This window comes from Moschus berezovskii, chromosome 4, assembly GCF_049115385.1.
Source record: "Moschus berezovskii isolate FMDL1 chromosome 4, NW_MosBer_1.0, whole genome shotgun sequence".
NCBI lineage: Eukaryota > Metazoa > Chordata > Mammalia > Artiodactyla > Moschidae > Moschus > Moschus berezovskii.
This window is the reverse complement of record NC_142463.1, coordinates 3,451,957-3,573,917: the sequence shown is the minus strand read 5'-3', so window position 1 is coordinate 3,573,917 and position 121,961 is coordinate 3,451,957. Positions and strand designations below refer to the sequence as shown.

The 121,961-nt window shown below is 52.5% G+C and overlaps 1 protein-coding gene and 1 long non-coding RNA gene across 6 annotated transcripts; one reads left to right on the top strand and one right to left on the bottom strand.

The window, feature by feature from the left end:
• Window positions 1-38,089: 38,089 nt before the first annotated feature.
• Window positions 38,090-54,655, bottom strand: LOC129541356 (uncharacterized). Its single transcript, XR_008682810.2, has 3 exons — window positions 54,401-54,655; window positions 48,601-48,851; window positions 38,090-43,777 (listed from the first exon to the last, which is right to left on the bottom strand). It is a non-coding gene; the product is annotated as an uncharacterized LOC129541356 (long non-coding RNA).
• An 11,301-nt stretch (window positions 54,656-65,956) lies between these two features.
• On the top strand, window positions 65,957-120,210 carry MLPH (melanophilin). Of its 5 annotated transcripts, XM_055401845.2 has the most exons (15): window positions 65,965-66,129; window positions 72,759-73,016; window positions 89,439-89,660; window positions 89,814-89,926; window positions 92,946-93,049; window positions 94,838-94,957; window positions 95,890-96,094; window positions 98,152-98,291; window positions 105,903-106,091; window positions 106,318-106,473; window positions 108,086-108,178; window positions 108,896-108,973; window positions 110,730-110,787; window positions 111,463-111,563; window positions 113,336-120,210. In XM_055401845.2, the coding sequence occupies exons 2-15, from the start codon at window positions 72,907-72,909 to the stop codon at window positions 113,360-113,362; spliced, it is 1,716 nt and encodes a 571-aa protein (XP_055257820.2). In that variant the 5' UTR covers window positions 65,965-66,129; window positions 72,759-72,906; the 3' UTR covers window positions 113,363-120,210. The 5 variants fall into 5 exon arrangements, 4 of the variants coding, with proteins under 4 accessions (XP_055257821.2, XP_055257819.2, XP_055257820.2 ...); XR_008682690.2 differs by lacking the exon at window positions 110,730-110,787 and having other exon boundaries at window positions 65,964-66,129; XM_055401848.2 differs by lacking the exon at window positions 106,318-106,473.
• The last annotated feature ends 1,751 nt before the right edge of the window (window positions 120,211-121,961 follow it).

Genomic DNA, 121,961 nt, shown 5'->3' with positions numbered 1-121,961 from the left:
CCCCTCTAAGTCATCACAGGGCACCAGGCTGAGTTCCCTGTGTTACACAGCAACTTCCCATTAACTGTCTGTTGACATATGGCAATGTACCCTGGCTTTCTTAACTGCTCTCCTAGTACCAGCCAGTGATTATCCCTTGGGTTTAAGAAGGCAGGGATATCAAGAACATATATATTCATAAAGAAAAGAAGATCATCAGAGAAACAATAAATGTATAAGCAAAAACAAAGCAATTTTTCTCATTCTTAATTGATATAATAGTTAACTGCTCAAAGTAATAATAAAAGCAACATATTTGGTGATTATAGCTTATGGATATAGTCAAATAACAGCAATGTTATAAGGGATGGAGGAGAGAAATTGGGAATACTCTGTTGAAAGATATCTTCACTGTCTGTGAAACAATAGAGTATTGCTTGAAAGTGGACTCCGATTATTTGTAAATGTGTATAGTGAACTCTAGAAAAGTCAGTAAGTACTTTTTTAAATGTATAATGACATCCCAAGGGAGGAGAGTAAATTAAATCATATAAAATTCTCAGTGAAAACCAGAGAAGGGGCGGGGGGAGAAGAGAAATAAACACCAAGTGCAATAAGTAGGAAGCAGTTACAGACATGGGAGATATTAACCCAGTAATTAACCCATATTGACTAGTAGCCACTTAAAATGGTAATAGTCTTAATGTGCCCGGTAAAGACAGAGATTGTCAGAGGGCATCTTTTAAAAAGATCCAACTGCATATTTTCTATAAGAACCCCATTTAAATTTAAAGACTGAGATAAATTGACTGTAATAGGAGAAAGACACACCGTGCTAACATTTATCAAAAGAAAGTTGGAGTAGCTATATTAATTTCAGGCAAAGCAGACTTTAGAGCAAGTAAGATGATCAGGGATAAAGAGGGGCATTATATAATGATAAGGGAGTCATTTATCCAGGAAGAGTTCCGTTCCGTCGCTCAGTCGTGTGCGACTCTTTGCGACCCCGTGGACTGTAGCCTACCAGGCTTCTCCGTCCATGGGATTCTCCAGGCAAGAATACTGGAGTGGGTTACCGTTTCCTTCTCCAGGGGATCTTCCCGACCCAGGGATCGAACCCGGGTCTCCCGCATTGGAGCCAGACGCGTTAACCTCTGAGCCACCAGGGAAGCCCCCAGGAAGAGTTAACAGTCCTTAACATGTATGCGCCTGACAACAGAGCATCAAACAGATTAGGCAAAACCTGATAGACCTGCAGGGGAATAAACAAATCTCCTACTAGGAGACTTCAGTTGCCCTCTCTCAGTAATTAATAAATCAAATAGGTAAAGACATAGGGAACCTGAATGTCACTATCAATAATTGTGATCTAATTAACATTTATAATATACTCTACCAAAAAACAACAGAATAGACATTTTTCTCAATGTCTGTATTCACCTGGAATATTCACAAAGATAGACCACACTTTAATAGAGTAAGTCAAAACAAAAACCTGTTTCTTTAAAAGGATAAATTAAATTAATTTTTTTAATTTAAAAGGATTAAATAAATTAATACTGCTCCCCAAACCAATCTAGTGCAATCCTTATCAGAATTTTCAGAATTTGAGCTGACTTCTTTGTAGAAACTGACAAGCCGCTTCTAAAATTCATATAAACTTTCAAGGGATCCAGAGTAGCCAAAACCAGTTTGAAAGGGGAGGATAAAGCTCAAGGATTCACTCTTTCCAATTTTAAAGCTTACTATTGATACAAAGCAACAGTAATCAAGAAGGCATGAGACTTGCATAAGAATAGACATACAGATAAGTGGAATAGAATGGGGTCCAAAAATAAACCCTCACATTCATGTTCAATTGATTTTCAACAAAGGTGCCAAAATAACTCCAAAAAGAAAGAATCATCTTTTCACTCATTGGCATTAGGACAACGGAATATCCACTTTCAAAAGAATTAAATTTGACCCCTATCTTACATCATATACATTATATATAAAAATTAACTCAAAATGAATCTAAAAGCTATAATGATTAAAAAAAAAAAAACACTAGGGCTAAATCTTCATGACTTTGAATTAGGTAGTGGTTCCTTAGATATAACCAAAAGAACAAGGATTCAAAGGAAAAAAGTAGATAAGCTGAATTCATCAAATTTTTTAACTATTGTGCTTCAAAAGCTATCTTCAAGAAAGTCAAAAGACAGAATGGGAGAAAATATTTGTGAATCATTTGTCTGGTAAGGAATTTGTACCTAGAATATATAATGAGCTCTTACAATTCAATAACAAAAAGACAATCCAGTATTATCAAGTGGGTAAGAAGAGGTGGCAAGAATACACAGAAGAACTGTACAAAAAAGATCTTCACGACAAAGATAATCATGATGGCGTGATCACTCACCTGGAATCATACATCTTGGAATGTGAAGTCAAGTGGGCCTTAGAGAGCATCACGACGAACAAAGCTAGTGGAGGTGATGGAATTCCAATTGAGCTATTTCAAATCCTGAAAGATGATGCTGTGAAAGTGCTGCATTCAATATGCCAGCAAATTTGGAAAACTCAGCAATGGCCACAGGACTGGAAAAGGTCAGTCTTCATTCCAATCCCAAAGAAAGGGAATGCCAAAGAATGTTCAAACTACCGCACAATTGCACTCATCTCACACGCTAGTAAAGTCATGCTCAAAATTCTACAAGCCAGGCTTCAACAATATGTGAATCGTGAACTTCCAGATGTTCAAGCAGGTTTTAGAAAAGGCAGAGGAACCAGAGATCAAATTGCCAACATCCGCAGGATCATGGAGAAAGCAAGAGAGTTCCAGAAAAACATCTATTTCTGCTTCACTGACTATGCCAAAGCCTTTGACTGTGTGGATCACAATAAACTGTGGAACATTCTGAAAGAGAGGGGAATACCAGACCACCTGACCTGCCTCTTGAGAAACCTGTATGCAGGTCAGGAAACAACAGTTAGAACTGGACATGGAACAACAGACTGGTTCCAAATAGGAAAAGGAGTACGTCAAGGTTGTATATTGTCACCCTGCTTATTTAACTTCTATGCAGAGTACATTATGAGGAACGCTGGGCTGGAAGAAGCAGAAGCTGGAATCAAGATTGCCGGGAGAAATATCAATAACCTCAGATATGCAGATGACACCACCCTTATGGCAGAAAGTGAAGAGGAACTAAAAAGCCTCTTGATGAAAGTGAAAGAGGAGAGTGAAAAGGTTGGCTTGAAGCTCAACATTCAGAAAACAAAGATCATAGCATCTTGTCCCATCACTTCATGGGAAATAGATGGGGAAACAGTGGAAACGGTGTCAGACTTTATTTTTTTGGGCTCCAAAATCACTGCGGATGCTGATTGCAGCCATGAAATTAAAAGACGCTTACTCCTTGGAAGGAAAGTTATGACCAGCCTAGATAGCATATTAAAAAGCGGAGACATTACTTTGCCAACCAAGGTCCATCTAGTTAAGGCTATGGTTTTTCCCATGGTCATGTATGGATGTGAGAGTTGGACTGTGAAGAAAGCTCATCGCCGAAGAATTGATGCTTTTGAAGTGTGGTGTTGGAGAAGACTCTTGAGAGTCCCTTGGACTGCAAGGAGATCCAACCAGTCCATTCTAAAGGAGATCAATCCTGGGTGTTCATTGGAAGGACTGATGCTGAGGCTGAAACTGCAATACTTTGGCCACCTCATGTGACGAGTTGACTCACTGGAAAAAAGTCTGATGCTAGGAGGGATTGGGGGTAGGAGGAGACGGGGACGACAGAGAATGAGATGGCTGGATGGCATCACCAACTCGATGGACATGAGTTTGAGTGAACTCCGGGAGTTGGTGATGGACAGGGAGGCCTGGCGTGCTGTGGTTCATGGGGTCGCAGAGAGTTGGACACGACTGAGCGACTGAACTGAACTGAACTGAACTGAAAGTATCTTCACAGGCATTTCTCCAAAGAAGATATACAAAGGGCCAATAAGTATATAAAAAGACACCCAACATCACAGCCTTCAGGGAAATGCAAATCAAAACCACAACGAGATACCACGTCACATCTGTCGGGGCAGCTTAGATGATAAATACTGGTGAGAATATGAGGAAAGTGGAACCCTCATACACTACTGGGGGGAGTGTGAAAGTCCACCAATTTGGTGAACACCTGGGCAAACAGCCTGCAGTTCCTCAAAAGGGTAAACCCAGAGCTACCATGCTGCTGCTGCTGCTGCTAAGTCACTTCAGTCGTGTCCGACTCTGTGTGACCCCATAGTAGCCAGCAAGTCCACTCCTAAGTATATAGAGAAGGAAAACATACATACATACACCCACAGCTTGCACAAAATGTTACAGGTAGCGTTATTCAGAATGTCCAAAGAGTGGAAAGAACACAGCTGTCCGCCTACTGATGAGTGGATGGATAAAATGTGTCATATTGATACACTGGAATATTGTTCAGCATTAAGAAAGAATGGAGTGCCGCAACATGGCACAGTCTGCATTAACCCTGAAAGTACTGCACTAAGGGAAGAAGCCAATCACAGTAGACCACATACTGTACAATTCCATTGACACGTGTTGTCCAAACAGGAAAATCAACAGAAACAAGAATATTAGTGGTTGCTTAGAGCTGGGGCTGGGGGGAGGCGGGAGAGGATAGAACAGAACAGGCTAACACATCCTGCCCATGGGCAAGCAGGGGCAGAGGCCAGGGTGGTGGCACGTCTGGCTTGACCAGGGGGCTCTGCACTGACTGGCTGTGGGACCTTGAACCGGTTCCTGCAGCCGAGCTCCAATTTTCTCTCTGGTAAAATGAGAAGAATTCTCCCATCTTTCTGGTCCGACAGGGTTGTTGTGGAGCGTGGTTGAGAGGAGTTAAGTGAAAGCGTTTCAAAGGCCGCGGGATGTTCTAGCAGACCTAAGAAGTAAGAAGCTTTGCCATTTCAGACCCGGGGCTGCCCGGGGGTCACTTCTGTGCCCTGGACCCAGGCGGTCCACCCTCCACACCCAGAACCTTGCTGCCAGCGCTGAGAGAGGGGAACGCCAGGCAGCCTTTGAGAGGCGGGCGGGTGGAGATGGGAGGGCCGCAGGGAGGAGGGCGGTCCCCGCCCCGCCAGGGCCGGAGGCACCGGCAGGTGGGTGCGGACAGCGGAAGGCGAGCGGGCGGTGAGTAAGGCTGCGGCCCCCGCGGCGCGGCCACCGAGCGGGCGGCACCCCGGGCGGGGCAGACAGACTGCCCGCAGCCGGCCGAAGGAAGGGAGGCAGGGGCACGCCCTCCTCGGTGCCCCTCGGCCCTCCCTGCAGAGGCGGGACGAGCGGGATCCCCACCGAGGAGGCGGCGCGCAGGGGCGGCCCCTGACTCGCGGTTTGCAGGCCGCGGCGCGGTCCTTTTCCACTGGCGGCCGCAGCCGGGCCGCCGGGCGGCAACCACGGCCGAGCCCGCGCCTCGCCTCGCCCTGCAGCCCTGAGCCCGGGGGAGCCGAGCTCCCTGAGGAAGCACAGGGGCGCTCGGCCAGACGCGGACACGCGGGAGCTGCCGGCCGAGTGCTGAGCGCGGCGGCGGCGGCGGCGGGGCGGTGGGCCTGCCGGAGACGGCCTGTCCCCCGCAGCCCCTGGCTGGCGCTTGATGGCAGTGAGGCTGGAGGCGCTGCTGCCGCACCCGCGCAGCCGCTCACGCGCTCACTCACTGATTCGCTCGGCATTCGGTCACTCAGTCATTCCTCAGCATTCACTCATTCATTAATTCACTTATCACTCACCCACTCATTCATTTTAATCATCCATTCACTCACTCATTTATTCATTTATCATTCATTCACTCACTCATTCATTAATTCACTTATCACTCACTCATTCACTCACTCATCATGTCGTTCATTCACTCATTCATCCACTATCATTCACTCATTCACTCATTCATTAATTCACTCATCATTCACTCACTCACTCGTTCTTTCTAGTCTTTCACTCATTTATTCATTTATCACTCACTCATCATTCGCTCACTCGCCCTGTCACTCACTCACTCACTCACACACGCAGGCTGCCCCCAAGGGCCTGCTCATACCAGGACCCGCCAAGGGCACCAGACACAAAACACAGACCACGTGGTCCTCAGCACAGAGGAAGGGCTTAAACAACCTCAGGGCACCCCTTTGTCCCCTGCTTATTCCCTCCAGGGAAGGATGCCCCCCAGCAGCAGTAAAGAGACGCCCGGAGATCAGACCTGTTGATGGCTGCCACGCTCAAGATGCCTGAGCCCAGGGAAGACCCCAGAAGCACGCTGCTCTCAAGAACTGCACTGACTGACCAGGCTTGGACCTGGTGGGGCAGGTGACACTTCTGCACCCTGTTTAGGGCTCCTGTCCAGCGCCTGGGACCCCTTGTCTTGTTGGGGGAGCCAAGCCCCAAACACCTGCAGGTGTGGCTGAGAAAGGTTCTCGTTCCCCTGCAGCCTTCTCTGCAGGATTGTCCTTGATTAATGGGAGCCGCCTCTCCAGAAATGCCAGGAAGTTGTGCCCCCACCATCCCCCTGAGCGAGGCGGGATGCAAATGGTGCAGGACAGGTTCCACGTGTGCCCCAGAGCTGCAGTGAGAGCCCACGTGGCTGCACATTGCTGACCCGCCACGGCTTCCCTTTCTCCCCATCCCCCGCTTCCATCCTCCAGACCCACTCATGTCCCCGGGGGCGCCCCTCGGTCAGTCACTTGCGGGAGAATCCATCTCAGCCTCTGCTTCCAGAAGTCAGACCTGAGCCAGCTGTGTTCCAGAATGTCTGCACCAAACCCCAGCTGGGCTGTGTCACCTAGAGCCAGGCCCTGCTCTTCTCAAGCCTCAGGTCCTCCTCTGTAAGGTCGGGGTGGGGGTGCTTGCCCACAGGGGTGTGGTGCAGACTGTGTGCACAGCGACGTGCCCAAGGGCGGGCACTCCCTGCCTGGAGAAAACCCTCGCAGTGTCCACTGTTCACTGCGCCACGCAGCAGCCCCCTCTGAGGCAGGCGCCAATGCCCATCCCTTCACCTCCCCAAGAACATCACAGTCCCACCAGCCAGGTACCGATTTTTCACGCCTGGCATTTTCATTTGGCGGTGTCTTATCCAGCATCTGAGGTTGAAAGTTCACTTCCAGGAAGAAAGTTTGAAGAACTGATGAAGCTTCCCCCCAAAAAATAAGTATATAAATAGCATGGCCTTTGCGAGCAACTGGGCTTCCCAGGTGGCTTGGACGGTAAAGAACATGCCTGCAATGCGCAAGATCCAGGTTCAACCCCTGAGTCTGGAAGATCCCCTGGAGAAGGGCATGGCAACGCACTCCAGTATTCTTGCCTGGAAAATTCCATAGACAGAGGAACCTGGTGGGTTGTAGTCCATGGGATCGCAGAGTCGCAAACAACAGAGCGAGTTTCACTTTCAACACTCAGAGCAGAGCAGGGATTGGAAGCCTGGCTGCGTCTCAGAGTCACCTGGGAACTTAGTTACAAAGCCTGGCTCCCTGCTGATGCCGCTCACCACCCCCGCTGCAGTCATCTCTGGGACCCGCATCCTGGAGCACCCCGGTGGCAGGGCCATGGAAGCTCTCCTGGAGAGGGCGCCCAGACCTCCTCTGGGAGGATACATAGTTTTCCGAGTGTGGAGGCAGCAGGGAGAAGGCATCCCAGGGAAACGGGACAGTGACATCCTGGAGCACCCCGGTGGCAGGGCCATGGAAGCTTTGCTGGAGAGGGTGCCCAGACCTCGTCTGGAAGGATGCATAGGAGTTTTCCGAGTGTGGAGCAGCGGGGAGAAGGCATCCCAGGGAAAAGGGACAGTGACAGCTGAGGGGGAGCCCTGGAGCTGCGTGGCGGGTGCCCAGTACTACGAGCGTTCCTGCGAGGCAGGAGCGTGAGGGAGGGGCAGGTCTTGGGATGAGCTGGGCCCGGGGTGGGGACAGCCGTGCTGCTGCCCCGGCTGTGAAGGGGCGAAGTTAACATTTGACACAGCTTCCTGCTCCTTCTTCCTCCGTAACTCAGCTTGCTCCTTGCAAAGTCTGGGTCACGTCGCTCTCAGAAAGCGGGGACTCACAACACTAGGAACTGAGGCTTGTCTCACTCCCCCTTGTCCTGCTCCTCACAATCGCCCAGCCCCTGCAAACCCGCTTAATCATGCCTGTCCGTGTAGAACAACTCTGTAACCCCTTTGTTCAGGGCTCAGAGCTTGGAGTGGTAACTCGTCTGGGCCTGCCGGTGTAATAAATCTGATTTCTCCAACTCTCCGAGTGTGGTGCTTGCTTTCTCGAGTACCGGTCTCTGCAACAGCTGCACTTGAAGACTCTCATGGCCCCTGTGGATGTTCCCAGCCCCCTGTCTGTCTGTTCTCACGCCTTCTGTCCCCACACACCCAGAAAGTAATGAATGAAGCCCTGCAGGGGGACCAAGCTTGAACAGTCGTCTCCATCAGGCCACTAGAACCTAACAGTGACCCCAAAGACCTCGGTTCTTGTTGGTGTTCAGTCTGACCCTTTGTGACCCCATGGACTGCAGCATGCCAGGCCACCCTGTCCTTCACTGTCTCCTGGAGTTTGCTCAAACTCATGTCTATTATGTCAGCGATGCCATCCAACCCTCTCATCCTCTGCTGCCCTCTTCCCCTCTTGCCCTCAGTCTTTCCCAGCATCAGGGTCTTTTCCAGTGACCTCAGAGTGTCTTCTAGAAGCCTCCCTCACCACCCTCCCTCATCCTGTTAGGACCCTGATAGGCTGCTGGACCAAGGTGGGCACTGTTTCCCTCCCAAAAAGGCTGGATTCGCATCCAAAGGTGGGTGTGTCCTGCCTTCCCCAGACCCTCAGAAGGAGTGAGGAGAGCTGGAACCTCCTCCAGACAACAGAGCCACTGAGATCATCCACAGAAGGAATCCCAGAAAGCAGGAATTTCAGGCGGGTGCATCTGAACGCTGTATTGTTAATCCTTAAGGATTTACCAGGCATTTCCTATCTGACAGCAGACACTAGGAGCTGATGACACGGCTTCTGCCATAGCAGAACTTAATATATGGTAAAACACAGGAAAAGACCCCCAAAAATGAATCTATAAGTTGGGTTATTTCTGTCACACATTTCTGCTTTAGGTTAGAGATATCTAAAGTGATTATAATTGATCTGCATGATGAAACGCTTTGGGCCTGTAATGGTGATACTTAAATAAAAATACCACAGCAGCCTTAGAAAAGGGAGGGAAGACAGGAGGGAGGAAGAGAGGAGGTGAGAAGCCCTCATCCAGGCACAGCCCCTCTGCACCCCTGCCTGGGGCTGCCCTCACCCTTGGTCAGAGAGGAGCCAGATGTGCCGGCGGAAGAAAGAACTTTCAAACTTCGAGAATCACTTTCGGCGTCCTCTATTCTGCTGACTGAGGACCTCCTCCTCTTACAGTCCCTGAAAGCTCACAGCTCTTCCTTTATGAAATGGTCCATCTTCCTGTCAATTCTACTAAGAAGAGAAAATTTTTTCTATAAGTTGTTTTGCCAAAATGCATCAGAAAGAGGTATGCTGTTGTTGTTCAGCTGCTAAGTCGTGTCTGACTCTCTGCGACCCCAGGGACTGCAGCACACCAGTCTTCCATGTCCTTCACTATTTCCCAGAGTTTGTTCAAACTCATGTCCATTGAGGCGAAGAGTTATGGGATCCAAACCCAACAAGGTCAACGGTGAAACCTTAACATATGTTATTACATTAACTCTGCTCTGAGTTATGGCAAAATGCGATGAAATGTACACAAGTCTTTAAAACTCACTTTCAGTATCCCAACTGATAAAAGGAATTTACAGTGCTGTAATAAGCTATTTCCTCTCTGATTTTGCAAGCTACCTGAGATTAGATGATCTCAGAGGTCCCCTCTGAGGGGTGGGCTTCCTTGGTGACTCAGACGATAAAGAATCCACCTGCAATGCAGGAGACCCATGTTCAACCCCTGGAGAAGGGCATGGCTACCCACACCAGTGTTCTTGCCTGGAGAATCCCACGGACAGAGGAGCCTGGTGGGCCATAGTCCATGGGGTCGCAAAGAGTCAGACAGGACTGAACAACTAACACTTTCAGTTTCACTTTCTCTGAGGGGTGACGGGAATGTGGCTCCCTCTCCAGTCTGAAGCCCACCATCACCTCAAATCCAAGGGGCAGAAGCCACCTTCCTGGACTCCATCACCCTGGCCCCACCGGAAGCTTTCTCTACCATACTCTCAGCATCTTAGGCACCCAGCTACGCAGAGGCGTCAGAGACCCTCTACTACAGACTGACACGTCAAGAATTTTATCTCAGAAGCTATGCAGTCACTTCCTTCTATAACTAATTTTGAAAAGAAATTCACCTCTCCCAATCTTTATCTTATAATCCCTTTCTCCAGCTGATCTGGCCTTTTCTCTTATTTTATATACTTTCTATAAAAAGGTTTGTGTGTGCACAGTAAGAAATCTCAATATCTTTTGGGAAAAATCAGAATATAAGTGACTGATGATTAACACACAATACAATATATATAACCTAATTATACTATACAGCTAAATATATTTAAATACATTATATATTATGTTAGTCAACTTACTGTTTAATTAAACATAGTGCATAGTTTCTCAGAAGCCAGTTCTGTAGAATCTTTACTGGGCTGTTTCCCCTCTGGAGGTTCTGATCAAGGAATCCATGGCTCTCCAGAGCCCTGAAGGATTTCAGGCCAAGGCCCAGCTGCTGGGGACTGGCCCTGTCCTCCCGTCCCCAGAGGTTCCATCTGGCCCACCAGCGGGTTAAGGATATCAGTCTCTGCTCTGCTGCCCCAAAGGAGACCGCACACCAGAGCCCAGGCTCCAAGGCAGGTTCCAGGTATATCAGTTACACCTTGGAGTAGATGGACAGACAGATCAGTGATAGACACACACACACACACACACACACACACACACACATACAGGTGTGTGTGTGTGTGTGCTTGTGTGTCCATATGAATGTCCACCTCCAGGTATATCAGTTATACATGTGGAGTAGATGGACAGATAGACAGATCAGTGACAGATACACACACACACACAAACACACATACAGGTGTGTGTGTGTGTATGCTTGTGTGTCCATATGAATGTCCACCTCCAGGTATATCAGTTACACCTTGGAGTAGATGGACAGACAGATCAGTGACAGACACACACACACACACATGAACACACATACAGGTGTATGTGTGTGTGTGCTTGTGTGTCCATATGAATGTCCACCTCCAGGTATATCAGTTACACCTTGGAGTAGATGGACAGATAGATCAGTGATAGATACACACACGCATGAACACACATACAGGTGTGTGTGTGTGTGTGTGTGTGTGTGTGCTTGTGTGTCCATATGAATGTCCACCTCCAGGTATATCAGTTACACCTTGGAGTAGATGGACAGACAGATCAGTGACAGATACACACACACACACATGAACACACATACAGGTGTGTGTGTGTGTGTGTGCTTGTGTGTCCATATGAATGTCCACCTCCAGGTATATCAGTTACACCTTGGAGTAGATGGACAGACAGATCAGTGACAGATACACACACACACACATGAACACACATACAGGTGTGTGTGTGTGTGTGCTTGTGTGTCCATATGAATGTCCACCTCCAAGCACAAACCTCCCAGAGACCAGTCTGGGTTCCTAGATGCCGCCCCCTCCTCAGCACTGCCCTTCTCCAAGATGCTCTCTCACACCCATTTCTACAGTCCCGAGTGGATTAGGTGAAGTGGGAACCGGGGGCCAAAGGAGCCTCTGCCCTGCAAGCATGCCAGCCCCTAGTAGCCAGGACTTCTGGCTCTTCAGGACAAGCTGGAGATCTCACCCTTTGTCCATCTGAATTTTTAAAGCTTGGGGCAAGTTTTCTTTGAAACAAAACACACACTGCAGGGCTTAGGTCACAATCTCTGTCACAGAAGGGAGACATCTGGGGTCCTGAGACCTGAGTCCGGGTCCGGTGGGGAAGGCAGGGTGGGGCCGGTGGTCTTCCAGTGGCCCCTCATCTCCCAGCTCCATGTCTCGGAGACTTCCACTCCTTCCACCCTCCAAAACTTTTTTCTGACAAACTTTCTGCCACTTCTCAGTGTAATTTATTTGAGCATCAACTGAAGTATAAATGTGTCTATTCAAACAGGGCCTGGCCTGTGAAATTTTAACCAGCTACCAGATTTCCAACCGTTTTCCACTGACCCACATATTAAAATAGTAGAAGCCGTTGGTCTCATGAGGTTTCTGAACAAGCCTGAATCCAGTAGGAATGACGCCCCAGTTGTGGAATTTCACTAAGCAACAGGCCCCAAACAGAAAGTGTCAGCACTTCTGAGGGATAATGCAGGGTTTCTGGTCCACTCTCACCCACTCCTCTTTATCCTGTTTCTGCTCTTTTATTTCTGCCATTCCTTTTAAATGTTCGTGTATGTTTTTGTTACTATAATTTGAGGAGTATTTGCCTCCTTAAAAGGACTCTTTCTGACATACTACCCAGCCTAAAATTATCATGCTAGCCCCTTCTCAGAGAATGAGATGGTCGGACGGCATCACCGACTCAATGGACATGAGTTTGAGTAGACTCCAGGAGTTGGTAATGGACAGAGAAGCCTGGCATGCTGCAGTCCATGGGGTCGCAAAGAGTCGGACACGACTGAGCGACTGAACTGAGCTGAAATTATCGGAGCCCCTTCTCTGGAGGAAGGCTCTGCTCTTGAAATGCCCCCTTTGGAGCCGCAGTGAATCCGTGCTTCCTCACTGGGGTCTGGGTGTTCAAGGAGTGACCCACGGGGATATCAAGACATTGGTTGGTGGCCAAACAACTGGTCAAGCCCAGAGGAAGGCCAGCCCAGGAGGGAGCAAGGCCAATGTTAAGTTCCAGTCTTGACAGGGTCTGCGAGCCTGGAGAAGGAGTCAGGCACCAGTGTCACACAAAGGGAGCAGTAGCTGTATATCCAGGAGAAGCTGGTCTGCCCCTCTACCTGCTCTGCGCCACACAGAATGTAAACACCCACTAAACGAATAGAAATTAGAAGACGTCTCTCCTTCACGCCGTTTAGTGTCACACAGCAGAGAGGCCCCCTGGAGATTCAACGCGTAGCTGTGTCCCTTGTCTTCCTCTGTAAGACTCTGCAGAGTCTTACAGGGATTAAGCCTGGAAAAGGGGATGTGTGGGATGTTTATTTACTGTGTTTTGAACGGTGTGCGTGTGTCTGTTTTCAGTTACTCAGTCATAGCCAACTCTTTGTGACCCCGTGGACTGTAGCCCAACCAGGCTCTTCTGTCCATGGGATTCTCCAGGCCAGAATGCTGGACTGGGTTGCCATTTCCTCCTTCAGGGGATCTCCCTCACCCAGGGAGCAAACCCACATTCTCCTATGTCTCCTGATTGGCAGGAGGATTCCTTACCGCTGAGCCCAGACTGACTGGCAGCTCCCCCAGAAGATCTGTCCTAACCCCCGGGGACCTCAGAATTTGACCTTATTTGGGAAAAGGTCTTTGCAGATGTAATTAAGGGTTTCACGAGGATAACATCCTGGATTTCCTGCTTGGGCCCTAAATGCCATGAGCAGTGCCCTTATAAGGGACTAAAGAGAGACAGGCAGAGGAGAGAATGGTGCAGAGGGTGAGGTGACCACAAAAAAAGCATCACCTGGAATCCCCAGAAGCTGTAAGAAATGAGGACATCTCCCTGCCTAGAGCCTCTGGAAGGAGTGCAGCCCTGCCAACCCCTGGATTTCGGTCTTCTGGCCTCTAGAAAGTGGAAAGTGAAACTGGAAGTCGCTCAGTCGTGTCCAGCTCTTTGCTACCCCATAGACTGTAGCCCGCCAGGCTCCTCTGTCCGTGGAATTCTCCAGGCCAGAATACTGGAGTGGGTTGCCATTCCCTTCTCCAGGGGGTCTTCTCAACCCAGGGACCGATCCCAGGTCTCCTGCGTTGCAGGCGGATTCTGGCCTCTAGAACTGCAAGGAAATCAGTTTCTGTTGTTTGAAGCCACCAAGTTTGTGATGACTTGTCACAGCAGCCTCAGGAAATCAATAGAGGCAGCTGCCCTTGGAAGGGGTCTCTCTGGCCCCCTTGCCCAGTGAGGACGTGAGCTCATTTGGGGAGTGGGAAGGTCAGCTGCAGAGACTGGTGGGGAGGGAGGCCACGCATCCCATTCCACACACAGTCCCATCCAAAGAGACTCCGCAGCAGCGACAGTCGCCACCATATCTCTCTGAGCTGCTCAGCAAAGAAGTCACATCTCCACGAAAATCCCTGCAGCAGTGGCTCAGCCTGACCCCTCCGCAGGGCCACCCTAGGGTCTCCTGGACACCCTGTCCTTGCAGGTTCCCTCTAGACCACCCCCACCTCAGGGTTTGCCTCCAGCCAGGTCACCACACCCCATGGCTCAGCAGCTGGTCATCCACTGACCACGTGTAGACACAAAAGCCAGCATCATCGCACTTGTCCCCAAAAGGTAGCTTGGCTGGGGCACCTCGGGGACACCGGACACAGCAGAACTGTTCTGACTCCTACAGGTCTCTAGCCAGAGGTGTGCAGTGAAGACAAAAGTGACCAGCATCCAGAAGAGAGGGTTGAGACACTGGAGGAGGGAACAGGGTCCAGGAGAGGCCTCAAAACCCACTTTGACGCAGAGCCTGGGAGAACAGACCAAAGGGGTCAGAGACACCCACCCTTGGCACCGTCTTCCATCCTACATGACTCTCCCGGCACAGGGCCCACGGTCAGTCTGGGCAGAGGTCAGATGTACACACGTTAAAAGTTCAACGTATCAGACGTTTTACTCCAGCCTTGAAAGGGCTTCACCCTGACATTTTTCTAAATTCCGAAATTTGCATTTAATTATATGCACAGTTATATAGCACAGAATTCATTCCATCACAGGAAGTGAGACTTCAGTTACCATTTGGGGAGCACCACCAGATCCGTAACGAGTGCATTCAGGAGGGAAGTGTTTCCTAGCACCACTGCCGGCTCGGCTGTGGACCATCAGGTTCACCCTCCCACAGACCCAGCGCATCACACGCCAGCACCTGCTGCCAGGGCTTCCCTTTCTTCTCCGAGAAAAGTCTGTGCTGTTGGTGGGAGAAGCTATGGACCCTGAGGAGGGGAGGGCTTCTTGGCTCCATTACGCAGTATTGGACACAGCAGACCCCCAGGAGGGGGTGCTCCGGTGGGGGCATTGGTGTCATCCCCAGGGAAGCATGGGGTGACCGACAACTGAGGTCAGGGGGCAGGGTGGGCAGATCCCGGGTGGGTCTTCCAGCACCTTCCCTGGCCAGGGCCTCAGCACTGCTGCGGAACAGACCGCCGTGTGGATCAAGTGCCTAGCAGAGGAAACACTCTGCATTTTTTCCACATCCTGAGCAACACCCAGTTCTGATTCTCCAGCTAAGATTTCCACACATGATCCTTCAGGCGGGGTTGTTACAATGTTGCAGAGGCCACTGAAATGGAACAAAGCTATTCAGGGGTTGGGCAGAGCCTGGGGACCCTCTGAGAAAGCGCGATAGGAATCACGGAGGGGCGAGCGTGGCCAGGACACTGTTCTCTGCGGGAAGAGAGAGGGAGGGAGAAAGGAAGGATGGAGGGAAGAGGGAAAGAAATTCTGTCACGGTGGCAGCTTGGCAATAAGATGCAACACGCAAGCGGCCTTGAGCAACCTTGGACGTGGATGGGGTCAGATGTTTCCAGCCAAGGTCGTCTTTATGTTCCTGCCGCAACACACGTTTTCAATACTCATATTTTATTCCAACAGGCTCCACGGGTTAGGTCCTATTAAGAAGCTGAGGCCAAGAAGAGACCGGACGTGCAGGGGGACGGGGGAGGGGCAGTGGGGTGGGGCCAGCCTGCAGGCGGGATGCTGGTCTGACACCCATGAAAGGAGGAGAGGATGCAAGAGTCTCCGAGTCCACCGCAGCTTCAGGAAAGTCTCACCCAGGCCAGCGAGATGTCCTAGAGCCAAAGTCCCCACTGCAGAGCACCCCTCCACTGTAGGAATGGGCCAGGGTCGGGACTCCCTGTGCTCGCTCACAGGGAGTAGCCCACGGTGTGACCTTAGTGAGTGAGGTCACCCCCCGTGGGAGGGAGCCCCCATCCCAAATGCCAGCATGTTAGCCTTGGAGGAGCTACCACTATCAGAAAGTGTCTTCCTGCTGCTGTGGTAAGGAAGAACAAACCTGACTCTGTTACATCTGTTCCTTTTACTTTAACCCTGTGCTCTGTTGCCGGTAGGTAGTCATGCCGGCTCTTTTGTAGAAGAATGTTGCCACAGCCTGAAATACACAGGACAGCCTATTCTCAAGGCTCCGACCTTTAAGAGTGTAAAGCTCTTCCATTCATATGGAGACAGAAAGTTGCAGAATACAGAAGAACATCTGTCTTCTTGGAGGTTTACAGGAGCATCTGCAAGCTGACCTCTGCGGGCAGCTGCAAAAGGAAGGATTTCTGCTCCAAGAAGTGTGCAGCCAACAATCCCCACCGCCCCCCACCACACACACACACACACACACACACACACACCGTCTTCTCTTTTCAGCATAAAGGAAGCCTGAGTGCTGACTGGGGTAAGATGGTTCTTTGACACACTAGACTGCCATCTTCTCCATCTGCTGACTTTCCTAATAAAGTCATTACTCCTTGCCCAACTCATTCCCCAGTTTATTAGCCTGTTGTCTGGACTCAGCAACAATGCAATTAGCTTCTCTGTTCTTTCTCCTCCACCAGAATATCAGCTCTCCCACCCACTGCAGGGACTTCCTCTGTTGTGTATACCTCCAGACACACACACTGTGGCTGTTGTTTAGCTGCTAAGTTTTGTCTGACTCTTTGTGATCCCTTAGACTGTAGCCCGCCAGGCTCCTCTGTCCACAGGATTCTCCAGGCAAGAATACTGGAGTGGGTTGCCATTTCCTCCTCCAGGGGATCTTCCCGACCCAGGGATCCAACCTGTGTCAGCAAGCAAATTCTTCACTTCTGAGCCACCAGGGAAGCCCCAACACACACACTTAGTAGGTATGCAAATATTTGTGGAACAAAAGAGTGTGTGGAGGGAGCTCTGGGCTTGACAAATTATTGTATTCAAATGGGGATTTTGAAGCTGTGGAGGATTAACTCATCAGATTAGCGTACATAAATATTCAGATTTTATTCTTGATTGGGAGTACAAAAAGTCATTTGTTTGTTCAAAAAATAAATGCCCCTCTGCACTCGTGATGCGTGTAGCCTTCATAACCCCTAGCACCAGGGATGTTCCCAACTTTGTTCCTTTCAGCAGAGAGTTTGTGATACACAAAACTGCATGTGGTTTTGTTTTCATGCCTCTGTTAGGCTTTCCAAATAAAAACATTCCTTCATCAGGGAGGAGGAAAAAGAGATTTTATGTCAAGCCAAGCAGGCTAATGTTTCGCTAATGATATAGAATTCATATACGTAAAAGTTTAATATCAGTGTATGTTAATTGCCTCAGTTACCAAGGAGTGATGAACCTACACATAAGCCATTTTACCTTATAATGTTTTATAAACAAAGCGTCTTCACACCAGAGCAAAAGACAAAGATAAATGTTTGGGGCAGAATAACTAGAAAAACCTGAAATCATTATAATCAGAAACAGCCCCTGGAAGTGCTTAATTTTCTGACAGTGTTACATTATGGATTTTGCCAATAAGTTTTATTTTTTCAACTAACAAAAAAAATTCCAAATGTGTGTGTTACTCATTCTATCAAAGTTCTCAGACGTTTTCATGACACTTCACTATATTAATTATTCCAAAGGGGACATAGAGTTCTGGAAATGCAAACAACCTGGGAAAATCCATATCACTGAGCAGATAGTTGATTGTGCTTGGAAGTAAATGACTTTGGTGATTTGTGTTACCAAATGCAAGGTTGTGTAGTTGATGCATGGTGAGTCTAAACAATACCAGAATGTTGGAGTTTCGAGCAGAAAAAGGTTTAGTGCAGGGCCAGGTAAGGAGAATGGTGGCTCATGCCCAAAACCCCGAACTCCCCGAAGGTTTCAGCAGAGCATTTTTAACAGCCAGGTGAGGGAGGGCCATGGTAGATCAGATCACAGTGTTCCTGTAAACGTCCAACAGGACAACTGTTATTCTCTGTCCCACAAACTTTTATTATTTTTATGCAAATGGAAGAGTGTTATACTCTTACATGTCAGAGCCTTGAGATTGGGCTCTCCTGTATATTTCAGGCTATAGGCAACATCCTCGTGTGTGTATGTGTGTGTGTCTGTGTGGTAAAGGAAAATACAGTGTTTATTGTAGTTACAAAACAAAGAAAACAGGCAGCTAGCACTCAAAAGATCAGAACTCCTCAGAACTTAAAATTTTTTTGTTTCAAAAAATTAAACTTTTAATTTTTTAATTTCTAAATTATGAAAGTATGATAACACATTTACAGGAGACTTGGAAAATGCAGAACAAAGTTACATATGGTTCTACTATATATTAAAACTATTTTTTAAGCAGATAAATTAAGATTTTCAGTTAGAGTTTCACACTCTCAAAAATTAAAAGAATGTGTAGACAGAAAAATAGAAGGTTACAGTAGATCTGAAAAGCACTATGAACCAATTCAACATAATTAAGATTAATACAATTTTCACACAACAGCAGGGTACAAATTCTATTCAAGTTCCCATAGACTATAAACCAGGAGACAGTGGAACGTATCCAGGGACATATAACAAGGTGCAAAATTTTCAGTCTGTTCTCTTATCACTGTGGAATTATGTTAGTCAGAATTCAAATCAAAAAATACTTGAAAATAACCCCATATTTTCAGCGCAATGTGACATTCGTCAAGAGAGACCTTTGACTTAGCCATTAAAAGGGGCTCTAGGCAACATTTTTAACTCAAGCCAAAGCAGCAGAACAGAAAGGTGGTGAAAGGACAAATCCAACGTGGAGTCTGACTTGCTCTTCCCAATGACCCTGATGTGGCTGATAATTTGAAAACGGGACCCCTGACAGAGCCACCCGGTTCCCCTGACGACCCGCCTCCTCCAGGCAGCCCTGCACCTCCGCTCCTTTCTCTGGCTTCAGGTGGGCTCTGCCTGCGCCTCCCGGGTGGGTCCTGAGAGACCGTGTCCCAGCTCCATCAGCCCGGCAAACCGCCAGCAGCCCCGGGTGACTGACTGGACAGTGAGACGTGACGGGACCCAGCCCAGCTCCCGCTTCCCTGTGCTCAGTCACTCAGCACATCCGACTCTTTGCAACCCCGTGGACTGTAGCCTGCCAGCCTCCCCCGTCCATGGGGATTCTTCAGGCAAGTGCACTGGAGTGGGTGGCCATGCCCTCCTCCAGGGGATCTTCTTCCCGACCCCGGGATCAAACGCACGTCTCCCACGTGGCAGGCAGATCCTTTACTGTCCGAGTCACCGCCTCCCTGGTGAACAACAAATCTCCGTGTTTACCAAACCTAATGGTTGCTTCCCTGCGGCCCCTCCACCCACGCCATCCAACAAAGTTAGGACTACTGGCTGCTGCTCCCACGTCTCCCAACAGGGAAACTGAGGCCCAAAAAAGGTCAAGCAGGAGGCCTGGGACCAGTGGCCGGTGGGAGGCAGTGCCAGACTGCAGTCCAGGCCTGGAGGTTCCAAGGGATTTTCCTTTAATCCACCTTTTAACCCGCACCTTGCTGTTAGTCTAGACTAGCTTTGAAGGGGAGGTCCTGGGACATTGTTCGCATGTCCATCCCATGAGTCTTGAACTGTTTTCAGCCCTGAGGACACAGAGGAGAACAAAATGCGTTCCCTGCCCCACCCCCACCAGCAGAGTAGCATCCCAGTGGAGAGCCAGGCAGTGATCCTCCCCTGCACCCTGGCTTCTCAGGAGATGACTCTCCCCCAACTAGCAGTCACCAGTTGTCTGGTTTTGCCTGCACGACTGAGTCGCCCTGTCCTGTGGCCATCTGCCTGAGCTGGTGACAAAGCTGAGTGGGGCCACTCCTGCCGCTGGTCGGGGCAGGCCCCTCGGGATGAGCAGGCAGGCTGCTCTCAGGAGGGACAGTCCCAGCTGCTCCTGGCCACACTTCAGGAGACAGGGACCACATGACTGTGACCTTCAGAGTGTCTAGTCCTCAGGGAGGGGCAGGACACGGCACCCAGACCCTCATGGCCCTCCCATCCCCTGCCAAGCCTGGATGTGGGCAGAGGCTCCTCTGGGTTGGAGAGCATGCCATTTCAGTACAGTGTTTTATTTTAGGCCTGCCCTTGGGAGGGGCTGGGCTTCCCATAGGGCTCAGCGGTAAAGAACCCGCCTGCCAACACAAAAGGCACAGGAGACGCAGGTTCGATCCCTGAGCCGGGAAGATCCCCTGGAGGAGGAAACGGCAACCCACACCAGTATTCTTGCCTGGAAAATCCCACAGACAGAGGAGCCTGGCAGGCTACAGTCCATGGGGCCACAAAGAGTCGGACACGACTGAAGCAGCCTAGCACGTTGGGAGGGGCTACTTGAGAAAATTGAGAGGGGTGCAGCGTGCTAGGGCACAGATGATCAGAAACCCCCAGTTTCCCAGGACATTAGAGTCACAGTGGAGCCCCAGACACAGGGCTGTGATGATCATGCCCCATCGGAAGCCAAAGGGCAGGCACAGCGGACAGGCTCAGATTGACGGGGGTGCAGGAGCATCCCTGGGCCCCCACCCCACCCCCAGACCCTGGCTGGGCTCAAGGCAGGGAGGCTGGGCCCCGAGGCAGGGAGGCTGGGCCAGGCCTGGCCCAGTTGAGGCCGCCAGGCCCCACCCCTGAGTCAGGCAGCTTCCTCGGTCATGTGGCCCTTCTTATCCCTCATCTGACAGACATTTACCAGGCTTGGAAAAGAGCACTCAGCAGAGAGGGAGAACAAGTCCCCTCAGAATGCCAAGATGGGGAGAGTTATCTTTGTACTTAAAAAAATTGGAATAACAAATGTCTGAGGCCCATTTTCAAGTGGGAAGCTGTATTTCTTCAACTGATCCTTCTTCCTGTCCTGGCGGGGTGGGGGCCAGTCTGATCGTGGGACCCCCAGAGTCACAGGCTTCGGGCTGGAGAGAAGGATGGGGCCTTGGCCTTGACCTGCCCGGGCAGCGCCTCTGAAGCCTCCGTCTCTTCTCCTCTCCCCGTTCCCCTCCCTCGCGTCCTCTGTCTCTCTGTCTGTCTGTCGCTGCCTCCAGGAGAGCCCTTGCATGCTGGGTGCCTCCCGCAGCTCAGATCTCAGCTAAGGAATGTGTCATACGTGACACACGTGATCCCGGAGAAACACTGTGTGTGCCGCAGCCCCCCGCCCTGTGGAGTCCCCGGGGACCTCTCACCCCGGTTTCCAACACCCACGTCAAGATCCTCCAGTCTAGAGCTTCGGCCAAAGACTTTAAGAAACTTTCTCAGGAAACCCGAGAGTTTCCTGTTTGGCGCGGGCTGTGCTGAGACGTCCCCTGGGAGGGGAGCCCGGCAGGACGGAGGCTCCTGTTCCTGGAAGTCGCCTCGGGAGGAGGCACAGCCCCGGGGAGGCTTCGAGTCGGTCGGCGCGGCCGCCATCCCCTCCGTTCCTTGGCCGCGGCTGCTTTCTCCGGAGGTGACCCCGGCCCCGGCTGGCCTGAAAGATGGCCGGTTACAACCCCAGATGGTTCTCCGAGCTCCCACCAGGGGCCCAGCCACCTGCCTCCATCCAAGGCCGTCGGGTGGGCTCCCCTGTGACAGAAATGGCGTGTCGTGTCCCAAGCTTGGCCCCAGGTTTGCTCACCAGGTCCTCACCCACGCGCTCCCTGAGCCCAGGCCCTCCCCAGCATCAGGAGCTGCTCTGTAACCCCCCTGAGGACGAGGCCAGCCTGGGACCCCCGCCCCTGGGGGGGGTTCCTTCCAGGAGGGAGCCGGACGTGAGAACTGTGAGGGTCCGGGGACTGGCTGAGGTAATGATGTGGAAAGTTCCAGAAGGGTCGGTGGGGCAGGAAGGAGCGCAGCCCTGAGGACCTTGGAGCCCCAGCCGTGACTCTGAGTGAGGGGAGAAGCCTCAAGACTCATGGCAGAGAAAGTAGGGGATCCAGCTCCGCCCTGGGGGATCACCCTGGCTGCCGGGAAGGGAAACAGCCAGGACCAGGCCAGAGTCAGGGGGCAGGACCTTCCTGGACCAAGCACATGAGGAGGGATGGTCACCATCTGAGCCCTGGACTCCAGTCACCATCAGGTTATAACCTTTCCAATCCCAGAGTGAGAGAAACTCAGGCCATTCTCATGCCACGTGAATAGTTGACGCTTCTCTGTTAAAAATGTTCCCTGAAGCTGGCGTCACAGCGCCGGGGAAAGTACAAGGCTGACCACCGAACAGGCGCATGGAGGGGCTTCAGGACGGCCACGGGCCGACCGGCCAGAAAGCCCTGTCCCCAGCTCTGAGCGGGGCTGATGAGACCGACGTCAGAGGCTGGTGTGCTGCGGCACAGCAGGACAGTCTCCCCAGCACGCATCAGACCCCCCACTTCCTAAGCCAGACCCCCGTCCACGTCGACTGCACGGCGATGGCAGCAGCACGACCAGAGCAGGCCACCTGCCGATCGCCTCTGCTCCGACAGGCTTACTCGGCCGCCCTGGCAGGCCAAGGCTGAGCCCCCAGCTCTCCTCGAGGCAGCCCCCTGACCCCACCCAATGTAAAGCCAGGGTCCCCCGGCTTCCAGCTTGCACGGTCCTAGCATCACAGAGCACCTCGCTCAGCTCCCGTCCGAAGGCCCCTCCCTGGGACCACGGGCTCCCGTCTGAGGTCAAGACCCTGGGCCAGGACTCCACCCTCAGACCCATGGGCAGGGAGGTCCCTGTGACTGTGGCTCCTGGGCCGGACAGAATACTGTTCTATGCGCAGAGCCGGGCCCACAGGCCCGTCCCTGGGGCTTTCCCTCTGCTGACTTTCTCCAGGCAGAGCTCTTCCCCAGCCCTGCTGCTGGTCCTGTGTCAGGTCTGACCTCTGCCGGTGCTTTCTCCCTCTCCATCATTGGTCTTTTCATCTGAACAGGGTCTTGCGAAGAGCCGAAGGCTTCAATTCTGATGAGGTCCAAGTTATCAATTTTTTTTTTCTGGATCATACTTTCTGATGCCAAGTCTAACAACTTGCCACCTAGGCTGAGAAGTCCCAGAGAGTGCCTCCCCTGGGTTTTCTAACAGCGTTGTGGTTCTGTTTCTACATATAAGATCATAGCCTATTCTTTCAATTCTTAGTCCTTTATTTTCGGCTGTGCTGAGGCTCCTGTGGCACAGTCTTTTCTCTAGTTGCAGCGAGCAGGGGCCACTCCCAGCTGTGGTGTGCAGGCACTCTTGTGCTGAGTGTGAGCTCTGGGGCACTCGGGTTGCAGCAGTCACGGCTCCCAGGCTGTTGAGCACAGGCTCAGTAGCTGTGGTTTACGGGCTTAGCTGCTCCACAGCTTGTGGAATCTTCCTGGACCGAGGACTGAACTTTTGTCCCAGACACTGACATGCGTGCTAAGCCGCTTCAGTCATGTCTGACTCTTTGTAACCCTATGGGCCGTAGCCCACCAGGATCCTCAGTCCATGGGATTTTCCAGGCAAGGATACTGGAAGGGTTGTCATGCCCTCCTCCAGGGGACCTTCACCAGGGACTGAAACTGCATCTCTCACATCTTCTGCATCGGCAGGCAGGTTCCTTGCCACTAGCGCCAGCTGGGAAGCCCGCCCTGCAGGCTCCGATCAGGCCTCCACTAAGCCACCAGGAAAGCTTGATCACAGCCTATTTTGAGCTGAATCTTGTACGAGGTCTGAGGACACGTCCAGTTAGTTCTCTGTCTGTGACATCCAGCTGCTCCACGGCCACCTGTTGGAGAGAGTCTGTACTCTGCCGGACTGCTCTGGCACTTTGGTCAAGAACTGTTACCAAGTCCAGGCTCACTGTGCTCGCCGCACAATAGGCCAATGAATGCAAGAGATGAGGTGTTGAGGCAAAAGGAAGAGGCTTTTTCAGAAAGCCAGCTGACCGAGAAGGAGGCAGGCTAGCCCTCAAAATAACCATCTTTTGGGGCCTGGATGCCAGGTTCTTTTATAGATCAGAGACGGGGCGAGGTGAGGAAGCAAAGTAAAAAGGCTAGGAATCTTGTAAACATCTCCTAGAACGGCTAGCCTCAGGCAGGGGATGTGTTCATTTCTTCCCTCCTGCCATCTACAGGTGGACTGGATTCTGAACAAAGGCACTTTAGTTTAACAGTCAGACAGAGGGGTAGGAGTCTCTCAGGCAAACCATTCTGTATGATTACAATCGTAAAAGCAACAAAAAGCAAGTTGAAGAAACGGTTCCAACAAGGGGTCAGAATTGGCTTCCTCCCTGTAACAAAACCAGCTGGTATATTTGTCTTCATGCTTGTGCGTTGTGATCGGCTCACAGAGCTGCTGAGAGTGTTACATGTGCAATGTGGAAGCTCAGCTCTGTACTGCCAGTGGGATGGCACACCTTGGTCAGCATGAGGTAGAGGAAAGGCCAGGTCCCCAGAGGCCCGCCGTAGCCCTTAGCAGCCTCCCGCCATCCAGCCCAGTGGCTGCTACAGGGACACACACAAGTCCTCGGTAAGTCCAGAGGGACTCAGCCAAAGCTCTGCTGGGACAAGCGTGCCCAGGGGTCATCATCCCTTCACCACGCAGGCCCCACTGCTAGTCTGATGGCACAGGCACACGGGGGTGGAGGAGGAAGTATCCTTGACGTCCTCATACTGGGCACCAGGCGTGGGCTCCCCCTGTGAGCTCTGAGTCAACCAGCTGGGCTTGTTACCCCTCCCCGGAGCCCACACTATTAGGGCCCTAAAGAGCCCCTCCTAGCACCAGTCTCTGGAGCTGAGCGGCCCCTCTCCTGCTCTATTGACCCGGGTCCCCTCCCGCTGCTGAGCCATTTCCTCCTGGTCCCTTCCCTGCAGCTGAACAACAGCAGGGACCCATCTCTGCGCAAGCTGAGTGCACAGAACCACCCCGACCCCTGCACCATCCGCCAGCCTGCAGGGTGGGGACACGTCCCATCTTCCCCTTACAGCCCCAGGGTCCTCTGGTGTCACCCGGGAAGTTCCATTGCCCTAAGGACCGCTTGCTGCACTGCTGAGCCTTCTCAACTTGCTTCAAATTATGGTCGCAAAGGAAAACCAGCCCCACCTGGAGATAGCGCGGGCACTGCGGAGCTCTGTTCAGCCCCTGCTTAGTGAGCACCTACTGTGTGCCAGGTGTAACTGGAAAGGAAAGGCAGACTCAGTATGTCCAACTCTTTGCCACCCCATGGACTGTTCCCACCAGGCTCCTCTGTCTGTGGGGATTCTCCAGGTAAGAATACTGGAGTGGGTTGCCATGCCCTTCTCAAGGGGATCTTCCCAAGTCAGAGACTGAACCCAGGTCTTCCACATTGCAGGCGGATTCTTTACCATCTGAGCCACTCTTTGCAACCCCATGGCCTCTACAGTCCATGGAACTCTCTAGGCAACAGTACTGGCGTGAGTAGCCTTTCCCTTCTCCAGGGAATCTTCCCAACCCAGGGATCAAACCCAGGTTGCCTACAGTGCGGATTCTTTACCAGCTGAGCCACGAGGGAAGCCCAAGCTGTAAGTTATTGTTGGCATACATAATGACCTGCCTCAGGGAGGTAATCTGAGCCCCTCACCTGTGAAGGACTGTAAGCAAGTGAAACTAACACAGCCCCTCCCTGAGGCTTGCCTTTCTAGGGGACAGTTGGAAGGACTGAACAGCTTTTTCACTTCGTTTCCTCACCTCCTCCCACCCATCTCTGATCCATAAAAGACCTTGGCATCCAGGCCCCAACAAGATGGTTGTTTTGAGGCCCTAGCCTGCCATCTTCTCCATGAGCCGGCTCCCAAATAAAGTCCCTTCCTTGTCTTAGGGACACCATCTCTGATTGTTGGCCTACCAGGCAGCGGTAGAGTGAGCTTGGACTTCGGTAACAGACAGGCTGCTCCGTGCTGCTGGGCAGAGAAGTAGCCAAAGCGCGCTTCCTTCCTCCCCACAAGGTAGCCAGGCTCCGCCTCTGACGGAGAGGTGACGGTGGGCAAGGGGGCATCCAGTGAGGGTTGGAGCAGCCAGAACCGCAGTGCTGTGGGGACGGGGAGAGCAGGGCAGCAGTGTTGCTGAAAGACCAGGAGGGCCTGGGCCCAAGGCGGCCCCAGGGGAGTGTGGTCTCTGAGAGCAGCAAGGAGACACATCTGACTTCAGGAGGGGGAAGGAAAGGGTCAAGGGCCGCTAGTGGGGCAGGCAGGGAGGCGGGTTCACCTGTGGGATTGGAGGAGTCCCGCCTCCACCCCAATAACCCCCTTTAACACCAGCCCTGCTTGTGGCCCTCATCCCCCTGCAGGACAGGGGGAGTGAGGCATCACAGGCCAACCTTCCAGCACTTCCCTGGAGTCACTGAAAGTCGGGGGAGAGGGGAAGGGGGTGGACTAAAGTCCCTGAAAATGCTCTGTTACGGTGATGGGTTCAATGCAGTTCAGTTCAGTCACTCAGTCGTGTCCGACTCTTTGCGACCCCACGGACCACAGCACGCCAGTCTTCCCTGTCCATCACCAACTCCCAGGCCTTGCTCAAACTCACGTCCATTGAGTCGGTGATGCCATCCAGCCATCTCATCCTCTGTCGCCCCTTTCTCCTCCCGCCCTCCATCTTTCCTGGATTATGTAGTAGCAAAGATTATGCTCAGGTTAAGGGTGGCTGATGACAAGGCCGCAGAGAGGTCTCGCCAGCCCAGAGCCCTGGAGAATGGGCTGCTTGACCCTGTCCTCCTGAGCGGGCTACTTGGGGAGAAGTGTGAGAATTCCAGGCTTTACCAGGAAGCTTCAAGCATGCCCCCAGCAGAGACTGCCTGTGAAAGAAGCAGCAGGAAGCCATTCCCCAAGCGCTGAAAAAGAATCCCAGACCAGCGGTCCTGGGGGTGCGGAGCTATGGAGGGGCATGGGGAGTCCAGGGGGGGCTTGCAGAAACTGGGCCCAGGGGCGCTGGGCTGGGAGGGAGGACCCCGCAGACAGCTGCAAAGACTCCCCATTGTACGTAGCGAACCCGCCTAACGGGGGACCCGCCCCATCTTCATGCCTAACAAGGGTCTGGTCCGGCGGTGGCTGCTCAGAGATCCTGCCATGTCCGACTAGCCGGCACACGGTCACTCCCGAATGTCTCTGTCCTGAGTGAGTACGGTTCCCGCTGCCAGTCACAGAAGCCCCTGCCTGTTACCATGAACAGAATGACTCCCCTCACCGTTCAAGAAAGGCAGCGCTTTGGTGACAACTGGATCCCAACTCAAGGTCAGCAGGCCCCTCTCCCGTCTCTCCCTCTTCTATCTGTCTCTCCGTCTCTCTCTGCCACTCAGCCCTGCTTGGTACAGTGGTCGCCAGCAACACCAGGCTACAGCATCCTGCCTTGAGGACCAGGGCTCTCCGTCTCCCAGGTCCACATCTCACTCCCAAGGAAGGCTCGAACTGGCTCTTCTGGGTCACGCACTGCAGCCGAGAGGAGGGGACTTTGCACTGGTCCAGCTCTGCCGGCTGGGGCAAGATAAATCATAATGAGCCTCCTTCAGAGCTTCCCAACTGTGTGTCCTGGACAGCAAGGAGATCCAACCTGCCCATCCTAAAGGAAACCAACCCTGAATATTCACTGGGAGGACTGATGCTGAAGCTGAAGCTCCAATACTTTGGCCACCTGAGGCGAAGAGCTGACTCATTGGAAAAGACCCTGATGCTGGGAAAGATTGAAGGCAGGAGGAGAAGGGGATGACAGAGGATGAGATGGTTGGATGGCATCACCGACTCAATGGACATGAGTTTGAGCAAACTCTGGGAAACGGTGAAGGACAGTGAAGCCTGGCGTGCTGCAGTCCATGGGGTCACACAGAGTCAGACACAACTCAGCAACTGAACAACACAGAAGGCAAAGAGCAGGGCCCGTCCACCACCCTTCCACACCCTCAGCAACAGACACTAATGGTAAAGAACCCGCCTGCCAATACAGGAGACATCATAGATGTGGATTCGGTCCCTGGGTTGAGAAGATTCCACCGGAGAAGGGCATGGCAACCCTCTCCAGTATTCTTGCCTGGAGAATCCCATGGACAGAGGAGCCTGGTGGGCTGCGATCCATGGGGTCACAGAGTCGGACACAACTGAGCTATATCACAGTTATAATAGCCATTCTGATGCATCCAGGCACAGGGGGACAGCATCCTGATCACCTACTCATGCCTGGCACTGGTAGAATAGGTGGACCATGCAGCAAGGGCCTGGTCATTCACTACCCTGCTCCTGCCCTCGGGATGGCAGAGCCTGTAGAATCCTTCAACCAAGGTCAAAATGTCATCAGCTCCCCAAATGGCTAATGTTCCTTCCCTCCACCGCCAGCCTTGCTGAGAGTCACGCGCGTAGAATCATCGGCTGGAAAATGCCGTGTCCCCAGCACGCCTAGCCGTTTGACAAAGGAAATCGAGATGCTGAGGCGGGAGGCCCCCGGTGTGCAGCCTGGCGCACCTGGGCTGGTGGCACAGCTAAAGATAGAGCTGACTCACACTGGGCTGAAAGGGCCGAACCACGGCTCCAGCAAGGTTGCCCGCCTGCAGCGCCACCCTGGACATCCAAGGGGCAGGACCGCGTGTCCTCAGCGGACAGCTCGGCGCGGGCAGACCCTGCAGCCTCACGTCCGCTCAGACCTGGCTCCCGCCAGGAGTCCCGTGGCTCCTCACATTACACCGAGCGCATCTGGCACCATCTGGCCAGGCCCGGAGCCCACTCGGAGTCCCCGCATAAACAGTCATCACCTAGGAAAACAGAGCTACGTTTTCCATAACGATGAAACGAATCTCCAGCGGGTATTTACAAAAACGCCCGCTCTGTCTGCTCAGTGCTGATTCACTAGAACAGGAAGCACAGGGTCTTAGCACAACATGAAGGAAAAAAGTCAGAGAAGGAGCCAGAGTGAGGAAAGGGGAGTCCAGTAGGTCCGTGTTCAAATCAGACGAATGTTAGTTACAGATGGCCCCTGATTCATGCCCAGGGCAAGCTCCAGGGCTGTGTGTGCAGGTCAGTCCTTTGGAGTTTGAGATGTATTTTCCCAAAGACACTGTGTTCCTTGGTCTGAAGTTAACCCATAGCTGTCTCTTCCTCTGATAACCTATGAAAATACATTATCATTTTCACCTTTCCGATTCCCTCAACATCAACTCTAGCATTGTTTCTTAAGTAGATAAATTCTGAGGCCAGAGCAGGTTAAGAGAGGCCCTCTCTCCTGGTCAATCCTGAAGGAAATCCATTCTGGATATTCATTGGAAGGACTGATGCTGAAGCTGAAACTCCAATACTTTGGCCACCTGATGTGAAGAACTGACTCCTTGGAAAAGACCCTGATGCTGGGAAAGATTGAGGGCAGGAGAAGGGGACAAGAGAGGATGAGACGGTTGGATGGCATCTCTGACTTGATGGACATGAGTTTGAGCAAGCTGCAGGAGTTGGTGAAGGACAGGGAAGCCTGGTGTGCTGCAGTCCATGGGGTTGCAAAGAGTCAGACATGACTGAGCGACTGGACCGAACTGTCTCCTGGTGGGGTATGGAGGTGGAGAGGGCTGGGTGACGGGTGACAAGCCCCCAGGAGCCTGGGTGGGAGCAGTGAGACCTGGTGGGTGGCCATCAGCTTCGTGCTTGAATCCCAGGACACCCTGCAAGCTCTGGCAGGGTCCGTTACCCCTTTACCTTGGTCTACTCATCTCCGAACAGTTCGTGCCTTATGTTGTCGTCGTTGGGAGGATTCAGGGGTAGAAAAAGCATATATAGAGTGCAAGATACTGGGCGTGGCTCCAAACAGGACAAATGGTGGCTGTTATTTGACTGTTATCTTTTGTGCGCAGAAGAGACCTTGATTGTCAGTTCTAAGCATCAGTGTTTAGGGGGCTTCACTGAGTGTTTCCAACAAAGCGCGGAAGCGCATCTGTTTTACTCTAATTCCCCTGCATGGCCCAGAGTGAGCTCTAGCGAGGGTCGCATGGCCGGACATCAGTGGGTGGGTGTGGAGGGCTGCGTGGATGAGTAGGTGGATGAGGGGACGAGTGGATGGATAAGCGGATGGATATGGAAGGATGGCTGAATACGGGAGGCTGGATGGATGAGTAGGTGAATGCGTGGGTGGGCGGGTGGAGAGATAAATGATGGATGGGTGGATGGATACGGACGGATGAATGTGGATGGCTGCGTGGATGAGTGGGTGGATGAGGGGACGAGTGGATGGACAAGTGACTTGATGGGTGGATGGACGAGCAGATGAGCCGACAGAGGGATGAACAGGTGAATGAGTAGGTGTATGAAGATCAAATGCGTTCTGCCTTCTTCTCATTCACCATTGCCTCTGGCTTGAGTCTCGGGCCCTCCTCTCAGGGTCCTCTGCCCCTTAGCCCTATCACAGGCTTAGATGTGTTGACTCCACCCAGTCACTGAAACTCTTCTACTGCCGGCTCTGAGGGACTGCACCAGCTCGTCCGCAGCCTTTTTCCTTGACTGTTAGTCCCTCAGGGGCCAAGTCCGTAGAGGTATTTCCTTGGCTCTCCCTCAGCCCCATCCTCCCTTTCTCTCTCCTCTCTCCATGGGCATCATTCTCCCACCGAGCCATCTCTTTTCTCCATTCATTTCCAGCCTTCGTCACTACGTGTTAACTGCTCAGTCATGTCCAACTCTTTCCAACCCCACAGACTGTGGACCACCAGGCTCCTCTGTTCATGGAATTCTCCAGTCTAGAATACTGGAGTGGGTTGCTATTCCTTTCTCCATGGGGCCTTCCCAACCCAGGGATCAAACCCAGGTCTCCTGCACTGTAGGTAGATTCTTTACCATCTGAGCCACCAGGGAATCCCCTTAGCCTCTTACCTGTGCAGTAAATAAAGCTCACAATGCCTGATGGTTATTTTTCTACTGTGATCCCATCAGCACCTTAAATCCCGAACCTGAATGCCTTCTTTTTCTTGTTTCCTTCCCCAAGCAGGTCTCCCCTCCTCCCAGGTCTCCAGCTCCCTCTGAGGACCATCTCACCCTCGCATTCACAGGCTTGGACTCTCAGAACCTCTGCACTTCCCTTATCCGTCTCATCTAGCTAATCGGGTCATGAGGAATGTTTCCGCACAGCCTCCCAGTCTCTGCACCTGGGCCACCAAGCAGGCCCAGCAGTCTCCTGGCTGGTCTGCCATGCTGTCAGCTGTTACACCAGAGAAACATACACCAGCTGCTGCAACAGACACCCCCACCAATAACGGTGCCACTGAGTCTCCTCTCTCACATCGCTGGGTGTCTACTGCCATGCACAAACCATCCCAAGATTCAGTGGCTCAAAACCACCCTTCTCTTTTCACTCATGATTCTGCCAGGTGGACAAGTTCAGCTGAGAGGTTCTTTTGCTCCATGGCATGTTGGCTGGGGAGGCAGTCGTCTTGGGCCCAGACTGGGCAGCAACATCCAGCTTGGCTCACCCAGAGGTTTGGCCTCTTAGGAGAAATGGCCAGAACACCCAACTGAGCTTGAACACTGAGAAAACTGAGCACCTTCTCCCTCTGTGTAGCTTCAGGGCATCTCCCTCCATACTTGGTAAGTTTGGCAGGGCAGCGGGACTTCTTCAGTGGCATCTTAGGGCTCCCCAAATGGGAAAGCATCTGCTGCCATGCCTTCCTAGAACTTGGCTCCATGCTGGTCCAGTACCTCTTCTGGAACCTTCTACTGGCTCACGGGACTCAAAGGACCAGCCCAGATTCAGCTTTCCACAAGGATGCTCCATGCACTGAATGTCATCCCCACAGTGATGATGTCAGGAGATGTGAGATTTGAGAGCTGAGGCGTGGCTGGGTCATGAAGGCAGAGCCCTCAAAAATGAAATTAGTGTCCTTATAACAGAGGCCCAGTGAGCTCCCCTGTGCCCTCCACATGAGAGGGCACTGGGAAAAGACAGCCATCTATGAACAAGGAAGCTCTCATCAGATTCTAAACCTGTCAGCCCCTTGATCCTGGACTTCTCAGCCTCTAGAGCTGGAAGAAGTAAACGTCCATGGTTTATAAGTCACCCAGCCTATGGCATTGTGTTACAGCAGCTCGAAAAGATGGAAGCAGGTGTGAAGACTAGGAAGTGTGGCTCATCGGAGCCGTCTTCTAAGGCTGAGGACCACATTCCCTCAAGCCGCAGCCCTCGGCGGGTGGGCGGCTTGTCTGCATCTTACTGCTAACATCATTTGCAATGTGTGCCCTCCAAGGGCATCACAGCGGAGGAACAGAGGGGGCTGGAGGAAGAACAGGGGCTTTTAACAAACTCTGCTCGAAAGTGGCACAGCGCTTCCCGCTGGCCAGAACTAGCCCTGAGACACCCCCACCTGGACCACAGGAAGGCTTGGAAATGCGCACAAGGGGATGGCCATCCCCACATCATCCATCACTTTAAAGGATGGTGCCCCGCATGGGTGAACAGAGACCCCACCCTCTGCTGCGGGACAGCCTTAGCTAGAGGACAGCATGGCCCCCAGCTGCCTGCTTGCTCCTGGCTGGGTGTGGAGACCACACCATGCACAGAACCCCCGGCTCGGAGCCTCAGTGGGCATTACTCATCCACGGATGACCAGGGCTGAGTAATGTCAGGACACCAACCTCCGGTCTTCTTTCCAGAGCTTTCTGTGCTACTGGCTGGGATGGAGAGGAATTCATTCCTCTCAAGGGTGGAGGCTGCCTGGATGACCCTGCTGGTTCCCACCTAGTTCAGGAGGAGAACACACACCGTCACTGTGGGAGGAAACTTGGCCACGTGGGGCAAGTTGATCTGTGTAGCCTTTTCACAACACTGTGCCCAATTCAGGGTGCCATGTGAGCACAAAGGTGGAGAAACCAGAGAGGGATCCAAGAGCAACAAAACCACTTGACCTATAAAGTGAAGGTGGAAGGGACTGGGATTAACTCACCGAAAGAACAGGAAATGAGTCAGCATCAATGCCTGTGAATAGCAAGTCGTCCAGAGTGTGGCCCTGGTGTCCAGCACACCTGGTTCCGAGCGCGGACTCCATCACTTCCCAGCTGTGGGGCCTTAGTCACACCCTGATGTCTCTGGACGTCACTTTCGTCATCTGTAACATGGCCAGAGTCATGGTAGCGCCCTTGCAGTGCTCGTGTGACCACCGGATTAGATGGTGTGTGTGCTGGCTCGTGCGTGCTAAGCACACACCCAGTAAACGTGGGCAGTATTCTGGCCGTGGATGCTGTGGATGAAAAATGCCACCTGTCACATCAGGAAACAAAGGACGCTGCAGCCGTCAAGCCAGCAGCCACTGCAGCCACCCCAGACTGTGCCCCGGGGGCATTCGGGATGAGAAAGCGGGAGAGAGACCAAGGCAGGGAGGTGCTCTTCAGAGAGGTGACTTCAGTGGGCCCAGACTCCGCATCTTCCCACAGCCAGAAAAGCACTAAATCCACTATGCGTATGGTAGTCACTCAGCATGTCTGACTCTTTGCAACCCCACGAACTGTAGCCTGCCCGGCTTCTCTGTCCACGGAATTCTCCAGGCAAGAATACTGGAGTGAGTTGCCATTCCCTTCTCCAGGGGATCTTCCCAACCCAGGGATGGAACCCAGGTCTCTTGCACTGCAGGCAGACTCTACCACCTGAGCTACCTGGGAAGCCCATTAACCTGAGATACTTAGTTTTTCTCTAAAGAACAGTAATATTTTGATGTCCTGACACTTGGTTTTGGTTGCAGAAAGCCCTGTATATCCTGGCTCCTCCCTCACCTCTTAAGAGTGGTCCCTTAGAATGATCTGAGAGGCTGTATCCCGGGCTTAAGCCCTCAGCAAGTCTGCCAAATAAAACATAATTCTCAGCTTTTAGTTTGTGCATCTTTTTTTCAGCCAACAAGGTTGTTATGCCTGTTTCCAACTCTGGTGGGATTACAGGATGATTTCTGTGAGTTATCAGGTTCGTGGAGAGGGGAAACTGTCCACAGTCAATGACAGGACTGAGCCTCAGGGCTGCAGAGCAAACCCGTCCATCTCTCCACAGTGACCCTACCGCTTGCCACACCCCCATCCCCGAGGAAGAGCTTACGGTTTGCACTGGTTATGGATCTTCCGATGAACTTGAGTGAACTTAAGCAAGTGGGGGATGTACTGAAATCCAAAGAAGCACCGAAGGGTCAGAATCAGGAGAGGCAACAGCCAGGCAGCGCTTGGCAGGGGGAGGACTTCAGAGGCTGTGCTGTGCGCTTTGAGTTTCAGAGTCACGTGGACAGCAGGCCAGGCTCGCAGGAAGACAAATGGGCTGGGACAGCTAAAGCACAACTTAGGAAAGGTGCTTCTGGGGAGAAGGAGAACCAAGTTAATGAGTCTTCTGGGCAGTCTGTCTCAGCACCATCAGACGGGCGCCCCTGGTACGGGTGTGTGAGCCATTTGGGTGGGAGAGATGACCTCTGAGGTTTCAGAGCTCAAGTGTGCTCAAGTGTGCTTTATTTCCCTGGAGGAGGATATGGTAACCCACTGCAGTATTCTTGCCTGGAGAATCCCATGGACAGAGGAGCTTGAGGGGTTACAGTCCATGGCGTCACAGGGAGCTGGACACGACCGAGCGACTGAGCACTCACTCGTGTGTTTTATTTTGTGTTAGAGAACGCTGCTGAGGTACGAAACTCTTGGTTTTACGTGATTACTACTTAGGGAACGTGGGAAATAGGACTTGGCTTTAAAAGAACCCATTTCAAAGAGCAAGCAGATAGAGGCAGATGTGGATGCAAGTCACCAAAGGGCTTCCAGGGCTCGCAGAGCTGAAGGCACATGGCCTTGAGGGATGGCTGTGGCACGCTCGTTACACATACATGTGTCCTGATGAACCCAGGGGCCTACAAACAGCTGTTCTCAGGGATGAGACGGCAACTCTGAGAAAAGTGGGCAAGGTGTGAGACAACACGAAGTGGTGGAGACTGGGGCAAACTGGAGGGAGCCCCATCCCACCGGCTCGACTCCGTTCAAGTGTTGTTGCAGAGAAACACAGGCCCAGGGTGGCCAGACCTTCTGCTTGCAAAGAAGAGTTGGGCATTCTAGAACTTTATGATAATTTTTCAGATTTGTCAATGTGAATAGCTATCTCAAAAGTTGTACAACAATGGGTGACCCACAAACTCAGAGCAGATCACAGACAGAACCCTGCTCACGGGCCACCTCTGACCCACCGAGGTGGGAGAGCGACCAGACTGCAGACAGTTGTGGGGCATAAATCGCCCCTCACTGTTTTCTCTGCATAAAGAAAGGAAGAACCGTGTAACCATGTTCTAGGGAAAGGTGGTCATGCCAGAAACGTACCTGCCTCTCCCCACTGAAAGATGGACATTTTCATTAAAGAGAGCATTTCTTTTATCATATTTTGTTAAGCGCATGTTTGAACCTGCAGCAATGTTGAAAGCCCTCTCAACGAATATCCGTAACTCCTCCACCCTTATTCTACCATCAGTATATCACTGTATTTGCTTTGTCACATGTCAGTCTACACATCCAGCTCTCCATCCACCCATCTACATACACTCATGATACGCCGTGGTTTAGTCGCTTAAGTCGTGTCCGACTCTTGCGGCCCCACGGACTGTAGCCCGCCAGGCTCCTCTGTCCATGGGATTCTCCAGGCAAGAATACTGGAGTGGGTTGCCGTACAGCTTCCAGTAAATTCGCATGGATGAGGCTGTGAAAGGTGACCTGGTCAGCTCCCTGTTTTCCTTCAGATTCATTTCCTCGTGTTTCCTTCCTCTCCTCTGTATCAAAGGGAAATACAGTTCCCAGGCCCTGTTGTCTTCTTTCAATTTCATGGCTGCAGTCACCACCCCCCACAGTGATTTTGGAGCCCGAGAAAAGAAAATCTGTCAATACTTTCACTTTTTCCCCACCTATTTGCCATGAAGTGATGGGACCGGACGCTATAATCTTAGTTTTTTTGAATGTTGAGTTTCACGCCAGCTTTTTCACTCTGCTATGACAAACCTAGACAGTGTATTAAAAAGGCAGAGACATCACTTTGCTGACAAAAGTCCATATAGTCAAACCTATGGTTTTTCCGGTAGTCGTGTACAGATGTGAGAGTTGGACCATAAAGAAAGCTGAGTGCCAAAGAATTGATGCTTTCAAACTGTGATGCTGGAGATTAGTGAGAGTCCCTTGAACTACAAGATCAAATCAGTCAATCCTAAAGGAAATCAACTCTGAATACTGATTGGAAGGACTGATGCTGAAGCTGAAGCTCCAATACTTTTGCCCACTTGATGCAAAAAGCTAATTCATTGGAAAAGACCCTGATGCTGGGAAAGATTTAAGGCAGGAGGAGAAGGGGGTGGCAGAGAATGAGATGGTTGGATGGCATCACCAACTCAATGGACATGAGTGTGAGAAAACTCCAGAAGATAGTGAGGGACAGAGGAGCCGGGCATGGTGCAGTCCATGGGATCGCAGAGAGTCGGACACGACTTAGCTCCTAAACAACAAATTGCCTTCTAGCTTCTAGATGGGTTTAGACAAAGGAAAACACTGGTGGGGGAGACAGGCAGGGGAGAAGTCAGGGTATTTCTACATTTCTCTCTCTCTCCCTCTCCAATTTACGTGGCTGACAACCTGACTACAAAGGACTGCCCATCCGTCCATCCGGGAGCCCAGCTCCTATCTGCCCTGCCTGAAATGACACCAGTGTCCACCAGATGGCCCCAAATCTCCGACTCCAGCAATACCTCCTCTTCCTCCTGTCATCCCTCTGGGCCTAAAGGTGAGAGCGGCTCCCTCCTCCTGGGAAATGTCTTGATTGCCTTATTATTCTGTGTTCTGCTTCTTACCTTATTTCTGCCATTTGTGGAAACACTTTCTGCACTGTGCCTTCTCTCTGAAATAACCAGCAAGGATTCTGTGGTCTTGGTTGGATTCTGGCTGAAATAAGAGGTTGGCAAGTATGTGACTTGCAGTCTTTGGGAGACACTGGCCATGCCAGAGGTGGAGGGCAAGATAAATAAGATACATGTTGTGGACAAGCCTCGGAAGGAAGGAGGGGAGGGAGCAGGCGAGGCGGGAGGTCCTCAGACACCAGCAGGGAGGGAGAAGGGGAACAGTGATGGTTCCTGCGCTGGGTAGAAATACCCAGGCCTTGACACCCTCACTCTACCCAGAGTTTGTTCAGAGCTGCCCACGGGAGCAGCCTCAGCTCACGCACCAGAATGGATGCCAACAAACTCACTCTCCAGCTTTCCAGCAAGTTCTTTCTTGAAGGGAAATCCAAGTGGCTCACCTCCACATTGGCAACAGCAAGCTACTCTTTTGTAAAAAAAAAAAAAAAAAAAATTGTCTCAATTACATCTCGATTTCACCCTGGAGCAACCCCTTTCTAGTAAGAATGGAGGCCTGACCCCAAGAACCTGATGTGTGTAGCCCCAGAGGCAAAACTTTCTTCTCCAAAGAAACTTTTAAATAGATGATTAATCACATGAGCTACAGGGGATGGGCGGGTTAGGGCCCAGCTGGGATGAGTTAAATTATCCTCAGAATGCAGAGGACTCTTTTAAGAGATAAATCTCATCCAGCTGTCAATTGGAACATGGAAAGTGTGTGTGTGTGTGTGTGTGTGCACGCGCGTGCTGTTGTGTCTGACTCTTTGCGACCCCACGCACTGTAGCCCGCCAGGCTCCTCTGTCTATGGGTTTTCCAGGCAAGAATCCTGGAGTGGGTTGCCATTTCCTCCTCCAAAGGATCTTCTTGACCCAGGGATCAAACCCACATCTCCTGTCTCCTGTGTTGGCAGATGGATTCTTTACCACTGAGCCACCTGGGAAGCCCAACTATACTCTAAAACTGACGTCTATAACCAGCTCTGCCGCTGAGCTAAAAATCTCCTGCTCAGACTGAGGGAAGCCTATCCTTTGCAATCATATATAATTTATGCCCAAATGCACTCATTCCAAATGGGTATTTCAATGATTTTTTTCTATTAATGTGTAATTAGAGGGAAGAAGAGTAACATTTCTAATGAATTTACCCAGAAGCAGAAGAAAATCCTCATTTTCAATTATATACTTTATATGAAAGGAGAGCAACAACTGAAGTTCAGTACATATGTACTTATTTATTTATTTTTATTGAAGTTTAGTTGATCTCCAATGTTGGGTTAGTTTCCAAGTATATAGCATAGTAGTTCAGTTTTACACACACACACATATATGTCCACCAACAGATGAATGGATCACGATTCCTGATGAATGTGCACACCTGTGGACGTTAAGTACATTCTTCATGAGTTTTGATAAATGTAACCGTGGAGCCACCGCTTCAGTGAGGTCAGAGAACATTTCCATCACCCACGAGGACCCCTCATGCCCCTTCTTACTCCCCCCCACCCTCAGCTCCAGACAACTTCTTACCTAAGTCAAATTTTGGAGCTTGCTTTGTGTAACTGCTCCATGTCCTCTCGAGTCTGGCTTCTCCCCGCAGCGTGTCTGTGAGAACCACTCAGGCCGCTCTGTTACCATCAGTGGCCACTTTTTATTGAGGGGTCACTAGCATTCCACAGTCCAAAGGACCCTGTTTGCCTTATCCCCTTACCTCTTGACAGATAGCTGCATGCTTTCCAACTGTGGGCAATTATGCTATGAGCTTTGCAAACAAGTTTTCATATCTCTTTTAACTCATTTGCTTCCTTTAACTTTTTCCGTTGAGATCACCGTGGGTTCACACGTAGTTGTAAGAAGCAACACAGAGAGTTTCCATCAGTGGTAGCATTTTGCATAACGATAATACAGTGTCACAACCAAGAAATTGGCCTTGATACGATTCATCAGCCTTATTCAGACTTTACCAGCTTCATGCACTTGTGCGGATACACACGTGTGTGTGTGTGTGTGTGTTTAGTGCCATGCAGTCTTCCCACACATCCTGAATCCTGTAATCTCCATCACAGTGAAGATGCAGACCAGCTCCATCACAATGATGCTTTTCACAGCCATAGCCACATTCCTCTCTCCTCTCTCCTCAAACCTGGCAACCACTAATCTGTCACCCACCATAAACTCGCCGTGTCAAGAAGGCTACTTAAATGCTGTCGCTCAGGGTGTAACCTCTGGACACTGACTCTTTTCGTACAGCAGAAATCCCTTGAGATCAGTCCAAGTGGTGGCACACACCAATAGTCCGTCCCTTTTATGCTGAGAAGTGTTTCACCATACAGCTGTACCACAGTTTAAAGTCATTCAACCTTTGACACAGCCATGGATGCTGAGTTGTTCCCAGTTTAGCACTGATACAGATAAAGCTTCTGTGAACATTTGTGTACAGGTTTTTGTGTGAGCATACTTTTTCAAATTTCTGGAACCAATGCCCAGTCATACAATTGCAAGGCCCTGTGGTAAGTGCATGTTTAGTGTTATAGGAACTGCCACCCTCTTTTCCAAAGGGACATCTTACATTTCTAGCAGTAAGTGTAAATGATCTAGCTTCTCCATTTGGTGTTACCCCTACATTTTGTTTCAGCCACTCATAGTAATGATATGTCACTGTGGATTTCATTTGCGTTTGCCTGAAAACTAATGATATTCCCTCATAGCTCGGTCGGTTAAGAATCTGCCTGCGATGCAGTAGACCCAGGTTTGATTCCAAGGTCAGGAAGATCCCCCGGAGAAGGAAATGGCAACCACTCCGGTACTCTTGCCTGGAGAGTCCTGTGGACAGAGGAGCCTGGCAGGCGACAGTCCGTGGGGTCACGAGAGCCGGACACGACTTGGGGACTCAGCCGCCGCCGCCAGCGAGATTGCGTGTCTCTCCATGCGCTTCCTTGCCATCTGTGTGCTCTCTTTGGCGACGTGTCTGTTCGTTACTTTGCCCGGTTTCTACCTGGATTGTTTGGGGGACTCTTCACTGTTGAGTGTTGAGTTCTTTATATGCCCCAGAGACTAACCCTCTGCTGCCCGTGTGTTTGCAAACTCGTTCCCCCAGCATGCAGCTTTCTTTGCACCCTCTTAACAGAGGTTTCCACAGAGCAAGAGATGGTTTTGGTGCACTCGGGCAGTTACAGACTGTGCTTCTGTTGTGAAGTCAGACAACTAACCCTTCACCCAAACCTTGGTCTAAAATACTCTCTTGTTTTCATTAAAAGGTTATTGGTTTTATACTTTAAAGTTAAGTCTGCAATCCAGGTGTAATTGACTTTTTGTAAAATGTGTCGGACTTGGGTTGAGGCTTATTTCTTTGCCCTTGGATGTCCACTTGCTCCAACACCATTTGTTGAAAAGGCTGTCCTTACTGGACTGGTGTTCTTGCATCAAAGAACATCTAGTCAAACATCAGTTGAAGACATAGAAGCAATCTAACTGTCTATCAAGAGAGGAGTGGATAAAAATGTGGTACATGTATACAATGGAATATTCAATTCAGTTCAGTTCAGTTCAGTCACTCAGTCGTGTCTGACTCTCCACGACCCCATGAATCACAGCACGCCAGGCCTCCCTGTCCATCACCAACTCCCGGAGTTCACTCAAACTCATGTCCACAGAGTCGGTGATGCCATCCAGCCATCTCATTCTCCATCGTCCCCTTCTCCTCCCGCTCCCAACCTTTCCCAGCATCAGTCTTTTCCAGTGAGTCAACTCGTCGCATGAGGTGGCCAAAGTATTGCAGTTTCAGCTTTAGCATCAGTCCTTTCAATGAACACCCAGGATTGATCTCCTTTAGAATGGACTGGCTGGATCTCCTTGCAGTACTTGGCCGTAAAAATGAATGAGATAATACCATTTGCATCAACATGGATGGACCTAGAGATGATCATACTAAATGAAGTAAGTCAGACAGAGAAAGACAAATACCATATGACATCACTCAGATGTGGAATCTAATTTTTAAACAATGATATAAATGAACTGATTTATGAAGCAGAAATTCATAAACTTCAAAAACGGACTTGAAATTTTCTGTTTTCAAAACAGACAGACTTCAGATTTCAAAAACAAGTTTATGGTGACCAAAGCGGAAACATGAGGGGGAGGGGTAAATTAGGAGCTTGGGCTTAACGCACGTAAACTGCCGTATATAAAGTAGGCAAATAACAAGGACCTACAGTATAGCACAGAGAGCTCTAAGCAATATTCTGTAATAACCTATATGGAGAAGGAATATGAAAAAGAATATTTGTGTCTGTATATGTATAACTGAATCATTACACTGTACGCCTGAAACTCACACAACATTGTAAATCAATTACGCCTTAATAATTGTTTTTAAAAAGGGGGAAAATGTATCAATTGAGCATGTTTGTGTGGATTTATTACTGATTCTCCTTTTTTTTTTAGATTTTTTTTTTTAAATGTGGACCACTTTTTAAAGCCTTTATTGAATTTGTTTCAACATTGCTTCTGTTTTATGTTTTGGATTTTTGGTTATGAGGCATGTGGGATCTTCGCTCCTCAACCAAGGATCGGACCTGCACCCCCTACACTGGCAGGGGGTCTTAACGACTGGACCACGAGGGAAGTCTCTCGTCTTCCCTTTGTTGAGCCACTGATCTCCATGTCAATACCGAACAGTCTTAATTACCACTGCGCTGGTGACCCTAACATCTGGGCTTCCCAGGCAGTGCTAGTGGTAAAGAATCCTCCTTCCAGTGTAGGAGACACAAGAGATGTGGTTTAGTCCCTGGGTGGGGAAGATCCCCTGGAGAAGGGAATGGCAACCTGCTCCAGGACTCCTGCCTGGAGAATCCCATGGACAGAGGAGCCTGGTGGACTACAGTCCATGGGATCACAAAGAGTCGGACGCGACTGAGCAAATGATGATCTTAACATCATAGTGCGTTCTTTTTTAAGAAAAATGAAGTCATCTGAACTAAATCCGTATCTAAATTTCCTCACATCCTTTGGAGATCCTGCCAGAGTTAGGGCGCAGTGAGTATAGATGGTCCTTAACCCCGGGCACTATAGTGAAAAGGGATGAGGTCCTTGGGCAGGGGGAGGGGATGAAAACGGCTCAGCAGCGGGGTGAGGTTGGGGTAAGAGTAACCACTGGGCACTGGAGATCTGGGCACAGGGCAGGGAGTTCCAGTGGCGTCCCTGCTGGGGCTGGACCGGCTGCAAGGTCACAGGGCACAGGGAGAAATGACAGCAGAGGGTCTATCTGAACCCGGTGCTGTGACCGGAAGTGATTCACGGTAACCACAAGCTCCATGCCTGAAGCCTCTGTCCTGAGGACGGTCGGGAGTCGGTGGGTGAAGAGCCAGCACCCTCCATCCAGGCTGGGATGACTCTGGGCAGGCACGCCCCTCCTCCAAGTCTCCCAGCAGGCACTGCTCCAATCGCCCATGGTGAAACTGACTTGGTAACATGCTCAATGCCCTCACTCCCCTGCCTCAGTTCCCCTCTCCCTTACAAGTGCTTCCTTGGAACGGCCTCCCAAAATAAATCATTTGCATCAGATACGTTCAGCGCCTGCTCCTGGGGGACACAAGCTGAGAGCAGGGTCCAGAGTTGTTTTGTGCTGGTTGCCCTTAATCTGTATTTGCACCAGCAGCATGGTGGCTTCCTTGGTAGCTCAGACAATAAAGCATCTGCCCCCAGTGCGGGAGACCCGGGTTCAGTCCCTGGGTTGGGAAGATCCCCTGGAGAAGGCAACGGCGACCTGCTTCAGTACTCTTGCCTGGAGAAACCTGTGGATGGAGGAGCCTTGTAGTCTACAGTCCATGGGGTCGCAAAGAGACACGACTGAATGACTTCACTTTCTTTCTTTTCTTTCAATACTTTCACACCAGATACTCGCTAATATTCGACTCTCACATGACAAAGCTTTCTATCTCAGCCAACAGTCAGTGCAACTTGGGAACTTTACCTAGAGGCTTCCAGAAGGGGTGAATTATCTGAGAGCTCTGTGTTATTCCCGTCTTACCACATTGAATAGTGCTGTAGGCTCAACATTCGCATCCCTTCAAAATTCATATGTTGAGCCCTAAGCCCCATGTGGCTGTATTTGGAGACAGGGCCCGTAAGGGGGTGGAGAAAGTTTACTGAAGTCATAAGGGTGGGGTCCTGATCCGAGAGGACTGGTGTCCTTATGCGAACGGGAGGAGCAAGGACAAGCCTCTCTCCCTCTCTGTCCATGAAAACACACCGAGGAAAGGCCACGCGAGGACACAGCTCAGCGAGGAGGCAGCCATCGGCAAGCCAAGAAGAAAGTTCTCAGAAACCAAACCGGTGGGGAGCTTGATCCTGGGCTTTTAGCCTCCAAAAGTGGGAGAAAATTCACTGCTACGGTTTAAAAGCCACCCAGTGTGCGGTGTTTTCTTACAGCAGCCCAAGCAGACTCATGGGCAGTAAACAGAAAGGAAAGCAGGGAAGGAGGAGGAAGGTGTTCACACCAGTGACGCCTCTTTAGCTCAGTCCAGTGGGACAGCGGTGGAGCGCTTTAGAAGGGCCAGCAACACGGAGCCCTTTGCTGCGATCAGCACTCACAAGATCCAAGGAGAAGAACCATAAAGAGAGGCTAAGCTCATCTCATCCAGCCAGCCCGGCTCAGCTCCCAAGCACCTTGTCTGCAAGGGGAGTGGGTGGGGTGTGCCCCCGGGGGCCGGAACTGCCCAGCCACTTATCAGGGTCCGAACGCATCGTGTGCAGGGACACACGGACGTGCCTGGTAGGCTCCAGTCACCAGATTTGGGACGCTCCCTGGGCTGGACGACGTCCCGGTAGGCAGACATCCATTCCGGTCTTCACACAAGGGACGTTCTGGCAGGACCGTTGCAGGCTCTGCCCTCCAGAGATCTGAAGTCATCCTGCCTGTGAAATCAAGCGTAGATGTGCGAGGACTCCAAAGAGCATCGAGTTGAAACCAGACACCTCCAGACATGGCAAGCCATTGAGCAGAATAGAAACATTATAGCTCGCTGCTAGGTCTGCCCTGGAGAAGTCTGTAATTATAGAGGTGCCTCTGTCACTCATGGAGATCATATAGGACAGCCTGACAGCCCCCCAAGTTCCTCTAGGTGGGGGTAGGGGACTGAGTGGGCTCCAGGTCAGGGTAGGTGGACAGAGGTTTCTTGTGGGGCTGAGACCAGGGCCTGGGGATTCTGGGTCCCCGGGGGTTGGCGGGGTTGGCTGTAGTAACCCACTCTGGCCAGGAGAGGGCATCAGAGGGCAGCGGGAACCAGCCTGTGGCCCAGCAGAGTTCCACCCAGGCTGGCCTGAAAGGTTCTTTCCTAGGTTCCAGGATGAACTTACAGAAGGTACACACCTCTGGGTCAGTGGCCACTGCCCTCCACCCTGAGCTCCTGGAGGGCGGACAGCCTGTTGCGCTCCAAGGCCAAGGGAGCCGTGAGAGAGAGGCCAGGGGAAACCTAGCAGGTGGGCAGGGAAGAAGTAAGTGCTAGAAGCTCCCTCTGCAGAGAGGTGGGGCATTCACTAGACGGGATGAGGGTGGCCCAGACGGTAAAGAATCCACCTGCAATGCAGGAGACCCAGGTTCAATCCCTGGGTCGGGAAGATCCCCTGGAGAAGGAAATGGCAACCAATTCCAGTATTCTTGCTTGGAGAATTCCATGGACAGAGGAGCCTGGCGGGCTACAGTCCATGGGGTCACAAAGAGTCGGACACGACTGAGCCGCCAGGGCCCCCCCTCAGGCAGGTGATGTGAGAGGACCCTCCAGGGAGGATAAAGCCTCCCCACCCCTCCGTCTTAGTCTTGGGCCCTGTCTGGGCTTAGTCGTACACAATTAAGCATGGGGTTCCCTCCAGGCTAGGGTTCGGGGGTCAGGTCTGTGGTGAGGGGCCAGAGAAGGGTCTGGAAGGGAAAGGTGATGGAGAGATTGGAGAGACATGCGCTGGTGCCTGACCTCCACCCTATGGCCAGGCCAGCAGACACCAGACTGGGGTCATCAGAGTCTGGCCTCAGCTGTCAATCTCTCCGGGACCAGCACAGGGGTACCGGTGGCCCAGGGGACCTTCCTGGTGGAGCAGCTCAGACCTGAGAGGGAACCAGCCCCACCTCGCTGTCCAGTGACCTTTGGAGAGTCACTCCACTGACACTCACGCTGCCTGAGCCCTGGTCTCCTGATCGGTAAAGTGGAGGTGTTTGCAGCAGTGTTTATCCCACAGGAGCGCCCTGGGGACCGAGTGACGTTGTCTAAGTGACCCAACACAGGCCTACACGTGGCACCGGGGCTCCGTGTCTGGGAGCCACTCTTAGATCGGTGGTCACCACTTGATGGGCAGCGGGAGCATGTGACTGTCAGCTGGGCCCAGGCACAGAAGCCTGGGGCGGTGCCCCATTCACAGGGTCCTGGGGACACCGGCACTGCACCCCAGACCCTGCAAAGCCCGAGGTCACCTCCCCTGGTCTCGAGGGCTAGCGTTTCGTTGCGAATGCGCAGTGGGACTCAGCGCCCACTTACTGGCCCCACAGCTGTGTGCTGAGCGCCGGCTCTGCAGACACCATGGTGGGCGCCCGGCCTACAGCTGGGAACGAAATCAGGTGGGATGTGGGAGCCAGAGGGGCGGGGAGGCTCTGTCCTCCCTGGAGCCTCCTCTCACATCATCTGCCTGGGGAGGGGCCCCAGGGCCAGAGGGCCGGGAGACTTGGGAGGGGTCTGCAGCCTCTCACACCACCAGCTACCGCTCTGAGGGACCAGAAGCCTGGGCAGAAAGGGCTGCCGGGGACTCAGGGACATGTGGGGCCAGCCCACAGTTGGTGCGGGGGCAGCTGTTTGCCCCTCCAGAGGCTCCCCATCCCACTCTGGATCCCAGGCCCTGACCTCTGTGGCCAGCATCAACTGCAGCCCTGCCTGCTTCTGGCTTCCCAGCGGACTCAGCCAGTGAGAGGTGCCACCAGGCCTGAAGAGCACACTCCTTGTCCCCTCCCTGCCTGTAGCGGCCTTGGGTGTGCCGCCCACACAGCGCTGGTGACACGGCCTCTTACAGCTCCACACTCCACAGGCCTAAAAACACACCCTCACCTGCCCTTAAAACCCAATGTGGCAACAGCCTCTGCTGTGGCCTCCTCCGTGGCCTCCGCTGTGACCTCTGCCGTGGCCTCCCCCATGGCCTCTGCTATGACCTCCGTGGCCTCCCCCGTGGCCTCCTCCATGGCCTCTGCTATGACCTCTGCAGTGACCTCCACTGACAGACCAGCTCCAGGGCCAAGTCCTCCTCCTGTGCTAGTTCCCTCAACTCTGCCCACTCCTCTGCCCAAGGTCCCTGGGCAGCAACCCTTCTGGCTCTTTTCTGCCCAGACCCTGGCTGCAGGGAGCAGGCACTCAGGGTCACCTGTGGGGGGCACAGCCTGGCTGGTAGGAGAGTGGTTGTAAGACAGAGCAGTGGGAGCAAACCCCAGGGAGAGGGAGCCGCGGTCCCGGAGCCGCCTGCCTCAGAGGTCATTACAGCAGTGACAACCGGAAGGACCCCACCCTCCAGGGAAGCTCCTTGGGTAGTGGGTGCTGGGTGCGGACCAAGAGAAAGAGGCCTTCCGGCGTCTCTGCAGAGCGCTGACTCAGCGCCCTGGAACCCAGGACACATGTTCCCACAGCCTCAGCAGCCGGCCCGGCGCCAGGAACCACAGAACCCGTGACACGACTGAGCCGCCAACAGTCGCAGACGGGCTCCCACTGTTTCCTGGGAAATGGTCAACCAAAGTCCCACCCGTCCGCCTCCCAAGAGTTAGGATAATCCTGGCCCCTTCTCACCCAGCCTTCAGGCCCACCCACCTGCTGCCCCCCTGCCCTGCAGCGGTGGCCGGAAGCGGCGCCCCCTTGGGTCTTCCCTGTTGGAGTGGGGTAGGGACCGGGGCTCCTTGGGTGGTTCCAGCCAGAAGGGAGTTTCCGGGAGCAGCTTCCTAGCAGGAGCTGCCAGTAGGGGGTGGAGAGCAAGGGCAGCCTGGCTGGAGAGCCCCAGGCGCCGTGGGGGCGGGTCCCTGGAGGCCTCTGCTGGCCCCGAGGTCCAGGGCCCCTGATGGGCACCAGGCCAGGGATCTCAACCCCGGACGTGTGGGTAGAGGGAAATCCCGGCTCTGGCGCCGCCCCACCCTCTCCCAGCCCGGGAGGACTCAGGGCTCCCTCAGCTGGACCAGAAGCACGGGGCAGGGAGGGTGGGGGGCAAAGTGATGCCGGCCGGGGTCCCCGCAGTCGTGAATGACAGCCTTCTGGGAGCGGACTTCCCCAGGAGCCCAGCACCTGGGGGCCTGGGCACCACCAAGCAGAGCAGGTTGCACCAAGAGATGAGATTTCCCTTAAACTCGATACTAAAACCAAAACAATAAAATACATTCAAGTAATGACTGCAGGTAAAAACCTTGGCTGGGGATGGGTGTGGGGTGGAGGGGGCTGTTACTGAATTGTCAGAACTGCTCCCTGGCCTGGGCTGGCTTCATCTCGAATCACACTGTAGGGAGGGGGTAATATGCCCCATGTTCTAGGCTGGAAGGCCCTAGCCATCACTGATGCACCTTAATTGAGAGGTTTTGATGAGGGTCTCCTAGTCAAAGGGCAGGAGGGAGGTGGGGGCTCCGTGTCCCAAGGGGGAGTGAGTACCCTGGAGAGGGGTGCCCCTCAGGGTCGCAGGAGACCCTGGAGAGCTCTGGGCTTCCCTGCTGCCAGCTGGCCCCTGCTGGGCTGGGACCTGGGGTCCCGTGGGGCCCACCCCAGGGCACAGATGGGTGAGGGTGGGCAGGGCGCCTGCATGCCTGTGCAGGGCCCACCCTCCAGCAGAAGCCACGTCCCTGTCTTTAATTACGCATTTGAATTCATCTCTTTGGCCACAAATGGAACGCCTCTGAGGCCCCAGCCAGGCCCAGATGCAGACGTGGGTGGACTCAGGGGGGAGCCTGGCTAGTGAGGGTGAGACGGGACCTCATTCCCACTGCGGGAATCCCGCTGCATGGGCACCCCCTCCAACTGCGTGGGCGCCCCCTCCAGCTGCCAGCACTTTCCCAGACCCGCCTCATGCTGAGTGCGGGAAGGTGTCCCCGTGTTAAAGGTGGGAAAGCAGGACTCACAGGCAAGAGCCCGCGCCAGCCTCAGCGGACCTTCGAGGGTCAATCGCCTCCGGCCTGCGGCCTCCTTTGCAACAGGAGGTTGTGCACCATGTGGAACCCCCAAGGCCGAAGGTTAGGACGCAGGAAGGAGGCAGAAAGAGAGGCCGAGCAGGAGGAAGGTCGAGCGTCTCACACACGCACAGCCAAGACCGGGAAACACTGACCCTAAAGGCCGCTGAGCCACACGAGCGGCTGCGGCACACGCCCTCCGGCCCTCCTGCTGCTCACCGCGCCCCTTTGTCGGGCGCTCACACCCCCTGGGGTGGGAACAGAACTGGCCCGGCCCCCCAGGGTCGCCATGAGGACTGAAGGTGACTGACTGTCTCGCCCTCAGAAGAGCTCCTGGCTCTGAACGAGCTGTCACTAGGCTCCCTTCCGCACCTTCCTCGTTGAGTCAGCAGCACATTCTGCCACGATCTCAGGAAACCCAGCGCAGGCTGGCCTCAATGTGGCTGTTTGTTTTCTCCCCATAACAAGGAGTCAGAGGTGACTGCCTGCCAGGAGCACCAGCCATGCCCTCAGGGCTCCAGGCTCATCTTTCCACCCCAGGAGCCTTAGCAAGGAGGCTTTCTACCCTTACCTCTCTCCTCCTCATTGCCAGATACCTGCTGCAGCTCCAGCCCTCACATCCAAGTTCCAGGTGGAAAGAAAGGGAAAGCACAATACGTACAGGGTCTGCCCCAGTGAGGTTTTCCTGCTTTGTTCTGGAAGGGACTCTCTCTCCAGGAATTCCCACATCTCTGTTATCCAGAAGTGTGCCTTGTGGTCCATCCTAGCTGCAAGGGAGGCTGGAAAGCTGCATATTCTCAGCCAGGAGCATCTCTTCTCTCCCTGAGAACAGTGTAAAAGGGATATGGTTGTTGATCAGGCACCAAAGTGTCGCCAGAATGTTGTTGTATGATTCATTTCACTGCCAGATAAAGTGTACTGCTTCCATCTTGCAGACAGAGAAATCGAAGCTCAGGAAGGTTGAAAATCATCCCCACGATCACACAGCGAGTAGATGGCACCCTGGGCTCTTGATTCTAAGTATTAATGTTTTATAAACCCATGATATTGATTAAGGCCTTTCTGACATTGACTTTAAAGCACTGACATTTATATATGACTGCTGCCGCTGCTCGGAGAAGGCAATGGCAAGCCACTCCAGTACTCTTGCCTAGAAAATCCCATGGATGGAGGAGCCTCGTAGGCTGCAATCCAGGGGGTCACTACAAGTCAGACACGACTGAACGACTTCACTTTCACTTTTCACTTTCACACATTGGAGAAGGAAATGGAAACCCACTCCAGTGTTCTTGCCTGGAGAATCCCAGGGACGGGGGGAACCTGGTGGGCTGCCATCTATGGGGTCACACAGAGTCGGACTCTGTGCAACCCTATGGACAGCAGGCACCAGATTCCTCTGCCGACAGGATTCTCTAGGCAAGAATACTGGAGTGGTTTACCAATTCCTTCTCCAGGGGTGAATATGGGCCCACCCTAAAGAAGGTGGACCCACCCCAATCGAGCTGGACCCACCCCAGTGAAGCTGGACCCACCCCCAATGAAGCTGGGCCCACGCCCTAATGTATGACAGCTGCTTTAAAATCCGTGCCAGGTAAGTCCAACATCTGATTCATCTAAGTATTGGCCTCTGTTCACTGTCTTTTCTCATCCAGTAGTTTCCCTGGCTCTTGGTAGCACCAGTGACTTTGTATTACATCCGAGACATTTCAGACTTTAATTGAAGAAAGTAGGGAAAACCACTAGACCACTCAGATATGACCTAAATCAAATCCCTATGATTATACAGTGGAAGTGAGAAATAGATTTAAGGGACTAGATCTGATAGATAGAGTGCCTGATGAACTCTGGACGGAGGTTCGTGACATTGTACAGGAGACAGGGACCAAGACCATCCCCATGGAAAAGAAATGCAAAAAAGCAAAATGGCTGTCTGAGGAGGCCTTACAAATAGCTGTGAAAAGAAGAGAGGCGAAAAGCAAAGGAGAAAAGGAAAGATATAAGCATCTGAATGCAGAGTTCCAAAGAATAGCAAGGAGAGATAAGAAAGCCTTCCTCAGTGATCAATGCAAAGAAAAAGAGGAAAACAACAGAATAGGAAAAACAAGAGATCTCTTCAAGAAAATTAGGGAAACCAAGGGAATGGCTCAGAGGTTAAAGCGTCTGCCTCCAATGTGGGAGACCCGGGTTCAATCCCTGGGTTGGGAAGATCTCCTGGAGAAAGAGATGGTAACCCACTCCAGTATTCTTGCCTGGAGAATCCCATGGACAGAGAAGCCTGGTAGGCTACAGTCCACGGGGTCGCAAAGAGTCGGACACGACTGAGTGACTGAACGGAACGGAACATTTCATGCAAAGGTGGGCTCGATAAAGGACAGAAATGGTGTGGACCTAACAGAAGCAGAAGATATGAAGAAGAGGTGGCAATAATACACAGAAGAACTGTACGAAAAAGATCTTCATGACCAAGATAATCACGATGGCGTGTTCACTCACCTGGGGCCAGACATTTTGGAATGTGAAGTCAAGGGGCCTTAGAGAGCATCACTAAGAACAAAGCTAGTGGAGGTGATGGAATTCCAGTTGAGCTATTTCAAATCCTGAAAGATGATGCTGTGAAAGTGCTGCACTCAATATGCCAGCCAATTTGGAAAACTCAGCAGTGGCCACAGGACTGGAAAAGATCAGTCTTCATTCCAATCCCAAAGAAAGGCAATGCCAAAGAATGCTCAAACTACCGCACAATTGCACTCATCTCACACGCTAGTAAAGTCATGCTCAAAATTCCCCAAGCCAGGCTTCAGCAATATGTGAACCGTGAACTTCCAGATGTTCAAGCAGGTTTTAGGAAAGGCAGAGGCACCAGAGATCAAATTGCCAACATCCGCTGGATCATGGAGAAAGCAAGAGAGTTCCAGAAGAGCATCTATTTCTGCTTCATTGACTATGCCAAAGCCTTTGACTGTGTGGATCACAATAAACTGTGGAACATTCTGAAAGAGATGGGAATACCAGACCACCTGACCTGCCTCTTGAAAAACCTGTATGCAGGTCAGGAAGCAACAGTTAGAACTGGACATGGAACAACAGACTGGTTCCAAATAGGAAAAGGAGTACGTCAAGGCTGTATATTGTCACCCTGCTTATTTAACTTATATGCAGAGTACATCATGAGGAACACTGGGCTGGAAGAAGCAGAAGCTGGAATCAAGATTGCCGGGAGAAATATCAATAACCTCAGATATGCCGATGACACTACCCTTATGGCAGAAAGTGAAGAGGAACTCAAAAGCCTCTTGATGAAAGTGAAAGAAGAGAGTGAAAAGGTTGGCTTGAAGCTCAACATTCAGAAAACGAAGATCATGGCATCTGGTCCCATCACTTCATGGGAAATAGTTGGGAAAACAGTGTCAGACTTTATTTTTCGGGGCTCCAAAATCACTGCAGATGCTGATTGCAGCCATGAAATTAAAAGACGCTTACTCCTTGGAAGGAAAGTTATGACCAACCTAGATAACGTGTTAAAAAGCAGAGACGTTACTTTGCCAACCAAGGTCCGTCTAGTCAAGGCTATGGTTTTTCCCGTGGTCATGTATGGATGTGAGAGTTGGACTGTGAAGAAAGCTGAGCACCGAAGAATTGATGCTTTTGAACTGTGGTATTGGAGAAGACTCTTGAGAGTCCCTTGGACTGCAAGGAGATCCAACCAGTCCATTCTAAAGGAGATCAGTCCTGGGTGTTCATTGGAAGGACTGATGCTGAGGCTAAAACTCCAATCCTTTGGCCACCTCATGCAACAAGTTGACTCACTGGAAAAGACTCTGATGCTGGGAGGGATTGGGGGTGGGAGGAGAAGGGGACGACAGAGGATGAGATGGCTGGATGGCATCACCGACCCGATGGATATGAGTTTGAGTGAACTCCGGGAGTTGGTGATGGACAGGGAGGTCTGGCGTGCTGTGGTTCATGGGGTCGCGGAGAGTCGGACACGACTGAGCGACTAAACTGAACTGAGCTGATGTTAGGATACTCCCTCCTAATAAAATCTTCGGTTTTTGGAACAGTCATCTGTTCAGGTGAGCTGTAGGTCCTGGCCTCCTTTGGGGGGCTTCAGTCCAAGACCTTTCAGTGTCCTGAGTCCTCCCTGAGTCACGTGGTCTTTATTCTTCCTGCGCTGCTGGGGGTCCCACTCAGTCCACTTAGTCTCTGCTGGCAGTGTCTGTGGGGCCGGGAGGCACTGCTCTGGGCCACTTGTCCCCACTGGGTGAACCTCAGGGTGGTGGGGAAGAAACCACTGGCCTGAGTCTCCTTATGCCACTGGGTGGAGGGCAAGGAGACACAAGGCCTTACAACAGAGCAGGGCCCTATGTTGTCTTCCTGGGACAGACCCCATATCCTCTGCTGTGGCTCCTCTCAGAAGTACCTACATAGGGACTTCCCTGATGGTCCAGTAGCTAAGGCTCCACACTCCCAATGCAGGAGTCCTTGGGTTTGATCCCTAGTCAGGGAACTAGATCCTACATGCCACATCTAAGGCCCAGTGTGGCCAAATAAATAAATAATAATTTTTAAAAGGAAGTACCCTATGGCTCAGTGGGTAAAGAATCTGCCTGCAATACAGGAGACACAGGAGACGCGATTTCACTCCCTGGGTCGGGAAGATCCCCTGCAGAAGGAAATGGCAACCCACTCCAGTATTCTTGTCTAGGAAATCCCATGGACAGAGAAGCCTGGTTGGCTACAATTCATGGGGTTGCAAAGAGTCAGACAAGACTAAGCATACAAGCACAAAAAAGAAGTACCTAGGCAATAGTATCCAAGGCACATCACCTGTTTTACAGATGCTAAAGCCTCCACCAAAAAGAAGAAATTGCCTACCTGCTGATCATGAGCTTGCAGCCCCAGACCTACTGGTGCCAAAGGATGGATGATGTTTACCCCTGTGACATTACCCTGTTATCTCACCATCAACCAATCAAAGAATTGTGCACGAGCTAAGCACACACCCTAGGATAGCCCCTCCCTCGTCTGGTCTTTAAAACTGTTTTTCTGAAATCCATCGGGGATTTCAAGCCTTTTGAGCATGAGCTACCTGGACTCCTTGCTTGGTTCTTGCAATAAACATAGCACTTTCTTCACTACAATCCTGTCAGTAGACTGACTTTACTGAGCACGGGTGAGTGGACCCAAGCTTGAATCAGTAACAGCTTCACAGCTGTGGGCAGATGGACTGCCAGGGGCCCAGCTGTGGAGAAGCTGGGTTGACCTGGATGCTGTCACTGCTGCTCACAGATCAGAATGCCTGCTAGCATCCGGTTGTTGAGCGAGGAGGGCAGCCCCTCATCAAGTTTCTATTGGACTTCCCTTCCCTGGTACTTTAACCAGAGAAGGTATACTTTTCTAGGTGTGGTTTTATTTTAAATATATGCCTGTTGGAGGTTCTGGTTGCAGGTTTCTCTGGCACCCATCCCAGGGCTGTGCAGAAGATCAGAGGAAACTTCAGGGAACTCACCTTCCTCCAGTCATGAGGTCTCTGCCAGTCCACCCTCTTCCACCCATCTTTCAGAGTCCTTGTATCATTTCTTGAATAATTTCTGGGGTATTTATTTGTTTTTAGGATAGATGAGCAGGAAAAGTCTAGTCTACGCAACTTATTCCAGGACCAAAATCCTAAATCCTTTTCAACTGAACATTCTAAATGCCTGGCAACCCCTAGTACACACCAATCCCAATCTCAAGGTAGGGTACCAAATAAAGGGTTTAGCATCAGATGTTTGGCAACAGAAGCAGCTAGATCAGCCCTGGTGAGAGGGAGAATGTACAGCTGGACCCATGCAAACACTAAGGTGGCCAAGCACAGAGGCTGCCTCCTCAGGAAGGGGCTCCCAATATATCTGTCCATTTCATGCCCCTTCTGCTGGAGACAGCCTCTGCTGGGCACTGGCCCGAGATACAAGAGTCACATGTGGTGCTCACTCCCGAGACTCATACGCCCGCCCCTCTGTCTCTAGCCTTCCCATCTTACTTCCTCCAGTTCCCTGACCAACCAGAGAAGCTTGCATTAATGCCTAAACCTGCGGCGGAATTCTCCCATCCTCTAGCCCCACTCAAACCTGACAGGCTTCCGAAAAATTTGCTGAATGGATTGTAGCGGTATTCCCAAGTGAGGCATAAGTCACCTCCAAAATCCAGAGTATCATCCAGCGGGTGGCTCTGTCTCTGTGGTAGGGACCCCAAAGCAAATAAGTTGCCTTTACCTCAGAGGATACCTTCCAGCCTACTCTAGATCATTAGACCCCTAAAGCTTCACCAAGTTGCATCCCCCTGAATCTTTATAGGATTTGCTTCCAACTTCTGGAGCCTGTAAGTCTTACCTGGACAGCCAGAGGGATTGCCACTTCCAGGTCACCAGGTCTAACTAGGAAAATTCATCCGTGTGCTGAACGAGCATGGCCAAGTTTCCTGAGGATGATACTGTGACAGGTATCAGAGACTTAATACAATCTTACATAATAGATCCATCTCGTGTTCTTACTTCCCTAAGCCCTCCAAGCGCTTACTTACTACTCTAGCAAGACAATCGCACTGCCTACATCTCATTTACATCATGCGCAAGACTTGCAGAGCCCCTCCCACCCCCTTGAAAACTTGGGGGCACTGGGGTGGGTCAGTGCGTTTACAAAAAAGACACAAAGCAGTGTGTTAAAATAATTTCCAAGTGCCCTTGCCAGGAAGTCCAATCCTGGCGCGTGGGAGCACTCTTGCAAACCGATAAACTCTATTCGGTATCTTCGAGGTTCACACCCACACATTTCACTGTGTCATTGGGTGATACCTGCTGGCCAGGATTTGTCACTGTGTTGGTGGGGAGTTCATTTGTTCCCAGGGCAGGAACTTTATTTTCCCAGTGAGGCTCTGCTGAGACCTGGCCCCAGTTAGCAATCTAGAGGAAATAAGGCGAGGTGAGGACACATCTTGAGGACAAGTGTCCCATTGTAAGACATCCGCCCCCAATAAAGTCTTCCCATCTCTGGGTGCCAGCATCTAAAAGGGCTGCTTCTCTATGCTCAGAGCATTCTGGGAAATCTAGGTGTTCAAGCCTAGACTCATCCACCCAAATGTCCCCACCCTAAGGCCACAGGATGCCAGCACTTTCCTCTCAAGGTCCTTATGTTACCATGGAAAACATACTCAGGGTGTTCCCTCTGCAGCACTGGTGCATATTTGCCAGATGTCAGATGCCTGGTTCAATTCGAATTTCACATAAACAGCAAATAATACTTTAGTATAAGTGTGTACACTCCATGAAACACTTAGAACAAGCTGATGCCAAGGAAATTGTTCATTGTTTGCCTAAAATTCAAGTTTAGCTGGGCATCCTGTGTTTTATCTGGAAACCGTATAGTGGCAACTCCACGGTTAAATTCTGCCTGATTATCAGCACAGTCTGCCCTTAGGTGGCAGGAAACGTGGGTTTCTGCAAACACTGCCATGATCAACATTCCAGCTTTCATGTCGCACCCCAAGGACAGAGACCTAAGCCTGCTGCTCTGTTTCCCAAAGATGTTGGGGTTTTATTACAGTTTGTAAATGACTTCGAACCTGAACATTCTAATCAAGTGTCCCCAGAAACCCGAAATAACAATTACAAAGCTAATTTCAAAACCAGTGACCTAACTTGGCCCCTAAAGCAGGTAGAATTTGAGCCAGTTTGGAAGGTGAAGGAGAAAAACACTAAAGGCATGAAAGCCCAGTTTGACATCAAGTTTCCACCCCGAATGGAAGGCGTAGCTTATGCTCCAGGAAACAAGCAAGCCCGTGAGGCTTCGTGGAGCAGGAAGCTGGAAACTCTAAGTAGGTGTGGGGTCAGGTGGTGGGGAGGATGTGGGGAACTGGATGGTTGACACAAGGGTGGCAGAGAGCAGGGCCTGGGGAGAGGGTGGGGAGGCTCCGTGGGCTGGGTGGGGTGGGGGCGCACTTCTTAGCTGGCAGCGGGCTTTGGCAGTGGGCTTTGGCTGCAGGGCGAGGCGCTGCTGGACGGCACTCCTGTTCTGGGTCACGTTCCAGCTGGCACTGACCCCCAAGCCCTGTGCTGGCACCAGACAGAGAGGGTGAGGGTGGCGGCGGCTCCAGCGAGAGGTCTTGTGACCGACTTCCCCGCAGGGAAGGTCATTAGCAACGCTGCTAATATTCCGGAACATCCGTCCGAGACTTGAACGTGAAGTGCCACTCGTACGCTGTTGAAGCTGAAATCAGGTCATTCTGGGACTCTCGGACCTGAGTGCCGGGTTCACGGGAAGGAACTGACACTGCCACACCGCGATGTGGGGACCTGGGCCTGGGGGTGATGAGGGCAGGATGCCTTCAGGGGCTCACCCGGCCGCTGCCCTCCGTGGGCCCTGGCAGGTAACCACCAGAGGGGCTCCGGGTTTGTGTTTCCAGGTCTGCTCTTCACAGCTTCTCTGCTCCTGGCTCTGGGGCACTAACTGAGCAGGTCACTTCCTCTGTAGGGAGAGTCTGCCCCCTGGCCAGGTGGAAGTCTAGGCTTTGAGACACTCAGACCTGGGCTTGAATCTGATCTCCTGTCTCTAACTGCATGAACTTGAACTAGTGCCTTAGCTTCCCGACCTGCACAGTCCAACTAAGTCAGGCACCTGTGTGATACAATACAGAGTGTAAAGGTCAGGCACCCAACGCAATAGAGGTTATATAAGTCAGGCACACAGTCACTGGGCACACAGTAGGTCTTCAGGCCAGCTCCCTCCATGCTCCTCCCCTTCACAAACACAACTGCGATTTCCAGAAGGGGGATCTTCTGAGAACAGAGCATAAAACTTAATTGCCTCAATTCTTTTCCTTCAGTTTGAACCTTTTCTGCTCAGTTCCTGAATCCTTTACAGTGAAAGCTCCTAGTTCAGCTATTTTAGGGAAAGGCAAGGGCCCACCAGCCTCGCATGACCTGACGCTTTCAAAACCCCAAAATCCTGCGTGGTCTGACGGCTTCAGAGTCAAGGGTTTCATTCCTCAGGAGATTTCCCCCTCTTCTTGGCTGGCTTGTCTGGCTAATTAGAGCTCCTTCTCGGCACTTACCAAAATCAGTCCCTCATGTGTTCAGATGAGAGGAAAGCAACTTGACAAAACAAGCACTTGTACATGGGGTAGAAACAGCCGAATGAATCCCCTGCAGGTTTGAGTAGACAGGGGCTATTTGCACCCTCCAACACATCCTTCCAGGGAGAAAATGTAAGGAGGATCTCAGACCAAGACACAGGAGAGGCTGAGCTGAGTTGGGGGGCTGGTGTCTCAAAACATGGCAAGGGCCATGGAGGGTGAGAGAAGGAGGGGAATGACAGCCCCAGAAGGTCTCCCTCTTCCATCCCGGCCACCCGCCTTCCCACCATCCCTCTTCCCAACGGACCCTTCTCCCTGGGAAGATGCTGTGAGCTCAGTCCACCAGGGCAGTGGGGATAGGACTCTGTTTGGAAAATGCTCATCAGTCAAGTTAAAATCAAGAGCATCCTCAAGATATGCAATTATGATTATCAAGCAGCATTTATTCAACAAGGAGTTCTCAAAGGCCAACCATGTGCCAAGCACCGTGTACTGGCAGCAAGAATATCCCACAGTCCTGAGACTCCCAGAGCTGTGTGACCTTGGGTGTAACTCATCTATAAGAGACAGGATTGAACCACACAGACTTCTGAAAAAGAAGTAGCTCCATGTGCGGCCTCAGTTACAGAAAGTGAACATCCCAGACCTGGAGCTCCCAGAGCTTAGAGCAGGGGAGCAAAGATGTTACCAGACCATCTCACAAATGTGGTGGGTAAACCAGGAGTCTGGTTCTGCAAGAATGCATTGGGGGGCGGGGGGAACGGGGAGTCTCACAGTGGGGAGGGTTGGACTGTCAGGAAATGCTTTTCTGAGGGAAGGACGGCTGAGCTGAGACCCTATTGGAGTGGGGCTTACACAAGCAAGCAAGTGGGGCAGGGACACCATTTCAAAAAGGACTGGAGCCCAGAGCTAGAGGGAAGGAGGGTGGGGGCGGGGAGCAGCCGGGTGCTTCCCTGGGGTGGTTCTGACCCGAGACACAGACCTCAGGGTCACTGTGTGCACTGCACCCAGGGGAGGGCAGTCACGGGGCCTGTGCGCTGAAGAGCTGGCGGGAAGCGGATCAGGCGACACCTCCTCCAAGGCCCCCAGGTTCCCCGCCCAGGAGAACAAGCACGAGGCCAGGGAAACGCTTTCCAAAGCAGGACTCGCCTCAGTTTTTCAGGCTTATAAAAGAAAGCAAATCATTCAGTATCTGATGTAAATGCATTTTCTTCTCTAAAAGTTTTTACTGGTGTGTAGTTGATTTACAAGCTTGTGTTAGTCTCCAGTGTGCAGCAAGTGAATGAGTTAAACGTGTACACACAGCCAGTCCTTTTTAGATTCTTTTCCCACATAGGTCATTACAGAGTATTGAACAGAGTTCCCTGTGCTGTACAGAAGGTCCTTATTAGTCACCTATATTATATATAGTATCCTATATGTGTTGATCTCAGTCTCCCAATTTATCCCTTCCCCTCCCTGCTTTCTCCCCTGGTAACCATAAGTTTGTTTTCTACATCTGTGACTTTTTCTGTTTTGCAAATAAGTTCACTTGCACCATTTAAAGCTGAGCAGTGAAGAATTGATGCTTTTGAACTGTGGTGTTGGAAAGACTCTTGAGAGTCCCTTGGACAGCAAGGAGATCAAACCAGTCCATCCTAAAGGAAATCAATCCTGAATATTCATTGGAAAGACTTATGCTGAAGCTGAAACTCCAATACTTGGGCCACCTGATGTGAAGAACTGACTCATTGGAAAAGACCTTGATGCTGGGAAAGATTGAAGGCTGGAAGAGAAGGGGACGACAGAGGATGAGATGGTTGGATGGCATTACCAACTCGACGGACCTGAGTTTGAGCAAGCTCCAGGAGTTTGGTGAAGGACAGGGAAGCCTGGCGTGCTGCATTCCATGGGGCCACAAAGAGTCGGACATGACTGAGCAACTAACTGTACCATTAAAATGTATTTTCTTTTAAATTATAGTTTACAGAGTGGCTTCCCTAGTGGCTCAGATGGAAAAACATCTGCCTGCAATGAGGGATACCTGGGTTCTATCCCTGGGTCGGGAAGATCCCCTGGAGAAGGAAATGGCAACCCACTCCAGTACTCTTGCCTGGAAAATCCCAAGGACGGAGGAGCCTAGTAGGCTATTGTCCATGGGGTCGCAAAGAGTTTAACACGACTGAGCAACTTCACTTATAGTTTACAGAACATGACTGGGATTGGGGGTGATATGCCACACGTGTTCAACTTTCTGGGTATTCATCTCAAAAATCCAGATGTCTCAGGGGGCCCAGCAGATTCAGACAGGGGAGAAGGCAGGCTGGATTGAACAGCCTGCTGGTGCAGCTGAAGAGGACCCAGGGAAGGCGGTGGACAGGGACCGCAGGGCTTTCAGCACGAACCCTGCACCTGCCTTCTCAGGGGAAGCTGGCACTTCCAAACACTGTAGGATGCTCCCCCTCTCCCCGGGGTCCCCTCTTCACCACCAGAGATGAGGAGAGTCCCAGCCCAGCCCTCAAAGGGACTTGCTGCCCAGCCTCCCCCGGAGACAGCAATATAAAGGGCCTTCCCCCGGGACCCACCCCCCATGCTGATCTTCCTGATGGCATGGATGAGACAGCCACCCCGCCTTGCTTGTCCTGTCCGCTTCGAATCTCAGAGCAGCCGGTGTCTGCAGACAGCCACTTTGAGACCAGGAGGTGGGGAGGGCCCTCTACTGCCCTCTGGTGTCCACTCACCAGGCCGACTTCTTGAGGGTCTGCGATGGCTTCAGGCGAGCCTCCCTAACTCACTGTATGACCTTGGCTGTATGCCACTCCTCTCCGAGCATCAGTTTTCTCTAAGAGACAGGACCGGACCACATAGTCTAGAAAAAGAAAGCCAGCTCCAAGCAAGTGAGCCAGGAAGGACAGATACAAGGGCAGAGGGAAAAATTAGGGAGCCAGAGAGTACCACCAGCCCCACTGGGGCCCCTGAGAAGCTCGGAAGTGGAGGAGGCGGCCAGGGCCCCAAAGATAAGGGCGCAGCAAGAATACTAGGAGGAGAAGCAGCCCACCCCAAGACCCTAGTCCGCGGCCACCAGGCTTATCTCGCCACTCCTCTGTTCTCTGTCCCCTCCCTTTCCCCTTGAAGAGCTAAATAAGAAATCCAGATATTCGGAACTGAATCCTTCAAAATAAAGGATATCATTGAGACAAATGACAAAAGTGGAACGGGTTCTCACGATTATACAAAGCAACATAATTCACTGAGCTGGAGGGGTGGGTTGGAATTTTGTCGATTGACTTTGTTTGTACAATGCACACTGAAGCATCAGGTCAGCAACTTACGCACTGGAGGGAGGAGTCATTTGTGTGATACTTGTACATTTTTGTTATTTTTAGGTTGTTTCAACTTGAACTTTTTAAATTCTAGTCTAGAATTTTCTCTTACAAATTGCATACGTCCTTTGACTCAGCAATTCACTTTTAGGGCTTTGTTGGATAGATATAATTGTTTTCATTTCTGTGTAGAATGATACATATGTGTGTATAATTATATTTCTATATCACTTATATATCACAAGATTCTTATTAATTTGGCATGGCTAGCTGACAGTTCAAAAGATTTAATAGATATTTATGACAAATAGAGCATCTGTGTTCCTGCTGATGGATTTAGGACACTGGGGTGATTCACTGTCTCAAGCTAACTCAGTCGAAAGCAGGAACTCCTAAGAAGATAACACTTCCTCAGATCTCAGTGATGCTTTATTGCAATTGTGCTGCTAAGTACAGTTATCATTCTGATTTTATACACTTTCATCAGCCTTTTTGGAAAAGTAAATGGCAACCCACTCCAATATTCTTGCCTGGAGAATCCAATGGACAAAGGAGCCTGGTGGGCTACAGTCCACGGGGTCTCAAAGAGTTGGACACGACTGAGTGACTAACACACACACATATATCACTTTAAACATGTATATGCCAATAATATTAAGCACTATCTGTAATATATTTATGGCAGAAATAGTTTGAATAGCAAAAAACCCAAAGTTAACAGTCCATCAATAGGACAGTACTAAAATAATGACCATAAACTCATGGCAGTGGATACCCTGTGACCATTAAAAAGAATGAATCGGGTCTATACTAATTGTCGTTCAGTCGCTAAGTCATGTCTGACTCTTTGCAACCCCATGGACTGTGGCACGCCAGCCTTCCCTGTCCTTCACTATCTCCTCTCCTGGAGTTTTCTCAAATTCATGTCTGTTGAATCGGTGTTGCCATCCAACCATCTCATCCTCTGTTGTCCCGTTCCCCTCCTGCCCTCAATCTTGCCCAGCATCAGGGTCTTTTCCAAATAGTGGTTAATATTCACCAAGCATTCACCTCGTGGCAGGTCTAATCCGAGCACTCTGTATATAGTGATTCAGAACAAGCCTGCTGTGTAGATCCTCTTGCTGTTCCCTGCTGTGAAGAAGGGAGAACTGAGCCTGGGGGAGGTTAGGGAGCGATGATGTACTCAGCTGGGGCCCAGCTCCTGCAGCCGGTCCCAGAGCCCACACGCTCAACCGCACACAGTAACTGGGGTGCGCGCACAGACACCGGTGCTAAGGACTGCTCTGGGGAAAGGGGCTGGGGAGGGACAAGGTTGCGCCTGACTTTGCATTTGATGCTGTTCATATTCTTTACCGTACATCCTTGTCATTCACCACCACATGTCAGCTTTGCGCATCTTAAAAAACCCACTAATTTAAACAAATAAGCACAAAAACATAAAAAGCATTTAAAGACTATGGAGAAGAGTATGGAGGTTACTTTTAAAAGTAAAAACAGAGCTACCACCTGACCCAGCAATCCCACCATTGGGCGTATATCTGGAAAAGATGAAAATTCTAATTCAAAGAGATACGTGTGCCCCAGTGTTCAAAGTAGGAGAGTTCACAAAAGCAAAGACTTGGAATCAACGTGTCTGTCAACAGATCAATGGAGAAGTGGTATTCAAAAGTCTACAAGCAATAAATGGGTTCACAGAAAAGGGACCCTTTTACACTGTTGGTGGGAACGCAAACTAGTACAGCCACTATGGAGAACAGTGTGGAGGTGCCTTAAAAAACTGGAAATAGAGCTTCCATACAACCCAGTGGTCCCACTGCTAGGCAAATACCCCGAGGAAACCAGAATTGAAACAGACATATGTACCCCAATGTTCATCACAGCCCTGTTTACAATAGCCAGGACATGGAAGCAACCTAGATGTCCATTAGCAGATGAATGGATAAGAAAGCTGTGGTACATATACACAATGGAGTATTCCTCAGCTATTAAAAATAATGCATTTGAATCAGTTCTGGTGAGGTGAATGAAGCTGGAGCCTATTGTACAGAGTGAAGTAAGTCAGAAAGAAAACACCAATACAGTATATTAATGCATATATATGGAATTTAGAAAGATGGTAACGATGACCCTATATGTGAGACAGCAAAAGAGACACAGGTGTAAAGAACAGACCTTTGGACTCTGTGGGAGAAGGCGAGGGTGGGATGATTTGGGAGAATGGCATTGAAACATGTATATTACCATATGTGAAACAGATTGCCAGTCCGGGTTCGATGCATGAGACAGGGAGCTCAGGGCTGGTGCACTGGGATGACCCTGAGGGATGGGACGGGGAGGGAGGTGGAAGGGGGGTTCAGGATGGGGAACACATGTACACCCATGGCTGATTCATGTCAGTGTATGGCAAAAAAACACCACAATATTGTAAAGTAATTAGCCTCCAATTAAAAGAAATAAATTTACAAAAACAAGAAGTGGTATTACATGCAACAGAATATTACTCAGCCATAAAACAGAAGGAAATATTGCCATGCGCAGCAACGTGAACGGACCTAGAGATTATCATACCAAATGAAGTAAATCAGACAGAGAGAGACAAACATCATAGGACATCACGTATATGTGGACTCTAAAAGGAGGATATAAATCAACTTATTTTTATAAAACAGAAACAGACTCATAGACATAGAAAACAAACTTATGGTTCCCGAAGAGGAGAGGAAGAGAGGTAAATCAGAAGTTTGGGATTAATATATACACACTCAGTTCAGTTCAGTTCAGTCACTCAGTCGTGTCTGACTGCGACCCCATGAATCGCAGCACACCAGGCCTCCCTGTCCATCACCAACTCCCGGAGTTCACTCAAACTCATGTCCATCGAGTCAGTGATGCCATCCAGCCATCTCATTCTCTGTCGTCCCCTTCTCCTCTCGCCCCCAATCCCTCCCAGCATCAGAGTCTTTTCCAGTGAGTCAACTCGTCGCATGAGGTGGCCAAAGTATTGCAGTTTCAGCTTTAGCATCAGTCCTTCCAATGAACACCCAGGATCGATCTCCTTTAGAATGGACTGGTTGGATCTCCTTGCAGTCCAAGGGACTCTCAAGAGTCTTCTCCAGCACCACAGTTCAAAAGCATCAATTCTTCGGCGATCAGCTTTCTTCACAGTCCAACTCTCACATCCATACATGACCATGGGAAAAACCATAGCCTTGACTAGATGGACCTTGGTTGGCAAAGTAATGTCTCTGCTTTTCAATATGCTGTCTAGGTTGGTCATAACTTTCCTTCCAAGGAGCAAGCATCTTTTAATTTCATGGCTGCAATCAGCATCTGCAGTGATTTTGAAGCCCCAAAAAATAAAGTCTGACACTGTTTCCCCATCTATTTCCCATGAAGTGATGGGACCAGATGCCATGATCTTCGTTTTCTGAATGTTGAGCTTCAAGCCAACCTTTTCACTCTCCTCTTTCACTTTCATCAGGAGGCTTTTGAGCTCCTCCTCACTTTCTGCCATAAGGGTGGTGTCATCTGCATATCTGAGGTTATTGATATTTCTCCCGGCAATCTTGATTCCAGCTTCTGCTTCTTCCAGCCCAGCGTTCCTCATGATGTACTCTGCATACAAGTTAAATAAGCAGGGTGACAATATACAACCTTGACGTACTCCTTTTCCTATTTGGAACCAGTCTGTTGTTCCATGCCCAGTTCTAACTGTTGCTTCCTGACCCGCATACAGGTTTTTCAAGAGGCAGGTCAGGTGGTCTGGTATTCCCATCTCTTTCAGGATTTTCCATTTTATTGTGATCCACACAGTCAAAGGCTTTGGCATAGTCAATGAAGCAGAAACAGATGTTTTTCTGGAACTCTCTTCCTTTCTCCATGATCCAGCAGATACACACTACTATATATGAAATAATAAATAAGGACCTACTGTATAGTGTGTGGAACGTATTCAAAATCTTGCAATAATCTATAATGCAAAGGGAATCTGAAAAGCATTTGTCAATCACTGCTGTGAAACTAACACCTGAAATTAACACAATGTTGTAAATCCACTATACTTCAATTAAAAAAAAAAATAGCTGAAAGATTTAAAAATCTTTTTTAACTTTTTCCTTAAGCAATTTACGGTTCTGATAGCAACTTTTAAGAGATCTGTTAATTTTTTAAGCAACTGTAAAGTTTATGGTAAGGAAATGAAAAACATAAGAATTGTTCATAGGGTTTCTGGAAACTCTGGGTTAAGTGTAAGTGGTCCCTACTTCTGGGTTCGCACACACAGTGGATGGTGTTTGGCCAGAGCTGCTACCACCCCGGGGGCCTGAAATACCCAAATGCACTTACAGTGCTTTGCACAGCAGACAGTCAACACTCTAACCAGAGCAGAATTTTGTGGCTTTTGAAAACGCCTTACAAATTATCCGATGTGAGGTCACAATAATCCTGTAAGGTTTAATTTCCTCTTCTGTAAAATGGAGATATTAGTATCCGTTCACCTAATAACCCTGATCATTTATGCATTTCTTTATGTTCGTATCCCCATTTTACAGATAAGGAAAGTTTCAAAAGTAGTTCCTGGGAGCAAGAATGTACTTCTTATTTGATCTTCGTTAGGTAAGTGAGAGGGAGAAGGCAAGCGTGGCTCTGATGCACCCAAGTCCAGAAGGGAGAGGGAAGATGCCCTTAATGTCCAGGGGATTTGGGAAGGACATGCAGGCGCGGTGGGCTGGAGCTCCTGGCGGTGCTTGGGGCCCTGTGTATTTGAGGTGCTCCTGATACACCTGAGGAGAAGAACCGACTCATTGGGAAAGACCCTGAGGCTGGGAAGGATTGAAGGCGGGAGAAGCAAGGGACGACAGAGGATGAGATGGCAGGATGGCATCACCGACTCTGTGGACATGAGTTTGAGCAAACTCCGGGAGCTGGTGATGGACAGGGAGGCCTGGCGTGCTGCAGTCCACGGGGTCTCAGAGTCGGACACGACTGAGCGACTGAACTGAGCTCCTGGAAAGGGAAGCGGTGGCAGGCGCTCGGAGGAGGTTCCCCGGCGGCGGCCCTCCCCTCGAGCCCCGAGGGCACCCTCCGGTCTGTTCCCGCCCCGTCTGCGCGCGGATGCTGACTCCGCCGGCTTTTCCTGACGGGCGAGGTCTCGGGACCCTCCCCGCGGCGGCGATCCTGGAGCTGGGGCTTCTCGCTCCAAAGGCCCCCTTACCGCCGGCGTTCCCGCGCGTTAGTCGGCGGCTTCGGGGAAGGCGCCTTCCTGCGCCTCCGTGTCCCTTCGGTAAAGCGGAGTGAAAACTGCAGAGCTGGGACGGGAATTAGGTCAGAAAGCGTGCGGCCCGAGGGCGCGAAAGGCCCCCAGGTCCCTCCGCGCCGAGGGCGCCCCGCGGCGGCCGCGCTGCCCGCCCGACTCCCCGGCGCGGCCCGGCCCTGCCCGCCCCGCCCGCCGCCCGCACCCGGAGGTGCCCGGCGCTCCCGGAGCTGGGCGGGGCGGGCGCGGCCCTCGTGATCCCCGGGCGCCCGGCCCGCGCCCTCCCGCCGCGCTGCGCCCTGTCCGGCCCGAGCGGCCCGCCTGGCCTCAGAGCCCCGAGCCCCGACGCCCGGCCCGTCGCCTCGCTCTCCCTGCAGGACCGGAGCCGGCAACCCCGGGGTCCCGGCGGCCAGGGCCGACACCCCTGGGAACGGAGCCGGTGAGTTCAGGGAGAACCGGGGCGGTGGGCGGGTCCGCGGTGCCCGCTGCAGCCCCGCCGGTGTGAAAACGCCCCAGCAGCCCCCCAGGCCTCGGTCCCTCCGACTGATGAGGGGGACGCCCCCAGCCCCCCACCGAACCCCAAAAGCCGGGCTTCACCTGGAGAGCCTAACCGGAGGTCGGGGTCCCTGGGAGCCCATTTTGGGCAAACCGGTGGGGATGGCCCTGCAGGCGGGGCTGAGCCTGACCCTCGGAGGAGGCTAAGCGGGGCGGGTCACTCGGGCAGAGGCTGTTTGGAGCAACTCCTGCCAGAGAGAGAGCCCTGGGGCGTCCTGGCCTGGGAGGAGGTGTCCTGGATTTGGGGCCCCTGAAAGCCCCACTTGTATTGGAATTTTGTTTGCTGACAGGCCCCCAGACCAGCCCACAGCGCCGGGCCGGGTCTGCAGGTGAAGGAAGTCAGGTAGTGGCCACTGGCCCCAGGCCCCTGCCCCAGCGGAAAGTGAGTAGGGCATCGACTGTGGCCCGCCAGGCTCCTCTGCCCATGGGGGACTCTAGGCAGGAATACTGGAGAGGGTTGCTGTGCCCTCCTCCAGGGCACCTTCTCGACCCACCAGGGAGTGAACATTTCTCTCTGGTGGCTCCTCTTTATGCGAGCACCGCCTGGGAAGCCTGAGCCAGACCTGCTTACAAAGGCCCCCCGGTCTCCCAAGCTCAGACACCTGGGTCCCACTCACCTTAACCACCCATTGGGAAGAACCGCACTCCATTTTCAGTTGGGCCGGGACCTTTACATTTTTATGTTTTGATTTTTTTTCGTCTTGGTTACATATTTCTTTCTGAGAGGCTGGAGGGATAAAGGGGGTGGCGAGGCCCCCACTGGCCCACTGGGTGCGAAGGCAGCAATGCCCATCGCCATGAAGCCCAGAGGGACAGTCAGGCTTAAAGACCATGGCGGTGGAGCAGTGACGTTGGCACCTGGGTTCAGCCACTCACATCCATCTTTTACCATCTAGCCCTCTGTCGGCCACTCCACTAGACCTCAACAAGACCCAGCTTTCTTGGGCAAAAGCCCCATACCTGGATCTCCAGGGCCTCATGCCTTACAATCCAAGCACCAATCACAGGTCCCTGCTCTCCCCCTACGTCCGAACTCTGGACACAGTGGTCGGTGCCCACAGGAGTGAGTGAGGACTGGTCCAAGCACACAGACTAGCAGGCAACGGGCCTTCTTGATTAAGGCATTAGTGACTGAAATGTTAAGGCCAGCTCAGGGGGAGGCTTGGGGGTTGGTGAAGAGGAGCCAAAGCCCCGCAGGCTACTCAGAAGGGAGGCTTCGGTGCCCTCGGATGGCAGCATGGTGATGGCTCATGGGGGCCCCCGCCCCTGCCATCAGGTCAGCTTTCGGGAGCTGCCTGTCTCATTCTTTGCAGAAGCAACCTCTGGAGGATGAGGCCCCCTCCCCTGCACCCACCCTATGACCTCTCCCTCTAATTCCGACATCCTGGCATCACCCAAGACTGGGGAGAGCCTGAGAAGTCATGGCTCAGCTGCAAACGCTGAGACACACAGAGGAAGGGGACTGGTCCCCAGTCATGGGGGCTGGCTGGTGCCTGAACTGGGATTGGAGCCCAGCCCCTGACCCTCAGGGCATCCTTGTCCTGCAACATCACCTGGGGTCCCGTCCTTGCTCTCGAGTCTGTAGCCGAAGATTTCCTGCAAGAGTGGAAGGATGTCTGTGTAGAAACAAGGTTTCCAGCAGCCCCCCAGGTAGCTGAGAGAGCGGAGAGATGGAGCAGGAGGGAGGCAAGCGGCAGGGTCCGAGCTGCTGGGGTGATTTCAGAGCACCTGCAGGGGTGGGGTGCCTCAGGGGTGGAAATGTGCTCATGCTGCAGCTGAGGAAGGTTGCGGGGTGGGTTGCGTGAATGGGAAGCCAGCCCTGCCTGCAAAAGGAACCACACAGCCCCGCTCTGAGGGCAGCACTTGGGGAACAGCCACAAAGGATTAATGCACAGCCCCTCTGCCCCCAGCTGGCACCTGGGCCTTCCCCCTGAATGTGACTGTACCTTTATCGGTTCTGAGTCAGAATGCATTCCTGCCATTGTTAGTAGGGCATTGAAGAGGAACTTGGGCTTGCTGGAAAGTTTATCAGCTCAGGCGGTGACGACTCATTCTTGCCTTTGTTCCCAGGTTCAGGGGGCCCCTCCAGCCCAAGTTGTGTGTAGGAAGAACCCCCACCCATATTTCCCCTTAATGGGGTCAAAATATGAACTCAAATCTTTAACAGATACAGATGAGCCACTGCTGAAATGCAGTGATCTGGGTTCAGGCTATCCACTTCGTAAAACCAGTTCCACTGTCTCTTTCCAACTCACTAACTTCCATGTAACGTTGTCTTTTCTCCATTATAACTTATAAATGACTGGGGAGGGCTAACAGTCTCAAAGATTAACAATGTGATTAAATCTGAGCCCTGGACCAGGCACAAATTGAAAGTGTTTTGTTCAGAAAGCTCATGACTAGGCATTATCTACACCCAAGTGGAACCAGGAGCAGATAGAGCCTGGGGCGTCCACCCTCCCCAGCAGCCTGGGAGGTTCCCCCGGGCCAGGGCAGGTCAGAACCCTGTCCGCTCTGTGGGTCAGGAATGACCCATGTTTGTAGGGCATTTAAGCAGACCCAGGGCAGGCTCTGCTCCCATGTTCCCCCCTGACTGTGGTGGTTGGAGGGATACCTGGTGGAGACCAGGATCTTGGTGAGCAAAGTGGGGAGTGGTGGGAGAGATGACCATGGCTGAAAGGCTGTCCCCTCCATGAATCCAGGGTCCTTACATGTGGCCGTACCTGACAGGCAGGACCTTCTACCACATCCCAAGTGCCCACATCAATGTAGCAGCCCGACACAAGCCAGAAGGGTGCTAACAGCTCATGTCCCAATTGCCAGTGTCTTTCGGTTTATGCCCTTTGGTTGCTGAAATCAAGCATATTCTCCATTCAGTTTAAGGTTCTTTTATAAAGATAGTTTTTAAAAAGTTTTAACAACCTAAATGCCCATCAACAGAGAAATGGATAAAGAAAATGTGTACATGTATACGATGGAATATTCAGTTCAGTTCAGTCACTCAGTCGTGTCCGACTCTTTGCGACCCCATGGACTGTGCCACGCCAGGCTTCCCTGTCCATCACCAACTCCTGGAGCTTGCTCAAACTCATGTCCATTGAGTCGGTGATGCCATCCAACCATCTCATCCTCTATTGTCCCCTTCTCCTCCCGCCTTCATTCTTTCCTAGCATCAGGGTCTTTGCCAGTGAGTCGGTTCTTCACATCAGGTGGCCAAAGCACTGGAGTTTCAGCTTTAGCATCCATCCTTCCAGTGAATATTCAGGGATGATTTCATTTAGGATGGACTGGTTGGATCTCCTTGCAGTCCAAGGGGCTCTCAAGAGTCTTCTCCAACACCACAGTTCAAAAGCATCAGTTCTTCAGTGCTCAGCTTTCTTTATGGTCCAATTCTCACATCCATACATGAGTACTGGAAAAACCATAAGTCTGACTAGACAGACCTTTGTTGGTTAAGTAATGGAATATTACTCTGCCATTAAAATGGAAATGCCATTTCCAGCAACATGGATGGACATAGAGATTGTCATACTGAGCGAAGTCTGTCAGAGAAGGAGAAATATGGTCTGACATCCCTTATATGTGGAATCTAAAAAGAAATTATACAAATGAACTTACAAAACAGAAGCAGACTCAAAGAGAACGAACTTACCATTGCCTTGGGAAAGATAGGAGGAAGGGATGGATAGGGAATTTGGGATGGACATGAACACACTGCTGTATTTTAAATGGATCACCAACAAGGACCTACTGTATAGCACAGGGAACTCTGCTCAGTGTTACGTGGCAGCCTGGATGGGAGAGGAGTCTGGGGGAGAAGGGATACATGTATATGTGTGGCTGAGTCTCGGCTGTTCACCTGAGACTATCACACTGTTGGTTAATTGGCTACACCCTAATGAAAAATTAAAAGTTAAAAAAAAAAAAAAACTAGCTAGAACCAACTGGGTCCAAGATGGAAATTAAAAAAAAGCTTTAAACTACCACCTCCGCCCACCCACCATCACCACCACCACCAACAACAACAAAATAAACTAACAAAAATAATTAAAAGCTTTAAGGCTCTGCACTTCATCGGCTCACTGAATGGGAAGGTTGGTCACCGTAATAAAGCCCCGTGTCAGGGACCACAGGCTGCTGACCCCTGGTTGCCCTGGGAACCTGCTTCCCTGGGAAGCATCACCTCCCGGCTTCATGGCATAAGTGTCCGATGAACAGGGCGAGTCTGAAGTTTCCAATCACTCTCCTGCCCTCTTCTCCCAGCACCTGCTGCTCACCCAGAAGTTGGGCCAGAGCTAAAAACAGGCACCAGAGTCAAATTTTTCAGATTGTGTCTATCCCATGAAGTACCGACAGTCCGCTCTTGGGTTAGCCACATGGGATGCTTGTTTTTCAAACTCTGTATCACTTCATTCCTGGCTTCATTAACCAGAGCATCATGAGTGCACATCAGCTTCCCTGGTGGCTTAGACCGGAAAGAATCTGCCTGCAGTGTTTGAGACCTGGGTTTGATCACTGGGTCGGGAAGATCCCCTGGAGAGGGGAATGACTACACATTCCAGCATTCTTGCCTGGAGAATCCCATGGACAGAGGCGGGCTACAGTCCATGGTGGGTGGGGGCGGTCACAAGCTGTCGGACATGACTGGAGACAGACACTTTCACTTAAAAACTCAGGGTCTCCCCCGGAACCCCCGAGTCGGTGCTAAGTCATGATGCCCTGGTTCCCTTGAAGCACTGTGCCCATCTCCCCCTGTTCACGTCTCAGCAGCTTCTGCCTGGCCTCACTCCAGGCAGCGGGCAGCCAGCCTGGGTGTCTTCCCCACCCCATCCCTGGCAGGTACCCGCCTCTCCAGAGGTGACTCCCTGGTCCAGTATCGCCAGTCCCCCGGCTGCAATCAACTTTGCTGTCTGAGCCGGGAAGCCAGGTGCCATCCTTGTTAGAAAGAAGCATCAAACAGAAGAGACAGGCTTGAGAGGGGCGGGGTGTGTGTCCTCTGGGTGTGAAGCCTCCAGGCAGGGGTTCTGACCCCTAGTGGGTCATTCATCCATGGGTCATCTGTCACTGACCCACTCTAAGATAGTTAAGCTTGCATGGCAAGAAAAATATACTGGTTTCTTTTTGTTTTATTTTTCTCCCTCACACCTCGCAAGTTTCTTGAAATGAAGTCTGAAATTGTGACTTTTCCTTTTGGAAAGGAGAGAGAATGCTGACTACTCAGCTGATAGTCACGGCTTTCATCTGCTCTGAAAATAGAATTTCAAATGAATGTTCTTCTTATGATAGAATTTTCTCAACGACAGTTAAAAGCAAAAATGAATAAACCCCAGGCATCCATCAAATGACTTTTTGTTCCATTTTTTTAAAAGAAAAACAGAAACTATGTGCTCTGGGGAAGCATCAAGAATCAGCTTGGGTTTAATGTTTTCACATCCAAAAATCTCAGTTCAAGTGTAAAGAAAATAGTTTGAATGATTCTGACCCATCAGGGCATCTTCTTAATACAACATTCACAGCGCAGTGCTTGGGTTTGGAAATATTGAGAGGGTCAGTGCAAGAAAAAAATTGGAAATTATTTTTCACCTGTTTTAAGGCATAGTTTGACAGCCACGGGATCTCTGTGGCCACTTTCATTTTAAGTGGTATCTGAGTGTTACTCAGAAAATGACACTTTTCATAATTAACCTCTTGTATACAGCAAACTTGCTTTCAAGCACAGAGCAAGTGTTGTTTGCATTTGCCCAGAGATCACTTTCAGGAAGTCAGCGTCAGTGAATGGAGATGCTGCTCAGAATTTAGAAGCAGATTTGAGTCTTTGGTTGGTGTTTAAGGCTTCCCAGTGAGACCAGGCAGACTGGGGCCCTTCTCTGATGTTCCTGAAAAGCGGATTTCGGTCCTTCATGAAGACTCGCTGAAGTCACACAGAGATTCCTGAGCTTTCGGTTCCCACCAGGATCCCATCACCCAAACAGAATCTGCCCCCCAATCCCATCCCATCAGAACAGAGCTGGATTGAATGCAGCAATCGTGGTCTCTGGCCAAGGGTCTGCTGCCACTTGCTGCAGACCAGAGAGGCGGGGGCACCAAAATGTGTTCCCGAGGGCCAGGGGAGGCCGCGGTCAGCACAATGCAGGAAGTGATGCTCCGCTAGCTGTTAGGAGGTGTGAAAACACGCTCGAGGGGTGGGCCTGCTGGGGGCAGGGGGGACAGGTGGAGGACCCCTCGAGGACCTTGTCAGAACGCAGATTCTGAATCAGGAGGGCCCGGGCCTGGGACTCTGCCTTCCTCCCAGGCTCCGGGAGGGGTGGCTGGTCCACGGAGCGCACCCTGAGTGGCGAGCAAGGGCTCCAGCTCTGCCTCTCGGTTTGCGGCAGCTGGGTCTTCCCTCCTGTGTCCTCTTGGCGTGGATGGGGACCTTCCGTGTCCAGGAAGGGCACAGGGTCATCTGAATTCTGACTCAGCTGTGGGGACTGTACACGTGGGTTCCCTTATTTTGACTGTGCGTGTTTCCAGAAACGACCGAACCCAGGTTCCAGCTCCGGGGAAACCGGTGTTTTCCGCGCTGTCTCTTCCTCCGTGAGTCGGCTGCACCCACACGGGCTTCCTGGGCTGACCGCGGGGCCCTGTGCTACTCCAGCTGTGACCTCGACGAGCAGCAGAGATGGGGAAGACACTGGATCTTTCCAAGCTCACGGATGAAGAGGCCAAGCATGTCTGGGAGGTGGTTCAGCGGGACTTGGACCTTCGAAGGAAAGAAGAGGAGAGACTAGAGTAAGTGTGTGTGGCGGGGCTCTTGCAGCCGGCCCTAGTATCTCTGGAGGGCCGGCCCCTCGGGGGTCTCTGGGCGGGCAGACGGCAGTCACTCGGTGGAGGACACCAGATGAAAGTCACGTGCTTTCTGACCTCAGTTCCCCCTTAATTAAAACAAGGAGTTCTGACTTCCCTCCTGATAGTCAGACGTTCCCTGAATAGTTTTATTTCAGCTTGATCCAGCGCCAGGGTGACAGTCTCTCCTAGTGCTAAGACCACAGCCTCGCGTGAATAAACGGGATGAAGGGGACAAGTCTTGATGCTGATCTGCAACACCCAGGAGCCGGGGCCAGGGCTTCCAGGACAGAGGCGGGCTGTTACCTCAGCCCAGCAGAGCTGGGGGCACCCCATCCTCACTGTGGAGGCCCCAGCGCCATCTTGCAGGCCTCTCCCGTGGGCTGAGCTAAAGCCCCCTTGGTGTTATGTGTTCTTCCCCTGCTTTGCTTCTTCCTCCACCAGACCTGCAAGGCTTAGCTGTCTCCTGGGCTCCCTTGTTGCCTCGGGTTATTTTGTGTGTTGGCAGGCCTATTGCAAAGGAGAAGTTAAGTGAAGACTCAAGGCAGGTGGGAAGTGGCCAAGGGAAAGGCCTGAAAGGCGGTGGAGGGCAGAGAGGAGGTCAGAGCTGGGGTGGGGTGCAGGCAATCACGAGCCCGAGGGTCCAGCAGGACGTGGACTGGCTGTTCTCTGCATGGCTGCAGGCCTTTAGGCGAGGGAGTAACAAGACCCAGATTCTGCTCTGTAGCCGGCAGGCTACTGAGAAGCAGTCAGATGAGCTGTCAAGGGGGAGCCAGCAAGTTTGCAAGGGCTGGCTGTGGGGTCACGGATGACTCCAGAGTCATGGCCTGAATAACTGTGGGTGTGGAGGGGTCCTCACCTCACCTGGGGAAGCTGAGGGCGGAGCAGGTGTGGAACCAGGGCACAGATCTGTGGACACTGGGTGGCCCGTTAGACACGAGCCAGGGCGGGCCCCCACACACCAGACAGGAGCCCAGCGAGACAGGACTGTGGGGGTGTCCACCTACAGAGGCTGTGGCTGCTGTAATCATGCCAAACCCCGCAGCCTAAAGCAAGCACACAATTCTCTGCTGGGCCTGGAGCTCAGGAGTCAAGGTGTTGACAAGCTGTCCAGTGAAACAAGTTCAGTGGAGCCCAGCACCCCCTCGTGATGGTGGGGAGGGGTCTGGGGCAGCACCAGGAGGCTTCTTGCTGCCTCTCTGTGCAGCGCCCCTCCCCTCTGCTCTGTCCTGGGCTGCAGATCACCCCCTGGGTTTTAATTATGAAGCAGCTTTCACCCCACTGATCTCTGGAGCCCTGACTCCCATCAGTTGCTGCAACCCCAGGACCAGGGCCCAGAGCCGGCCTTGGGCATCGTCCCGGTGCTGACTGGGGCAGGCGCCCACCTTGCCTCGTGTCTCTTGTCTATGCCTCAACCTGGAGGCTGCGCCCAGGGCCAGGGCCACACGCTCTTAGTGACAGGGCCCGCCTAGTCCTTCCTGTCTGGGGATCACAGCCCCTCCAGGCAGCCCGGCTGTTGTTACTCTTATTTTTAATGGCAGCTCAGACCCTCCCATACCATGCCTTTATAGAAGCACAGATCAATCGGCGGGGAGGGGATCCCAGTTCTCCAGGGAGACCTTTGAGGGTGTCAGCCCCTCCCTCTGTCCAGGCAAAACCCAGGTAGTTTTGCAGAAATTCCTGTTTCTTGCCTACAGGGAGCACCGCACCCTCCTGACCCCCATCACCCTATTATCCATATTTCGTGTAGTCATTTCAGGTTTCTAAGGGGAGACACACCCTGGTAACCTCCAGTACTGCTAGAAAGGAAGTCTCCAAAGGATCTCGCTGGTGACAACCCCTGTCCTGGGGGGGGCCCGTGGATCAGGGCAGGTCCCTGGTCAGTCATTTAAGGTCAGGGTGATGTCCTTGTTCAAAACTCCCCAAAGCCTTCTGCTCAGAATTTATTGTCTTCTCAGCCAGACATGTGATGATTAGGGGTGAGCTTGTTAAATACAACAGCACAGGAGGTGGTCCCTGGGAGTGTCTGCGTGCGGAGAGGTGGTGGCTGGGAGAATCCACGCCAGAGCCAGGGCAAGGATCCCGGCGCTCGGGAAGTGCTCCTGGGTCAGCTCCTCCTGTGCACACCGGCCCGCTGGTGCTGCGCCTGGAAAAGATCAGCCGCGGGGCTGCGTGAAGGGCGTGCGTGGAAACACCCACGTGCTTGTCTCTTGCTCGGTGTTGGTTATCTGTGCAGCAAGAGTTCAGTGAAGCCGCCTCTGCCTGTGACGAGCTTTTTCCCCAGTGTCCCCCTGACCCCCGGGAGCAGGACCCAGGCATGTGGTTGTGCGGCTCCGTGAGGCCAGAGCCCATGGGTTCACGTTCCACTCGGGGGGGCTGAGATTTAGGAAGGGCACAGCTCAGACTAAAGACCGTTTGGCGTGTGGACACTGACACTGGTTCTGCAGAGTGCATTGGCTAAAATACCAGCAGTCTGTTATGAAACTGAAGACATTTTAAAAATCATAAACCTCCCTCTTCCTGGCCTCATCTCAATGTTAATCTCTGCATTTAACCAATTTCAATGTTAACCATCCATTTCCTGCAACCACAATATCCCAGTCTCTGTAGGACACTGGGGGTTCTGCACGGTCCCTTGGGGTCCTCATGGATGCTCCCAGTTCCTGGGTCTCTAATCTCTGAATCAACAACTGCCTGAATGCAGGCACTGGCCCTCAGCTGAGCACTGAGTGGGTGCCTGTAACAAACTGAGCAGTTCAGGGAGTGTTCAGATGAGCAGGGGTTTTTTTAATTGTTATTGAAATGTAGTTGATTTACAAGGCTGTGTTAGTTTCAGGTGTACAGCGATCAGATGAGGTTTTGATGTCTTTGACACACTCCTAAAGAGAGGCCAAATGGATGGGCCAGCTCAAAACCTTACCAAGGTCATTGAGAGAACAAAGTCAATAGAGGGGGAAAAACTGTGAAAACAAGAACCAAACATATTCATTACTTGGAAAGAACTTTCCCATCCTGAATACACATCAGTGTGTGCACTCAAGGTCCGTTCACCAGCAGCAAGGTCGATTTACTGAGAGACGATTCACCACATATAACAATTAGGAAACAATCAAACAAAAAGGTGTTTCATTTCATGTTTACAAAGTGAACAGAAGTGTGTGTTAGATGGGTTGCTGTTCAGTTTTTCTCCCCAAGTGGGAGCATCCCCCTGTAAAGGATACTGGGGCAGGGCCTGGGTGAAGGCTCCAGCACCCTCTCCCACGTGGTAGGACCAGCACTTGGACTTCTCCTGTCAAAGTGAGTGACCAGTGAGCTGGCCCTGGCCCTGACCCTAATGCCCAATGCCCGGTAGACCATCCCCACGACATGAAAGCCTCTGACCCCTCGGCCAGGCCTGACCTCCTGCCATTTGTGGAGGACACTTGTGGCCCCGTGGGGAAGACCGATGCCAGCTGGTGTTGAAGGGCACAGGCTGGAGCATCTTGGTCTGTGTTCGCTGTGAGTCTCCTAACGATATGTCCCACATAGAACACATTTGTTCCAGGGACCACCAGGCCTGCTGGTAGACCTCTTGGACAGCTCCCCTCCAAACTGACCAGGAGGATGTCCCTGGGAGGCTAGCTCCTGAGTGACAGAGGCCTTGTGGACCTTCCAAACAGCTTTCCTTGCAGACTACTTTGTGAATTTAAGGATGCAGGGGGAGGCCGTATAGCCTCAGATTTAGCCCTAGGCAGATATAATCTCTCCCTTAAGTTGGCTTGTGCGACCAGCGACTGGGGAGTAGGGTATTTACTGTACAGAGTATGACATTATTCTTGACTTCCCCTCAGGATACAGGGCTGCACTCCAAAGGATCCCAAATCCCAAAACGCACAGAAATCGTTAGGCAGCTGTCAAACCTTCACTCCCCTCCAAGAGCCTGGGCCTCGGAAAGAGCACGCCTGCTTCCTCACAGAAGGCTGCAGGCTCCCAGGCATCGCCTCCCCCGTCCCTGCACTCACCGTGTTCACAGCCACCCCGTCTTCCCGCTGTGGGTCCTCACTGGCACTCTGGGCCTTTCCTCTGCTCCCAGGCCCTGGGGCTGCCTCAGTCACTCCCTTTCTGTTCTCTGGCTTCTGCCTGGAATGTCAATAGGGTCTAGCACCATATTGAAACAAACAAAGCAAAAGCAAGAACAAACAAAAAATACGGAAAGCCTTTCCTTTGGCCCTAACGCCCTGCTAAATGCTGGCACATCTTGCTTCCGTAATTTCAAATGATCCAAGCACGACACATCCTTCCATCTGCCTCATGTTCCACTGGTCTGTCTTGGCAGCTACCCCTCGGGGCCCAATCGAAGCCCCTGCTCAGCCCCAGTCTTCCCTGACCTTGGACTCCACCCTCCTCACCAATCCCGTGTCTGTACTTGGTGTTCCTTTTCCCATACCTTCCTGGCTTTTCTCTGTGGTTACTTTGAAGGCTTCTCTTCTTCCTTCTGGTGCATTAAAGAAATAAGTTGCCTAAGACATGTCTTCTCAAAGTCCGTGAAAGCATCTGGACCCCTTCAGATCTTTAATCTTTCACATACCCAAAGGACAAAGAATTCCTACGCTATTTAAACGGCTTCAGACCAGGAAGAAAAAAAAAAGTTCATTAGGCTCACTCTGATACCCTATATTAACAACGATAAAGGAGGAAAAATACAGCTCAGTTAAATCACCATTTTAATATGCCTAAAGGTGTAATGGAAGCCACTAGCCACGTGTGTCTGTTTAAATTAATTGAATACAACTTAAAAATCAGTTCTTCTGTCTCATTAGTCATATGTCAAGTTTTCAATAGCCACACACATGGATAGTGGCTGCCACACTGGACCAACAAATATAGAACATTTCCTTCATCACTGAAATTGCATTGGACATCACAGGCTAAGGAGACAAAACTTATGCTTATCTCAGTACTGTGGAAGAATGTTCGGTAGCACACTATTTTTGATGATTTTTTAAGTAAGAAAATTGAAATTAAAGGACACTTTTTTAACATGATGAAAAAATGCTTCAAACAATAGCCATCATGATATATTAATGTTAGAAACAAGAAAAGAATTTTTTCATTACCTCTTATCATGACCAGTTTGGCATGCTCTATTAGTGCTGCTGCTAAGTCGCTTCAGTCGTGTCCGACTCTGTGCGACCCCATAGACGGCAGCCCACCAGGCTCCCCTGTCCCTGGGATCCTCCAGGCAAGAGCACTGGAGTGGGCTGCCATTTCCTAGCCAATGCAATCAGAGAAGGCAACAAGATAAGTAATATGCCAGTGGACAGGGAAATCCAAAGCTATTACCGCAGAAGACAGAACCTAAGCTAGTTACCTGCAAAGTAACAAATGAGAGAATTTAGTAGTCTAGCTATACAAGACACGAGAATATAAAAGAAAGTCGGTGTCCCCTTTGTAGACATCAGAGGTAACCAATTAGAATGTATGCAGAAAAATCCTATTTATGAAAAAAAATATGAAGTACCTAAGGAGGAAGGGGAAGGTGAGGTGAATTGGGAGATTAGGTTTGACATAAATACACTCCCATGTATAAAATAGATAGCTAGTGAGATCCTGCTGAATAGCACAGGTAGCTCAACTCGATGTTCTTGATAACTAGCTGGGGGAATGGGTGGGACGTCCAAGAGGGCGGCGCTATATGTATACATATGGCTGATTCACTTCATTGTACAGCAGAAACCAACAGAACATTGTAAAGAAATCATACTCCAGTAAAAAAAGAAATATGTAATAGCCATATAAAGAATAGTATAAAACATCACTAAACAACTTACCAAGACTGTAAATTGTAACGAGCGGCACCACATCCTCTATATGGGAAGGATTCTGCAATGATGTTGGCTCTTGAGGAATCAGTGTCAAAGTTAAGGCATTTGGGGGAATATGAAAAAATATTATAGAAAAATGAAGACGTAAGACACAGCAATTTAAATAAGACTAATAAGCAGGGCCTTATTCCATGAGATAATAAAAAGTGTTTAATGCTACATTAATTAGCATAGCATGGGCCTTTCACAGTTGTAAGTAATCAGTGAACCAACATGAAAGTTCTAAAACGCACCCAAGCATGTGTAACAGTTTCCAGTACAGTGGCAGCGTTTCATGTCAGTGAGAAAGGGAAGGATTAATTAAAGCTGAGTGTTGGGACCGTTGACCGTAAGTGCAAGACTGGGGGAGGGAGTGTGACCTAAGTTCAGTTTCTAATTGATATGTTAAAAATGTAAAGCATGAAACTGTGACAATTACTGGAAGAAAATCTAGGTAAGCATGTACCTCGTCTTGAGATAGAAAACCTACATGTGGCAAGACAGGTAGAAATCCCAGCATAACATGTCGGTAAGTATTGACCAAATCTGTACATCTGAGTTTAAAAAGACAATGTTTTTTAAAAATTAGAAGAAAGTTTTAACAGCAATGCGTTGAGTTATATCTTTGACTTATAAAGAAAGTCTTAAAATTAGAATGATAAGTTTCCAAATCAGAAAAACACAGAAATCCCCATGTTTAAAAAGGAAAGGGGTTAGGGAGAATGCATGGGTGACCCCTGTCGCTGGGTGAGGACCCGACTTTTCCTACATAGAACCCTGTTTTCAAGGGCACAGCCCGCAAGTCAAATATTAGGCTGTGAACCGTCTCCAGAAAGGCAAACAGGTGGTGATGTGGATTTGTAATCTTTGCAAACAAACCCAAATGCCTGAGATTATCCATGAATAATCTCCTGGTGTGAGACATGGCTTGCAAACCATGACTTGCTTTAAAAATAAATAAATAATAAGGAATTTGAGGTCGCCCTTTGTTGGGCCACTTAGCACCACTGACAGACATCTCCAGGGTTGAAAACACAGAAGCTGAACCAGGAAGTCAGCTGCCAGCAAAGCCTGGAGATTAGCTTTGGTCTGAGATCATTTACGAGATTTCAGTGAGGCTCCCTCTCAGCGGTCTGCCGTTCATAGATCACTGTGTAATTCCTCTTTATCCCTTTTTTCATCATTTGCTCACTCTCTTCAGAAGACTTCAAAGAACTTTGTTGTTGTTATTTAGTCCCTAAGTCGTCTCCGATTCTTTGCAAGCTCATGGACTGCAGCACTCCAGGCTCCTCGTCCACATCTCCTGGAGTTTGCTCAAATTTATGTCCATTGAGTCGGTGATGCTATCTAACATCTCGTCCTCTGCTGCCCCTTCTCCTTTTGCCTTCAATCTTTCTCAGCTTCAAGGTCTTTTCCAATGAGTCAGCTCTTCGCACTGGGTGGCCAAAGTGGTGGAGCTTCAACATCAGTCCTACAGTGAATATTCGGGGTAGATTTCCTTTAGGATTAACTGGTTTAATATCCTTGCTGTCCAAGGGCCTCTCAAGAGTCTTCTCCAGCACTGCAGTTTGAAAGCATCAATTCTTCAGGGCTCAACCTTCTTTATAGTCCAGCTCTCATATCCATACGTGACTTCTGGAAAAAGCAGTGAACTTTAGCAACTTTCCCTCGTTATAACTCCTGACACTTATTCGTATAGTCAGGACCTTAGATCACGTACTTTCTTTTGATCCTTACTACTTGGTGCTTGTCCTCTTCCAGCAGTTCTCCCCGACACTTATGTTTCATTTGGTTGACATAGTTTTAATACTATTGTCCCTCAGTTCTGTGCCCCACTGGTCCTTCACACTCGTTCTTAAGGGTCATACTAGAGATTTGATTTTCGGTCCTCTGGAGCATCTTCAAGTTGTTTTCTCAGGAAGGACAGGGGGTAGGAAGTTCATACTTGAAATCTCTCAGTTGGGAGTAAGATCTCTGCTCACACACTTCCCCCTCTGAATCTTGGCAGAATAACAAACCCCAAAACATGCCCATTTCCTAATCCCCCAGTCCATGAGTATGTTGGGCTATGTGGCAAAGGGACAACGTATAAGTGTCACGTATTGTGAGAAGGACTCAACCCACCACTGCTGACTCTGAAGATGGAAGAAGAGCCACAAGCCAGAGAATGCAGGTGCCTTCTAGAAGCTGGAAAAAACAAGGGACCAGACCTTCCAGAGCCTCCAGGAAGGATCACACTCTTGCCAACATCTTGATTTTAGGTGCAGTCTAGGACTTTCATAGCCAGAGAGAAGTCAATGCCTGGCTTCAAAGTGCCAAAGGTCAGGCTGACCCTCGTTTAGGGGCTAAAGCAGCTGGTGACTTTGAGTTGAAGCCAGTGCTCATTTACCATTGTGAAAATCCCAGGCCCTGAAGAACTGTGCCAAATCCAGTCTGCCTGTGCTCTGTGAAGGGAACAGCAGAGCCTGGATGAACAGAGCATCTGTTTACAATATGTTCACTGGATATTTTAAGCTCACTAATGAGACCCACTGCCCAGAAAAAGATTCCTTTCAAAGTATTACTACTCATTGACAATTGGAAACATCACTCAAGAGCTCTTATGGAAATGAACAGTGATATTAATAGAGTTTTCATACTTTGTAACACACGTCCATCCTGCAGTCCATGATTCAAGGAGGAATCAGTTCAGTTCAGTTCAGTTCAGTCGCTCAGTCGTGTCCGACTCTCCGCGACCCCATGAATCACAGCACGCCAGGCCTCCCTGTCCATCACCAACTCCCGGAGTTCACTCAAACTCATGTCCACAGAATCGGTGATGCCATCCAGCCATCTCATTCTCCGTCGTCCCCTTCTCCTCCCGCCCCCAACCTTTCCCAGCATCAGAGTCTTTTCCAGTGAGTCAACTCGTCTCATGAGGTGGCCAAAGTATTGGAGTTTCAGCTTTAGCATCAGTCCTTCCAATGAACACCCAGGATTGATCTCCTTTAGAATGGACTGGTTGGATCTCCTTGCAGTATAAGGGACTCTCAAGAGTCTTCTCCAACACCACAGTTCAAAAGCATCGATTCTTCGGCGATCAGCTTTCTTCACAGTCCAACTCTCACATCCATACATGACAACAGGAAAAACCATTGCCTTGACTAGACGGACCTTGGTTGGCAAAGTAATGTCTCTGCTTTTTAATATACTATCAAGGTTGGTCATAACTTTCCTTCCAAGGAGCAAGCGTCTTTTAATTTCATGGCTGCAATCAGCATCTGCAGTGATTTTGGAGCCCAAAAAAACAAAGTCTGACACTGTTTCCACTGTTTTTCCATCTATTTCCCATGAAGTGATGGGACCAGATGCCATGATCTTTGTTTTCTGAATGTTGAGCTTCAAGCCAACCTTTTCACTCTCCTCTTTCACTTTCACCAAGAGGCTTTTGAGTTCCTCTTCACTTTCTGCCATAAGGGTAGTGTCATCTGCATATCTGAGGTTATTGATATTTCTCCCAGCAATCTTGATTCCAGCTTGTGCTTCTTCCAGCCCAGCGTTCCTCATGATGTACTCTGCATATAAGTTAAATAAGCAAGGTGACAATATACAACCTTGACGTACACCTTTTCCTATTTGGAACCAGTCTGTTGTTCCATGACTGGTTCTAACTGTTGCTTCCTGACCTGCATACAGGTTTCTCAAGAGGCAGGTCAGGTGGTCTGGGATTCCCATCTCTTTCAGAATGTTCCACAGTTTATTGTGATCCACACATGACTCTCAAATCTTATTCTTTAAGAAATCCCTTTCATGAGGCTATAGCTGCCATAGATAGTGATTCCTTGGATGGATCTGGGAAAAGTAAATTGAAAACCTTTTGGAAGAGATTCATCATTCTAGAGGCTATGAAGAGCATCTCCAATTCATGGGAAGAAGTCAAAGTATCAACATTAGCAGGAGTGTGGAAGAAGTTAATTCCAACACTCACAGGTGGCTCTGAGGGTTTCAAGACTTCAGTGGAGGAAACCACTGCAGATGTGACAGAAGCAGCAAGAGTACTAGAATTAGAGGTACAGCCCAAGACACGAGGGAATTGATGCGATCTCATGGTATAACTTAGATGAGGAGTTGCTTCTTACAAATGAGCAAAGAAAGCGGTTTCTTGAGATAGGTCTATTCCAGTGAAGAGGGCGTGAAGATTGTTGAAATGATAACAAAGCATTTAGAATATTCATAAACTTGGTTGGTAAAGCAGAAACAGGATTTGAGAGAATTAACTCAAATTTTGAAAGAAGTTCTACTATGCGTAAATTGCTGTCAAATAGCATTGCATGCTACAAAAAATCTGTTCATGAAAGGAAGTCAATCCACACAGCAGACTTCATTGTCTTATTTTAAGAAGTTGCCACAGCCACCCCAACCTTCAGCAAATACTTCCCTGATCAGTCAGCAGCCATCAACACAGAGCTGCCCCCCCCCCACCATCAAAAAGAATATGACTCAGAAGATGGTTAGCAATGTTTAACACTAAAGTACTTTAAAGTATGTGCATTGTTTGTTTCAAACATAATACTATTGCCTACCTGCTAGACTTCAGTATAGTGTAAACATAACTTTTATTTGCCTTGGAAACCAAGAAATCCCTGTGACTCACTTTATTGCAATACTCACTTTATTGTGGTGGTCTGGTCCAAACCCAGTGTCTCCGAGGTGTGCCTGAGTTACCCACCAGATGTTTGCCCTTCTCTGCCCTGGCCATCTTCTCTCCTCACTTCTGTCTCCTCAGCCCTTTCCTCTGCATTCAGGAGAGTAAACGTGTGGCTTCAAAATAAGTGGTTCTCAAGCATTTTCCCTGAGGGACCCATTAGATTCTTAAATTTTTGAAAACTCCAAAGAGGTTTTGCTTATCTGGGTTATATCTGTCTGTACTTACCCATCAAAAATTGAAACTGGGCATTTAAAAAGTAGTTGTTCATTTATTTAAAAGAACAGTAGCCTGGAAAATCTCATGGATGGAGGAGCCTGGTGGGCTGTAGTCCATGGGGTCCCGAAGAGTCGGACACGACTAAGCGACTTCCCTTTCACTTTTCACTTTCATGCATTAGAGAAGGAAATGGCAACCCACTCCAGTGTTCTTGCCTAGAGAATCCCAGGGACGAGGGAGCCTGGTGGGCTGCCATCTATGGGGTCGCACAGAATCGGACACGACTGAAGCAACTTAGCAGCAGCAGCAGCAGCCCCCTTATAACGGAATAAAAATTTTATGAAAAATAAATTTTTCCAAAACAAACACATAAATGAGGACAATGGCATTGTTCTGTGTTTTCTGAAAACCCCTTCCATGTCTGGCATGATCGGAGATGACAATGCTGATATTTCTTCTGCACTCAGGGTGTTGTGATGTGTTGTTGAAGAAAATTTGACTTCATACAGATGAGGTAGGAAAAAGAAGGAGGAGTCTTTCCAGATGACTATGGATGTTATGTTCTGACAATACATGAAAACCCTGTGACTGGTAGTTTCTTAAAGTTGCAATGTGGAATCTGAAACCATGTCAGTGAACTTTCCCTTCCCCGTTACATTAAAATCCGCTGGTCTGTGTCACACGTGGAATGGCTCTATCCATGTGTGATTTGGTGACACCTGTGGAAACAGTGTCAGACTTTATTTTGGGGGGCTCCAAAATCACTGCAGATGCTGATTGCAGCCATGAAATTAAAAGACGCTTACTCCTTGGAAGGAAAGTTATGACCAGCCTAGATAGCATATTGAAAAGCAGAGACATTACTTTGCCAACCAAGGTCCATCTAGTCAAGGCTATGGTTTTTCCCGTGGTCATGTATGGATGTGAGAGTTGGACTGTGAAGAAAGCTGATCGCCGAAGAATTGATGCTTTTGAACTGTGGTGCTGGAGAAGACTCTTGAGAGTCCCTTGGACTGCAAGGAGATCCAACCAGTCCATTCTAGGGGAGATCAATCCTGGGTGTTAATTGGAAGGACTTATGCTAAAGCTGAAACTGCAATACTTTGGCCACCTCGTGCGACGAGTTGACTCACTGGAAAAGACTCTGATGCTAGGAGGGATTGGGGGTAGGAGGAGAAGGGGACGACAGAGAATGAGATGTCTGGATGGCATCACCGACTCGATGGACATGAGTTTGAGTGAACTCCGGGAGTTAGTGATGGACAGGGAGGCCTGGCTGCTGTGATTCATGGGGTCGCAAAGAGTCGGACACGACTGAGCGACTGAACTGAACTGAACTGTGCAGACTTTACCGATGTCAGTACCTTTCATTATACATGACCAAATCGATCACATTCACCATTATCACCGTTGATCTCATGAGAAACCTCTCTGTGACATAAAACTCTGAAGCTCAGGGCAGCAGAGACAGAAAAGTTTCCCAAAAGTCTTCTCTGAGCTTGAAAGCCTGGGTTTTGTCATCAGCAACTAATACCATCACTTGACATACTCTTTAATTAATTCATTAGTTTATTTTTGGCTATGCTGGGTCTTTGTTGCTGCATGCAGGCTTTTTCCAGTTGCAGTGAGCAGCAGCTACTCTTCACTGCTGTGTGAGGGCTTCTCACTGCGATGGCTTCTCTTGTTGTGGAACTCTAGAGCCAGTTCATCCTAAAGGAGATCATCCCTGAATATTCATTGAAAGGACTGATGCTGAAGCTGAAGCTCCAACAATACTTTGGCCACCTGATGCAAAGAGCTGACTCATTTGAGAAGACTCCGATGCTGGGAAAGATTGAGGGCAGGAGGAAAAGGGTTGACAGACAATGAGATGGTTGGATGGCATCATCGACTCGATGCACATGAGTTTGAGCAAGCTCTGGAAAATGGTGAAGGACAGGGAAGCCTAACATGCTGCAGTCCATGGGGTTGCAGAGTCTGCCACGACTGAGCAACGGAACAGCAGGGCAGGTGGGCTTCAGTAGCTGCAGCTCACAGCTCAGTAGCTGCTGCACATGGGCTTAGTGGCCTGGTGGCATGCAGGATCTTCACCGACCTGGGAAGAACCTGTGTCCCCTGCATTGGCAGGTGGATTCTTAACCATTGGACCACCAAGGAAGTCCCATTTGACATGCTTTCAAAGACACACTTCATCAAGACGTCCTTTCCTTTCCTTTCCTTTCTGACAGAGAGCAGAGGTACAGTCTGTACCTCTGGCTTGATCTGTTCTGAGACCCCAGAACTTTCACCCACCACTGCTCTTGCACGGCCAGGGCAGGGGCCCAAGAGCAGAAAAGACAAACCCTTAGTGTTATTATGAAAAGACTTTTGACCTTGTGGCCTCTATCAAGGGGACTGGGGTACCCCTGGCGGCCCCTGGACCACACTTTGAGAACCACTGTTCTGAATCACTGGACTTGATGTTCTGCCCATTCCCCTCCTTCCGTGGGGGGACAGCTCTGTGTTGATGGCTGCTGACTGATCAGGGAAGTAGCTGCTGAAGGCTGGGGTGGCTGTCACCAACGCCGGTTCCTTTCCGTCTTCACTTTAGCCCAGTCTTCTCCATCTCAGTAGACGTGGTCTGTGGTCTTTCCATCTCAGCCTGGCTTCTTCTTACCTCCTGCCCCTCCCTCTTAGGCCCACAGAGCACAGCACACTGGTGGCGTCAAGGCTTCCTCTGTTTCTGGCGGTGCATCTCATTCGGGCGTCTGTATTCCTGAAGGTGACCCTGACCTGCAGCTGCATGCTGGACTTTTGCCTACTGACGCGCCTGTAGCGCAGGGACATCTGGTCAACCCCATGTCTGCTGTCAGCAGCTTGTGGGTTTCTCTGGCCCCTCAGATTCCCCAGGTTGGTGGATGTGCTCTGTGGCTGGCCAGCACCTGGTGTCATTCTGCTGGACCAACATGGGGTCCCCCCGTCCCCGCCCTCCTATTCTCCAGATGTGAAGAAGAGAAGTTATGTTGTAAAGAGTCTGCAGCACAGTATCCTTATCTCTTCCCCCCAAATTCAACACCTGAAATACATCCACCTCCTCTGGACTCTGTGCGCTCTTATTTAAGAGGACCTCACGCTCTGCACTTTCAGTTTCACATCCTGAGATCCCCCTCCCTCCCCATATCCTCATCTTTCTTCCCAGGGGGCCTGACTTGACCTGGATGGGGAATGAAAGACACTCACTGGGAGAGAAGCTGGACAAGGCCCTGCCCAGCCAAGGGGTGGCCTCTAGGTTCTCCGGCTGAAGTAGAGACAGCAAGAGTTGGCCTGAAGACTAGGCCCTTCCCCTGGGCCCAGCTGTCCCACTGGCCAGGTGGCGAGACTGAGGCAGACACTTTCTTTCCCTTGTCAATGTGGTTTTATCTAGACTGGCAGTGTACAATATTATTTTTAGGTTCCTACTACCTCTAGACTGTGTTTCTTGGCTTGGGAGGCCAAGAGTATTATTTTGTGTCTATCTCATGAGTACTTTAGTGCACAGTTGGGATAGGGAAGTCAGTGCAGCTCAGCCAACGCCTAGTTTGATCAGGAGGTTCCCAGAGCTCCTTAGAATCACTGCCTTGTCTTAGACCCCCCCACCCTGCTCTGCGGCATCCCCATCAGAAACCACAGTTTCTGCAGAGTTCTCTGGAGACAATGGCATCTAGTGTCTGGCTAATTTTTGTCGCTAAGAATGGATTAATTTGATCTCATCTAAAACTAAAAATATTACGTTTGGCAGACATTCTCTGCAGCCAGAACAAGAGCAGTGTGTTCATTGTCGGGGGCACATTTTCCAGTCAGTTCCACTTGGCAAGTTCACCGGGAAGCTGCTATTGAACACTTGCTGGTGTGAAGAACTGGTTTTCCCGGGACTCTTCAGTCTTATTCTGGAGAACCAACTTGGGGAGTCAGCCCAACCTGCTCCAGGGGGAAATACTGTCTGACTTTGCCCTTAGGATTCTCTGGGTAACCTTTTTAGGGAGGTTATTCGGGCAGCCCAGACAGTAAAGAATCTACCTACAATGCAGGAGACCTGGGTTCGATCCCTGGGTTGGGAAGATTCCCGGAGAAGGAAATGGCCACCCACTCCAGTATCCTCACTGGGAGAATCCCAGGGACAGAGGAACCTACAGTCCATGGGTCGCAGAGGCAGACACGACTGAGGGACTGAGCACATCCAGGCAGCAGTGGGGCCACTGTGATTCTGAGCCTTTATGGCTCCCTCAACCTGGTCTGGGTTGAGCTTCTCAACTCTCACAATCAGGTCCCGACCTGACTTCCACTTACCTAGTATTGCCCCCAGCTCAGCACCAGTCACTCGGGCCAGGGAGGCAGAGCGTGTGTGGCCAGCCAGGCCCTGGAGAAGGCAGCATCACCCCGACATCTGGATGAGGCTTCTCACTCTGCCCTCTCTGACTCCTGCTGCTGTTCTGACCAGACCAGGACCTCCTGGATTTTCTGTCTTCTCTAACCTCCTTTTCTGTTTATTTATTTGGCTGCCCTGGGTCTTAGTTGCAGCATGAGGGGTATTCGTTTACAGCACAATCTTTAGTTAGAGCATGGAAACTCTTAGTTGTGGCCTGTGGGATGTAATTTCCACTTAAACGATGAAACTGGGCAACAAATTTACTCTAGATAACCGTGTGGCCCAACCAGGGTGCACCCCTCCAGGATCCCACCTGGTTCCATCTCTGCTAGTTTCCCGGAGCCGCCAACCGCACCTGGTCTGAGAGAGCTTGGACCCTGAGTCCTAGTGGCCACAGGTCCACGCTCATCCAGCTGCACAGGGTGCCTGGGCAGAGCCTGCAGGTTTGGGGCTTTGCATCAAAAAATCTCTGGGCTCAGGGTCAGAGCCAGGGAATGAACCTGGGCTCCAGGACTTCTGTCGGTCCTCTTCCCGTTACACTGAGTCACAGTGAGGCTGTGCGGGCCGTGGTGTGTGGCCCCCTCCTGTGAGGCTGCGTCTGTACGGTCTGTACCCCTTTGGCAATGAAAGAAAGATACGGGCATACTGCCTGGGAAAACATAACCTCATAGAGAGTCACAGAAGTGCTAAAATGCAGTTTCACATCTATGAACATAGCGTGTTTCAATTCCAGCCTACCTGGATGGCACGTGTTTGAACCCAGCCTGTTGAATTTCCCTGGAGTGACATGGGGTGGTGCTGTGGACAATAAGGCCTGCCTGTGGCGCCATTGGAGAAGGCAATGGCACCCCACTCCAGTACTCTTGCCTGGAAAATCCCATGGACGGAGGAGCCTGGTAGGCTGCAGTCCATGAGGTCGCCAAGAGTCGGACACGACTGAGTGACTTCACTTTCACTTTTCACTTTCATTCATTGGAGAAGTAAATGGCAACCCACTCCAGTGTTCTTGCCTGGAGAATCCCAGGGACGGCGGAGCCTGGTGGGCTGCCGTCTATGGGGTCGCACAGAGTCAGACACGACTGAAGCGACTTAGCAGTAGCAGCAGCAGTGGCGCCATTACCTGACTTTGGAGTCGCTATTGTCTGAATTTCTGAATTTGATAGCTCTCTGTGTGTGTGTGCATGTTTAAAGCTTGTTACAAAAACAAGGAGTCCAGTTTTTTCTTGTTTCCAATAAAGGGGGTTGAAGGGCAAGATTAAGAAGGAAAACTCCAAGAGGGAGCTGCTTTCAGACACGGCCAACCTGAACAACACCCACTGCGCCCGCTGCCTGCAGCCCTACCGGCTCCTTGAGACCCCCAAGAGGCAATGCCTGGACTGCCACCTCTTCACCTGCAGAGGCTGCGGCCACCCCCACGCTGAGGAGCAAGGCTGGCTCTGTGACCCTTGCCACCTGGCCAGGTGAGCGGGACCTCGAGGTCAGAGGGTCCTGCAGATGGGGGGCCTGGCCTGTCCCTTCCAGGGACTCGTGTATGTGTGTGTGTGTGTATATATGCGTGTGCGCGTGCCCCCCAGGGCAGGGCGTGGGCCTGAGCTCTGTGTCCCCGCCTGCAGGGTCGTGAAGAAGGGCTCACTGGAGTGGTACTACGGGCATGTGAGAGCACGCTTCAAGCACTTCGGGAGCGCCCAGGTGGTCCGGTCCCTCTGCGGGCGGCTGCGGGGAGCAGGTAAGGAGTGGGCCTCCTCCCCGGGTGTCCGATTTGGTGCCTAGACTCTGCCTTTTCAACAGACATTTCCTGTTGAGTCTGATGATAACCAGGACTTGAAGAGATGGATTATAACTCAATCGGTGGCTTTCATACTTTGAATCCAAGTATTTATTCCATGAAGAACTTGAAATCCAGACTGTGCTCTTACACTCAACGTGTGTTCACCTGTGTTGTCCACCTTGAAGCCATTTGGGTAGACGAATATTTCAGGGAAGGCTGTGAGGTTTCCTGAACCTGAATGGGGAGAACTGAGCAGTGTTTTCAGGAAGCACTAGCCTGTCACCCTGTCACCTGAGCCCCAGGCTCTGCGTTACACCTGGCCAGGCATCCAGGCTACGAGAGCTATTAGGCTGGTGTCTGGGGGCTCAGCATCTTGACTGTCTCTACCTGGGGGACTGAGGCCGGTGCCCTCGGGTCTGGAGCCCCTGCAGGTCCAGAGAAGGTGCCATGCTCCTGAGATTGAGTGTGTCCGCAGCCTGGCCATCTCCGCTGGGGCTTCTGGGGAGGTGCCGCCTTGTGTCTTGTGCCCCTTAAAGCCGCAGGTTAATGGGCGGATGCAGAAGTTGGGCATGGCCACCCCCAGGGCATTTGCACAGGCGCTGGGCCTGGCACAGCTGTTTCAGAGGGGTCTCAGCACACTCTTTTGTGTTTTTATTGTATTTGTTTGTATTGCTTTCACTTCCCAGGGTCTTAGTTGCGGCACTTGGGGTCTTGGGTCTTTGCAGCACACGGGATCTTCAGTTGCACCATCTGAACCCTTAGTTGCAGCATGAGGGATCTAGTTCCCTGACCAGGGATCGATCCCAGGCCCCCTGCATTGGTAGCTTGGAGTCTTAGAATTGGACCACCAGGGCAGTCCCTTAGGACGCTGTTGAATTTAGCACAGACCACCCTAAGGCACCCTCACCTGTAATAGCTCTTAACACCTGGAAGAACAGACCACCGCGGGGTGAGGGACCTTCCCTGGGGCATGTGATAAATCATTGAAACCAGGACATTTTTAAGAGTAAAGTGGTCCTCCTGAGAACCAGGCTGAGACAGCCAGCATCACTGGGGTGCCCTGGGGACACGGGGAGGCACCATCATCCTATTCTTGAGGAGGGTTCCCTACCTCCTCCCTGGGCTGCTTCTCTGCGTCCCCTATCTCTATCTCGGCTGGAGCTTATCAGTAAATCCCCGTGCCGGCTCAGCCAGCCAGCAGCCAGCCAGCCGAGGGGTCTTCCTGCAGCAGGAGTGTGGTCCGGCCCCCCTGCGCAGGGCTCAGGCGTGGGAACCACAGGCAACGTGGGGAAAGCCATCCTGCGGAGCATCTGAGAATCTCAAGTCTCTGCTTGCGGCGGGAAACCACAGCCACATCACAACCCTGAGGACCTGGGCCTCGCCCCGGTGTTCAGTTCAGTTCAGTTACTCAGTCGTGTCTAACTCTTTGCGACTCCATGAATCGCAGCACGCCAGGCCTCCCTGTCCATCACCAACTCCTGGAGTTCACTCAAACTCATGTCCATCGAGGCGGTGATGCCATCCAGCCATCTCATTCTCTGTCGTCCCCTTCTCCTCCCGCCCCCAATCCCTCCCACCATCAGGGTCTTTTCCAGTGAGTCCTTGCATGAGGTGGCCAAAGTATTGGAGTTTCAGCTTTAGCATCAGTCCTTCCAATGAACACCCAGGACTGATTTCCTCTAGAATGGACTGGTTGGATCTCCTTGCAGTCCAAGGGACTCTCAAGAGTCTTCTCCAGCACCAGAGTTCAAAAGCATCAATTCTTCGGCGCTCAGCGTTTGGGGGGCGCTTATTTCTAGAGACCCGGGTGAGCTCAGGAATCCGCCTTAGGTAAAAAGCCGGGAGGATTCTGACGGCCCAGCCAGGGCCCAGAGCTGCGGGAGCCGGCCCCACCCGGAGCCTCCCGTTTCCGCACAGTCCCCGCTGAGGGCCAGGAGGGGGCGCTGCGGAGCAACCACAGGCCCGTCCGGCCGCGGCCCGTGGGGGCGGCGGGCAGCGAGGGGCCGGGCGGCGGACGCTCGCGAGGAGGGTGGCGGGGCGCTGCCTTCTCCCCGCTGGCCCCTGTCGGTGCGGCAGACGGGGAAGGGCGCCGGGAGCGAGCGCGAACTGGGGAAAGTATTCTGAAGAGCATGCAGTCTTAAAAAGAGGAAAGGATCGGGGTGAATGGCTTGAAACCCGGCCCAGGCAGGGCAGCGGGTGGGCGCCCGCCGGGGTCTCCCCCGCCACGCCCCAGCCTCCGCCCGAAACGGGACGGGCAGGAAAGCAAGCGCGGCTGGCTCCCGGAGAATGCCTGTCCCCCCAGCGCCTTTGCCTCCTCCGTTGGTTCACCAGATGGAGAGCGGAGCGCGCCCGAGGTCCACAGGAAGTCCCTCCTGCTCACAGAGGTGCCAGGGTGCCCTTGGCCCCTGAGCAGGGGGGATGACCCCCGAGGCTGCAGAAGGAACCCCGCAATTCAGGGGGTCATCCTGGTAGTGTCTTCAGAACCCGGGCCAGGCCAGGGCGAACAGGAGAAAAGAGGAAAGAATGAGGCTGCGGTCGGGGTAAGGGGGGCAGGCCTGGGGGCGCAGCTGAGGAAAGACCCGGGTCAGGAGGAGACAGGCGCCAGGGCCTGAACCTCGCCCCCAGTCCCGGGGCCGCTGCTGAGAAGGCGGTGAATGCGCTGGAGGTGAAGCGGTTTGTTGGGCTGAGCGCGACGGCTCCAGGGCCCCTTCGCCCACCGCTCCGCAGTGTCTTCAGATCCCCAGGAGGTGGTCAGCGAAGGCAACTCTTGGTGAAAGCGATGCGGGGTGTTGGCTTCCTGCTGTGATTCAGACCAGCCCTCAGCGATGCTCTGATAGGGCTCTGGAGGCCAGCAGAGGGCCTGGTCGGGTAGCTTCTCAGCAGGTGGAGGTGGGGGGATGGACGGATGGGTGGGGGGATGGATGAATGGTTTGTCCCCGTCTCTCTCCCTGGTGGAGTCACGCAGCATCCACTGCAGGTGGGCCTGAGCAGATGCCTGGAGACCCAAGTGGAGAGGAAGAGCAGACTGATGAGGATGGAGAAGGGGACACAGCAACCCAGGCCCAGCCCCTTGGCAGCCAAGTAGGTCTCCCCCAGCCCCGCCCCCATTCCCCCAAAGCTGGAGCCTCTGTTCTGATTTCCGGAGAAACCTCAGGCTCTGCCTGCCTCCACTAGCTAACCTGGCAGGAGCCTGGAGACCCGCCCGCCTCCACCGTGCTCCGCAGTCTCTGAGATAGCTGGGTACCAAATCCAGGTGTGCTCTCAGCTCTTAGCATCCGTCTCCTGGCAGGAACCCAGAGCACGCAGCACGCAAGTCCAGGCGGGGCTTGCCTGGACCTCCAGCCTGGCCCATCCGGCCAAGAGTCCTGGGGCTCATGGGTCCTGAGGTCACCGGTATCCCCGGGTCAGCCTTTGTACCTTTCAGGGAAGCAGCCCCCTCCATCTCTCCTCTGTGGACTTTCTTGCTTTTGTTTTTAGCCAACCATGAGTCTTGTTTTTATTGGTTTTATGCCTGTTTTCACCTGTTTTTTTAAGACTGTGCTCTTTATTTTATTTATTAGTTATTTTTGGCTGTGCCGGGTCTTTGTGGCTGTGTGTTGATGACCTTCTCTAGTTGCAGCGAGCGGGGGTTTCTCTCCAGTTGCAGTGCTCAGGTTTCTCACTGGAGGGGCCTCTGCTGTTGCAAGGGCTTCCCTGGTGGCTCAGACGGTAAAGCGTCTGCCTGCAATACGGAAGACCTGGGTTCGATCCATGGGTTGAGAAGATCCCCTGGAGAAGGAAATGGCAACCCACTCCAGTCTTCTTGCCTGAAAAATCCCACAGACAGAGGAGCCTGGTGGGCTACAGTCCACGGAGTTGCAAAGAGTAGGGCACGACTGAGCGACTTCACTCACTGCTGTTGCAAAGCACATGCTCCGGGGCACACAGGCTTCGGGACCTTCAGCACGCGGGCTCAGTCGCTGTGGCTCCCGGGCTCTCGAGCACAGGCTCAGTGATTCTGGTGCTTGGGTTTAGGTGTTCCTTGGCATGTGGGATCTCCCCACCAGGAATCAAACCCGTGTCTCCTGCATTGACAGGTGGGTTCTGCCACTGAGCCACCAGGGAAGCCCTGTTTTCACTTTTAATTTTGGTGATAAAGGCAGGAAAGAGAGCCTCTGGGGTTCTGGGCAGGACGACAGAAGGGGATCGGGGGAGGGGCGGGGCAGGGTGGGCGGTGCTGGATGGAGACCCTTGGAGAGTTAGGGGGTCTCTGAGAGCCACACTGGCAGTTCTGCTAGCTGCTCCCTGGGGAGCACATGCATCTTCTTATGAAAGTAAATCTGCCCTCGCGCTATTTTACTGGGCTCCCGAAACACTCTCTGGTGTCTGAAATATTCCCTGCAAATACATTCAAAGGATGGAAACCATTATGAAGGAAGGATTTGGAACTGAGCTCTACTCTAGCATCTAGAGGTGAAGGAGCTCTTGGGAGCCCCCTTCCCCACCTCCTCCCCGTGCTGGGTGCCCCTCCTTCGCCAAGGGGGGAGGGACGGGAGGGCCCTGTTAGCCCCGAGGAACCCCGCCTGCCCCCCAAGGCTGCAGCCCGGGGTCTGTGTCCTTGGTGCCTCTGAGCAGCCAGGTGCCCATCGGAGGCCCAGCGGGTGTTTCCCTTGTTCTTCTAAGGGGCTGGGGGTGCAGATCCTGTGATGGGGGTGGGCTCTGCGTGGCCCTCGGAGCCTCTTCAGGGTCTGCTCGTGTCTAGCACAGAAGGCAGATGGACCCATGGAGGCGCCCTCCCCTCCAAACCCCTGCTGCCTGGGATCAGGGCATCTGGCCCCTGCCATCAGGCTGACCCTCACTTTCCTCTTCCCCGCCTCCCTTCCTGCTCAGAAAAAGCGCCTCCTCTCCGTCCATGGCTGGGACTTTGAGGCCGACTCTGACGACTCCGATATGTCCTGTGGTCACCCGCCAAGCCTGTCCTCAGTCTCAGGGGCCACGAATGGCCTGCAGGTCAGTGGACTCTCTTTTCGCCCCTGAGTTAACCTGGGGGACAGGTTTTCGGGCCCCAGGAAAGGACAGCATTCTGGGGAACAGTCTGATGGCCCTGCGGTCATAGCAGTGGGGGCGGGGCACTGGGGTCTGGGTACAGAAGCCTCACACCCTCCAGTCCCTGGAGAGCCTTGCTGGGAAGAGGGGTGCGGGGCCAATTAATCGGGGGCCTGGGTTGTCTGTCCTCTAATGAAGGCAGAACCCCCGTGACTCAGGAGCGCAGGGTAGAGGAGTCGGACGGTCCCCGAGTCCTGCACCCCTGGTCTGATCCGCAGGGCTCCTGTACCTTATTGCCCAGGCTAGGACGGTCTTGTAGGTGGAAGAGGCTGCTCGTAATCGCACCAGGTCATGGGGCCTCCTCAGGGCTGCCGGGGAGAGCCCGGCCGTGTGGTCCCTCGGCTCCTTGGCTCTGTGCCCTTGGTCTGGGCAACCTGTGTGAGGCTCCCCGCCTCCCACCTCACCTGGAAAAAGGGGTGATCTCTGCCTCACGGGATCCCTTCCACGAGGGACTGGAGGCTGAGCCTGGCGCACCCAGCCCCAGAGTGACGGCGCCCCAGCTGGAGACTGACGTCTCAGCGCCGTGACTCGGGTGGTGCCAGCCCAGGACAGGGTCCACCCAGGGCAATCTACGGACCCCTGGATGCGGGGCCCAACAGGGCAGAGAGCTGGGACCTGGCATCCATCAGGTCTTTGGTCCATGGTCCTGCTGTGGTGGCAAGTCCAGAGCCCTTTGAAGTGAAAGGGAGTTGAATTGCTGGGGTGGAGAGGAGGGTGACTTGTGTTTGGTCAGTCGAATGATGCCTGAAAACTCTCAGTCCTTGGACTGGAAAGACCCACATTCCAAGGAGCTGTCTGTTCCTAGTGAAACCTGCCAACTGTTCCTGTGTGCTCAGGCCCTCACAGATGACCCCTGCGTGGAGGAAACCACCTCCCAGGAGGCCGGGATCCTGGACCAGGCTGATGCCAGGGCCCTTGGGTGCCACTCTCATCCAGAAGAGCAGAGGGTTGGCCTCTCACCTGCTGGACCAGACGAACTCTCAGAGCTCTGCCTGCCAGGAGAGTCCTGCACTGCAGGCCCAGGGGTCACTGCCACGCCTGGTAAGTGCCCTTGACCATGGTCTTCCACATGGGCTCCACACGGGAGGAGGGGGTCGCTGGAATCCGGCCCCCACAACGCCCTGATCTGTGCCGGGACACTGGCTGATTGCCAGGAGTCCCTTCCTTCCTGGGATTGTCCAGCGTGCATGGTCCTGGCAGACGCCGTTGTCACCGGAGCTCCCCAGGGTGGGGTGCCTCCCTGTAACCCTCAGAGGTACCAGCTCAACCCCCTGGCTGGCTGCACAGCTTACTGCCGCCTGTGATGGGGGATGTCGAGTGGTAGTGGGCTAGAGACACACAGGTGTCCCTGACATGACTAGGGTCACCGGTCACCTGGACCAACCTTCCTGACGCAGGGCCGGGCAGTTCCAAACCTGGGACCGAAGTAGGGTGCAGGTACATCTGGGCTGCCTGCCTGCCAGCTATGACTCGGGAGGCCTGCAAGTACTGAGCCCCTAGGCTCGTTTAGTTTGAACTTGTGGTCAGTTGGCTTTGTGGTGAAAGCTTGAACCGCTGTCTCTGTGCCCTCTGGGAGTGGGCGCCAGGGTCCGGGGGCCAGGTGTCCGAGTGATGTGGGAGCCGATGAGACCACAGAACCCTCAGGCTGCCCGCCACAATGTGCTCCCGCCTGACCTGACCGCAGTGGGGGCCAGCTCCCGGGGAAATGTAGTTAAGACAGTGTCTGCCAGGAAATGGGTCTTCTTTCCATTTTCCCTTTTCATTGTATTATAGGGACTCTAATCTCATGATCCACACGCCCATTAAGATGCTGGAGGCATTTGGGGGCTGGGGAGGGGCCTTTTATTTCCCCATAAACAATGGGTAAGTGAATCTACATTGACTGAGTCTTTGGATGAAGACGTAGATCAGCACATTTATTCCCGGGATCCCTAATCACCCCCAGCACGTGGATGGTGGGGGCGTGGAAGGGGAGGGGAAGACAGACTCTGGAGCTGGGGCAGGTGCCTAGGGGGACAGGCAGCTCTGAGTGCCAAGCCCAGCTCTGCTGACCAACTTGCCACCCTATCTCATGGACTCTAAGATACATTCTGTCACCTCGTCTCTTAAATCGGGATCATCTTGTAGCAAGTGTGGGAGACTGATAGCTAGTGCCGTCTTAATAAATGTATCAGACAAGCCACAAGGTCTGAACTTTAAAGGAGTGCAGTGTGTGCTTAACCACCCGGCCTCAGTATCCTCATTGTAAACCAGGACTAGCGCCTAACTCACCACACTGTTGGGGACTTTAAATGAGACGGTTGTATCTGTTAGCTATTGCCAAGTAACAACTTATCACAAACGTACTGGGTTAAAGCTACACGTTGACCAGCCCACAGGGACCAGGTGTCTGGCACGGCTTCCCCAGGGCCTCAGCACAGGTCTCCTGGGCTGAAACCACAGGGTCGGCAGGGCCAGAGCCTCATCCGAGCTCAGAGCCCCGCCCCCAGGTTGTGCAGGGTGTCAGCAGAGCCACGCAGCAGGTCAGGCACACGAGCAGCTTGTGGACGCTGACTCCTGGGGTGCGGGCTCCAGTGTGTCCTCCCACATGAGCTCACCCCTTCCCTGTCCCAGTATGGCTGTGTGTGGTGCTCTCAGGCCAACTTGGAGCTTGGAGGGTACTTTCTGGTGAGAACTTGGGGGATCTTCCACCACCAGAGCCCAGGAATAAGCCACACCATCGATGACCCATGCCCATGACTCTGGGAATCACTAGTCTGGCAGGAAAGCCAGCCCCCAGAGACTAAGGTGGAAAGACTTCCCAAAGTCATGTCCATGCGTGGAAACTTGCTGGGACCCACGCCTGCCACACCAGGCACCACCTGGCTTCCAACACTTGGGGCCCCCAGTGAGTGCTGGCTTCTGTCCCCGAAGTTCCTCGTGGGGGGACAAGGGCTCTGTCCCTTCTCATCTTAGTTGAGGGATCTTCAGCCCGTATTCTCAGTGGAGCAGAGTCATGCCTCCGTTGTCTTGATCTCTCATTCTTCTTCGTTGGATAAAACGCCCACTGGCCTTCAGTTTTTCAGTCCACATAACCCAACCCCATTCTTACTCCAAAGGGACAAACATCCTCAGGAATGAGCAGCTGCCCTCCCAGTGTCTGGCCGACGTGGACACCTCGGATGAAGAAAGCATCTGGGCTCAGAGAGTGGCCTCTCACCATCCCAGACAGAAAGGCTGGATTGCCTCTGAGAGCCAGGTAAAGGAGGGCAGAAAGAACGCATTCTGGTTGCTTCTTTGGGCCTGAAGTCTTTTTACCTTAATGTCAGTTCACCTCTGAGAGCTTAAAGCTTTCAGAACTTTTAAACTACAAGACTGGCAAGCCTACATAGCAGAGATGCGGTGTCTTCAAAATATATTGTTCATTGACATGAAATTCACATAGCACACAATTAACCATTTTAAAGAGAACAGTTCAGGGCTTCCCTGGTGGCTCGGTAGTGAAGAATCCTCCTGCCAGTGCAGGAGACATGGGTTAGAGCCCTCGTCTGGGAGGATTCTACATGCTATGGAGCGACTAAGCCCATGGACCACAACTACTGAGCCTGTGCTCTGGAGCCTGGGAACTTCAACTGGAGAAAGGCCCCATGCAACAGTGAAGACCCAGCATGGCCAAATAAGTAAATACAATTTAAAAAATAAAATAACGCACTTAGCAGAATAAACATTTAGCAAAATAAGCAGTCTACATCCAGCAGATTCACGGTGGTGCAAACCCCACCTCCGTCAGTTCCAAACCGTCTTTGTCACCGCAGAGGAAAGCAGGTGCCCCCCCGCCCCACAAACGCCGGCCCACTGTCTGTCTCTGTGGGTTTGCCTGTCCTGGGCGTTTCACATAAATGCGGCCGTGCAATGTGTGGCTGTTTGTTCCTGGCTGCTCTCACTGAGCGCAGTGCTCTTGAGGTTGCTCGCGCGACAGCAGGCATCAGTACTTGATCCCCTGTAAAGAAGAGATCGATTTTGTACTCTGTCAAGTATTGTGTCTTTAGGGAATTCCCTGGATGTCCAGGGGTTAGGACTCTGGCCTTCCACTGCAGGGGACTCGGGTTCGATCACTGGTTGGGGATCTTAAGAGAGAGAGATAAATATTAATATATTTATATATGTAATATATGCATATATATATATATATATATGTATTTCACAAGAGGAAGAAGCAACCTGTTATTCCAAAGCCTTTCAGTTCAGTTCAGTCTCTCAGTCATGTCCGACTCTTTGAAACCCATGGACTACAGCACGCCAGGCTTCCCTTTCCATCAGGAGTTGGCCTGGAGCTTGCTCAAACTCATGTCCATCAAGTCGGTGATGCCATACAACCATGTCATCCTCTGTCATCCCCTTCTCCTCCTGCCTTCAATTTTGTCCAGAATCGGGGTCTTTTCCAATGAGTCAGCTCTTCCCATCAGGTGGCCAAAGAATTGGAGTTTCAACTTCAGCATCAGTCCTTCCAATGATTATTCAGGACTGATTTCCTTTAGGATGGACTGGTTGGATCTCCTTGCAATCCAAGGGACTCTCAAGAGTCTTCTCCAATACCACAGTTCAAAAGCATCAGTTCCTCGTCTCTCAGCTTTCTTTATAGTCCAACTCTCACATCCATACATGACCACTGGAAAAACCATAGTTTTGACTAGAGGGACCTTTGTCACAAAGTAATGTCTCTGCTTTTTAATATGCTGTCTAGGCTGGTCATAGCTTTTATTCCAAGGAGCAACAGTCTTTTAATTTCATGGCTGCAGTCACCATCTACAGTGATTTTGGAGCCCTAAAAAATAAAGTCTCTCACTGTTTCCATTATTTCTCCATCTATTTGCCATGAAGTGATGGGACCAGATGCCATGATCTTCATTTTCTGAATGTTGAGCTTTAAGCCAACTTTTTCACTCTCCTCTTTCACTTTCATCAAGAGGCTCTTTAGTTCTTCTTCAGTTTCTGCCATGAGGGTGGTGTCATCTGCGTATCTGAGGTTATTGATATTTCTCTTGATTCCAGCTTGTGCTTCATCCAGCCTGGCGCCGCAGGCTACCAACTGCTCCTCGGGTCCTTGGGGATGAGAAGTAGGGCTGCCCAGCGGGTAGGGCCTTTGCTGAGCCCTCTGCCCCCACCAGTATCCACCCCCCGCCCCAGTACTGACAGCAGGAGATCTGCCCGCGGCTCACCTTCTCCAGTAGGGAGGGTGGGACGCCGGCCTGGAATGGACGAAGGGCCTTTCCGGCCTCAGGCCCTCGTGACGGCACTGTGGGAGGCGACCTGTGGAGCTCCTGACTTGTAGGAGGAGCCTTTCTTTGCCTGGCTCTTTGGTGAATCACTGTCAGGTTTGTGTTCAAAAACCTGATTGGGCTAAAACATCAGTGGGGCAGAAGTGTGGCGTGCTTCAGCTCTGCGTGTCTCCCTCTCCAGAGTCCGTGCCCTCAGCCCAGCTGGCCTTCGTTCCTGTAACACTGCCTGGAGGTGTCACCCGACCTGGGGCCAGGCATTTCTCCTGCTCCCACCTCCATCCCTGAGAGGTGTCACTGACCCTTTGCCCTGAGCACAGCAGGGCGTGAGAGACCCTGAGAAGGCCTGCAGGGAAGAGCCGTCTCTCTCTGCCGTGCGATCCAGGGGGTCTCACTTCCTTTAGGGAACAGCTGGGGAGATGCTGACACAAAGGAAGCGTGCTTTGATTCAGACCAGGGGGTCACTGGCTTGGCCCCTGGGAGGTGGGGGAGGATGGTGATGGAGGGAAAAGCCACTCCAAGACAGAGATCTCCCCCGGAGAGAGACCTCCCCAGGCAGAGACCTCCCCAGGACAAAGATCGCCCCAGAACAGAGACCTCCCCAGGCAGAGACCTCCCCAGGACAAAGATCGCCCCAGAACAAAGACCTCCCCAGGCAGAGACCTCCCCAGGACAAAGATCTCCCCAGAACAGAGGCCTCCCCAGGACAGAGACCTTCCAAGGCAGAGACCTCCCTGGGAAAGAGACCTCCCCAGGCAGAGACCTCCCTGGGACAGAGACCTCCCCAGGCAGAGACCTCCCCAGGACAGAGACTTCCCCAGGACAAAGATCTCCCCAGGACAGAGGCCTCCCCAAGACAGAGACCTTCCCAGGCAGAGACCTCCCTGGGAAAGATACCTCCCCAGGCAGAGACCTCCCCAAAACAGAGACCTCCCCAGGACCAAGATCTCCCCCAGACAGAGACCTCCCCAGGCAGAGACCTCCCTGGGACAGAGACCTCCCCAGGCAGAGACCTCCCCGGGACAGAGACCTCCCCGGGACAGAGACCTTCTCAGGCAGAGACCTCCCCAGGCAGAGACCTCCCCAGGACAGAGACTTCCCCAGGACAAAGATCTCCCCAGGACAGAGGCCTCCCCAAGACAGAGACCTTCCCAGGCAGAGACCTCCCTGGGAAAGATACCTCCCCAGGCAGAGACCTCCCCAAGACAGAGACCTCCCCAGGACCAAGATCTCCCCCAGACAGAGACCTCCCCAGGCAGAGACCTCCCTGGGACAGAGACCTCCCCAGGCAGAGACCTCCCCGGGACAGAGACCTCCCCGGGACAGAGACCTTCTCAGGCAGAGACCTCCCCAGGCAGAGACCTCCCCAGGACAAAGATCTCCCCAGAACAGAGACCTTCCCAGGCAGAGACCTCCCCGGGACAGAGACCTCCCCCAGACAGAGACCTCCCCAGGACAAAGATCTCCCCAGGACAGAGGCCTCCCCAAGACAGAGACCTTCCCAGGCAGAGACCTCCCTGGGAAAGAGACCTCCCCAGGCAGAGATCTCCCCAAGACAGAGACCTCCCCAGGACCAAGATCTCCCCCAGACAGAGACCTCCCCAGGCAGAGACCTCCCTGGGACAGAGACCTCCCCAGGCAGAGACCTCCCCAGGACAGAGACCTCCCCCAGACAGAGACCTTCCCAGGCAGAGACCTCCCTGGGTTGCAGAAGATAGCTGACAGAGCAGTTCCCAGGGACAATGGGATGAAGACTAGAATTAAGTTGTCTATTTTCAGCAAGTTTTTGATTTAGCAACTTCAGTGGCTTTCAGGAAAATACAGACCCCAGTATTGGCCCTACTGACACCGGTCCTCCTCCTTGCCTCCTTGAGTTTCACGCTTGTACTTGTCTCTGGAATTCTTCTCCATTTCTTTCTCTTGACTTTATTTACTCCAACTAACATTTCACCTGCAGGGTGTCCTCCGCGTCTCTATGAACAGGGAGTTGGGCAGGATGAAGAGCAACCTCCCAAGGCAGCAGCATCCCAAGTATCAGGGAAGGCCCAGGGCTGGCCCTTACAGGGTCTTTGTGGAGGAGCTGCTGCAGGGCCCCGGAGGAAGGTCTCTGCCTCCGCCCACCTCTCAGAGCAGCTCTTCTAAACCAGGTCTCACAGACATGCGCGTGGGAGGGCAAGAGTTCTCGAGAATAATCTTTTGTTGGGGTCTACCTGAATGGTCCTCCCGTGACCTGTTGTCTGTTTCTGAGTCTGTACTCACGGTCAGGACTTTCTGGGTGAGGGATACTCAGCAAAGACTTTGTATAAACAATCATTCATGCTGAGAGGAGGTCGAAGATGGTGCAGTGGTACCAAGGATGGATGCTCCAAGGCCCTGAGATGGCATGCCATGGCACGCACCCTACCCCAAGTGGTGGGTGGTGAGCGCTGGGGACCTGAGAGCTCGGGCTCCAGACACTGACTCAGTTTCCCCACAAGGTGCCTCACCAGCATCATGTGACAGTAGTTTGTTTTCCTTCACGGCCTGTGTCAGTCTGGACTGTATTTGTAAGTTGCTCATTTACATTTTGCTGCAAAGGAGCTGAAAACACTAGGAGTTTCACACTAGGAGTTGCCACCCGTGTGTCCCAGGAGCATGTGATTTACCTCGACACGGAGCTCACACGGGGCAGAGTGACTCCCGATCTTGCAGAAGGGAGGGCAAAGAGCTCATTGGGTTCCTGAGCTCCTGAGAAGCATGTGTGCCCTGGGGTGAGGGGGTGTCTGCACGGGGCCAGTGGCTCTGATCCCAGGTGGAAAAGCAGGATGGCGCTCTGTGCATCGTGTCCGTGCCGTCCAGGAGGTGGATGGCTGAGTCCTCGCCCAGAGAGCAGCATGGAGCCTGAAGCTCACCTCCGGGACTGAGGGCTGTGGCCTCCCCGTGGCTCCACGCCGCCCCCCAGCCCCTCTCTATCAGGACGAGAACTTCCTGAATTCTCATTACGGGTGCGCTTCCTCCTGTTTCACTCTGGAGGTGACATTTCACTGTGCCTGTTTTGGGCTCTGGTTGGTTCAGCTCTTACCCTCTGGCCATGTGTTCCATGCCAGCCATGGGGACACAAGGCTGTCCTCTGAGCACCCCTCCCTGCCCCGCCAGGTATTGATTGTTGCTTCTCAGATGACAAAGAGTGTGACCAGAGCTGGTTCCAGTTGCCAGCAGCCACTTGAGGTGACGGCGGGGCCCCTCCTGCCCGAAACCTTCATGCTTAAGTTTCTCAGCTCATGTTCTTCTCTGGGCGGACTTGCCCTCTCAGGGCCCTCGCTGCTGTGAAGATCAAGCTAATTACCTATGAAACAACGCAGAAGAGTCTTCCCAGCCCACCAGTGCCATTTTCCTCTTAAGACAAGGCGGCCCGCAGACAAGATAATGGCAGGAAAGATACATCTGCTGGGCTCGGAGGAAAATGGAAGAATTGATTTCCTCTGTCCCGGCCTGGGAGCTAATAGACTGTGACTCAAGATTCAAGAGCTGGTGACTCAGGGATGAGGAAGCCTTACGTTGAGTCACTTTAGGTCATTACCTGGGCACCTCCTGGCCCACGGTGACCCAGGCCGTTTCGTTCCATCAGCCTGGCGCGATCAATTCCCACCTTCCTGTGAGGCTCACAATCAGTGGTGATGGGTCCACTGCCCATGGCAGTGACGCCGAACATGTCACCTCTCCTGCTTTAGTCACGTCCCCCGCACCCCGCTGCCCGCTCCTGCTGCATCTCGGTGCCCCAGAGTCCTGTGGTCAGAACACGAGCCTCCCAGTTCCCTCCCAGCCCATGTCCCCGAGGGCGCGCTTAGCTCTCCTTCCATTGCCTGGTGTCTGGAGCTCCCAGGGTGGTGGGTGTCAGTGCCCTGATGGCGATGTGGCTCCGTCTTCCAACCACTGAGTCCCGCTCCGCTCCAGATGGTGAGCGGACATGCAGCTGTCAGCTGTGGGTTCCCTGCTGACACAGTTGTGTCTCCATCAGCTGGGTGACCCCTGGGGGCCAGGCAGGTCCCAGTCAAGTGAGGAGAGACAGCCGAAGCCCCTTTGTTAAGGGAGGTTGAGGCACCCACCCAGGTCTCTCTTGAGATTTCCTGGGTTGTGAGCTCACGGTGTGGTGCTCAGAGAGCTGGGGTTGGGGGGGGGGGTCCCCTACCCCATCCAGGCCTGCCATCAGCTGTACCTAGAGCCTGTGACTCAGTGGGCCCAGCAGAAGGTGCAGGAAACTCAGAGGCATGCAAGGGTGTAGCCTTAGTTCAGTTCAGTGATGTATGACTCTTTGCGACCCCATGGACAGCAGCACGCCAGGCCTCCCTGTCCATCACCAACTCCCGGAGTTCACTCAAACTCATGTCCACTGAGTCGGTGATGCCATCCAACCATTTCATCCTCTGTCATCCCCTTCTCCTCCCGCCTTCAATCTTTCCTAGCATCAGGGTCTTTTCTAATGAGTCAATTCTTCGCATCAGGTGGCTAATGTATTGGAACTTCAGCTTCAGCATCAGTCCTTCCAATGAACACCCAGGACTGATTTCCTTTAGGATGGACTGGTTGGATCTCCTTGCAGTGCAAGGGACTCTCAAGAGTCTTCTCCAGCACCACGGTTTGAAAGCATCAACTCTTCAGGGCTCAGCCTTCTTTATGGTCCAACTCTCACATCCGTCCATGGTGGTTCCCTTCTTTTCCAGCCTCTGTTTATGCTCCAAGCACAACTGCAGTTATAACAGAGACTTTGACAGCCCTGCCCTGAAGGTTAGCTTTTAGGAGCACAGACGCAGAGAAGAGTCTGGAGCGGAGAGTGCCAGGCGCAGGCACTGTTTCCCCTGCGCTCCCAGCAGTTGAGGCAGACAAGCAGACATTCCGGATTGTATGAACCTCATCCAAGCCAGGTGACAAACTTCCCTGGCTCTAGATTCAAGAAGGGACACATGGCCCAGGTGCCGCTCACTGTGTCATGGAAAACATGCCTGCGACGTCCACACAAGAGTCACAGACACGCTGTGGACACGTCTCTGCTCCGGGCAGGTATCTGCGATGCTGACTCCCCTTGCAAAGCTGACAGGAGGCGTGGGCACACGGCCTGACAGGCAGAGACACGACTTGGACGGTGGATGTCAATGCTGCTGTCCTTATGCAAGTTCAGGACCCACCCCCCGAGCCCTACTTCAGTACAAACATGAAGCAGACAGAGAAAAACCCAGAGAACAGACATGCTGACTCACTGAGCCTCAGCTGACCAGTTCCAAACAGTCCAGGCCAAGGTCTTGGTTTGGCACCTTAGCAATGATGCTGAGCCCCCAGAAAATGGCTTGGGGACCCAGTTTGGGGACAGAAAGATATTCAAAATGGTGCCTCTCCAATGGCCTGGATGCTGTTAGGATCTTCAGGACACCCCACCCTGCCTGGTTCTGGAGGCTGGGGTGGGCAGCACCTTGGCCATGCTCGTGTGGGGCATGGATGTGACCACAGCTGCAGCCAAGTCCCAGGGGGACGGAGGAGGGGGCGCCTCCTGGAGCCCTGCCTCTGAGCGCAGTGACTGCAGGTGACCCGCTGAGTGAGACCCACCCGCTTGTCCATTTCAGCATCCAGGTGGCAACGAGCCCACAGATGCTGACGTGGAAGAGGCGGCCCTCAAGAGAAAGCTGGAGGAGCTGACCAGCCACATCAGTGACCAAGGGGGCTCATCCGTGGAGGAGGAGGAGGGCACGGATGCAGGGGCTGAGATGGACAGAAGCAAGAACATCCAGGACCACCCTGGGGCCACCCGGGAGGTGAGGTCCCCCGAGCGGTCTTGGCAGGAGATGGGAAGGCAGGGCCAGGGATCAGCGGTTTGTGACTAAGCCACCAGCCCAGACACAACCGCTGGTGAGCCCTTAGGACCCCAGGTGCCCGGCCGCCCCTGGAGTGCAGAGAAGCATCATCAGGATGGAACGTGCGTCAGTGAGAGCCCCACGGCCTCTCCGCCTTGCGGTCACACTTGGGGCTTCCCTGTCCCAGGTGTACACGGCTGCAGGCCAAACGCCCAGCTGGGGAAAGGACCCGCTGAGTCCTGGGGACCCTGAGCAGCCCAGCAGGACCACAGAGGCAGAGCTGGCAGAGCTGGAGGGCCAAGTGACTGCCACAGCCTGCGAGGTGCGGCGGACGAAGAGCCAGGTAGGCAGGTAGCCGCGCGATGCCCGCCCCCCTCGGGAGACGGAGCACTGCTCGCTTCACAAGAAGGAATAAGTGAACCCAGAGTCCCCAGACTGGCCTGCTGCCCGGAATGTGCGTGGCCTGGAGACACACCCCTCTCCTCAGGGACAGAAGGGCGCCCCAGACAGATGGTGGGGGCCCTGAAGCCGCGGAAGGTCCCTGAAGAGCTTGCCTAGCAGAGCCCATGCTGTCAGCTCCAGAGCAGGATTTTGGGGGATGTCTGTGGGAACCACCCTCCGTCCACCACCAGCATCCCAGCCCTGCCTGTTCCCCTTCAGGTTGGCAAGAGACAGGCAGCGTGGAAGACGCTGACCCTTCCCCTCCCTGTCCTGGGAGGGCTGTCCAGAAGGAGGTTTAGATTTTAGGATGGCCCCAGGGCTCAAACTCTGCCCAAGAGTCACCCTGTGTGCTTGGGTCCAGGGCCTAAGTTTGGGGGTGGGGGTGTCAGTGGTGTGTGATCAGAGGATGGGGCAGGGGCTTCCAGAGACAACACAGGAGCCTGGGCTCTGCTCTGCCTGCCCCTGGGAACCCTGGGGAAGAGGGACCCAGCCCCCGCTGCCCATTCATTCCCGTTTCTGTTCTCTCTAGCACGTGCCCTTCCACCCCCGATGAGAGGGGTGTGTTGCCAGGCTGGGCAGGTTATGGGGAGCAAGACAGCCTGGGAACTCTGGCTTCACTTATTCCTTCTTGTGAGGCAGACAGTCCTCAACCTCCCAAGTGTGGCCGGTGTCCTGTAGACACACAGATGCATCAGTGAACACCTCAGACCAAGCCCCTGCCTGCGTGCAGCTCAGTCCTTAGTGGGAGGAGACAGAGAGCAAGTCCACGACCAAGGAGGTCATCTCAGTTCACGAGGAGAGGAGAGCCCGAGGGAGCACTTGGCCAGGCCGCTTAGAAGGGTGGTCAGGAGGGATAACTCTAGAAGAAGGCGTGGGGCTTCCCTAGTGGTCCAGTGGCGAAGACTCCACTCTCCCAATGCAGGGGGCCTGGGTTCGATTCCTGATCAGGGGACTAGATCCCACATGCTGCAACTAAAGGTCCTGCATGCTTCAGCTAGGACCTGGTGCAACCAAATAAATAAGCAAAGATTAAAAAAAGAAGAAGGCTGCGTGTGCAAAGGCCCTGAGGCGGTGTGAATGTGGCATGTTCAGGGATCAACAGACACTAGAGGAGTGAGGTGTGAGGGGCAGGCTGAGTCCAGAGAACCCTGGGGCCTCAGGAATGATGGCGGGCCTTAGGAGGCCTCTGAATGGAGCTAACGGGCCTGGTTCCTGTTCCCGGAAGCTGCCTCCTCCCACTCTCCCCCCCAGTCACTGCCGTCTTCCTTCCAACCCTCAAGGATGCGCCTCCAGACAATGTCTGGAACCCCTCTCCTCACCCCTGGGGGCGGGTGACCCTTCCGATGACCATGGAAGATGGGTGAAAATGAGGTCCCAGGAAGTGCCCCTGGTCGCGACACCCATCTTGGGGGAGAATCATGTTAGTCAATTCGATGAAGCTGCAGCAGCTGCTCTTCCGGGTCCACAACATTGAGAAGGGACTTCCAAGTGGCGTCCGTCTGTCGTTCCTCCAGGTTTTGAATATCGAGTCCAGGATTGCAGCCTTGCAGGCAGCGGGGCTCACGGTGCGGCCCTCGGGAAAGCCCCAGAGGAAGTCTAACCTCCCGGTGAGCGAAGGGACCTCGGGGCCCTGGGGGGTTGTGCCCGGAGCCCTGGGAGGGGGCACGGGGTGGCCTGGGGCAGCGAGAGCCCCTCCAGCCACCTCCCTCTTCCCTCCCCTGACGTCAGTGACCTGGGTGGGGTTCTTTTTCATCTGTTACTGCCGATTCTTACATAAAGAGTGCTTTACCGCGGGGAGGCGGGGGGCCCTGGACAGGCTTAACAGAGCTCCGCTTTGCAGCGGGTGCGATCGAGGGGCAGGGTGCAGATCCGCCCACAACGGAGACCTGAGAGCGGCATCCTCCTCCCCGATTCAAGTCGGGAATCTCCAGGCAGACCGCACTGTGAGGAAAACTGGCAGAAGAATGACAGGTGCTCCCAGGAGAGCCCCAGGGCCAGCTGCCAGGACGCCCCAGTTGAACCTGAACTTCAGACGCGTGACAAGTCGTTTCCTCGTATAAGCACACCCTCTGCGCTCTTTGGGATGTGCATATACTACAGTGTTCACTCATGGTTGATCTGCAGATCAGAGCCAGCCGGGCATTCCACAGTTTAATCTGCTGAACCCAGAGTCCTGGAATGGTGTGTCCGGAGGACTGACAGGGCACCCCAGCCTCTCAGGCCGAGTATTAGAGAGTACATCCATCCTTCGTCCTGCTCACCCGCCCTGTGGCTGGAGGTCAGACGGGCTGTCATGACACCCAGGCGCCTTCCTTGTTCTCCAGATCTTTCTCCCCCGGCTTGTCAGGAAATCTGGCCAGAGTCTGAAGGATCCAAACGCAGACCCTTTGGATGAAGCTGAGGTATGTGTTCACTGCACCCAGACTTGATGGGGTGGAAGAGGGTAAACGACTGGCCTGACTTTTCTAGCAGCAGGACAAGCCAGTGGGCAGTGGAGCTGAAATATTAAGACTTTAAGAAGCCTGGTGAGTCTCCCAGGCTGGCTTCCCCCAGAGGCACAGCTTGGGGTAGGGTGTCTACCAGGGGGGTGGGGGGAGCTGGGAAAACCCACCTGGGGAGTGGGAGGGTGGGAGGACAGAGGGCTTCCAGTGGGAAGGCTGAAGTAGGGGATGGGGCGGAGGCGGGCGGACCCCGAGGCAGGGCAACCGGCTCAGGGTAACACAGAGCCCTGGAGACACTGCAGGTCACAGGGGAGTCATCCTGTGCCTGGACCATGTGCTGGACGTGACCCCCCTGCATGCTCACCAGTCACGGGGGACGAATATGCACTGGAACAGGGTCTGGGGATGGCCCTGCTCTGGGAGCCGCACGTCCAGGCTGTGGGAGGGAAGCACCGAGCCTCCATGCAGGAAACAGCACGAGGGTAGCCGTTGTGGGGTGGGGTGACACCCCTCAGCCTGCCCATCAGGGCACGGGGTGGAGTGGGAGGGAGGGGGGCAGCGCCAGTCCCAGGGCCCCACAGAGAGCGGCATCTGCCCCACGTCCTGCCAGCTCCTAGAGGTCTCGAGTGGCCGTCTGGTCGCTTCTGCTTCTCCTGACAGCGGTGCTGGGCCGCTCTTCCCCGTGAACGCAGTATTTTTCCCGTCCCGTCCATCTGAGGTTTACAATGCCTGGTGAGCCGGGGCGGACGCCACCCCTGTTGCAGTGATGGGGAGACTGGTGGTCAGGAAGGAGACCCCACAGACCACCGAGCTGGAGGGTCTCAGGCAGGCCCCCTGGCTCCGACCCCAGCCTCTCCTCGGGGCCGTGACCTCCCTGACGTGTCCCGGGAGGCCCGGCCCTGGAGGTGTCCATGGCCAGGCCCCCGGTACAGCCCCAGGGCAGCCGGGCTGAATCCCAAGGGGCCGGGATTGGCAGGACTTCCCGGGAAGTTGAACTGTTTGGCTCTCGCTTCCCCGTGAGGAGGCAAAACAGAGGAAGAATTATCCCAGAGCAGAGGGTTGAGTGACAGGAAAGGGCGAGGGAACGGAGGGTGTGAGTCAGCACAGTGCGAGTGCTGGGCCTGTATCGTTGTTGTTCGTGTCCGACTCTTTGCGACCCCATGCACTGCAGCACGCCAGGCCTCCCTGTCCTTCGCCAACTCCCGGAGTTCACTCAAACTCAAGTCCATTGAGTCAGTGATGCCATCTGACCATCTCATCCTCTGTCGTCCCCTTCTCCTCCCACCTTCAATCTTTCCCAGCATCAGGGTCTTTTCCAAGGAGTCAGTTCTTTACATCAGGTGGCCAAAGGATTGGAGTTTCAGCTTCAGCATCAGTCCTTCCAATGAATATTCAGGATTGATTTCCTTTAGGATGGACTGATTGGATCTCCTTGCAGTCCGAGGGACTCTCAAGAGTCTTCTCCAAGACCACAGACTCTTGAGAGTCCCTTCCCAAAATGGGCAGTTCTCCAAAAGGCATGCATCTCTTTTATATTCTGGTATTTGGTAATTTATTGATAACATGCATTTTAGTACTGTTTAAAGTTCTAATATTGCGAAAGAACAGAAGACAGTTACCCTCATTTGTCAGAATTTGCTTGAATGATGAGAAATTTGCATTTAGCTTCCAGTGCCCCTAATAATCACAGCGACACTGAGATGTGTCGTTCTTCTAGATGGAGGCTGTGCCCTGTCTCGTGAGGAGGAAGCTCAGCAATTACCCCAAAAGCCAAGGCAAGTCACTTGCTCCCCTTATTCCCCAGGCCTAAGAGAGCATGAAAATGACCAATCAGGGCCCCAAATTTGTAAGTAAGCCATAGGACCCAGCGTCTCATGTCCTGACCCCCACAGGACCCCCCTGTGTCCCCTGGCCACCCCCAGGGACTGTTGCAGTGAGTTGATGCCTGGATCCCTGGAATTTTCTGCCTTAAAGGTAGAAAATTTTCTACATAAAGGTAGAGGTGGTGGTGTCTGTGTCTTGTGATATAATTTGTACACATACGGTATGGCGCTAGTGGTAAAGAATCAGCCTGCCAGTGCAGGAGACACAAGAGACGCAGGTTCAATCCCTGGGTTGGGAAGATCCCCTGGAGGAGGAAATGGCATCCCACTCCAGTATTTCTTGCCTGGAAAATCCCATGGACAGAAGAGCCTGGGGGCTACAGTCCATGGAGTCTGAAAGAGTCAGACATCACTGAGCACGCACACGCCTGCACGGTGCACAGCTCCAGACCTTCTCACACTGAGCGTGGGACACAGTTTCCTGATGTCTTGGTGGTGACAAGGACAGCATGCGTCCTGGATGGTGCGCTTGTTTTCATGCTCCTTTTAAAATTTCTCAGGAGGCAAAGACACTTGTTTGAGGGAAGCATGTGATTAATAACCAGCCCCCCTCTGTTTTCCCCAAAGACAAGGATGATGACTCCTTCAGTCGGAAGTCGGTGTACCGCGGATCCCTGACCCAGAGAAACCCTAACGGCAGGAAGACAGCCGCCAACCACAGCTTTGCGGTAAGTTTTCTCTGTTCACTGGGCCGGCTTTAAAATTCTGTGACCTGTCAGGCTGACACATGAAGTCTTCAAAGTAAAGAATTGGGATAAACTCACAAGAAAAGTAAGATCAATGAAAGATCTAAAGGAAAATGGAAAACATATCTAAAGGTACCCAAGTGTCAGGCTGATGGTGGGGGAAAGGGTCACCTCGCCCTGGGGGGGTCTGGGCTTAGGACTGGGGACAGCCCACAAGGCAGCAGGGACTCCGCACCCAGCCCCACGGTAAAGATCGTGCAGCTGAGCCACCTGTGCAGATGCTGGGGCCAGTGCTGTCCCCCTGCTTCCCTGGGAGGGACCTCCATGCAGAAGGAGCCTGGGGTTCCTCCCCAAGCCCAGGGACCAGAGTCATGCCCACAGCCCAGGGATGCGCAGGAGGCCTCAGTGGCCACCATCAGGGTCCCAACAGCCTGGATCCCGCCGCTGTCCACACCCGCACCACACCTGCTGGCTGCAACCACCCTGCGACAATTCTGACCTCATCCCAGTTACGCAAGTCTGAGCCGATGCCTTGGCTGTCCGAGATGAAGTGACCTCTCTGTTATCTCCATGGACTCCATCTTTAAACAGATTTCAGAGGATTTCACAACACTCACTGCTGATGCCTGGGGCTGGGAGACGGGCAGGCAGGTGGGGCCCATGGGTCCGACACAGCCAGCGTCAGCCCACCCCAGACAAGGCTCCCCGCCTGGCCCCACGTGAGCTGGGCAAAGGCCGCCAGGGCTGTGGCCAGAACAGGGCCACTCACTGCAGGAGGCTGATGATGAAATCACCAATGGGGGCTTGAAAATCTAAATGCTTCCAAATGAGAACACACCTTCCTGTGTTTCAGCGCTTTCAGTTGTCAAAATACTTTCCATCTTCACAGCCCGTTTATGAGGGCCGGTGTCACGGACCCGAATTCATAGCTGGGGAGACTGAGGCTGAGAGGGCTTGAGTGAAAAGCCGGCAGGGGTTGGCCAATGCCTTCTGACCGCAGGCCCGTGGGTTTGTGTGTGCCGCCGTGTGCCCTCCTGCGCGGGGGCGTGTGTGTATCTGTGTGCACGCCCGAGAGTTTTTACATGCACACACTCATACAGCTAAGAGCGTCTTTACTCGCGTGCCTCCTGAGTGTTTCCATGCTCCTGTCCTCGCCTGTGAGTGCCTGTGCCTGTGCGTGTCTGTGCCTGTGAGAGCCTGTGTGTGTGTGTCTGTGCCTGTGAGTGTGTGTCTGTGCCTGTGAGTGACTGTGCCTGTGAGTGTGTGTGCCTGTGAGTGACTGTGCCAGTGAGTGCTTGTGCCTGTGCGTGCCTGTGCCTGTGAGAGCCTGTGCCTGTGAGTGCCTGTGTGTGTGTGTCTGTGCCTGTGAGTGTGTGAGTCTGTGAGTGTGTGTCTGTGAGTGTGTGCCTGTGCCTGTGATTGCGTGTGCCTGTGAGTACCTGTGAGTGTGTATTTCTGTGACTGTGTGCCTGTGAGTGTGTGCCTGTGCCTATGAGTGCCTGTGAGTGTGTATGTCTGTGTGTGTCTGTGTGTGCCTGTGCCTGTGAGTGCCTGTGAGTGTGTATGTCCGTGAGTGTGTGTCTGTGAGTGTGTGCCTGTGCCTGTGAGTGTCTGTGCCTGTGTGTGTGCCTGTCCCTCTGAGTACCTGTGCCTGTGAGTGCCTGTACCTGTGCCTGTGTGTGCCTCTGTGCACGGCTGTGTATCTCACACCCACTGGTGCATGCGGTGTGTCCATGTGTACCTGTGCTTCACAGAAACCCGTGATGACCCACCAGCCCTAAGAGGAGAGGTTCGCCTGAACAGGACACCCACCCTCTTCCCCTCCACCTTGGTCACTGCGTCATGCCTCCTGCCCCACGCTTTCCGCTACACACAGCCCAGCGGAGGAAAAAGAAGAGATCCTGGCCCATGTTGGAAACCCACCCACGAGCTGACAGCGATTCTCAGATCATCAGCTCTTCACTCAAGTTCACGGACAACTTCCAAGGCCACCTGGTCCGTGGCTGCTCTGATTCATAAGAGGCATCTAAGCTGTATGTCTCTCCTCTAGGGCGCTGTAGTTTAAGCTTTCTGAAGAGCATGAAGATCTTTCTCAGTGTGATCTTTTACCCCCTCCCTGCTGGCTTCCTAATGCTGCTTTCGTGACCGGTATGGACAGGAGAGGACGCAGTGAACACCCTGGCCATCTGTGCACTCTTGAGTGTCTGCCAGAGCATGGGCAGATGTGTGAGCACTCCTGGACATCGGGACAAGTGACTGGACTCTTGCCTCTCTGAATGAGAAAGAGGAGCAGGCTGTCAGATCTCCTTATACACACACCCCATCTTCAAGTCCACCCATGCTTCGCAAGCTGGGAGAGAGGCCCCTGTGGTCAAAGATAGAGCGTGCGGGGGGAGCAGGTGGGCATCTGCTCACAGCCCGGGAGCTCACAGCCTGGGTGTCAGGGCACACCACCTGCTGGGAGGCCCCGGTGGCACTCTGGATGGGCAGGCAGAAGGCTAGGCTCCAGCCTGGCACTGCTGTTCACTGCGGTGGGATCCAGTGGGGCAAAGGACCAGCTGGTGATGCCCACAAGTCACTTGCCATCCGTCCGTTGACGAGCTCCGAGTCCTCCTCCACCTCGGACAGTCTGGGAGTCAGGGTGAGGTCCAGCTTTAAGGGGAGCCCCCCGGGACCCTCTGCAGCTTCCTCGGGCACAGAAACGGCATCGCCCCCTCCCGGGCATGGCTGGGGGCCTCACGGGGATCTGTTTGTTTGACCGTCAGAGCAGCCCATTTTGCAGAGTGGAGCTCCGAGGGTGAAGCAGCCTCCCCCTGGGCTGGAAGCCACCTCGTGACCCTCTAATGCTTCCCAGGGCGACTTCGGGTCAGCTTTCACTCCCTTTGCAAATGCTTGGTGTCTGTGTTCAGCTGACTGAAAGGAGCTGCTGAATCTGTGATGCACAAGAGTCTTGGCTACTAAGACATTCTTCCGACCTGACTGTCTCACCACGGCTTATGGGTTCTGCACCATGAGCTCCCATCCCATCCCCACTGGCCCCACAGTATCTCGGTCCCCCAGGGGCCACGTTGCCCGCAGCTGGCCCATGGCCGCTCCAGGGGGACTTTCAGAATTGGCGTCTGCGTTGATCCAGATGACTTGGGCTTTGGAGCTGTGCTGGCGTTTGTGGAAATGATGGCGCTGATCCTCCTTCTCCGAATGAAAGCTGCTTCAGATGGGCAGCTCCTAAATTCAGTGCTGGAAACGATCCACGATGCCTACACGGGGAAGAGGGTCGGCTCTCCGCGATGTGCAGTCCTCCCTATTCACAAAGTAAACGAGGGGTCGACGTGAGATCCTGGCCTGTGGGGGAGGCGGTCCTGGCTGGCCTGGGGCCCTGCCCTGGAGGTGAGGGTAACAGGCCCACTGAGGACCAGGGTGGCCACTTCGATCCATGGCTAACGTGGGCGCACAGGTCCAGCCTGGAAACACGCTGGGCCCTCTTTCCAGAGGCCCCTCGCAGGGCTCCGATTAGGTCCAGAGCGGCACTCACTCATGCACTCATTCCCCTGACGGTGCGCACGGCCCAGCGATCCGTGTTCATCCGTGGCCATGGCCGGTCACTGGGGATGTGCATTCCCCCGGGCCTGTGCTGGCTCTCCGGCCCCTCCTGCCTCTTCTCCTTCCTGTTAGGACCATGGCTTTAGGTGCCCATGGCTGGTCTGCTGCCCAGACGCCCTGAGGTCCCCTGCACAGACCAGCCATCCCTTCCTCCGGCATCTCAACATCAGCCCATCCTGCTGACCTCGGATATCACCCCCCACAGCCTGCTGCGCCCACTCAGGTCAGCTCCGTCCTCTCCGGGGCTCCGGGCAAGGCTCTGCCCTCTCCTCAACCTCACGTTCTGTCGGGAAAGCTGGTCTCTGCCTTCTGCATTCACCTCCGCCCTCCCACTCCGTCATCTACTCTGTCACTGATTCGGGGTTTTTCTTTCAGATTTATGTTTGATGTGGACCCCTTTTAAAGTCTTTATTGGATTTGTTACACTATTGCTTCTGTTTTACGTTTTGGTTTTTTTGGCCTCAAGACATGTGGGATGTTTGTTCCCTGACCAGGGATCAAACCTGCTCCCCCTGCATTGGAAAGTGAAACCTTAACCCCTGGGCCTCCAGGGACATCCCTGGGATATACTTTTATGCCAAAGACGTGCACTCTGCAGTTTCCAGGATGTCAGATCTGGTTTCACGCACCTCCTGGCCCTCTACCTGCAGTGCCTTCCTGTGCTTATTTTGTGCTTATTTTATACCAGGCTGTGTTGCATGGATGCCGTGCTTTTGTTTCCAGGGCGACCTCTGGTCCAGTGCATGACTGTCCTCTCGAGAGCCTCCTTGTGACTGTGGACCCAGGTTTCCCGGGACCACTGGCTGCTCCCTGCCACACTTGGGGCAGCCCGGGGCGTCAGGAAGGTCACCAGAACCCCACTGCCGGCCGCCTGCACCTTGCCTTTCCAGCCCCGGGGAGCCTTAAGAGGAGGCAGCGCCCCAGCCTGGGCCCCACAGTCCTGTCAGTTTGGAGGGACAACGTCCAAGGCAGATCAGCCCTTCCCTTTTCTCCAGAGCCCCTCTGCTCCTGCTCCCTCCTGAGGCTGCCCACCCCAGCGGTCTGGGTCGGGTCAGCAGATCTGGCCACGCCCTTACGTGTCCTTGTGTCTGTGGTTGCTTCTGCGCTACAAATGCAGAACCGAGTACGTACGGGAAATCTGTGCTGACCCCTGGTCCGAGCCCGTGGCATTGACCTGGGCAGCAGGGACTAGCAAGTGTCGTCCCAGGCAGGGCCAAGCAGGGAGGAAGGACCAGACCATGTTTAGCTCTGCATCTTCACCCCAGCCTCCCCACACCCCGGCTTCTGCCACCACCGCCCAAACCTTCCCTCCCAGGTGCCCATCTGCCCACCACCACCCTCCGAGGCTCTTCTCAAAGTCTGGCCTTATTTGTTCTCGTGTTCTATAAGTACTGCAAGTTTTGTTTGGTGAAGGAGCCAGAAGCGAGGAATAGAAGCGAAGTGATGAGTTAGTCGCTCAATTGTGTCTGATTTTTGCGAGCCCAGGGACTGTAGCCCGCCAGGCTCCTCTGTCCTTGGGAGAATACTGGAGTGGGTTGCCATTTCCTCCTCCAGGGGACCCTCCCAACCCATTGGCAGGCAGATTCTTTACCATCTGAGCCACCAGGAAAGCCCAAAGGAGCCCGAATGAGGAGAGGAGGAGGAGCCAGCATCTCCATTCACTCACCATCTCGGCAGAAACCGAATACGTTGTGTCTTGGAAAGCACACCTCACACAGCCTGATTGTGGATGGGCCCCCCGTTGCTCAAACAGATTGCTACAAACTGGGCAGCTTAGAACGACAGAAGTGTATCCCCTCGCAGAGGCCAGAGTCCAGAATCGAGGTGCGTGCAGGGCCATGCTCCCTGCAGAGGCTCCAGGAGACTGTCCACAGCCTCTGCCCAGCTCTGGCGACTCCTGATGTCCCACCGGTGGCCTCCTCCCTCCAGACTTGGACTCCGCCGCCACCCAGGCTCCTTCCGTGGCTCCTCTGTCTGTCTGTCCCAAACCTCCATCTGCCCATCTCTTACAAGGACTCTCATCATTAGATTTAGGGCCCATCTGGATTCCCCAGGACAGTCCTCTCATCTCAAGATCTTTACCCCAATCACACGAGCAAAGACCCTGTTCTGAAAATGGTCATGTGTGGACGTCCCTGGTGGTCTAGTGGGTTAGGACTCCATGCTTCCAATACAGGGAGCACAGGTTCTATCTCTGGTTGGGGACTAAGATCCCACATGCCACGTGAATGCCCCCCAAAATAAAACATCTTGCAGGCACTCCCTGGGGCTCAGGGGCCCTGGCAAGAGCAGCAGAGCATCTCACCTGGGTTTGCCTCACCAGCTGCCATGACATCTCCAGCTCCCCAAGGGCCCCTCAGTCACTCTGGTCCTCTGATGACTGCCCCCAGAGACCACAGAGTGGGGGACATCATTCCGCTCTGTCAACTGGGCCAAGCTCTCCGCTCTGCTATGAAGGGGGAGGGGCTGGAGCAGTGCCACCACCTGCCCGCTGGTGGACCCCTGAGTAAAGTAATCAATAGACAGTCTACAGTAGGAATAGGAAAGGGCTTTATCTGAGCCAAACTGAGGGCTACAGCCCGAGACATGGCCTCTCAGATCCCTCAGAAGTAGCAGGCTTTCAGCAGTTTCATGTCTCGCCAGAACAAAAAAACATTAAACAAGTCAGGGATACATCTCCTCAAGGTTTCAAAAACAGATCAGCGGGTGCACATGGAGTCAGCACGGCCTTGGCACCTGGGAGGGGAGTCTTATCATCAAAGGAGGACCAGCCTTGGGGTCCCAGGAAGGGAGGCATCTCATCTTTATTTTGAACATAGACATTCTTAGTTGGGCGGCTTCCCAGGTGATTCAGTGGTAAAGAACCCCCCCAGTCCCCAACAATGCAGGAGGCACAGAGTCGCGGGTTCAATCCCTGAGCCTGGAAGGTCCCCTGGAGGAGGAAATGGCAGTCCACCCCAGTATCCTTATCTGGGAAATCTCACGCACAGAGGAGACTGGCGGGCTACAGTCCATGGGGTTGCAACAGTCGGACACGACTGAGCATGGACAACAGTGACTCTTTCTTTCCTTGTGGTCAGCGAGCCTTCTCGTTTTTGAGTTTAAGCAGGTACACGATGTATGTCTGATGGGCCACAAACAGGCTGTTCTAGTTGGCATCAAATTCAGGGTAACTCGCATATAAGTGGGGCTTCGCTGATGGCTCAGTTGGTAAAGAATCCACCTGAAATGCAGGAGATCCCAGGTCTAGGTTCCATTCCTGGGTCGGGAAGATCCCCTGCAGAAGGGAAAGGCTAACCCTCCCCAGTATTCTGGCCTTGAGAATTCCACGGACTGTATAGTCCGTGGGGTCTCAAGGAGTCGGACACGACTGAGCGACTTTCCCTTTCCCCGATAAGCCAGCATGACTGCCCCAGGCCTCAATGTGTGGACATTTCTTTCAACACCAACCCTGCACTGTGGCAAAGATGTTTGACTGAAAGGGGAGGGTTCACTACCCCACACACTCACACACACTCACACACACACACAAACACACGCTCCCCCAATGGTCTGCCCAGGAAGCTGCCTCTAGCTGCCCCAGTCTCACAGGGTCCGCTCCCCCGAGGGCTGGGTACTGGGCCCGCCCTGCAAGGAGAGGAGGAGAGGACCCCTCCAGACGGGAGCTGGCCTCAGCAGTGCTTCCAGCATCACTCCTCACCAGAGCTGCTCTGACCCCGCTCACCCTGCGCTCCCCAGGAATCCAGACGGACTCCATCCCAGGGCCTCAGCCTGCAGCCGGGGTGTGGGCCGGGCCCCTCCTCTGCCCCCCACGCTCCTTAGACACCCCCCTCACCAGCGCCCCTCCCCCCAACCTCCACTCCAGACCTTCAGGGAGCCCACCCGCCCCCAACAAAACCTTCACCGGGAATGCGCAGCCATGGGAGGAAGAAGCACGCGTAACCCCAAGGGCCTGGAGATGCTCTGGAACTTTCCTCAAAGTCTATGAAGGCTGGGGAAGGGCCGCAGGGCCCCTGCACACATCCCGGGGGAGCAGCCAGGAGGGGTCCCCGCAGGATGGCTCCTCGGGATGATGCTGCCCTTTGCCAAGTTGTTGTTCGGTCGTCCAGTCGTGTCTGACTCTTTGTGACCCCGTGGACTGCAGCACGCCAGGCCTCCCTGTCCATCACCAACTCCTGCAGCCTGCTCAGACTCATGTCCATCGAGTCGGTGATGCCACCCAGCCCTCTCATCCTCTGTCACCCCCTTCCCCTCCTGCCCTCAATCCTTCCCAGCATCAGGGTCTTTTCTATGAGTCAGCTCTTCGCATCAGGTAGCCAAAGGACTGGAGCTTCAGCTTCAGCATCAGTCCTTCCAATGAATATTCAGGGTTGATCTCCTTTAGGATGGACTGTTTGGTCTCCTATCAGCATATGAATGAGTTCGCTTCCGAAGCCCAAGTGAAATGGAGAACACCGCGTAGTTATTTAAAATGGCACAAGTATACAGGTTTTTCCAGAACTTGAGGAAATGATGGTTAAATGGAAGCAATGAGAATCAAAAATGCATGAATCCAGTGAATCTACCCAGAATATAGGTGAGAAGCCCACGAGAAGGAGGCACCTCCCATGGGATAAATGACTGACTTCTCTGATAGGATGGGTGTTCTTTTATTCCTGTTTTCCTGTATGTGCTAAATTCTATCCAAATGTATGGAGGTACCTCCCATGGGGTACATGACTGACTTCTCTGATAGGATGGGTGTTCTTTTATTCCTGTTTTCCTGTATGTGCTAAATTCTATCCAAATGTATGGAGGTACATCCCATGGGATAAATGACTGACTTCTCTGATAGGATGGGTGTTCTTTTATTCCTGTTTTCCTGTATGTGCTAAATTCTATCCAAATGTATGGAGGTACCTCCCATGGGGTACATGACTGACTTCTCTGATAGGATGGGTGTTCTTTTATTCCTGTTTTCCTGTATGTGCTAAATTCTATCCAAATGTATGGAAGTACATCCCATGGGGTACATGACTGACTTCTCTGATAGGATGGGTGTTCTTTTATTCATGTTTTCCTGTATGTGCTAAATTCTATCCAAATGTATACAAATTGCTTTTATAATAAAAATAAGCCTCTTCATTATTTCATAATAGAAATCCAGGTATTTGTTTTATAATCAAAGCTTCCCAGCTGGTGCTAGTAATAAAGAACCTTTCTGTCAATGCAGGAGACACAAGAGACATGGGTTCGATCCCTGGGTCAGGAAGATGCCCTGGAGAAGGGCACAGCAACCCACTCCAGTATTCTTGCCTACAGAATCTCATGGACAGAGAAACCTGGTGGGCTATGGTCCATAGGATCGCAAACAGTCAGACACAACTAAAGTGATTTAGCATACATTATTTATCATAGAAATGTACACATTTGTTTTATAATCATAATGTGTGTGTGTTCATTGATCAGTCGTGTCTGATTCTTTGCAGTCCTAGGGACCGTAGCCCACCAGGCTCCTTTGTCCATGGGATTTTTCCAGGCAAGAATACTGGAGTGGGTTGCCATTCCCTTCTGCAGATAATCACGATAAACTTCTTTCAACTGTAATTATGACGACTCTGGAAAGGGCTGGAATGAACATAATTCTTCAGTGGTAGAAACACGACGAAAGGGTTTTGTGCATAATCAATGCAGCTGTGAAAGGCATGTGGTGACAGGTGGGCCGGGGAAGGGTTGGGAGGGTGTCGTTCAGCTGCGACGGCCTCCTCGGGGGACTCTGCACGGGCAGCGGGACTTCAAGGAGGAGGGAGGTGGCTGGAGGGCCACCTCTGTGTCAGCCGCCTTGCGGCTCGGAGCACCCAGGCTGGCGGTGCCTGCCTCTGCAGTCTGCCCAAAGCGTGCAGAAGGAAAGCTAATGTGTTTTAAAACCACTCAGCCCAAATGAAATTATATAACCCAGGAAAGGACACATCACATCGGTGATGAGAGTTAAAAATTCGAAGAAAAGAAAAAAGAAAATGACTTCCGATGCGGCCCAGTGAGGGAGGCGGGGGGGAGAGGGAGGTAGGGGGTCAGGTCAGCTGCTTCCTCCCGGGCGCATAAAAGGGTGAGCGTGCCCCACCTGGGTCCCTACTCCTGTCCACGGCACTTGCCAGCTGCTGGGTACCTCGGTGAGTAGCTTGCGGGGCGCTGGAGAAGAGCGGGGTCCCTGACACTCCACCCTCCTCCCCTGCCACCCTTCCCTCCCCATCTGGGCAGGGCTTCGTCCTGGCAGCCAGGACCAGCTCTGGTGGGGACCCCACCCCATTTGCACATCCAGGGGCCACCCCTGCCTGTCCTGGCCCCCTGTCCACTTGGCTGCCATGGTGGAAACAAAAGGTGGAGCCGTCCAGGCAACTCCGCTGGGAACACAGACCCAGAGTCCCACCAGCCAGGAGACAGCAAGCCCCCAGCTCTCAGGAGGCCAGACCTTGAGGGTCAGGAGACAGGCTCTGCCAGGGCTCTCCTAAGACGCCCTCCACCCAGCAGGGGTCCCAGCCAGGGGACAGCAAACAGTCCAGCCTGTCTGGGATCATCTCTTTATTACTCCACTTTCATGATGGCACCTCCATTTCCTCTAAGTTGGAATCCCCCTGCCAACAGGTCTCTAAAAAAGGAAGAGGTGGACATTTTAAATTTCTCAGTTGGAGAGCACATTCCTTGGGGCTAGGGCTTCCCTGGTGGCTCAGACAGTAAAGAATCTACCTGCAATGCGGGAGACACAGGTTCGATCCCTGGGTTGGGAAGATCCCCCAGAGGAGG

Excerpts from the sequence above, each read along its gene's own strand:
- MLPH (XM_055401844.2), top strand. The coding sequence starts at position 72,907 with ATGGGGAAGACACTGGATCTTTCCAAGCTCACGGATGAAGAGGCCAAG. Across the intron at positions 96,095-98,151 it reads AGGGGTCACTGCCACGCCTG|GGACAAACATCCTCAGGAAT; the intron begins GTAAGTGCCCTT and ends CTTACTCCAAAG. Across the intron at positions 108,179-108,411 it reads AGAGGAAGTCTAACCTCCCG|CGGGTGCGATCGAGGGGCAG; the intron begins GTGAGCGAAGGG and ends TCCGCTTTGCAG.